The following is a 122,201-nucleotide window of genomic DNA, read 5'->3' on the forward strand; positions in this document are numbered from 1 at the left end:
TTTGCTGTGTACATGTTCCTTAAATTACAGTGCAAGTAAAACACAGAGCATGCACTTCCACCATAAGTAGAACACAATTTTATGAGCAGCAGTTGCCAGTGTTATGGATCTCCCCACAGATCTGGAAAGGCTCAGGACGAGATAGCAAGGAAGTAGCGTATTACAGACAAACAGAGAATAATTCCATTCATTTACGGATTGTTTCAGGGATTCTGAAAGACTCTGCTAATACTGGCTATTAAGATAGAGAAGATGGAGAGGTGAGAAAATAAATTCATTTCTCAATCTATTTAAGTGAACAAAGAATTGCGTGTGAAACTGAACAGAGCGTGTCAACAAAGCTCACACGAAACAAAAAAAGAAAAGCAGCTTTATTTTGCATAATTGTGTCTGAATCACTGAAGATTTGACAGAACCTGTTCCATTCTAAGCCCCAAGGTCTTATTTAGGCAGAGCACAATATCAAATACCCTGTAATGTGTTTTTTCTGGGCTAATCTAACATCTCACAGGATATCACGCAAAGGGACAGCACAGGCAGTTGAGTGGTTTCCTTGGTTTATATTCAGTCTTTGCAGGATTTATTCCATCTGTCTGTTGAAAACTACGACAGTGCACTGTCAGATTTCTCCAGTTTTTTAGGGTGGCTTCCTTATCTCTAAAATAGGAACGAAATAAGAAATATTAGTATGTTTCTGGTAAGAGGGAGATAAGGTTTAACCTCTGAACACTTGTAAAGGTCTTCAGAGGACACTTCAGAAGTGCCTAATGCTATAAATTCTGGTTTTATAAGGTTTTTTACTATCACTAGAGTATTAGGAACTTGACCTTTTAACCTTTATGCACATATGTAACCTGACATAATGGAGGTTCATGGAAAAGCTTTCAAGACCAGCATTACCTGTGCAATCTGAACACCAGACTTGGCAGAAACCTGAAGGAATTGAGCTATGACTCTGCAGCAGGGTAAGTCACTCCAAATTTTGCCTTCCTTATAAAAGGTAAGGGTCTAGAAAAACTATGACCAAGACTTCCTCAAATCGCAATGTTTTATCTGAACAGAAGTAAGTTGCATTTACAAAATTGCTGATATCAACAGTCTAGTATTAGCAGGGTAAATGCCTTGAGATAAGAATTAAGATTGCCTGCTGAGCATCCAAAACTCCACAGCATCAGCAGGCACTAAAGCAGCAAGAAGCTTGGAAAAACAGCTCCACATCTGATAGGGAAAAAGCACAATAAATCAAAGATAAAGCAAACTTTCTAGATAACCAGGAGCATTTAGTGCCATTCTGATTAAACTCCTCTACAGGAAATGAGTCAACACAGCCTCCATGCTTTCCCTGCCTTTCTACCAATTTACATCTTAATGGATAAACTGGTTCGGGTTACTCATTTGGCAAAGCAAGGGATTGATTTGCAACTTTTCATCTTGACTGCTCCCATCAACTTCTGCACGGCTGTTCAGGGCAACTGAGCACAGCCATGGGCAGGCATTTAAAGATTAACAGGTTTTTGCAGCATTCCAGAGGGATGACAAAGCCATCAAAATTCATTATTTTTTTCCCAGTATTTCACACACATTACACGTGACTGCTGCAGTTATTACACCAGCGGCTTTTCAGAAATCTTGCACTTTAATTCTGGGATAGTGGGGGGTTTTCACCTTGAAGACACGAGCTATGAGATTATGAGAAGAATCTCCAGTTTCATTTTGTGTTTTTTGTCCTTGTGTTTATAATGCAAAGCCTTGAAATGCGAGCTGAGTTACAAAGGATCAGTTGTTCAGTTGCACTGCTTAGCATGAAAGCAAGTCCAGTGTGAGCCAAAGCAAGGTTTTTAGAGGAATATGGTACCATTCACACACTCCACCTGGAGGGGCACAGAAGGTCTGAATTCCTGGATACTTCTGTACACTTGATGAGTGTGAACTCATGGGGCTCTGTTGCCCTTCCACCTTCCAGAGGACCTTGTCACCTCAGGGGAAAAGGGATGTCATTATCTGGGGACAACATGGATGGCGGGAACATCGTTCTACGGCACCTGCTCAGTTTTGGGTGGTGGTGACCTGCACCTCGATCTTCTGCTTAAGTTCAGGAGGGGATGGACAGCACCCCAACTTCAGCTGCAACTTAAGGGTGGCACAGAGAACCTCAACCTTCCTGCTCAGTACTGGAGGTCAGGGACAGCACCTCAACCTCCTCCCACAATTTAAGGGTGGCACAGAGCACCCAACCTTCCCGCTCAGAGCCGGAGGTCAGCGCCCACTCCCCGCTGGTGTTGGGCCCTTGGGCCTCACCCCGGCCCGGCCCCGCGCTCCCCTGCCCGCGGGCTGCGCTGGCTGTCCCCGGCTCAGGGAAGTTCGCGCCCCGGGGCCGCGGGTTCGAGCCCCGAGAGGGGTGGCCGGTCCGGGGCCGTGTCGGGGGCGGCTCCCGCCGGTTCTTGCGGGGGGTCCCGGCCGGGCAGCGGCGACCGCGGGCCCAGCGCACATGTGCGGCCGCCCGGCACATGCTCACTGAGCGCGGCGCATGAGCAGAGGCGGCGCGGGGCCATCGGACATCTTGGGCCGCCCCGCACGGAGCGGGCAGCGCCGCCGGTCCCGGGGCGGGAGCAGCCGCCGCCCCCGCGCCGCCCGGCCCGCCCGCCCTGGCGCCGGCTGCCTGCCCCTCCCGCGCTTCCCCCGGGCTGCTCTGAGCATCCCTCCGCCCCTCTTGCATTTGTCTTAATTCTTCTCAGAGACAAGATGGCAACGCCGGCGGCGGTAAACCCTCCCGGTGAGTAGCTGCCGTCTCGCCCCAAGTGGCCCCGCCGCACAACACGCCCCCGCCGCCGGCTCCTCGCGCCCGGCCCGGCGCGGTCCCCACAGCGCTCCCGCCGCCCCCGCGGGGCCCCGGGCCGGGCAGAGCCGGGTAGAGCCGGGCCAGCGGAGCCGGGAGCCCGTGGGGGTTCCTCGGGACACGCCGCCCCTCTGTCCCCGGCTGCCGGCGCTCGGTGCAGCCGTGCAGACATGAACAGTGGTGCATAAGCATTGGCGGGCACAGGGCAGCGGCGCAGCGGGGCGGGCAGAGCCCTGGGGATGAGCAGCAACACTGGCTTCCCCCGTCCCTGCGTTTGTCAGCTTTATTGTCGGCTCCAGAAGCCGAAACGGTGTTGAAACTGACCGTGGGCACCTCGGCATGTGCCCTGTGTTTGTTTTCTTTCCAAAGGATGCAGTAAATATTTGCTGTTAGTGGTAGAGTTATTGACAAAAGAAACTTACAAACATTTTCCCATTCAGTTTTTTTCGTGAGGGAATTCCCCGACGTTTTGTTGTGTGTCTGTGAGATGTAACATCTGTTTTGTTCAGTGCCTGACGGAATAAAGTGAGTTTGGGTGAAATACAGAGTCATATTTTGGAGATGTACTTGGGTCAACTTGGTGTGGATCAACAAGTATCTGACACTAAAAATAATTGGGATGACGGATCTTGCACTGGGCTCAGTACTAAGGAAGAATATTGCTATTAAAGGTCAATTTCAGTTTTACTTGTTTTTAATATGTGCTTGCATTTTGTCATTTTTTGTAGAGTCAGGTTGAGTTCTGACAATTAAAGCCTTGCTTGAGTAAATGCCAACTAATGTTTAAAGCCTGTTCATTAGATTAAATCCTGCTGTAGTTGGTAGTGTAGTTGACACGCTGAAAGTAAATATTATGATATAAACAATGAATTTGGTTCAGTAAGCACCAGTACAGTAAGCAGAAACTGATATTTGTCAGTCAGAGTAGGTTTTAATATCAGAATTCTACATATTAAATAAAAATCAATATTTAAGGCAAGGTTATGAAATTAATACTGTTTAGCTTCCAGGGTACCATGTTGTGCATCACAGCAGAAAGCTTCACTGAGTGCACTCAGTGAAATCAGTTTTGCAGGCAGAGGAGGATACAAACAGCATTTTTTGACTTGGGTTTGGTTTGCAGTTCTCCTGTCTGCCCTCCATGCTACACACTGAAGGAACAGCCCTGTCCGCTTAGAGGCCAGTGCTGAAACTGCTGAGTTACAGCAGAGCCCGGCGCCCCTTTAGCACCAACCTTGTCCACTTTCTGTACCACCTGCCTGAGGCTGAACCCACGAAAAGATGTGGTTGCAGGAGGTACAGCATGCTCCTAGCTGAGAAGGGCTTCACCATTGTTCTCCTGTGAGCACTTGGTGAATTGAGGGACTGTAATGGGATTATTGAGGAAACATAAAAAAGAGGAAAGAAGGGCCAGGTGTGTTCCCTGTGCACATCTCTGTGAAAGTTGACTTGCAGAGTGGTCCTCAAACTCTCTGAAGCACAGGTTGCTGGTCCATGGGAAGGATAAGGAAAGGTGTTGGTTTCCTGAAGGGAACCAAGATCCCTTCTGCAAGGCTGAGGTTAGAGCATCGTTCTGCTCCTGTCTGGGTGGCTGGAGCAGATCTGAGCTGAAAGACAAACTTGCTGCCTGTTAGTGAGCCTCCCACGTTTTCTGAGTGTGAGAAGAGTTGTTGTCAGACACCGGGGCGGCGAAGTGGAAGTGGGGAGCTCTGAGGAAAGGAGACCCCCAGTCTGTAGCATAGTGCTGCCTTTTGCCTTTGCTCTGCCACGGACAGCAGAAGATAGAGCTGTGTGAAATTCGTGCGCTGTACTGTGTCTTTTTAAAATCATAATCTGTTGCTTTTTTTTTTTTTTTTTTTTTTTTAAGTAAGTAACTGCAAAGCAATGCAGAGAAACAGTCAAAATCTGTAGCGAAATGACTTTAATCCTGTTGTTTTCTCTTGGGGACAGATCCTCAGCTGGAGTGAGATGAAAGTAGCCCTATTAGTATTGGTGAAGCTGTGCCACCTTGTGCTAGTTGACTTTCTGATCTGCAATGTTAGGGGAGCACAATAGAAGATTAACTTGTTAAGCATCTTTAATGATGATTAGAAATTACAATATGATTAAATTTTTATTAAGCAATTGTCTGGGGTTCTAATAACAGTTGGTAATTTAGGCAGGACATTAACTTGCAGCTACCACAATACAAATACATGTGGTTTTAGTCATATTCTAGATAGTGGAATGGGGATTAGTGGAGAGAGAAGAGCTGGGTGTTCTCTAACCGTGTGAAGGTCCTTCTCCTGCAGACCCATGCAGTGCTCTGTGGCAGCATCTTGTGTTAGATGCAGATTTATCCTTTTCCCCACTGATCTTTTTTTAATGGAGAGCTTCAGTTTGGGAAGTTCATAGAAGTGGGAGCAGTTTGCATTCTTTCCCACCTGAGGCTCACAGGAACTACAGTGTCAGGGACCAAATTTGTGGTGGCAGTGAGGCCACCTGTATGGCTTCGTGAGCTGTGTTAGATGTACACTGATGGTTCTTTTTGGTGAGGGTGTATAGCTGCAGCTGGGCATCACCCTGACACAGCTGAGGGGCTGTGTGGGAGAAGCTGCTTCCTCTTGCTGCAGGCTCAGCCTTGGAGCAGGTCTGGCTGGGAGTGCTGGGTTGGTTTCTCGTACTCTGGGTGACAAACTGAAGTGTGAAACAATACAGCTGTGTGGGAAGCTCATCTGCATTGGCACAAAGCATCACAGTTAATTTATTTCCTCCTGAAATAAGATTGGCATATTAAATGGGATTTAAGAACAAAAAAACTGTGGAGGTGTTACAAGCATTTTGTATATTACCGCTTGCAGCAAAGTGACTTAGTGCCATGTCTGTTTGAAAGGTGTTATTTTTGGAATGCAAACTTTGTCCGTAACTGTTGCTACTTTGGGTTCGGATTTTACTTAACTTGAGTGCAACACACGAAGGGGTGATTCTTGTATTAGCCAGGGTAGGATGAAAACATAAAACTCTTCACAAGTTTAGGAGTTTTTTATCCTAAGACATCATCTGGTTTTGGGTGATGAGTTTCAGTCTGGATCAGTCTGAGGAGCAACTTTCTGCTGTGATCAGGTGATGAGAAATGAACTGAAAGGCATCATTTCAGTTCTCCCACTGAGGTACCCCTGAATGGAAGGTGGTACACACAAGTGTATTGCCAAAATGCCATGAACTCAAAAGTCAAGTCAAGAGAAATCATGAGATTTTGCAGTTTATCTAGAGTTACTTTGGAGGGAATATCTCACAGGATGCATTTTTGGTGATGTTTTGCAATTTTATAAATCCTTAGGGCTGTATTTTTGTATTTAATTGGAAAAAAAAATTAACTGACTTGTTCATGTAATCCCTAAAGCTCCTGGTTTAGAGAATATATCCTCCAAAGGGCATTTACTAGAAATGTGTAGAGAGAGATGTTGTGATATGAGAGAGAGGAATTGCTGGGGCTTAGGACATTGCTGCAACCACAGCAGCTCTTGAAGGGTACTTTCAGCCCATGGCTAATCCAAAATATAAAAAATTGGCATTTTAATTTAAAGCAAGATTATTAAATAAGCTTTCTTTACTTTCAGTTTGTAGTGAGCTAATGGCAAATTTTCTGTCATATTCATGAAGACTTGTAAGCCCTGCATCTGGGCTCTTGGTTTAGATGAGTGCATTGGGTTCTGGGAGGTGGTTTGCGGGTTTTTGTGTTTGTTTGACTTGGGAGTTAATTGGACAGAAATCATTCTTCTATTTGAACTAGATATTGAGTCCTACCCAGTCCTACATTTGAGCTGAAGTGACTAAGATATTAAGTGCTGTGGGAGAATTTTTTTTGTTGCTGCTCAGTTCATATTCCTGAAAGGAACTGACTTGCTGACAATCTGGCCATTCTTTTCTTTAGATTTCCAACAGCTTTGAAATTGATTATTAAAAAAGGAATCTACTTCAGTGTTTTAGATGTCAAAATCATTCAACTCAAAGCCCAAAAGTTGTGTTTTATTGCTGCTGCTCTGCCCTTCATTACAACACAGACTATCCAGTAAGCTAAAAAATCAATTTAACAGCATCCTGGGGAGTAAATGGAGTGTTGTAGTGATGGAGGTTATAATGAGCTCTGATGTTTCTGGTATGCAAAAAAGTAGTCATCATTCTAGGGTAAAGTTAAAAAAAGGGTCTCAAAATTAGAACACTCATTAGCTGATGGGAGGTTTACATTGCAGATCGTTTTCTTCTTGTGTTTTCATAGCTCTGGTACTGCAGAATTGGTCCTTAATTCAGTCAAAATGTGGTATGAGATGCCAATGCCTCTTGAATTGTTCTGTGATAATGTTTTGCCCTTCAGGACTGTGTACTGAACAGTAACTGGCATTGAAGAAATGCCGTTATTTTTATATTTCTAATATACAGGTATAGGGTATACAAAAGATTTCATCTCTTCTGTCACAAAATAGTTATTTAAAATTTGCATATGTAGCTTGTGGTTGGTTCCAAATATTTTTTCAATAGAATAATGTTTTCCCATTCCTCTAATAAAAATGCAAAACAAAAGAGATATTGCTGATTTCTGTAATACCATATGGTGTTGCTGATATTTCTTAGCAGTAAGGAAAATTGCAATAGAGATTAGGTAGAAAAGAAAAAAAATAGCCTTTTCAAAATAGTCAAGGCAAAATAACCCTGTTGATGTAGTGATTATTGTTATTAAGAGGACAGAAATGGGGCTGTCATTATGAAGATGTATTCAGAGATTATGCTTAAATGGTTGTGAAGATCAGATATGTGTGTCGCTCAGAGTAATTTTGGGGGGCTTACTGCTTCAGAACTGACAAGCAGGAATGGAAAATGTGTTAATTCAGTGCTACCTGCAGAAATTACAATGTTATTAAAATATGCAGTAGGAAAGAGAAAGAGGGGTCTTGAGTTTAAGAGATGGGAATTTAGATCACGGCTCTTAGTGTAGATCTCTGGCAGATTTTCCAGTCTATCAATAGCAAAGTGTCTTTGGCTGGCCAGCAGTGTTTAGAGATGGATGAATCAGCTCAGGATGAGCTGTTCTGTCTGGCCAGCTCTGGGGAGAGCAGAGATGTGTGCAGATACCAACCCCAGCTGCCTCTCTGGCTGGAGGGATGTGCTCAATAAAGGTTATGTGGGAAAGAAATCAGCAAAGTCAGAGGTGCTCCTTCACCATTCTGAAACTTACTTCATGCAAAACATTGCATTTGCAGGACGACACAGGCAAAAATGAGACATTCCAGAGATCGTGGGTGGGTGCTTGCTCTAGAAACCATTGGTACAGTTTACTTCTTGCTAACAGTGTTTTCTTTGTTCAGCTCTAAAGCATTTCCTGTCACCCCATCTGTATCAATCATTCTGTCAAGGAGGAAAAGAAAAATTTTATGAGGCTGCGTTTGTACATTTTATTTGCCTTCTGATTATAACCCAAGTAAGATAGAGGAAAAGAAAAAGCTTCAGAAAAATAATCTTTCATCATCTTTCATTGTTTCAATAAAAATCCACATGAAAATTAATAGATGGAATAAACCCCCATGGACCGTGCACTTTCTGTCTGTTCTGGGAAGAACTACTTTGTCACAAAATGTTACAGGATTTTGGCAAGATCTGGCCTTTAATGTGCAGAAATTACATGGTTTGAAAATGCAGGATGAAATGGAGAATGACAGTTTTTTAGCAAGAGCTGATTCAGAGTTTATTTTGGATAGTCAAAATTTCAAATGGATCTCAGTTTTATTGTTGGCATGGATTAGTGGCCGTAGTCATGCGATGCGTAATGAATTAGAAGCTGTTTAAAAGATAGATGTAATTTCCTTTTTTTTTGTACCCAAAGCACGCTGGTCTTCCTTGAGCAAAGCCATCTGCACAGGGAGAAAGAGAAATCCTTTCTTTTAGATACTCAACATATTGATGAATGTTTCTAAACTTTCTGCTTCCTTTTTCTTTTTTTGTGAGTGTTTGTTTCCATTTTGCTTATCTTTGGTATTTCTGTCCTGTGGTTTCAATCCTGCTTTTCACACTTAGGTGTCTCTACCTTTCTCACAACTCCTGTAACTACTTTATTTTCTCTGTGCTGAGCTTTGTATTGACTTCTCAGTGTTGCTGAAATGTAAATGAATCCTGGCATTGTGCTGGTGCTACTCCCAAGTCTTTCAACAGCTTATGAATTCAGATTTTTTCTGTGGGGAGCATCTGAAGTCCCCCTTAGAGAAAAGTGGTACTTTTTCTGTGCTGCCTCCCTGCAGCCCAGCAGGTACTGGGAGGTGTAATCAGCTGTGTCAAATTAGGAGCCTCTATTAGCTTGCATCTGCCCTGGATGGGTGTTGTTGTTTTGTTCAAGGACAGCTCATAGTATTAATTTCAAATGCTTAGATCTGGGCTGCTGCAGGTTTTTCTCATCTAAATGTCAACTGCATGTGACAAGTAGAATAATATAAAATAATTGTAATTTTTTCTCTAATCAAGCAAAAGGGGTGTTGAATTGTTTAATTACTGGCTTTGCCAGCATGCAGATGGAAAGGCTTTTCAGGTAAGTTGCTCATACAAAATGCCTAAAATGGATAGTAATTAACAACTGGCTCTTCATTGGTATGTTAATTATGCTGCCATTTGTCCTGGTGCCTGTCGTTCTTTAAATGTTCAGTTACACTGAAGTGAAGCGTTCACTTCCTGGCAAACACAGAATGTATCAGAACAGTTTGACTCTCAGATATATGCAAATATTTTATGGGAAGAGGCATGCCAGTAAATCACTGAGCTGCAAAGAACAAAAACACTGCATATTTGTATTCCTCAGAGGCAAAAGCAAAGGAACCTGCATGTCTGAGGAACCTGCAGGCCTGATTTTGAAAAATTATCTCTAATACTTTCCCAGTACTAACCCAGAGCACAATTCCATGTAAGTAAGTAATTTTAGGAACTTGTTACTGCTGGCTGTTTCTGTTAGTGAAGGTAGGTGGGCATCTGGGTGCTGTTACATACCCTTGAAATGCATATATTTTAAAATTGTATTGCTTGTAATATCTGGATGGAAAATTTGAACTGAACTGGAAGTGCTTTTAGAACTTGGGATAGAACTAATTATTTTTGAATGCAGGAAGAGTTAAAATAACTTGTGAATAAATCACAGCAGTAATCTCAGATTTTTTTCAATTTACTGCTAAATTCTTTGGAGAGCAGAGATTGCCTCCTGTTTTCTGGACTGTGCTTTGCAGAGTGCATCCCCAGTCTCCACATTCTATTGCAATAAGTAAAAGCAGGCTGTGTCTGGTATGTCTGCAGGTCATCCAGCAGTGTCCTGAAGAGGGCCAGGCTGCTGAAGTTATGTGACAAGTTTGCTGTGACCAGCCTGTGAGTATGAGGCTGGTATTTTAATCTGCTGAGCTTCTGCCACATGGAAAATGGTTAATCTGCCCAACACACGGTGGCCCTCACACATGGCAGAAGTCAGCCCCTGAAATGAGGTGGTGATTGTAACAGTAGCTGTGGGAAGTGGGTTATAGCCATAAATTAGCTATTAAAAGGCAGTACCTTCTGTGTGTCACTGCCCTCTGCATCATGTTCCATCCTTTCATGGACAAAAAATTGTATTGCTGCCAGGCCATGCCTGAGCTGGATTTCCATTGTGTTATGTCCAGTGAAGTTGCTAGCAAAGTTCCTAGCTCAATTTTGAGTCCAGCTTTAAACACTAAAAGTAGTGATAGCTAGAAAAGCTTGGTTTGAAGTGGTAAATTCTTGTGTTCCCAGTCTCTGAGAGGTGGCTCATTTAGCATCAGTCCACGGAGGTGGACCTGTGGTTGGTCTGTTGACTACTCCTGTGAGTCACATTCGTGTCACAGTATATGGGACACCAGTGTTTTCCTTGGATTTAAATTTTTTTAAGCATCTTTAAAAGATATCCTGGCCCTCTGCATGTAGATGTCTCACCCTGAAAATGTTTTGCACTTTCTCTGCTAAGCAGTGGTTTGATCAGTAGAAATCAAGTCTGTATAATTAAAACTTTCTTTTATTGTAATGAGATTTTCAGTGAAAGAATATAATGGCAAATTATTGTGCTATGTCAGGATTTCAGCGTTTCAGAGATAAGAGTTCCTCTGCTAAGTTTTTTATGTTTTCATCTAAAATATTTCTAGTTTAAGGGAAAAAAAGACAAAGTAAATTTATTTGGTGTGCAGTAAGGTTTGTGGGGAACAGCACTTGCTGTGCATTTTTGCTTACTAGTGCGGGTTTGAAATATGCATTTTCATTGTTGACATTAAAATAAATGAACCTTCACTAAGAAAAGCATAGGAGCATTTTCAAACTCTATTATGAGGACTGGAAAATAAGAATACTTTCTAGCTGCATCTTCAGCAAAGGGGATCGTGGACTGCTGGAATTAAGATTGTTATGTTCACTTAAGACAATCTTCCCCAAATGCCAAGATCTAAATTTCCCAGTTTTCTGAAACAAGTTCTTAAAATGTGTAGTGTCTCTGTGGATGCTCTGCCATCTCTGAGTTAGGGTTGGTCCAAGTGAAACTATTTCTCTGGAACTGGATTCTCACTAACAAAAAAACAAGTTCTAGATCAAACTACATGTAACCCCAAAATGGCCCATTAGAGACACTTTAAAATTAAGTATAAAATTTCCATTATGGATACTTACAGAATAAGACAGCAATAGGGAATTTTCTTTCTTCTTTGTTGTTGATGGTCACTGTGAAGTACTTGGGTGTATACGAGTCTTTGGGCTCCTTGTAGTTTATTCATACTTGAGACTTGGTTCTCAAATGATCACAGATGTTGGGTTGTTTTTCTTCTAAGCAAAACCCGAGTGTTCTGGACTTTCTGTACTTTCTGAGCTGTTTCTGATACACTCAATGAACATGTGCCTTTCTGAGATGTATTAGTCTTTTGCTGAAATATATCTTGATACTCTTCCATTTTTCAGACAAGCTAACATTGTACATTTCCTAAGTGTTTCCTGACTCAAGAATTAATCATATTTTATTTTAGTGGTGTTCTTCTCCTGCTTCAGAACTCTTTGGTTCTGAACTGTAAATGGGACTGAGACTTGTAATGGTTTTTAATGTCTTTGGGGAAGCTGCCAGTTTCAATATCTTTCCCCTCCTAAGTGTTCCCTTTTGTCACCTGTGTTTCTCCCTCTAGGTTCCATGCATGTTTTAAAAAAAGGAGGCATGTAAATAATATTTTATTTACATATTAGAAGTTAGGCAGCTGTAGGATGGCGCTGTGGAATGAAATCTTAGTGCTGGTGTACAGTAGCTGAATTGAAAGGTGTGTGGTTTTACTTGTTGGCATTTTGGTTGAGTACTATCAGCTGGAGATGTGTGAGTGGGTGGAAAGAAAGTAACGTGGAGTTCATGCTGAATTATGTTTTGCTGGAGGAAAGCTATTCATTAGTCTCATAGCTGGCACATGCCTCTTTATTCCTTCTCTAAAGTAGTATCTGACGACTTTGATGAAAAGGTTGATATGACATTAAGGAATTGGTTCTGCCTCATCTACTGATGTGCAGAAGCCTTGCTGCCCTTGGCAGAGCTGAGTGAGACTCAGGCAGCATGCCAATCCTCACTTTGCTCTAGGAAGGGCACGCATGTGATAGATGGTTCAGGGTTTGAGGAGCCTTGGCTCGTCTCTGAGTGTTACAGTGGAGGTTGATGATGGTGGATCCAAGCTCGGCTCCGGGGCTCATCATGTCTCCACCCACGCCCCTCTCTGGGTTTTTCAGGATGGTCCTAAGGACAAAATACTCCCTCGTCATTGCTGAATTTGAAATGAATGTGGTAATTAAGAATAAGAATTTCAGAGACCAGTGAATTGCCGCTGTGCAGGAGAATTCCTGGCTGCTGCACCCTGGCTGCGCGTTTCTCGTGCATCACTGGCTGCCGTATGTCTGAGAATCGACCAGGGCAAGAAGGCAGGCTCGTGGTACAGCCCTGGACAGGGTTCAAGTTTACTACAGGCTTTCCACTGAATCACTGACAAATAACATTCACATGCCACAATTAAGTCATCTGACTTTTGTTTTCATTTCTCTTACCACCAGTTTGCAAGTCCTGTTTGTAAGACTGCATAATTTGAGATGCTTTTTTCATACGTATCAGTTGTAAAAATTACGTATTTGTAAGATGCCTATGCTGGGACAAGCTGAGAATATGTTTCATTGTGATGTACTAATTGATAATGTTTTATTAATAGACGTTTATTTCAACCACGTTTATGGTGGATTAGCGAAAAATTTTCCTCCCTTTGGGAAGAAACAGAGAGAGAAAAAGGAAAAGATACAGCTTCTCTCTCTCTGGAAACAGCAGTTATTATAATACATGAATAACCATTAATTTGTATTTTCTTTACAGAGTTGGTAGGATATTTGGATAATGTGCTTTTAAAGTGTCTTGGCAGAATATACACATGATAGATAGTTATTTCAGTGCTGAACCAGCAACAATCCACTGGCTTTAAAGTATTAATATAGGTTTTACAACTTATATCGTGTTGTCTTACGGTTGCTTTTGACACTTAAATTTGCCTTTGAAAATGCATTTGTTTATTCTTATCCAGTTACAGATTGTATTAAGATTGAGAGCAAAATGTACATTGCGGCATACACCAAAGAGATGATCAAACTATATGAAAAGCACAGTCGCACTGAGTGAAAATTATGAGATAGTTTTCAAGTGTTGCTTGTGCATTTGCAAGTTAAATTTTAAAAGTAGGAAAATGTATTATATGGGGGTATTTGGTTAGTGGGTTAACTCAAACTGCTCTTTAAATCAAATCAATGAGCTGTCCCTGGAAGTAAATACATTTTCAGAAATGAAATAATTATTCTTTCTGATGTTGAAATGTAAGGATAAAGTGTTTGTAGTGATTTCCTGGTAAATGCATGTGGCTGCCACTGGTTGTTTGCTTTGTTGCATAGAGTCCCTGTCATAGCTGGAACCTGATTGCCAGGTTTGGAATTCAGAATAATCTTGTGTGTCCTGTGTACTTGCCTGTGCTGCTCTTCAGTCAGCAAATAGCAAAGCTAAAACCTTACTTTGGTCAATATTTACAGACAAGCAATCAGCTTGTTTTTTGACAAACATCCACTTTGTTTACAGTGAGGGTATTTTCAGTATCACTTTTCTTCACTTCTGCATTTGATATATGCACAGGACTGTCTGTATGCTTTTGGGAACAAGTGGCTTGTAATGGATGTCAAATCATGTCTAATGTGAATATGGGGACATAGAAAAATAATGCTTTGTTGTTATATGCTTTTTTTTTTATTGTTTAGTGGTTCACTAGTAGAATATCCAGCAAATCTTGTATTCTGTAATTCTGAAAAAGCAAGTGAGAGCATGGCTATAACTGCTGATCACATCAGAAAGTCTAGCACAGCCTATCTGGAAACAGCATTTATCTTATGTTAAAACTGGTAATTTTAAAAAGAAAGCAGGGGATTCAGCTTTATGAAATATGTTCAGGAAGTAGCTCTGGGAAGAAGATAAGCAGAAAAAAAGTGTTCCAAAATTCATGACAAATTCTTGGGAGTGTAGAAAACTTAAAGTAATGCTAGGGAATATTCTGCAGCAGAGCTTTGTAGTATTTTGTATTTTCTATATGACTGTGAAGGTTTCCCTTATGCCATAACATTGGGTTGTGCCATTTGGAGTATTTGTAGGACTAAAAAGTTCTATAAAGTAACAATAATAACAACAGCAAATGCCTTTTTGAGCACCCAGAAGCTTGTGGACTTTTTTTTTTTTTTTTAAATTTGCAGACATGAAAGATATAATATATGAAATTACCTAAAAGGAGGAATGTTCTAAAAAACATTTAGTGAAGTGAAGGGGCAGTGAAATGTAGAAAAATCACTAAGACCTTTATTTAAAATGTTGTGGGTTTTTTGCTTGCAGAAAAATTCAGGGTTTGGGAAACTCAGCTGCAAAGAGGAAGGTAACTGCTGATGTGGGCTGGTGTATGAGATCAGTGAAGACATCAGACGATGTTCTGAAGGTTGTCCTTGTTGGGAGGTTAATCTGAACTCATCCAGATTGGTGACAGGTGCCAGAGGAACATTGTGGGAACGCTGGTGCGCTCTTTTCTGGTGCCTTTTCAAGATTCAGTTCAGTTTGAATCTGGAATTTTCTTAGCCATAGCCCTCTTCCATGGTCTGAAGCCTGGACTACAATATTTGGAAACTGAGCAAGGAGTTTGAGAAATAATGGCTGTACACCCCGTTTGAGTCGTGTTTTTTGATCCTTCTTGCTGCTGTGGGAAAGTGCAGCTGGCTGTTTTCAGTCTTTGAGAAAAAAATAAAAGAAATTTTAATCAGAAAATCTCCTTTGACTTAGAGGAATTTCAGACAGGCATAAAATGAACTGAGTATTTACAATGCTCTGATTCAGGCTGGGTTTTTGAAAGGAGTTAAATATGGGATTTTTCCCCTGCAGTTTTTAGGCAGAGAATGTTGTATTAGAAATCGTGAGAAAAAGTACTAAACCACACCCTATTTTTAGAATATATTTTTGACAAATACTGATATTCTTTTTAAGGTGTTTCACATAAAAATTCTTATCCTTAGTAATGAATTGGGGCGTGAAAACACCTGAAAGGCCAATTAATTATCATAACATCAAATAAGCATCATTTGCTTGTTGATCAGGCAGAACTGAAGTCATTAGTGCTATCAATAGAATGCTGTTTAATGAAAACAATAGCATTCTGATTACCCAACAGTGCCCAAGGACACTGTAAATTTACTGATAATTAAGTATTTGGTAACGCAAGTTGCTGTTCTGAATGAAATTTAAAATTGACAGACCCTTCTGAGGCACACTTAAAAATCTCTGTAATAAATAATAAAGGCATTTGAAGGACACGAGTTAGTAATTTTCAGTGGATAATTAGAATCAGAGTGGTCCACATTTTACACCTTTGTCTTGGGCTGTGTTGCTCCCAAGCTTTCTGCAGCTGATGGGCAGTGGATGTCTCGGTGTGGTGTGGTGGGAGCACCACAGAGACCTCAGTCTGTGACCACAGTGTGGCTGCAGGGCTGCTCTTGGACCACCCCAGAGCAGTGCTGCTGGGTTTGGTGGGATGGAGTTTGGCAATCACCACCTCAAAGCCTTCATGGTCTTCCTCACCAGCCCCTCGGTGTGTGCAGAGATTCCTGCTGGTGATTGCCCTGTGCTCTGTTGTTCAGGATAACACTGCTGGTTTGGTCTGGCTCCATGCATTTTCAAATTTCTTCATTTTGGATAAATTATATGACTCCTTGCACCTGTGAACTTAGAACAGCGCTCAGTGAAAATGAGTTACAAGAATATTTCTATAAAACAATTATAAGAGGAGAGCAAGAATTTATTAATTCACTTGAATGTTTCTGCTCATTATTTAAGAAGTATGTTGTCGAATTTCTTTGAATGTGAACCAAAAGTTATAGTCATAAATACTGCCTCTCATGCTCATGAAATCTGATAGCTGGTTTCTTCTGTAATGAACTGAAAATACGGACAAGTTGGCAATGACTTTCATGTGAATTCTGTGCATTTCTGGTTAGAGGAAAAAATGAAATAGTTGAGAGAAGACATTGGATTCCTGGGGAAGCTAGGCTGCCCCTGATCTGCATGTAGTTAAAATCCATTTTGATGAATGTTCTGGACAGATTTATTGCCAATTAGCTTTATTTCTTTACATTTATACAGGTATTGACTATGTTTTATGTAGTTGAAAGTAGTTTAGAGTGCTGTCATCTTGTTATGATGTAAACTCTGGAGAGGCAGGGTATTGATCTCAGGCAGTTTTATTTCTTATGTATACCATTGCAAGTATTTTAATAGAAGCTTCAAAATAATTTTCACAAATTGGCAGTTGAACTTGTACATGAACAAAATAGATTTGTGATGAAACTCTGAAAATGCTTGAAATCTAAACCAGCTTCTAATGCTGAAAAATAATTGCTAGATAGATAGTAAGAAGCCAGACTACTTGAGAGAAGATAGTGGAAATATTATTTTAAAAGAGATAATTTGAAGATGAATGAACAAAAATGAAGCTTCAAATGATGAGATAGTGCAGATAAACTATTGAGCAGTTACTGCTGTTATTATTTCTTTATTATAAAATAGTTACATAGGAATTTATAAAACGAAATTTGCTTGCAAGTATTTTTTTGACGATTATAGAAGAGGGAAAGAGAGATGATGTGTTTAGGAAAGAACAAATAGCAGTGATGGTATAAAATTAATAATCAGTGATCCAGAGCAAGGGCATACAATGGAAAATGCTTGATTTTATTGTTAATGAAATAAAGTAATAGCAGTAATTGGCTAATTTCCTATCTTTTGTACCTTTGTAGAAGAAACACACTTAAGAAATGCTACTTCTGCTGCTCCTGATGTAAAAACATGCTGTCTTGTCCTGAAAGTAAAATTTTTCAAGCCCAGCATATCTTTTCTAGCCCTGACCAAAAGCAGGTGCTTGAAGGAGTATAAAATGAGAGTAAGCATGTGTGGTGCTTCCCTGGCTACTGTCCCACCCTCCAGCCAGCCAGTGATGTTTGTTTCATAGGGCTCAGTGAATTTCTTTCCCATAGCTTTAGATAGGCTCTACATAAATCCCATATAGTTTTTTTGGCATCCACAGATGCCCAATGTAGGGAGTTCGGGGCATCCAGAGGTAGTCATGATTGCTCAGGAAAGCTTGGCAAAAGTACTAAGGGTGTGGGAAGGTAAGAAAGATGAGAAGGGTGAAGTTGTGGGATAGGGTGGCAGTGGCTGAAACGCTTTGACATTGCCTTTGAGGAGTGCACTGGCTTGGGGTGACACCCAAGAGGGGACGAGCAATACAATGGGAGAAGGAATCCAGGTTTAACTCTTCTGGTGTTTACATATTTATATGCGTGTGTATCTCTGTGTGTGTGTATATATATATATATACACCTATTATATATGTAGTCATGAGAGCAGCCAGCAAAAATGGGCTGAGGTGCAAGGCAGCAGATGAGGGCTGGTTGGATGAGAGGGCTTTTCTTTCCTTGTAGACAGAATTCCAATCTCAATAAATTTTAAGAATGTAGAAGCAGATATGACAAAGCATATCCATAACTGAAGTCACAGTAAAGCTGAGAGTATGGTCGTGTGGGCTTTATTTTGTTTTTTTTTTTTAACTTGCACTGGCCAAGTGGGTAACTCTCTGCTTATTTACTAAGCAACAAATTTTATCAGGCCCTTTTAACAGTTATTGATAATCATGTGGACAGGACTGTGTGCAGGTGTTTTGCCTAATTCAGGATTATTTTGCCTAGCTTTAGCTGGTCTTGCAGCTTCCACTTTACCTCCTGATGTTTTACTGGATGAAATACAGCAAGTGTTCTGTTGTAAAAAGGGAAAAAAATGTCCTGTACACGAATTTCTAATTGAATGCCAACCAAAACAAGATAAATGAAACAGACTTGTTAAATGAAGAATTAATGGACTGAGCATGATCTGTCTCTGAGAAACTTGAAATAAGGTCCTTGGAGTTTATTATGTTTTCCTCATATTTGTTTGCCCAGGCTGGGTATGTGCTTGCACAGTTTTTGTGAGTTCATTAATGGGTCAGCTGTGGGCAGTTGTACATAACAGAACAGCCATATATGCTGTTTGCTAGGTCTGATGCTCAGTAAAAAGTATGGAAAATAACACTGAATGTTACCTTCTGTTTCTTGCACATAACTTATAATTATGCAGTTACTTTTGGCAAATACAAAATGTCAGAGAAGGAGGGAGCATCACCATTCATTTCAAATGGAAATGATGCACAGTTTGGGGAGCCTTTTTTTTGGAATGAATAAGGTGATTAACACGAAAATTGGAAATTAACTGTCAAAATAACATTCAAAATCAGCTAGTAATGTATGAAATAAATTTTTGGTTTTACAGATCATAAGATTGATGTTTCCACAGTGGGATTTTTGGGTACTGCGGTTGAAAATTGGAAATTGAAATAAGAAGTACTGTCAAAATAACGTTCAAAATCAGCTACTAATGTATGAAATACATTTTTGGTTTTGCAGATCATAAGATTGATGTTTCCACAGTGGGATTTTTGGGTACTGCGGTTTCTGCATGGCATATCTAATTTTGGATGCTTCAGAGGATCCTGGTTTTGAGTGTTGGCTGCTCATTCTTCAGGGATTGGTCTCACATTGTCCCTCAAGCTGAGCACTTGCAGCAAGAATTCCCCTAAAGTAGACCAAAAGTCTCTTTTGTCACAATTTACTTCCAATCCTTTGTCTGCATCCCACCTTCTTTTGCACATCCAGGTGGTGTTGAGCTGTGGGGCACACAAAAGGGTGTGGATTGCAGTGAGATCCCAGGACATCCCACAGGGATGGCTTGCGTGAACACAGCAGTCAAGTGTGGGTGGGGCATATGGTTCCAGTCTTTGACTTCAAAACTTGCTCTTCCAGTCTACTTAGGCATGTCACTGGCCCTGCATCTCCTGCAGAGTCACAGCAGAGAAGGCAGGGAGCGAGGTGACTGGATTTGGCCTCTGGAACACCGGTTAGGCCACTCTTAAATGTTCAGTCCCAGTCTCTGCTGCACAGACAGTGCTCCTTCAACTCAATCTCATCACCTCCCCCCCTTCGAGTGCTTAACATTCACCTGTGATGCAGGCAGAGGATAAAGCTCTGATCTTCATTTTGAAAAAGAGAACGTTTCTCTGGTAACTGCTCACCATATGCCCTAATTTATCTTCAAGATTAGGGGTGGGCCCCCCTCACACCCCAAAGCACAGGGCATTGTGCTGGAGGAGAAAGTTTTTAGTTAATTAGGATTTTTATATTACTCCTGTCTTAGTAGCTCTTTCCAGAACCTAAATGGTTAAAGAAGAAAATGTTAGTAATTTTGCTGCAAATAAATTGATCAGTATGCAAGACGGTTGTCACCGGCTGAATCATGGTCCACAGTTAAGGTAAACAGATCTGTGATGACATTTTCTGAGCAGAATACCAATGCTGCTACATTTCTTCCCAGAGGTTTCTGACTCTTCTTATATGCGGATAAAATTTCTCTCCAAGAAGGTTTTGTTCACAGGAAAGAAATAGCATCTTTGTAAGAGTCTTCCTTAAAGGTGGGATTTCTTGTATTTTGTGATTTATTTGCAATCGTAATTCTGTCGAGAGCATGGCAAGGAATGTTTTTGCTTTTCTGCATATCCTCTCTGTACAGTAGATGTTTTTGATGTGGAATCTATTTAAAGTGTCTGGCAATGGCATGCAAGTTAAACAGTATTAACAGAGTTATCAGGAACAATGAAAACAGGGTTTGATTTTTTTAATATTCTTTGAGAGTGAGCTCTGTTTTATAATCTCTGTAGTTAATACATAAAAGCAATGACTAAATAATACAGCTAGATTTTTAGCATTAGTGTTTCTGTGAAATATTTTTGACTACATGATGGCTTCGTATTTTTGTTGGCATATTCTAAAGTAAGAGCTATGATATAGTTTATTCTTAAATGTCTCTGTGCTAGGCAGAAAATCCCCCTTGCAATTGACTGCAATCAAAACCATTTAGCTGAGATGCATCTAACTCCCGTATGACTTCAGGGTAATGCAAAATACAGTTTCTAAAGAAGTTTTTGAAATCTGCTTTCTGAGAATATTTAAAAGAACATTTTGAAATCACTGTGTATGATGCTGTTGATAGGATTGGGCGCGTTCGTAATTCTGTGTTTAGCCTTAGATCCACATTTTCTTGGAGTGATTGACATCTCAGCCATTCTGTGGATTAGAGGCTGGAAATCTGTCGCATTTGTATTGATAAAAGTAGAATTTCCTCTCGTTCAGTCAGTTGTTGGTACCTGACTTTAGTCGTGTTTATTACAGTAGACGCTGAAGGATAAAGGAGCCCTGTGGAGAGCATGCTCAGTGGTACCTGGCACGGAATAGCAAACCTGGAGCTGGTCCTCACAGCTAATGTCAGGGATTCAAACTCTCTGGGAGTCAGCAGAACCATTCTCCAGTAGACTTTGGGTTTAAACCTGGCCTTGTCCATGTCTGCTGTATTTAAGCAGTATAGCTGAAAACAGTGTAATTAACAGGACCTTTTGTAAGATAGACTTAGGAAGTCTTGTCATGCACAGCATTTCAAAGCTCCCCAGTAGGATGCATGGTTTGTGGAGAGGAGCAGAGCAGGGGCCACCATCTCTGGAGCTGTGTGATGCTCCCTGTAAGGACACCTGGCCAAGAGCTGCCCTTCTCTGGGGGATAGCTCAGCGAGTCACAAATCTGTGCCAGAGACAAGACAGAGCTGCATTTCAGGCACTGGATCTGGGGTGGGGCTCAAAATTTTAAGTTTGGGCTTGAGAGCTGTGGTTTAATAATTCCCTAGCAAAAAAGAGAAGTCCAGGTTCATCCTGGCTTGCTGTACTTCTCAGTAATTCTTGCTCTGACTGGGGCTCTCGTGCACTTTCATAGTGTCCTTGTGCAGCATTTAGCTTGCTCTTTGTGCTTTGCTTTGTGAAGTTCACAGCAGCTATTTTGCAGATCCATGTAACAGCTTGAGACAAATGTGGATTTTTGGGGGAATAAATCCCTGTGTTTTATTCCAGTATTTTAATGTGCATTTGCTGGTTATCTTTTATTTTAGAAACATCCGTGAATATTTTGGGATCGACCTAAATGTGGCATTGAAGTGTAATGTCTAAAGTTTCAATGTTCAGCAGTGAAATTAAGTCTGGACAGAAATGGAGGGACTAATTCTGCTTGTACATTGTTCCTGGATTAATGTGGCTCCTCAGGGATCCCCAAGATGAACATAAATATTAGTGGCAGGATCTGGCCTGCTTCCAGACATGACAGTGATAAGACAAGAGCTGTTAAGTGTTGTCCAGCTGGAGGAATGTTCACTAAACATTGCGAGTGTTGTGCTGGGTTTTGTTCTAATAACATTTCTGTGTTCTTTGGCAGATCTCTAGGAACTCTCTGGCCTCCAAATGAAATACTGCATGCATTTTTTTCAGCAAAAAAATTATTTCTATTTGACACTAAGAAACACCTTTTAAAGATTATAAAGAAATTTGTTCAGAACTCTGCCTTGATGGTTACGGATGATTTTCATGAATGTTCAGCTTGACCTTGTTTCATTTCCTGAGAATTGTACCCTTACGTTTGTGCTTTAACTTTGGGTAAACAACACTTGTTTTATTTTTTTTTCTACTGGCAGAAGGGAAGTCCACTCTGAAAATTCAATCTCAGAAAGAGAGCACCTCGTTTCCCAACTCTTGTTGCTGCTGAAACACTTCTGTGAGCATCACTGTTAATGTGTATCTGGACATAGGTTTAGATAAGCCTGAAAAAATGATCTTTATGATTGTTAATTCAGCATGTCTTTTTTGTTGTTGTTCTTGTTTGTTTGTTTTTTATATATATCTGTAACCAACTTGATGCTGCAGGTCTGGGCTTCCATACTAATTTATGTTCCAACAGAATGACTGAGATTGCCCGAAATTTATGTAACTCTAAAGAATTGTGAGCTACTCTTAAGAATTTCTTATGTTATTTTTTTTCTTTTGGTCTGTGTCTGATGCATGCTCCTTTTTTTTTTTTGTTTTGTTTCTGCTAATAGGCTCCTTGGGATGCTTCTCTACCACAGTATTTCTATCTGATCAGGACTCTGCCTTGATGGTTACGGATGATTTTCATGAATGTTCAGCTTGACCTTGTTTCATTTCCTGAGAATTGTACCCTTACGTTTGTGCTTTAACTTTGGGTAAACAACACTTGTTTTATTTTTTTTTCTACTGGCAGAAGGGAAGTCCACTCTGAAAATTCAATCTCAGAAAGAGAGCACCTCGTTTCCCAACTCTTGTTGCTGCTGAAACACTTCTGTGAGCATCACTGTTAATGTGTATCTAGACATGGGTTTAGATAAGCCTGAAAAAATTATCTTTATGATTGTTGATTCAGCATGTCTTTTTTGTTGTTGTTTTTGTTTGTTTGTTTTTTATATATATCTGTAACCAACTTGATGCTGCAGGTCTGGGCTTCCATACTAATTTATGTTCCAACAGAATGACTGAGATTGCCCGAAATTTATGTGACTCTAAAGAATTGTGAGCTACTCTTAAGAATTTCTTATGTTATTTTTTTTCTTTTGGTCTGTGTCTGATGCATGCTCCTTTTTTTTTTGTTTTGTTTCTGCTAATAGGCTCCTTGGGATGCTTCTCTACCACAGTATTTCTATCTGAGACTCCAGTTTATGAGTGCCATTTTTTCTTCTCTCTCTTGTTTTCTTTGCAGAGCATACATAGACAGGTAACTTCACAGATGTTTAGTCAGAGAAGTAGCTGATTGTTCCATCAGATCTTGCTTTTGGCTCTGTCTTCCCAGGTTGGCCCTTGTTTTTGAGATAACATGTCAATGTTTTTGCTTTTCTCGCCAGGCATATTTTATAAATGTAAAAATATCATCAAGATCTGCTTCTTTCTTACATTCTCATGAATGAGTAGAGCTGAAAGTAATTTGGAAAGCACTTCAGATCCATTCCTTCTTCTATCCATATGTTCTTCATATGGAAGCCTTCAGCTCTTGTGAGTTAAGTTCTTGCAGCCACGATCTATTGTTTACATTTCTGCACAGCCATCCAACTTGGATAGAGCTCCTGACTCCTGACCCAGCTGTCTGCAGGTCCCTTTGTCATCTCTGCCACTGGAGTCCTCCTGTAGTGCTCTGGTGTCGCTGTTGGTACTCCCAGGCAGTGTGTGAGGAGCTCCACTGCTGCCCTGCCTGAGTCAGCTTCAGGTGTTCTGTGCTCCATGGTGCTGTTCCCTCGGAGCTGCTTCTTTTGCTGTGTGGCTTGGAAGAGACCAAAGCCTCTTGGTTTCTCCATCAGCAGAACTTTTAATTCTGTTGTGTCAGGAGAGAGAGCCTGGAAAGCTGATTGCTTTTCTCAGCAGCGTATGTGCAGCTCGAGCACCTCACGAGAGCTGCAGTAGCTCACACCGTGGGTGATGTCTCTGACATGGGAAGCTCTGAAATGGAAGGGTAAGTTGGGTGTCTTACACACTGATACATGTGCAGATCTGCCACATCTTCTCCACAGTGCTGCAGAATGGAAAGTCTTGTGATGAAGGGCCTGAGCCTTTCCTCCCTCTTAGCTGAGTTTTCATGTGGATGAGTGTCAATGTGTCCCCTGATGATTTTTTTTTTTTTCTTATTGTGCTCATATCTTGGAAATTGAAATTTTTGAAGACCTCTTTCTAGAGCACAATGAGCTTGTTTTCATTCTCCCAGGACTGTGAAGACATATCTGAAGGCTGATTTGTCTAAGAAGTTACTTTCTGTCTTTGATTGCACTGTCTTTGATGTGCAATTCTGTAGAATCAAGATATCTACACAGTAGTTCTTTAGCTTATACCATGATAGATGATCTTTTGTTGTAAAATGTTTTCTTTCATGTATTTTTGGACACTGGCATAACTGAACTTCTGGTTTGGCCATTCCTTTTACCTTTTTTTCCCTTTTTTATAAAAAATACACGGTTCTGGTTGTGCCTCCTACTTGAATCTTGATGGCTGCCCTTGCCCTGCCATATTTTCATACATGTAAGGCTGAAAATAAGTGCAGAAAAACAATCCATTCTGCCTGTCCACAGCCACCTAAATTGGACAATGATCACAACTATCTGTCTAGGTTTCCCTGACTTCTCAGGGGTGAGAGCAAGGGCTCTGCAGAAAGAGGTTTGCTCAACCTCTTTAGAATGCACCTCTAAGCATGGAATGCATAAAGGCGAGCAAGGGGGCTTTGTTTCCTTTTTTTGGTGAGCTGTTAAATTACCTTAAACAATTACTTTTGGCTTTTGGATACAACCCTTGGTGTGTTTTTTCATCATCTTTGGTTTCTGTTGAGGAAAATGAGGTTACAAGAGTTCCTCATCGCAGTACAGTATTGTTCCTGCTCTTAAAATATTGCTCAGAGATCATCTGAAATTGTCCTACAGTTACTACTTTAAAAAAATCTGATCTCCTTGATGATCTATACTGAAATGTGTTTCTGAGTGACGGGGACACTTTGCAGGTAGATTTATTGTGGTTTTTACCATCTGCTTTAATAAACGAGTGAGCAGAGCATTTCAGAATGACCTTCGGTTCTACCCCTGAGAGATGAGTTTGAATGTTCTGAGTGAATTATGGGCATTAGACAGCTAAGGGTACTTATTCTGGAAATAGTGATTTACCAGTTGTTTGCATGCTGATGCTTTTATTTGTCTGGAGATATGCTAATGTGCATAAATGTTGTGTTTCCACATAGCTGCAGCTTTAGCCACTGTGGAACTTTCTGTGATGTGGGGGCATAGGCAGCAGTCTCATTGTTTGGCCTTGCAGACTTTGTTAAAAAATATTGGATTGCTCTGTTGCTTTTTAGTTGAAAAGGAGTTAATAAAACTAAATGTACTAGAAGAAATCCATGAAATCAGTGAACAGATAAAATGTTATTATTTGAAATGCATAATGTTGTATAATGGATGTGTATAAAGTGTGGCAGAGATGGAAGTGCTCTCCAGACAGAATGAAAGAACATGGATTCCTGTTTCCATAATTGAAGTTATTTCATACTTATCTGTTGGGAAAAAATAGCAGGATTTTTTAAACAGATTTGCTTTCCATTAGTAATTATATTTAGCTGTAGCTCCAGATACCTTGCCAAGTTGGTTTTTTTTTTTAAAGTTGGAAAGAAGATGCATTTTCTTTCAAGATAATTAAATGTTTTGACTGTAGATTTTTCCTCCAGAGTGAATAAAGTATATGTGCATTAGAAAAAAAGTTTTAATTGCTCATATAGTTTATAAGAGTTATACAGAGGAAAAACATTCTTAATCCCATGCTTAATAATGGAATAGGAGAAAAGGGTCTAAATATGTTATATTCCACTTTTCTTTTTTGAAGTGTAATGAATTGTTATTAATAGACTTTAGAAGTACTTGCCATTAGTGGTCTGAAAACCATTGCATAAGGTGAACTTTTGCAGTTTCTCACATCAGAGTTTTGTGGTTTGATTAAACCTGTGGCTATACCTCAAGCCCTGGCAGAGAGACGAATATCAGCCTGGATTTTGGGCTCAGTTCTGCTCTGCAAGACACCACACAGAAATGCAGGAAGCCTTTGAACTCTTCCAAGTTCAGTCTGGCCCTCTGAATGCCTCCAGAATATAAATAATAAAAACCAGTATCACTTGATAATTCAGCTCTGCTCTCAACTCTTGGCCTCTCTGGCAAACTGAGTTTTTGAACTTTTATTTTTCTTCGTAGCCTGGTACCATGATCCACAGCTTCATTTGCCTTGGGGATTCAGCTCTGCATTTCTGTAAAAGGCACTTAAACTGTTGTAGAAGGTTGTTTGCCTTCATCTGTCAGCCTCTTTGAGACTTAAAATGAGAACCATTTGTCAGTGGAATACAGAGATACCTACCTGCAATTCTCTCTGTCTCCCAGGCACTATAATGTCTGTTGACCTAGCTGGGCTTTTTGAAAATGATCTGTGAATCTACTGGGTTTTAGTAGGAGAGCTTTAGTTTTTCTTAGAAATAAAAAGGAAAGCTTTCTTTCTTTGTTTTTGGAAGGGCCTGTCTCTAATGTTATCAGCAGAGGTTTCTCGTTGAAGGTAATGGATTAAGGGATTTTCCCCACCTCTTCCCCCATCTCTGCCTTACAGAAATGGCATCAGATATTCCTGGCTCGGTGGCCTTGCCAGTGGCTCCCATGGCGAGTGGACAAGTGAGGATGGCAGGATCCATGCCTTCCAGAGGAGGAAAGCGTCGCTCTGGGTAAGCCATCTCCTTTTTTTTCAGGTCTGAAACTGGAAATTACTTGTATTAGAAAACTCAAAATGCACCTGAATACATGTGTGTGTTTATTATGTAATGTTATATTTATGTAAGCTTCATTATGACATTAGTCACTGATGTTTTGTTTTTCTCTTCAATGCATCTGTTCTTCCTGCAAGATCAAACTTGCTGATAAGCATATGGCTTGTTGTTTTGCTTGTTTCAAAAGATTTTCAGGTTTGGCAAAGCATCCAGAAAGGAGTTTGGATCCTGTGGCTGTTGTAGATATAATGAATGTGTATTGCCTATATCTGTTTCATCTCACAGTGATTTATCAAATGAAAAAAGGTAGCAAGATTGCAAATGAGGACTTACTCAACTTCATCTGAAAGTTACACTTGGAAGCCCTTAAAGAGAGGCCTGTTAAAGATATTTTCTTTATAGTTCCAGGTACAGAAATAGCATGAGAGCTTACTCTTCAGAGACCGTGGACAGCGATATTCTAGGTCTCACTGGAAGCAGTGCAGTCTTCTTCTGGGAGCAGGGCCTGAATCAAATTCAGCCCTTAGCTTGAGGGCTCTGCTAAAGAGGAAAATTTGTTTTATCTAGGGTCAGAGGCTGATGTGGTGTAGGGGAAGTTGCCCACATCAGATTGCTCTGTGGCAACTCATAGTAATTCTCTGTTAGGAGAAAAGTGTAGCAAGAGCTTGAGAACAGAAAACTACTCTCTACTGTTAAAAACTCCCTCCTCTTTTATCAAAAGTTGATCACAAGTAGTAGTGATCTTTCGATGATGCTTTCTCAGAGATTACTGGTCTGAGAGTCTCTTCAAAAGATACTGATTAGTCTTATAGTTAGTCCTAAATCAGGCAGTGGTGGGGCTTAACAGGATCAACAGTGTGAGTGAAATCTTCACTGGCGAACACCTAAGGATGACATTATTCCTTGCAGGAGCTGCTCTAGGGATTGTTCACCAAGGTATGTTGCCAGTTTTGTGCGTCTGCTCCAGTAACACTGCTGGAGTGTCAATCTTGGAGTGAATTAACCAGGGGGAACGTTGACCTTGCCTCAAACGCAGAGCAAGGTTGGTGTGATGTGAACACTCTGGATGGTTGTTCTGAGGGCTGTTCCTTTGGACAGAGCAGTTTGAATATCTCCCCCCACTGAGTGCCCTTCTTATGCTGAGCTAACTGTATGAAATTGGTTTGAGAAACTCCTAAAATCTGTCTTTGACAGGCATCACATTTTTATTTTCCAGCTGCTCAATGAGAAAACCTTTTTAAACTTGCACTCAAAAGAAAAGACAAAGCATTAACATCTTTTCATTGCTACCTAACATAGATAAGGTTTTGTACTTGAGTTGCAGGATATTTGATGTCTTTTTCGATCAAAAAGCATGTCAACTCTGAATATCAGTTTGAAATTTACTGTTGCCACGGTTTGATGCTGCCGACTGTGAAATATTCTGATATTAAATACTGATTGGATACTAATTGAAATGCTTTAACTGTTGCATTTTAAGTATTGTCATCTATTTGTGAGAAGGTGAAGTGAGGGGAGGGTGGGAGGAACATAAAATCAAATTATTTTAAATGTCTTTAACATGTTAATTCAGTGAGTAAATTAGTATAGATTCACTTTTATACCTGGATCATGGTATTTCATCTGTGCACCATAGCTCTGAGCTAATTGCCTTTCTCCAAGCTTGAGCTGAGAGTGCTTTTTTTTTATTATTATTATTTTTATAATTTTTTTTTTTAATGTTCGCTCTTTGTATATTCAGACCTTGAGGGAAAGAATGCCTGCTGTGTCTTAATTCCTCTGAGCTTCTCTTTGTACAAAGTTGCAACTAACACTTGATCCTTTCACTGCTGTTCTGGTGGTACATCTTTGTACACCTCAGTCCTTGGGCATTTTAGGAGTGTTCTGTGTCAAACATAAAGGAGTGGAGCTGGTGTACACAGCCATCTTTCCCAGATTTGGTTATCTCTGAAAATTGTTTCTTTTTTCATAATTGCTGAGGCAAGCTGGCAGAATAATTGCTGTGTGGACTTGAATGTAGATCAGTTTAAACTCATTGGCTGTCCTGGAGATGTTTCTGCCGTGTCGGCATTTGGCTTCATTGACAGCTTGGAAAAATATTTTTCCTTTCTATAAATTACACCAACTACTTCACAGAAAAAAGTGACAGCATAACATAATGCAGTGCAGTGGTCAATGACTATCTTAGATTAATGCACCCTCACTTCTTTATTTAATGAGGTTTTAATTCAGGCTTTGCTCTATCAGAGGATAAGAGGCTCTTTTACCTTCCTGGGCTCTCTGTACTTGGGCAGGGAGGGTTGGGGGTTATTTTTATGAATTGGTTTCAGTTGCATTGGTTTTGTTTTGGTTCATGGTGTAGTCTTGCCTTTTCTCGGAACCAGAACTATCAAAATCTGGGGAAAAGAGACCTCACTTCACCATTCGGCCCCTCAATATTGTGCTGAATAAAAGGCTGTAATACAGATCCCCATCTGCTTCTCAGCTGCATTTGCTCCTGACCATTCCTGCCTGCCCTCTTCCTACACTGTGTAATCATGGCAAGCATCTTTTGACATTTCTTGGGAATTTTACATAGTAATTTTGTTGCAGTGTTGAAATCCTCTTGCAGGTCAATTTTTTTAACCTCTGCAGGTCCACCTTGTTTGGAGGCATTTTGGTTTGTTGGGGTTTTTTTATGAAAATGTTTCTAATTGAGAATAATTAATTTTTTGAAGTATTTTTATTACTGTATTTATGGTAGCCACACATCTTCTAAGGAAAATACATTTTAATAAGTACCTCATGCATCAGGCCTTTTCACGATTGATGTGAACAGTATGAAAGAGGAAAACAAGATTTATGCTGTCTCTTCAAAACAAAAGAGCATAGTGCAGCTCTTTTTTAAAGCATCTTTTTAATGGGAATTTTAAATGAAGATAAAAGATAGTCTTTCTGAATCTTCTGAAGTGATGTCATTTGTCTTCTGGGAGGCTGCTTCTACTGTTTTGCTAATGTGCAGTATATTCTATCTAAACAGAAGATCTTATCTGTCAGGATATGAGGAGGTTGATGGAATATTATTTTTACTTGTTCTGCTGTGTTCTACTAAAGGTTACAACTGATTCACTGCCTTTCCTTCTGCCTTGCTGTAAAGCAGACACAGTGGATCAGGCAGGACACTGGAATCAATGACTTTATATCTGAGGGGTTTTTTTAATGTTTCAAAGGGTTTTTCATTTTGCACAGTGAAATTAGGAAATGTGTTATTAACAAAGATGGACCAGAGATACATTTGCTGTTGCATTTTTTTAAAGTGTTGATATTTTAAATGAAATTTATGTTCAATTTTCGTGTGAAATAAAGGGGTTTGGGTAGTTTAACAAAGCAAAGGCATTATTTAAAGACTTAGTCTGGTGCAGACTGATGTTATACCTTATGCATTCAGATTCTGCTGTGATGAGCCCACTGTAAATGTGGGAGGTGTTACCTAAGGACATTAACCCATCAAGAATCTCCTAAAGGAAGAAGCTGATATCCAACCATCTAAATAAATAGGTGTGTTAGTTGCCCTTATTCCCTCAGAGGTGGTGATACAGTGCAGGCAGCAGGATGAAGCCTTAAACTGTTATCATCATCTCTAATTCCCTGCATTGTATTCCAGTAATAATAAACTAGATTAAATGCAGTACAGCTAATACATGATTTTGGGGAAAACCCATCCCTTAGCACTCAGCTGGAGTATTTGGCTGGAATCTAAATAAATCATAGAATCATATCCACCAAGGTGTGTGATCTCAGTGTACTGGAGAGGAAGGAAAAGAGTAACAAAATTAATCTGTCCCAGATTAAAGCAGTGTCTCATATAATCCCTGAAGAAAAGGCTTTCCCCCATAGGTGTATAACTTTTTACAAAAAAAATTAGCAGCCCTTTCCCCCCAGTCTGGAACTGTGTTTCTCTCAGATGTGTTTTAGCTGCCAGTGAGACCAAGTAAGGGTGTGATGCTTTTGTGAGTGGCTTCAGGTGAAGCCATCCCAGTGCTGCCCTCCACTTGTAAACAAACAGCTCTCCTTAACATTGACTTCTGCATTTTCAGTGCAGGTAGAAATACTCCAAATAACTGGGAAGGTTTTTCTGGAATGTCACATTATTACACGTGGGGAGGAAGCAGGTAGGTGGGAGGAGTCCCCGGGCTATAGCACATCTGTAAATGGTAAATTTCTGGGAGTGCTGCAGGTCCGGGGGGATTCAGGCTGCTGGTGGCAGCCCTGAAGCCACATTTGGGGTGCCAGCAGCAGCTGGGTCCTGGCTTAGCTGCAGCCCTGTGGCAGAGGTGAGGCCACTGGCCACTGGGGGTCGGTGCTGTTCTGCAGGAGGCAGCTGGGATCACGGACCTTGGAACCGGATTTGGTGGTAATTAGGTGAGCAGAGATGTGATTTATAGAGAAAACGATGATTGCATCAAAGCTAAGCAAGTTAAATACACAGCTTTTCTTAAAGCTCTTTGGGGAAAATGGTTTTCTCTTTGCTTGCTCCAGAAATGAATAATCACTGTTACCATCTGGAAAATATTATTGTAACTTTTCTAGTGCCATGTCCAATTCCTGTGCTGACTTGCTGCCCTCATTCCAGTTGTATGGAGGTTGCTGTGACTCAGACACATCTTTTATGGCCCAGTCTGTCTTGGTTGTCAGAATTTAAGAAGGAAGAATTTAGAGGAATTTAGGAAGGCAGTGCCTGACTGGCACTTCTGCTTCTCTGTGCTGATGTAGTTTTAGAGACTGTTTTTGCATCTTTGTTCCCGCACTCTGGACATACAAACCTCAGTTTGTCATTGGTAGGAATAATTTTAATACTGACATAAATATCATCGTCACTTTGAAGAGTTTTTTCCCTTAATAGGACTTATACCTGTTAATATGAACAGTGTTAGAGACATGGAATCTGCAGTCGTATGAAGTTTTACTACACTGAAAGGCTGGAAAGCTTAGAATGTTAAAGAAATCTGAGAAAATGTTTGCAAAACAAAACTATCATTTCCTATCTACACAAATTAAAAGTGATCAAGGTCTGTATATCATACTAATGCATTTTTATTAAAATAAATACACTAATACAGTAACTGTATTTGATAGTTTTATATCAGCTTGACTGTCTAATGGCAGAGTAACATCCTTATATTTGGGGATATAAATATTTATCCTCTTTTTGTAGGTATACAAGTGTCTAAAAATGCTTTGTAAATTATACTGTTGTATAACTTTGTAGTGATAATACCTGTGATACAATCACACTGCCTAATACAGGAATCTAATTTAGATGTCTAAATTAGGAAGATAATCTTCCAAGTCTGTCTGTGTAAGAAGTGAAGAAAGAGTTCCTGCTTTTTGTGGCTCCCTGGAGGAGCCAAACTGGCAGGCTGGGATTTGGCCCAAGGAGGAACTCAGCTCTTCCACAGCCTTGAGAAGGTCTGGGACATAAATCAGCTGATGAACTGCTCCTAGGCCTGGAGGGGATGAGCAAGGCTGGAATCCTCAGTCGTTAACACCTCTAGGCAAAACACAAATCTTACAACACTGAGAACAGCTGGCTTGAATGTTCATGCCACCATTGCCAACGCCTTGATTGCTGATTTGGAAATCTTGCTTTTACAGAATGGACTTTGATGATGAAGATGGGGAGGGGCCCAGCAAATTTTCAAGGTGAGCATTTACAAAAGAGTTGGCCAAATCACTGATTTCTCTCAGTGGGGAAAGACAGCTGTCTCATTACTGATGCTTGAAAAATCAGTATAAATATGTATGAAGAACTTGCCAACTACTTGACCCAAATACTAGTTACTCTTTTTATCAGCTCCCTCTGAAAATTAGGCATTCTGGCAGAAACCTGCCTAATGTAGTTATTGGCTTATAAAGCTGACAGTGTGTGTGTGTCACAGTTTCACTCTGCAGCTATATCAAATGAGAAAACTTGTGATTTTTGCCTTATTATTTCAACTGCTGTAGATGAACTTTGGTTATTTGACATTGCTGAAGTTGTCTTTTGGCCACTGAAAATGAAATCTCATTTCTAATTTATTTCAGGTGTTAATTACTTGTTAAGACAATTTGACAGAGGTGGATTGTTTTTTTAAAGTTAGTGAGCTTTACATTATGTACCATTAGGTGTAACTGAATAGTAAAAATTGACAAAAAAATGTTAATTAACATGGGATGTTCAAAGCTAGAAATAAACAGTAAAGCCTCATTGCCATTTTTTTTTCACTTTTCCTTTTTTCTTTTCCTGGTCACACTGTTTGCATTTTTTCATTAGAAACCAAGCAGCTGCAGTGAGGGGTGTAGGTACTTTGAGGCCTGTGGGTAACTGCTGATTATCCAAATTGTAATTGCAGCTCTGTATCAGCAGCCATGTTGAAGCACAGCTGTCACTGTAGGGTTTAACAGGGTCATTCCAGTCTGAAAGACAAGTGTGCTGAAGATCCACTGTGACACCATATCATCATTTATTGCACAAGACCAGCAGCACTCCTGTTTGGTTGATGTCATTTACAGAACCAGTCCCTGGTGTTAAAACTGGTGATTTGAGGGCTTAGTCCTAATGTTTCCTGGAAGACACATGTTAAGGGAACAAGATTTGTGATGAATGGGACCTGATTTGTGCCTGCACGAGCAGCAGGGTTTCTGGGCACACTGATACACATGTGTTGGTCCTTTCCCATTCTGGTTTTGTCCTTTCAAAATTTGCTGGTGGGTTGAGCCAATAATTCCATTGCTTTTAATGGGGAGGCATGCTGTGCTGTGCTTAGACTGAGTTGATTTTAGGTGTCAGATCAAAATCTGATATTTAAATCTTAAATGCTGTATAGACCCCAGATTATTCTGTTTTTAGAGAGTACAGAAAAACCATGCAGGCACACCCGGGGCTATGTTCAGACATCCTCTTCTAGTTGTTCCCTTCTCCAGATTGCTCACAGACTTACTCCTAGCTTGTTTCAGTCAAAATTATTTAGTTGTCAAAGAGCTGCTGTTTAAATGTTGATATTAACTCAGCTGCCTTTGACTGAAGTGCCTGAAGGAGCACATGTGCAGAGGTCAGCTGGGAGGGAAAAACCAGTATTTGGAGGCAATAACATCTTCAGTTATTGCAGAGAAGGATGAGTAGCCAAGGCCCAGGCTGGTGGTGTTAGCACAGTGCTCCATGGCAGGTGACAAACTCTGCTTCTCAGGGCTTCCAGCTCAGCCCAGGTATCCCTGCATGACACCTCATCCTCACACAGAGCCTGTGCATGTGCTTCCCCTGTCATGTGCCCATTCCTCATTGAATTGGTCTTTTTGCTGAAAATTACTCAGCCTCAGTCTGTTCTCTGGGCGGAGTCAAGGGGAGTAAAGTGGTGTTGTCACTTGAATGTTCTGAGGGTGCTGGTGTTGAACACAGCATAAAGAAATACAGCTCAAGGCTTGCTTAAGTGTTGTCTTCATTGTTTGAATGAGGAACTTGCATAGGTGGATCCCTTAAAATTAGTTTTAATTCATTTCAGACAGAAAAAAAGAAAAAGTTCATTATTGATTTTTTAGAAGAGAAAAGCATGCTTATTAGGCTGTATTACTTTCTAAGCTAATGTATGGGACCTTCATAGGCTGTCTGTTGTTACAAATTACATCGTTTTTGAAAGTGTAATTTTAATACAAAACCTCATTTAACTGTTCTTGAGCAGTTATAGTCTTCACTTCTAGAAAAGCCATTACCTTGTTTTTGTGTTTTCCAAAACATATATTTTGTGGTTTGGAACTAGCAGTTTTGTTTCAAACAAATGAGTCTTTCCATAACTAGCAAAATCCAATTTCAAATGATTAGTGTGTTTTTTAGGAAAGAGAAGGAGGAGCAGCCTGTCATTTTTTATTGAAATGTCACATTGCTGCCTGACTTTGGGACAATGCTTTAGAAACAGTGAAGCTTTAGTCCCACAGGACCAAAGTCTCATTGGTCTGGATTTCCTCCATAAAGGTACTGCTCAAACACCGCACATACCTGCCTGGGCATCCAACTTCTGTTGATTTGAGTAGGAATGAGGTACCTGTTTACTTCTAGGGAATTAAGCCAGTTTAAATTTCACTTCTATTTACCCAGCAGTTTCACCTGCCTTTCTGCCTTTTACCAGTCTCCAGGACAGTCAGTACAGTGTCTCTTTCCAGAACTTTTTCCTCAAGGCTCCCTTACATAAGGCATCACCCTTCAGCCGTGTCTCTGCCCTCCTGTGTTATCTGTAGACCATCAGTGCCCTCTGCTGAATGGAGGGAGCTGTGGTTGCAAGCTGGAACAGATACAGCCCGTTCACTTCCAGCACAGCATTGAATATTTCATGGCCTGCTGTGGATAAAAGCTCACTGGTGTTTTCTGTACTGGTGCTGCTTGTTAAGTTTCCCAAGAAATCAGTGTATGTCAAAGTGTTTGCTTAAATCCACTGAAATGTGTCTTTCTAGTTTTTTTAATATACAAATGAAGTTTCTGAATCGGCATGGCTTGGATCAGGCCCTGTGTTTTCTTTGCTTATCATTCTCATTCCCTTGTTTTTCTTGCTGTTATTTGTAATGGTTTGCAGTTGTGGATTTTTTTGCTTTCTGCTGTGTGTTGGCTATCATCCAATGCATAACCCCTGTTGATTGATGTACTATCTTTTGTTTTAGGTATGATGGTGATCAAATCACTGGTGATAAGGAAAAGTTTGCAAGGTAGGCGTGTCCTGTAGAGCTCCTCTGCTGAGAGAAAAGAGGGGGATGTTCGTGTCCAAAAAATCTCAGTACGTGTGCCTTAGCTTAGAGAGATGGTTATTCTGTTTTAGGTGGGATGATGATCAAAGTACTGCTGACTCAGAAGGGAAAGGTAGGAAAAAGGGAAGTCAGATATGGTTTGCCCCCATTTTTCTTTTATATGATGCTGTTCATACTGATCTTTTGGCTGTTCCAAAACTGCTTGAAGTCAGAAATACAAACCCATAGTGGTTTTGGATTGGCTCCCCTGTATCCCAAAATTTAATGTCCCTTCATAATTTCAGTATAAAAACAAAGTTGGACATGACAGAATTAGGACATCATTCTGTACACGGTTGTGAATGCCAGGGTTCCTAGGACACACATTTTAGAAGAGCATCTCAGCCCCTCTTTTTCTTTTAAGGCTTTAAATTTGAATTAGTTTCAGGAAACTTTTGGGGTATTGTCTGCTTGAACATTTCCACAGCCAGTAGATTAACATGCTACTACTTTCTAGCTTTTAAGATCATAAATGAAGTGGACTATTGGGATACTCTTTTTCTCTCAGGAAGTTTTACAGTCTCTTTGTTTAGTCTCTATTATGGTGGTTTTCAATGTCCAGAAGTACTAAAATACTTGAGTGGTAGACAATGTATGATGTACTTATAAGTGTGAAATGTATGTTGAATCTGTCTGTTCTTTGTCTCTCTCTCTTTTTTTCTTAACCACCGCTTCTGTGAAAATGCTGAACTTAGAGCAAGCTTTCATCATGTAAAAATGCTTTTATCTTCCCTGTGTCCATATTTATCTGCATGTACCAGCTGGCATGTACACACGTGTGCTCTGTGTACATGTGCACTGTCACACCAGCTGCGTGTATGACCCAACTCCCCCTGTTCCCTCCTACATCTGTGCAGACCCACACAAGGGCTGTTCCTCAGCCAGGTGAAATGAAAGGTTCACTATTACAGTCTCCTGGACAGTGATCTCAGGCAAGGCTTGGCTGTAATTTACTGAGCAGCCATGGGCTGTCATAGCTGGATTTTCTGCATATCACACAGTAAGCATAGGAATAATAACTCTGCATGTAGCCCTAACAAGTGTTGTTTCTGCAGACTGTGCCTCATGCGTGTAACACCTGTATGTGCAGGGGCAGGAAAAAGCAGGGCAAGCCCTTGCATTCCTCTATTTCAAGAAGCAGCATACAATTATTTCCTGCATTTTGAGAAAAGGCTTAATTCGTAAAGCATCCAAAAAGTGTGCCAAGCCTAGCTTCTGCTTTCATGGTCAGTCTTCATAGCAGTCAGCTCCAAAGAATGTTGCAGTTTCTTTTAATGTTGTGTTATCACATCAGTCAATGCTGGTGGACTCTCCAAGTGATCACCTCTCACATCTTGTTGGATCAGCCAGCGATCCCACAAGACAATGCCATGCACAGCTCATTGAAATCAGTGGAAGATGCTGCTTTGACAACTGAAGCATCATCTACCTGTCGTGTACTTGTATTTAGCTGCCACCTGACAGGTACAGTATGAGAAGAATAAGTGCTGGGCACTGAAGCATTCTAGGTCCATTTGGACCATTTCAGATGTATATATTGGTGTGATTCCTTAATGCTGATCAAGCAATGGTGATTTCCAGAATGGGAAAACGGAACTCTGATGTTTATTTCTGAAAGATTCTGGTGGGTGTCCATTTTGGGATTTCTCAAATTTGACTCACTGCCTCAGCCATATGATTCCTCTAAAGGATGAGAACATTGCAGCCTAGCCCAACTTGGGGCAGCATCAAGTACTGTCATTGTTGCTTCCCTGCTGTGCTAAATTGTCCCTGAACATAAATTCTGGTCTATGTCTGACAAGCCAGCTGTTTACTTGCTGTCTTTTGTACTTATTTTATTTATTTATTGGGAATTTTTTTTTGGTATGTACTGTTATCCCATATATGGTCCCAGTGATGCAGTCTGATCCTGCAGGCATATAGTGACTTCCTGCAGGGATGTGGGGTGTTCCAAACAGCATTGTTTGGGATCTGTGTTGTCACTGAGTGGGCTTTTTTCATAAGTCAGTGCTGATGTTTCCTGCTGACCTGATCCAGTTGTTAGTGAGAGGTTTCCTCTAAAGGACACCTTTTGTAAGCACCTGAGAGATGCATCACAGCAAATCTGGGAGTTTGACTGGAGTTGGCAGATGTTAGCTCCTCACATATTTCTACTTCATTTTTGTCCTTAAACCAAAGGAGATTAGACTGGTTAAGAGATTAAGGCCACAAGCCAATAAATAGAAATACAAGTTCTTTTCACAGCTATGGGCAAATCATATTTATCTGTCTGTGGCCTGGATTTTCTGTCTGTAAAGGAGGGATAACAGTGGTTGGCTTTGTAAAGCACTTTCCTCTCCTGGGGTGCAAACAGCAAAACAAGTGCGAAGTATTGTGATTCATTACCTCCAACTGAGATTCTTACACCGCTCACGTCTCTTTTCTGTTGCTTTGGTGTTTCTTTAAATGCTCAGGGAGAATCACAGTGAGATTGAGAGGCGCAGGAGAAACAAGATGACCCAGTACATCACCGAGCTGTCGGACATGGTGCCCACGTGCAGCGCCCTGGCTCGTAAGCCCGACAAGCTGACCATTCTTCGCATGGCTGTTTCCCACATGAAATCCATGAGGGGCACTGGAAACAAATCTACTGATGGAGCTTACAAGCCTTCCTTTCTTACAGAACAGGTAGAATTTACAAAAATATTGGTTATCCCTGAGAGGAGTAGAGCCTCAGCTTGATCCTTCACTATAGTGTAGCAGCTGGTAGCAGTTACATATCTAAGGTGTGAATACAGACAGTTTTTTTGTGGCTGTTTGGACTTGATCTTAACACTGACAGATCTTTATTTTTGGAGAAGCAAATTGGCATTCTTACCATTGAGACCTGTCCATCTGAAAAACAAGTCACTCAGTGCCTCACAGAAAGGAATTTTCACCTTCTGATCTGGGTTCTTCCCATCCTAACAGATTCTCTAAAATAAGTAAAAATGAGTCTGGAAAGACCTGCCTCTCTCTCTGGGAATTAGAGGAAGGTTGAAAACATCATTTAGTCTTAATGCTGGAGCTCCCAGCAGCTGAACTGGGCAGAGATGAATCCCATATCTACTGGCTGAGGTACTTAGTTGCATTTTTGATGGAAGAAGGAAGATGTACCCAGTGCTTGAAGGAAAACTGTGTTTACTGAGCACATTGAAAATTCCTACTACCTCCATTGTTTTCGAAGTCCTATGGGTGTAGTGTTCATTTTTGTGGTCTGAAGTGATTTAAGCACTTACACATGGAAGTTATGGCTGGAGGCAATACTTCTTTCTCTTAGATAAACAGCAGCTGCTGCTGACCTCTCAATGCTCACGACTGCTTATTCCAGCTCTCCTAGAGTGTGTTTCTGGAGGAACTGTGCCATTCTGCTGGTGGCACACCCTGGTCACTTCTTACTGCAATTTTTTCTTTTTTTAAATCTTGCAGAATTACAAAGTTTGCTTTCATCTTTTTTAATAATGTGCAAAACTGATTATACTGTCTCTCAGTATAGTGTGGCCAGTTGTGCTATTAGGTTTTTTGTTTAGTCAGTAATTCTGGATCAGTGTGCTTTCTCTATAACAAAGCAGCAGAAGCTGACAATCTGTTGAGTGTTTCTTGAGATGAGTTATCCATTTCTTAGTAGTTAGCCAGATTTTTATCCTCACCTTATCAGCTAATACCTACCACTGGCGCACTAACCCTGCTGAGCCGTCCTGCCTGGAATGGGGTTCTGTGTTTGACTTCCAGGTGCAGGATCTTAACAAGCTCTGGTGGTCACTGGAGCCACCAAAGGCTGTTCCAGCTTCTGTTGCAGGAACTGGAGTGGTAGTTGTCATCCTTTGCCATGACAGCTTTTCAAGCTCTGTTAAGGAAAGGGAATGTTTCTGGGTGATGCTGAGGCTTCATACTCACAGGCTGGAAAACCTCCAGAATCTTCTTGTGTAGTGGCTCAGGGCCCTTAATGGAAGAAGAGGCTGGAGATTCTTTCCTCATTCCCATTACACTTTCTGCCCTTTATCTGGTGACTGTTTAATTTACAAACAGAACTCATCCTGAGCAGGGCCAGGGAGAACCAAACTAGAAAGTCTTATTGCCTTCTTTCCAACTAAATTATTCAGAACTTTTAATTAAGGGATGAGTTTGCCATGAGTTAGAGCTGTTCATTTCCTCTGTTTGTATTCTGAAATATCTTTTTATTTTTTAATGGTAGATGCCTATCACAGATTGTACAGTGAGTATTAGTTGTTTATTTTCCTTAAGTGCATGGAGATCACCAGATGAAAGGCAGTAATGGAAAATAAAACGTTTGTTATTGAGATGAGCAATTTATGCCTTGCTGCAAGTTTGGTTGTATTGTTACATCAGTGAAAATTTCTGTCTCAGTTTTCATCAGCTACTAAGATCACAAGAAAACAATATTCTCTGACAGTGACAGACATAATATTTAATTCCCTTTCCTTGCTGGCATTCTAATCAAATCCTTTCTTTGGAAGGAACTGAAACACCTTATCCTGGAGGCTGCAGATGGGTTCCTGTTTGTAGTTGCAGCTGAGACGGGAAGAGTGATCTACGTGTCAGACTCTGTGACTCCTGTGCTGAACCAGCCCCAGTCAGAGTGGTTTGGCAGCACTCTGTACGAGCAGGTTCATCCAGATGATGTGGAAAAGCTGCGAGAGCAACTGTGTACATCTGAAAACTCCATGACAGGTCAGATATGGCTGATGGATGCTTCTGTGTGTTCAGGATCCCTGGAGAGCTTTTCCTGACATTCAGAGTGCCAGGTGTAAAAATCTGGTTAAAGTGAAACTCGGCTAGATTAAGCTGTGTTTTCTTGCAGGCAGTACAGTAATATAAATCTTCTGTTGAGTGACTGCATTTTGCTTCCTATTCATTGACTTCAGTCAAACCACCTTCATGTAGTTCAGCATTCAAACTCTGATTTGGAACCTGGATTGTTCTCAGGCGTGGTCTGGAAATGTAGATTGTTTTCATTTCATCCTCAATGAACTTACGACTTCTTTACAAGTATGTGTTTCTTTAGGCAGTGTTTAATTTGAAGTCAAAAATCATACTTTAGACTTTTCTATTTTCATACAAGTTCCTTGTGGTTTGCTAACTGGAATCTTGAGGGGAAAAAATCCAGTGTTTGGCAACTGAAAATATACTGGATTTTAATCATGAGGCTCCTGTGCAGTAGTGTAAGTTACCTGAAAGTTGATTACCTATCATGTTGCCTGTAAAACTAAACCATATTCATACCTACAACTCTGACTTTTACAGTTATTCATGCTCAAAGCTGCCAATAGGAAACTACCTTGTCTTTAATAGGATATGTATGTTAGAGCTGTGAAAATTAGCTAAATCCTGTTATAACTCAAACTTGGAAAGGAGGAAACTTCTCTTTTTAGTCTTCACATATTATGTTTATAGCTGAAGGAAAAAACGTAGGGGATTATATTTAAAAAACCCCTGATCCTTGCAGAAGTCATATAATTTCTCTTTGCTTTAGTAGTTAAGATTTCTGACCTGGTTTGCTGGAAGTTTTGTTGAGTTTCATAACTCAAAGGACAGCGATCCAGTTTTGAGTGAACCTGCACACTGTTTACAGCTTCCATGTCAAAATAGTGCCAAATTCATGATTTCCCGTGGTTTGAATGTGATGTGGTTTTGGCAGAGCTTTCGTGTATTCAAATGGGAAGCTCAAAGCAAAATTCTGTGGTGAAATTCCAGATGGATGGAAACCAAGTGAACAGTTAGGGGAACCTGTGCAGGGCAGAACAGCTGAGTTTCATACCACGAGACTTGCAAAAGAGCACAGCCTTTGTTTTTATTATGCAGCCTGTAATACATTTTAGCATACATACCATCTTGTCCAAGAAACAATTACTCCAGAGCCTCAGTGAACAGTAATGTTTTGACTTCCAGAAGTGCTCAGTTATGGGACTTAACCTGATCAAACTAGAGCTGGACTAGACAAATGCAGAGCACTTCTGAAAACCCGACTCTGTATTTTTTCCAACCTTAGCTATGAGCTTTTCTTCCACACTGAATTGATCTGTGGCCAGTGGAAAGAGAAGTTCAATAGTATTTATAGAGCTAAATCTTTTCCCTGCCTGAATCTTTTGGAGTTGTCAGATTGACACAGAAGGCCTGTAAATTTGGTGTACATGGACAGCTGAACATTTGCCCAGCATGAGGAAAGCAGGGCTGCCTGCTCAGCTTTTTGAGTACTGTTTTAAAGGTGTGGCTGGTAAAGTACAGTAATTTTGTTTACAAGTAGTTCTGTCAGTTTGTGGAGCATACAGACCACCAGAAAGTTCTAGATTTATTATTTTAAACTTGTATTTCCTCCACTCCACAAGGTACCGCTAAATAAGAGAAGCAGTCTTCTGTAAGTACTGTCATTCCAGCCTCAATTTGTTTATAAGCAGCAGGCACCATCACTCTTGCTCCTTTGAGATACCTTTCTAGGAGAAAGGTGATTCTAGAGTCCATTCAGCCAGTTACACTTCCCTTGCTGTAGCACAGCAGCTTTGAGAGCATATTGAGAGCAGCAGCTTTGTAACAAGTACTGAAAGAAATCTTGCAGGGACCTGAAATAATGTGTGTCGTAGTGACATTTTAAAAGATGTCAAGGAGGCAAATGCATTTCCTCTAATTTGGTGTTTATTAAACCAAGTTTTCCTTGGCTTTCCAAAGGCATGTTTCATGCAGAACAAAGGGCAATGTGGAGCTTGAAAGGGATGGAAACCACAAGCCAGCCAGCTGCATCCAGAGTGTTTTTTGCTCAAAGTGAAGTTCACTTCAGGCAGTAGGAATATCCTCATCTTGTAGTGACGTCTGGCTGTCGAGCACGGGATCTGCTTAGGGAAAAGATTTTCAAGTGAAAGTGTAACAGTATGTTATGATTTTTAATTTTGCTTTTTTCCTCATTTTCTCAGTGCTATAACCTCCCCCTTCAGCTCTTGAGCTGGGAAAGCAGTGACAGCATTTAGACTAAGGAGAAACTTCACTTGGCCTGCGGCAGATCCGAGCAGTGTCCTTTGGCTGTAATTCTCTTGTTACAAGTGCTGATCATTAGTGTGGTATTGCTGGGATTTTCCCAGCACCTCTTAGCAGTCCTGCTACCCAGAGATGCTGTTCCAGACCCTGAGAACTTGGGAGGCTGCCACTGCCAACGGGGAGAGACAGAGAACAAGCCAGTGGAGGAAGCAGGCTCCCGCTCACATTTCTGCCCCCAGGAATAAGGCTGGGACTGGGGCTGTGCTCACGTGAGCATTTCTTTGGCAGTCACACAGCTTATGCAATCCTCACCTCATTTCACCCTCTCCTCCTTTGGCATTTCTGTGGTACTTACATATGAGTCACATCAAGGGGTTGACCTGCTGAAAGCTAAACTAAGTTGAAACCCAAAGGTTTTGGTAGAGACAGTTCTTTGGCCCACCTGATCATGGGGTTTCTCAAACGCTTCTGAGTGCTGACACCAAGGAGAAGCAGGAAGTGAATAGTTAGGAGGAGACAGGACTTCAGGAGCTCTAAAATGTATGTCAAATTGAAGTGTCTGTTAACCATGGCTTCAACCATGTTGTGTGTTTGGGGAGTTAATTGCTTGCTCTTCCTTGAAATCTTAGGATATGGGGAAGGATGGATACTTTATATTTAATTTTGTGTCCTTGGAGATTTTATTCCCTGGAATTGGAACAATTGTCTGCCTGTTTATTGTGCATTAATTGCTAACACATTGCAGCAACAGAAAAGCTGAACTGTGAAGTGTATGAACAGTTAGAAATGATCTAGAAAAGAGCAGCTGAGCTGTGATGATGGCAAAAAATTGGGCTCCCAAGAAGTTTTTATGTGCGTCATGTGCATGATTAATCAGAATGGGGCAGATATTCAGAGTGATAATTCATTTTTGCTCTTTGTTCTTGAAAATCTGCAGATGTCAAAATAAATCACTTCAAATATGGATGAAGATCAGATCCCATGGGAGGATCCATTAGCAAAGACCTCTTTGAGCTCAGGGTGCACTGGTGGAACTTGGGGGATGTTGGGTTCAGGTGCAGGCTTGGTCCCAGTGCAAGTGAGAGCCTCTCAGTTGCAGACAGCAAATCTCTAATGGTACAGGGAACAAACAGAACTTAGATTTAAGTGTAGAGAAAAGCCACTTCTGAAGAATTCCTGTGCTACATTAGCTTTCAAAAAAAAAAAAGACTGAAAAAGTATTGTAGTAGATTGTCCTTCTGTTAAAATGCAGCATTCCTTTGCACGACTGATTTCTACAAATCTAATTCTCCATAAGTAGTTAATTAAATAATAGAGTGATGAGCACAGACACCTCTGTATGGTTGCCTGGAAATATTCCCAGTGATTCCATGATGTGTCTGAGATGTGCTTGTAAGGGCTGTAAGATCCCTGTTCCTGCACCCAGCATCTCCAGTGGTGCAAATGGGAAACACCCGGGTTTGTTATCCTCAATCCTGGGCTGCAGGCAGCACAGCACATGGAAATCAGTTACAACATCCCCCTTCAGCCTCAGCCTCTGTGCCTAGGTGAGGCAGAGAGGAGCATTTGCCATCCCACCCATGCCACAAAGGCTCCTCAGGACAGTTTGGTTCTCCAAGAGTCCTTGCAAACTGTTCCAGCTGAACAGTTAAGGGGTGCTAAAAGTGCAGAGCAGTGGCTGCAAGAAAATTATGAGAACCAGAACCTTTTCAGCTTTCATTTTCAAGTGATTTAAAAATGACTAAGTCACTTCACTTGCTAGCTGACAAATATTAGTTGAGGTTACTTCTGGACAGAACTTGTATGCCAAGTTTAGTCTTGGCAAGATCTTTTATTGCCATATTTTTTAAGTGCGACAAAGTAGAACTTTATGATGGAAATGGTGACTGACCACAGCAAAAGTTGAGCTGATAGGCGTCCCTTGAGAAGAAAAAAGCATTGTGTGACAATTTTCTGTGGTGTATATTATGGAAACATCACTCCATGCTATACAAGCATAGATTTGGACTGGGGAACCTGTCTCACAGAACCTTCTAATAACATGTTGTCTTGCAGTGATGATTTCAGCTTAGGCAGTTTCTGTCCAGCTGCAAACCCTTGTTACCAAGCAGTTTGTAGACACAGCCACAAAATCCAGATGTTGTAGATAGAGTCAATTTGTAAAAATTAGAAAACTGTTAGGCTCAAAAGAGGGAGGTGCCAGAGACCAGGAGCTCACCAATGGAGAGGCAGAGTAAGGCATTCCACAGCACTAACAGATGATAAATAACCATGTGAAAGAGAAAATTTGGGATAACTTTTCTCCTCAACACATAATCTTCCTGAAAATAAGTGCAGGATTTTTTGTGCTGTGAGCTGCCTTATTCTGCCATGTCTGTTTTCCAGCTCTGATTTCTGCGTGATCTTTCTTAGAAGGAAGAGGATGGTTCTCGTACTGACAGCCAGCCAAGTGAATGCAAATGTGTTTTGAACTCTGACTTTCCATGAATTATTTAGAACTCCAGCTGATACAGAGAAGAGCTGGATGAGACTCCTGTTTGGCTTCACATATAAAATTCTCCAAAGCAATTCAAAGACTGAGTTGAGCCACGACAAGAAACACAGTCCTGGCAAATACAATCCTGTTCTGCCTTAAACGTCATCATCAGTAATAGTAAAACTCACGTTTCATGGAATAGTAATATATTATCAAAAGAATGTATGGGTTGAGTTCTGCACTCTATTGGCAAACTGCTGTGTTACTTTCTCCACATCCACTTTAAAATTGGATCAACCTATTTATTAAAAAAAGGGGTGTAAAAATGTCTGTTGCAGGTATTTGTGCCAAAAGTTCTGTACCAAAAATATATTGTCAGAAGGTCTGTCTTTTGTAGACATTAAGATACTTGTCAAAGATTGATACTTTTGTACTCAGAGCTCTTAATGCTCCCTGGGAAAAAATGAAAATAAATAAAAAATCCCTTTTTTCAGAGAAGCATGTTTTTGCTGAGACAGTTGACTAAACAAGAAGCTGTTGTAGAGCTCCTTTGGGACTTTGTTGTGCAGCCTTCGGTTCTGAAGAGCACATTTGTTAGAGGTTTATGCATCAGAAAGGTATTCTGCGTGTGAAGGGCTGTTTCAACTGACAGCACTTGATTTCTTTATTTTTTTTTACTTCTGTCTGTGAGCTCTTTTAAGTACATGAACCCTGAAGAACCATCTGTCTCTGAAACGTGCCCAGCCCAGCAGATTAGGAAGTCAGAGAACAGAGAATTAAAACCAGATCCCAGCATTTTTGATTTTAACATCTTAGTACAGGGTGACTGACCTAGTAAGACAGTTGCCTCTGGGCAGGTAGGGAACGAGTTGTATAATATTTTGTTTATAGAGAGTTAATAGCTACTTGTGCTTTTTATCCCAGGATACAGCAGAAGTTTTCACTGAATGTGCACGAAGCATGACAACCTGTAGAGTGAAGACAAGCAGGCACCCAGTAAACAACACACAGCAGAGCTGGTGGGATGGAGAGGAGAGGAAGTTTCCATAGACATGATATGTCCTGAATTCTTTTATGTCTCTGCAGAACTGTCCAAGACTTGACTCAGTTTTTTATGGGATTTTCCACCCACCCACACATACCCACACAGCCCCCACTTTATTCCTTGGAGGGTTGGAGGCTGGAGACAGCTGTGTCAGGATTATTGTACCTGCAATGGAAGGTAACAGAGATTTCTGAAAATAGATGCTTCGACACTGTGGTTGACCTGAAAAAGAAGGAACAATTCTTGAAACATGTATAGAATGTATATGTGCGATTGATGTGAACAGCATATTTTGGGTTCCAGTCTGTTTTTACGGTAGAAAAAGCCCATTTTGGCAAGGCATCTTTTTGTCTTTTAAGTGTGAAATCTGGAAAGAGATTTGCCTTGTTGTTGACAACTACCAAATCATCATGTGATACCTGTTTTTCAGCAGTTATGTGGTCCCACTGGCATTGCTGAGAGTGAAGAGGATGTTTCAGATGTGAGACTTTCCATCCACACTAGCCCATTGCTGTGCTGTTGTTCCAGAGAAAAAGACCTGCCCATATTTTTGTGGACTGCTTGTTTTCATAGCAGGAAGGTCACAGTGCCGGCCAGAGATGGCCTTAGAACATGGGCAGTGCCAAGCACAGGGATTTGTGGATTTTCAGCTTTAGTCTGTTTAGCCTGCAGGATTTTTACCTGCAGGATGGAGGAAATGAATGTCCTGCTTCTTCCATTCCCATTCTGTTTGTAAATAAATGAATTAGGTCAGGAAACAAGAAACCTGTGACTATAGGGCATCCTAGAGTGCCATTCCTGCCCTTTGACACAGTGGACAGTAATACAGAAATAAGAAAAACAGTCAGCTCTCAAAAAATTGGTACTTTCAAATGAACATATTTTAAATGTATGGTACATTTAATCTCTCAGACATTCCAAGAGAATTTTGTTTTCCTTTGGTCTTTAGGACTGTTTCCGGGGGGTTGGGGGGGGAAAGAATCCTAAATGTTGGGAGAAGCCAACTATGTAGAAAGCAGTTCAAAAGCAACTCTTACACAAACACAGTGACCCGTGGTCTCCTCGCTGCTGACACATTCCATTTGGGTGGATAGTACTGGAAGAAAAACCAGTGATAATAAATTGCATTTTTTTTAAATTACTTTGGTAATTATAATGGTGGTTTAAAGAGGTCAGTACATGCTTTTACCAAAACAAGGAAACAACTTTAGCCTGGTACTCCTGAGACAAACTTACTACACCTGATTAGCATTAGGGAATGCTTTTAGGGTGAATTTTCAGGTGTTTGGACATGCACATGCAAGTGGGTTTTGTGGTTGCTGTTTCTAGTCAGTCTTCACCTTGAATTTCCCACTTGGAAGCTGCTGCATTCTTGGGTCTGTTATCACAGATGTTGGACTGGATCACTTTCACTTGCTGGGTTTCAAGGGTGGTGGGTACTTCTTTAATGTTCAATATTTGTTCAACCTCCTCTGTTTTGTTAAACACGATGAGATATATGGAGTTAGTGGGGGTTTCCCCCCTTTAAAAAATACTGGAGTTTTACAAATACCTGAACAACTTCCTTGGTTAACACATTGGCAATAAAACAGTCCAAGTGTGCCGGGAGGGTTTTGGCACTGGCAAACTTGAAACCCTCTCAGGTTCTTCAGTGCTTTGATAGCAACAGATGCTGGGAGATTGCAGCTTTAACATCTGCCTTGTGGAACAGGAGCTTTGACTGTTGTGTTGTCTCAGTGAAGTCAGTACAAGGCACTGAAATATTTTATTATTAGTGTTGAGATGTAGTAGCTGCCTAGGGAGGCGTGGGGAGGAGGGATGCCTTGTGTGAGGGATATTCCACCCATAAAATTGGTTCATCCCGTGCTGCTGTCATCTCTCTATCCTTAGCTGCTCTGTGGCAGCAAAGACTTCTTGGTCTTTGGTCCTTCCCTGGCCTCCCACCAGCTTGCTGAAACCACAGCTCCCACTGGCTCCTCTCTGATGCCCTGCTTGGAGCTGCATGGAGGGAAAAGCTTCCCATGTGGCAGCTCACAGCCAGGGTGGGAGCATGGCCCACGGGCAGAGTTCTTTAGTTTGATCTGTTTTATTGCAGTCCTGGGATGTGAACTTACGTCTTCAAACATTCTTCTTTCTATTTTCATAGTGTGGAGACTTTTGCATGTGGTTTTTAAGTGTCTGGTCTTCAAAAAGAGAATTAAAACCTATAATGGGTGTTTTGCCCCACATACCTTACTTAATTGAACTAAAGAAGTAGCCTGTAAAAACCACCAGACAGCATCCTTGAGCCTTTTTCTCCTCCCTCTCTTTCTCTTCTCATGTGTTTAAATTTAATTCTGTCCACAGCAATGTATCTTACAAGGTCATCTTGTGGTCATTATTTCCTCTAATGAACTATTCCATGGTGTGTCACCACAGCCAGATTTCAGACTATATTTACTAACAAAGCATAAATCCCAGTTACTTGAGTTTGATAATGAAGTACAAATAATATAGAATGCCAGGAGCTGAAGCTTTTTTGGCATGAGGGCTTTTCAGTAAAGCTTCTTGTTGAGCATCCAAGTGAAGCAAATAGGTTAGTTTAGAAGCTACTTACAACATTTGTGTATTGATTTGTTTTGCAGCTGTGAATGGTAAAAGAATAAATTACGTATTCCAGTGTTATTTTGGATGGCTGATCTGTCGTGGGAGAGTATCTGCTGATGGTGCTTTGGAGTTTCTGGGGTTTCCATCCCTTTTTCTAGAAAAAGTCCAACTGTCTTTTGAGGAGCTGTTTGTACAGGTGTTACTGGGATAGTTTTCTCCAGCTCAGTCTTTCCTTCAGGTACTTCTGATATTTGTCACAGAAGGGCTACCCCAACTGCTCAAATCATGGAGCCATGAACTTTGTCATAGGTGCTTGTTTTGGGAATGAAAACACCTGCACAGATCACAGATAGATGCTGTGTATTTATGTCTACAGATCTGTATGGGCTTCAATAAGCTGTTTTACTTAATATTCTGAATGTGCCCCATACTTTCATTTCATAACCATTCTTGAGAGTTCAAAATACATTTGGTTAAAGTGTTTTATGGGTTGGTTTTTTGAGGTTTTTTTTTGTGTGTTCTAACTTAACTTTCAACATATGTTTTGAATTATTTGCTCCAGTTTCAAGTCCACTTTTTCCAGGTCCATCAGCAAAGAGACTTGCATGTGATCTGCAACACTATCCCTTCAGATAGTCCTTGAAAATTAACTGAATAGCAAGGCTCAAAAGCTCACATAGTTTCCTTTTAAATTTAATTAAAATGATGCATATTTGCCCAACACTGTGGAGAATGACATGATGCAGGCTGGTTAGTCAAACATGAAGGCAGGCACAGCAGGGACCTTTCAGCCTCGTGAGCTTTTGTAATAACAAGTTGTATTAAGCAAACAACTGTGTAACATGAGGGGTTTCTTATTGAAAAACAAGAGAGGGTGGGAAAGCTTTTCAATTTCCCCCTTGTGGGTCAGTGTCTCCAGTTGGTAAGTAGGGAACAGACAGATATTTAAAAATAGGTGCATTTCAGTTGCATTACTTATTTTTTATTTTTTTAAACTTTGCTGTTGATTGGATCAACTCTTCATTCTATTGTAGGGATGTCATAACTTGACTCTAATGCTTATACAACGCCTTTTGCAATTAGATGATGTAAACCTTAACATATTTAGAGAGCTTCAAATAATCCCCCTGAGAAGCTAGGCTAGTGAGGAGAGTGAGCTTTGATGGTTTATATTTATAACCATGGAATAGTTTTGCTTGGAAAGGACCCTTAAGTCTCATTCCACGCTCCCCCCCTGCCGTGGGCAGGGACACCTTCCACTAGACCGAGTTTCTCAGAGCTCCATCCAACACTTCCAGGGAAGGGGCATCCACAGCTTCTCTGGGCAACCTGTGCCAGGGCCTTGCCACGCTCAGAGTGAAGAATTTCTTCCTCATGTCTAATCTAAACCTGCCCTTCTTCAGCTTAAGGGCATTTGTCATTGTCCTGTTACTCCATGCCCTTGTAGAAAATCTCTCTCCGTCTGTCTTGGAGGCTCCCTTTAGGTGCTGGAAGGGGCTCTAAAGTCACCCCAGAGCCTTCTCTTCTGCAGGCTGGACAATCCAGCCCTCCCTTTATAGCAAAGGTGCTCCTGCCCTCTGAGCATCTTCCTGGTCTTTGGGCTAATTTGTTTCAGGTTTTATACTGATACATCCAGAGCCTATTACTGCATATAAATAGGACGTTCAGCCTGTAGTCTTCTCTTGGAAGCATAAATTTAAGCTGATGTGCCCTGTTAAGCATATAGGTGTCATGAGATTTATATGGACTTACTGAGAATCACTGTGCATTATGTTATTGAGTATTTTTACCTACAGCTGCAGCATTTTGAGAACTCTTGTCAGTCATGTGAGCTTGGACCCTATTCCTAGCTGCACCTCTGCTGCTGACTGTCTGCAGGCAGGCAGAAGTCATTCCTTTGGGTTCAGTGACCTCACCTTTAAAATGACAGTAGAGGTGTCAAAGTCCTCTGGAAGCTGCTGTGATGTCTGCTAGCAGCAAATCCGTGCTCCAAGCCAGTTATTTATTTTGTATATTGACACATTTATTTATCAGTGTATTGCACTGCAGTGGGGTGGGGCTATGGGGCTGCTTCCTGCTGCAGGATAAAACCAGCACATGAGCTTCTCCCCTTAGTTTGTCATTTTAAGTTAGGATGGTCTTAAGTTCACCTGTGTTTTCAGTATTGATGCTGTTCCTGTTGCTCATGTGTTTGCTTTCCTCTCGATGAGGGGGCAGAGGGATGCACATTTTGTCAGTACAGTTTTATTAGGATTGCATTGTTTGGTGTGTACTCTGGGTATGTGTGTGGTAGGTAAGTCTTTGCTTTTATGAGCCTTGCCTTTATGTAAATATTAAACCCCAGAATGCTAAAAAAAAGCTGTCCATGTTTTGGTTTTTTTTTTTTTTTTTAAATTTGTATATTGTTCTATTTGTATATTGCCAAATATACAAATATTTGTATATTACCAAATATACAAACTTCTTCTGGTTTGTGTAAACATGAGTTCGTGGAAGGAGAGTCTTCAAATGCTGTGTTTGCAAGTTGTGATTCTTAATGTGTTCTGTAATTTTTTTATATTGAAATCCACAGGGTGGATATATATTTATTACACTTAATCGAGCTTAAAGCACTTGCTGAGCTGCACTAAACATGAGATAAAATTGTATCCTTTACAGTTGTGAGGCGTACATTGTAAATTTTTTTTGTTTTGTTTTAATTGTTGAATTAATGCAGAAGAATTGCTCTGGCATGAGCTTATCAAAAGTAATTTAATATAAATTGATCAAATTTAGGCTATTTAGTCTTATTGGAGATGTTTTGTGTATGTATTTGTAATGCATCTGTTGTTTTGAAGAAGAGCTCTGTCAGCTGAGCACCTCAGTTGGTGTAAGTAGTAATCAGTGCATATGTGTAAACTGATAAATGGCAATTTCAAGAAAAGTTTCACCTTGTCTTCTTTAATTTGACTGTTTATCTCAAACAGTGACCTGGATCTTGATTCTCTGCAAAGTGTAGAGTAGTCAAAGCTGATCTTTTCTAAGGACTTAGTGTACTAATACAGAACATCATCACAGAAATACTTTGTTCTCTGACCCTTGAGTTTGAGGGTGAGCTTACATTTGGAGCTGTGTTCAGCAACAACAGTACCTTGATCATCACTTTGTTTTTATTTTTAATTATTTCTTCTTGTTTTCCTCCATCCTGCTCTTGCTTTTTCCGGTCTTATAGTAAGATAAAGATGGTTTTAGTTTTTATAAGGATTTTTGGGTGCAGTATTCCTGTGTTCTGTTTGTCTTCCTTGAGCAGCCTGTGGAGTATTTTTTATGAACACAAAGTCATCTTTTGTTATCTTGTCCAACCCAAACTTAGTTTATCCTTTATTTTATTTTTCCTGGAAAGAAATATGTAGACAATCAGTGGCTGAGAGTAATTATGAAATACCTAACTTCTTCTTTGTAAGACAAGACATTATCATCTAAAAGGTGAAACTTGCTGGGTTGCTGAAGGTATTGAGGTCAAAGTGAGAGTCCATGTATTAATTCAGACTGTTTCCCTATCAGATCCATAATTCTGTGCAAGACAGGAGTCCATCTACTGATGAGTTAGTCGGAAATGGAAAATTGTATCATGTGCTTTGCCAGCAGTATTTCTGTGCACGTGAGGCCAAACCAAATTTCTTTTGCAATCTATGAGCTGGGATTTTCCATGCTGCAGACTGGATGTGGGCACTGTATGGTTGTTTTGGACCAAACCATTTCAACTTGCACTGAAATCCTTGCAGAAGAATGTGCTTATGTAACAACCCTTCTTTCATTTAAAGACTGCAGCATTCTTAGGAACTGGGGATCCAGGAGAGAAAAAAGCATTTGTGGTAGAATTAGGTGTTGAAGTTTATGGAGTTTTGAATTTAAAAAAAAAAAAAAAAAAAAAAACAAACCCAAAAAAAACCCCAAACCTGAAAAATGTAAAAAGAACAGACTGTGTCTGATTACCAGGCTATAAACCTTAGCATGCATTGCATAAACATGGAGGAAAATTTTCTAACAGGCTGGTGCTATTGTGTGAAAGTGGATTTGAGCCAAATTCCCAGATTTGAAGCCCCATGAACTTCAGTAGGCCCAGGCCAATCCTTGGCTTAGGTTCTTCTCAAAGCATTGCAAGAACAGAACACAAGTTTGAACATTCTCAGTAGAAATTGGAGACCCAAAAGGGGAAGGTTTGTGCATAATCCAGTGGCTGTTTGCACACGCAAGGGACACATCAGTGCCAACGTGAAAATTTGCCCCTTGATCATCATAAGAATGTTTTTAGACCATCTTCGAAAAACACCCTGCAGGAAATGTTTCTGGCACATGTTCTCAGTACTTGAATCTGTTATCTCTTTCCTGGTAAGAGCTTTATGTGGCTTCTCTAATTCTACCCGAATAATGAACTTGCCCATTGTCCTCAGCTCCGCGTGCCTGCGTGCCAGCCCTTTCCTGGCACAGCAGCTGACATCAGGTTCCTGGATCACACAGTGGTTTCCTGCTTGGAGAGCAGCTGGTTTATTACAAGTTGAAGCAATGCTGCCTTCTGGATGGGGACTGTAGTGGGGAGATTTCAACAAACTATCAACCATACCCAGAACAGCCAAAGAGATTTATGCACCCATTTTAATCAGCATTTTGCTCATTTGTTTGCTTTCCCTTTCTCAGCAGAGCAAACTCTGGTTTCCTCTGAGCTGTGCAGCTGCTGTAAAGGCAATAAGACAGCAGTGTCAGTCACTGCAGGGCTCCTGCACTTGCTGCATCCCAGGGTTGTGTCTGGAGCTGGAGAGGGGAAAAGTTTAACATGAAAATGAGCTACATGCAATTAACAGTTTATGGGGAAGCTCGTAAAGGATCCAGCTGGTGGTGGCACTGGGCTGTTACATGTCTCTTCTGAAGAAACTAGAATGAGAAATTAAAAAAACACACACATGCACTGTTCAGTTAACAGAAGTTGTCAGAGAATCCTGGAACATTTCTTATTAATAAGAATATAATTTCCAAGTTCAGCATCACACGAGCTTTGTGTTTGTCCCATGGAGAAACCTAAATGAGCATTTATATCACTGAGGATGCTGGAACAAACAGAGATAGGAATACTTTTTAATTCTGTGACAGAGCTATCATCAGGACATACCAGCTGAGCTGCCAGTGTGACTAAGGTGCAGTTTATGCCAGTTTGCTTGATTTAGTCTAATAATCTATAATTCATTATAATTCTGTATATCATTATTTAGCCATGTTTAATCTATAATTCTTCCTCTTTTTAATACAATTTGATCATAAGATTCTATTAACAGATGAGACACAAACTGCTTGTTCTATTTCAGAATCTGTAGTATATTATTAGAGCTCTACAAGGTTGACATATGCATGCTGGACTATTGAAACAAGCTGCAGAGAGAGCTTTGTCATAGTATCAGTACAGCAAACATTTCTCTGACTCACATACCCCCTGCAGTGATTTTGTAAGTCAGGGCAAAATTTAGAACTCTTATTTGTTATCTGGTACATATTTCAAAGACATTGCCAACAAAAAGCTAAATTTAAAAACTCTGGCTTTTGTTGTTGGGGGTTCCAGACAAAAGGAACATGTGTCAGCAATTTTAGACTTAGTGGCCACGTAATTGTGAAATATCTTCTTTTTTTTCTTTTTTCTTTCTTTTTTTTTTTTTTTTTTTTTTTTTTTTTGTTATAGATGCTCTTGGATAACAAAACCAGATAAATTTCTATTAGCTGTTTGAGTTACATTCACTGTCAGTGCTTTTTGATTAATATTTGGTGTCTCTTCAAGAATTTGCATTGGAATGAAAAAAGAAAGTGAACAGAAGACAACTTTTCTTTTGTTTGCATGTATGACAAAGTTATTTTGTCCTAAGAGAATGTTGCTTTTATTGGTTTGATTTGACTGGCCTGTTGACATGGACAGCTTTGGATCCTGCTCATATATCCTGTTGTTATGTGCTTTATTGTATAATGCCTTCATTTCTGAATGAGATTGCCTCCAGCCTGATGGTATTTTATTTCTCTGAACTGTCTGATTAGTTGGTGGGATGGAGAAACAGACTGTGACTTTGGCTATAGAAAATGTGACAGACTGTCCAGTGCAGGGGAGGGGGAAGTGTGTTAAACTTCAGATCCATCCTGCATCGTGGGGTCAGCACAGCTGAGCTGGGAGATGTGGTGTGATTTCTTCCCAGCTCACACCTGAATCATAGACCAGGATTAATACATAGCCCAGTGCCTTAAATTGAAGCACCTTTGGGAGTTGTTCCCCAGGCTTGCTGACTTCTTAACCATCTGAGATATACCTTGGAGTTAACACCAAGTGAGGTCTGACCTTCTGTTGGCAGGGGTGGCTTTCCTCCAGAAGGAGTTACCTGGAGTATTCCTGAATACTGAAATACTGCCTAGTTCCTTATTTCAAAAGTATTATGTAGTGATGATGTTCCTATTCGTGGATGGAAGTAAATATTTAGAGGTAGAGTAATTCTGAACTTAGTGTTTGGCAGTAGGTTTATTTCAGAACTTCATTTTTGGACAGAGACTTTTAGGTTAGTCTGGTAAGGGAGACTTTGACTGTATTCTGCATGTTTTCTTCAGTTCAGTACAGACAGAATAGATGCCTTATATTGTGTAAACCTGGCTACTGATACCACAGTGAAGACTTAGGCTTGTATGGTTTCATTTACTGAGAGATACCCACCTTAAACACGTGGGTTTGTTCATGGCCATGTGTTGTCAGCACTGGTGGCTGTCATCTAATAGCCTGGCAGCTGTTCCACTGAATTTCTCTGGCCCACTGTCACTTTTGTGGCTGCATCCAGCCCTTGAGCATTGTGGATCTGGTCCAGTGAGTCATTTCTAGTCTGTGCTAGGTTTTGTAGTCATCTCTTAGCACTTGAGCTGTAGATGTGAAAATCCATTCTGTTAGTTCTTTGAAGATAAGCAGAAGGATTCTGTGTGATACTCAAATCCCTGATCTGAGCCTGTCTGTAGTAATCAATCTTCTGTTTTAAATGAAAAATTAATCTGTTACCCCCTTCATACCTTTGCATGCATTCCCTCCCTCGTGTCCTCTCTTGAGTTGACTTGGTGGCTGTCATCCCTTTGCCAAGCTGTGCCTGTGGTGTGTAATTCTGAGAGTTGTAGGGAGCAGGGTCTGGCCCTGAACCTTGCACAGGCTTGTGTTGCTGTGTGGTGAATCAGATCATCTCACTGATCTGAAAATAAACTTTAAAATGCTCTTGACATGTCAGTTTTTTAGCAGCTTTAAAAGGGCTCCAGCACAAAGGCTGTTGTGACAAATCCTGTACCTCATCATTAAGGAGAGAAGTTTGGTCTTTTGTGCATCTCCCCATCCTGACAGCTGTGACTGAGGTGGTGCTGTGGTGAGAGTGTTCTGGGTAGGCACAAGCACAGGGGAAGAGGAGCAGCTGTTAGGGGACTGGTAAATGTTGCTTTATCCACAGTTCTGGTAAAGAGTGGAGCAAGCAGATCAAATCAAAAGCTGTGCCTGCTGTCATTGCCTTGTTTGCCTCCAGGCATTTGACTCTGCCCTGGAAGTTGGTCTTGGGCCAGCTGAGGAAAGAGCCATCACTCCTGTGGCTCAGAGTCAGCTTTGCTGAAATCTTCAGTTAAACCAGCACATAACTGATTCTCCCCTGTGAGACCAGCATCAAGGTTTTTTTGTTGGCATTTTTTTCCCCTAACTGGGCTAGTGGCATTCAGCTCATTAATTTCTTGTTATCTTAGTTGCTAGTAAATGGAATTAAATTTATGTACTGAACACCAGTTGATCTCCCTGGCATTTCTAGGACGAATCCTGGACTTGAAGACGGGGACAGTAAAGAAAGAAGGCCAGCAGTCCTCCATGAGAATGTGCATGGGATCCAGGCGCTCCTTCATTTGCAGGATGAGGTATGCATTTACCCTGTGTTCTACCAGGGTTCCAGTCCTGGCTCAGCTTAGACTTCAGACATTTTCTTGCACTAATTTGGCCTTGATGACAAACTAAAGCTGTAATGACACACTGCCATGAAGTATTTCTAGAATACTTTATTTAGGAACTGGAGTGAATCTGAAACTAGTCTTCCTTAAGGACAAAACAGCACCTCATTTCTGTTGTAGTTATTCTTATGAGTGTGGGGTGTAGGTTGCTTTTTCCAGAGAACTTCATGACAGCTTCACCCCTGGAATTGTAGCCATTCTTTTCTAGTAAAGTTGCTCAAATCGATACCTTGGGAACAAAGCTTTCGCAAGTGTTATGAACACCCAGCTCTGTGTATTTTTTCAGCAAACCAAGAATATTAAAAGAATCTTAAAGATAAACAAGAATTCAGTTGCAAACCTGCCAGCTATGTAGGAATTAGTCTAAGCCTGGTATGAATTAACCAGATGTCAGCTGGCTGATGCTAGATAAATGAGTAATTGTTAGAGGGTTTTTTGATTTGCAATTTTCCAACTTCTCCTGCATTGTTTGGGCTTCTTTAAAGAGATTTGTCTGCCCAGTGCTTTTTCTGGGGGGCTTGTGAGCACTTCTCTTGTTTTAGTGCTAGCAGGCTAAAATGCCTGTTGATATTGCAATAAGATTTTGTCTGTAGTTAGGAGGGGAAAGTACAAAATTGTATCTGTAGGCTCTGTCCAGTATAAATGGTGATAACAGCACTGCAAAATTCATTACAGAATGAAACACACAAAGCGCAGTATTTGACACATTAAACTACAGATACCTGTACTTTGGTAATGTGGTGGATTTTTCCAGTCCTGTGAGGGTGCTGAATGTATGGCTCTTGGGTGCCTTTGTAAGGTGTTTATAGACTTTATATGTGCAAGATCAGGCTTCAGAGCTATAGAACCTTTTTCCCTCTTACCTGGGAGGGAAGAAATACAGCCCAGCAGAGCAGCACTGAGAACACTGCTTTTCCTTCCTCCCAAGATGCACATCATGTTAGGAGGACTTGTTTGTTCAAAGAAAACCAGGCCTAGTGTCCTGTTTGCAGTTGTTCCCCAGCTTTCAAAACAGTTCAGATTGCAGTCATTTCCTAGCACCCTGATGCTGTAAACTCCAGTGCATGAGAGTGACTTTACACACGCCCCGTAACCCCACTGTTTTTGTATTTCTAAATCTTATTTTAGTTGTTCACTTCTCCTTGGCAGTGACTGATAAGAAAAAAAAAAATTAAAGGAATAAAAAGAAAACCTTCTGGGAAGAATGGGCCTCAGATAATATGAATTTTCCTTGTGGTTTCTTCTTTCATTGTTGTTATTATTCCATTAAAAATGAACTGCTTTTACCCTTCAAACTATTTACTCAGCTTCAGATGGATTGTTGAAATTTTACAGTTAGGCATACTTATAAATATCACAAAATACACATGAGCAAGTGTTAAACAAAGTTACTCGACAGTGTAAATAGTTTGATCTTGCAAACATTATCTTAATGTCTGCAGACATTGTAGCTGGTGTATGGCAGTGGAATTTTTCTGTCCAGGGAAGCTACAGGAACACTGAGATTGGTTTGTGTGGATATTTGGTGGCCTGACATATTTTTCTCTAGTTTTCACCCCTGTTTTATGGCTTTTTGAAGTGTGTCTACTCTTTAGCCACCCTTGGGATATCAATTTCAAATAGTCTTTATACTGGGGGAGTGTGGAAAGGAATCTTTTTCTAGTCTCTTTCATTTTTCTAAAATAAAGAAGATTTTTATAGCACATCCAAAAATCAGCCTGTGGAAGCAGCATGTTTTACATAAACATGAATATGCAAAATTTTGCCAGGAATAAGTATCCATTATTGTCTGCTTATATATGGTAGTAAGGATCTCAAAATGCATTTTCATCATGTGTATTCATATTCATTTTTGAGCCTTTTAAAATATTCATTTACTTTTAGGTGTGGAAATGCTCCTCTGGATCATTTACCTCTGAACAGAATAACCACCATGAGAAAAAGATACAGGTACTATTACTTAATTTACCACAAAGCAGCTGTAGTTGCCCTAAGCCCTCTCATTTGCCACTGGGTTATTGCCCACTCCAGGAGTGTTACCTGCACACACTGGATGCTTTTGCAAACAAAATCTCTTGCATGTGTCACTCAGATTCTTTGTCTTACACCAGCTCCAGCTCTGAATCAATCTTCAATATCTTTCTCAGAGAAATGTTATAGAAAACAGCTACAGCTTGAATAGCAGCATTACAGAGCTGGCAGTACAGAACCTCAGGTTGATTCTCTGGTGTTTCCAGCATAACTTACAAATACTGGTAAACCATTAGTAGCCATAGTTTGAAAGCATAAAGCTGTTCTGCATGTCAGTGTGATGTTTTTGTGTTTCTTGTCCATTCAGGAATGGCCTGGGCCCTGTGAAAGAAGGTGAAGCTCAATATGCTGTTGTCCATTGCACTGGCTACATCAAGGCTTGGCCACCAGCAGGTTTGTATCCCTTATGGAAGACAGTGTGCACCAAACTGTCCTTAGGACAGCTGAAAACCTGGCTCAGGTTTCCTTGCTGCTAGAAAAACAGGAAGACTTTTAGTGGGGTGGCTGATTAAAGCTTACCTTGAGAAGCTTTTGGTAAGAAAAAATCAGCTGTTGTGCTCACTCAGGGCATCCCTGTTTTCCCTGTGACACCCTTCTCAATTTCATTGCCACAGAGGACCTGTAGGAATTGCCAGTAATGCAGGATTCCACAAACTGGGGCCAACAGTTTTCAACTTATGTTGATAAACCAAATGTAAAAATGGTCTCATTTTGAGAAGGTGGACACAAAGGATTGTGTACCTCTAGAAAACACCAGTTAATGCTTTTATACTTAAGTGCTGAATTGCAAGCACCTATGTATGAAAATGTGTAATTTCACTTCAGACACATGGAAGTTCTCAGTAATGGTGTTACTTGAGAATGTTCAGTGTTTGTGATCAATTCTGTTTTGAGGCTGTTTTTCTGGGAATCAAGTCTCGGCATACTGCTTTGATCTGTGGAGAAAAACATTTACCTGCTGGAGCTCAATATTACATATGGGAGTATTTACCTTTGAAAAATTCCAAGAGGAGACAGTGGAGCTCATCCAGACCTCATGATGAGTGGGGTTACCTGACCTTGGCATTTGCAGGAGTTGAAGAGGTTGTTTGTGATGTGACAGCGCCTGCTGGCATGAAACAAAGAATCAAACCAGGAGCTGCCGTGCCCTTTTGTGGTTGTACACCACGGCCATAAATCACATTGATCCAGGGATTATGAGTCCTAAGAGGTGGTTTGTACCAAATGTGTGCAGTGGTGTGCAGACAGCAGCGTGCAGATGTGAACTTCTTGTTGGTTTTTTGCTGAAATGCGGTTTTGGAAGCAGAGGAAAACTGCCACTCTTATTGCTAATAGGATTTAATAGGAATCAAGATGTTCCAAGTTTGCTTCTATCTCAAAAGTATGAGAGCACAGTGTTTGTAGAGTGCTCTGAAAATTGATGTTTTTTCTGTTTTGTTTTCTTCTACAAAAAGATTTACTTTTCTATTGGAAATTCTAAATGAAATTTAATTCATCCTTGATCTATGGGGTGTCTCCTCAAGAAGGTGTAGGTCAAATAAGATTTTGTTTAACCTGGAGGAGAATCTTGCTTCATGTTATGGGATGTTTAAAGACATGTGACTCTTCAGGGGTGTATGTTGCTGATACAGAACTACAGATGCATGAACTCATGTCAGCACTAGGTCCTTATGTTGGCAGTGTGTGCCCTTCAGCCACCAATTCTGCAGGACAGCTTGGGATTAAAGGGATCTTCTGGGTCTTTGAGTGCCCAGTGGCCAGGTATCCAATCCCAGTTGGCGTTAGTGAGGTCTTTTCCCCATCTCAACTCTTCCAAAACCTTGCTGCTTATTACTTCATGAGAAGTTTTTATTTCACTGAAGGTCAAATGGGAGTTTTCATGCCTAGTGCCTCTGTGTCTCTCCAGTGTTCTGCTGTGTTTCCAGAAGAGGTTATATCCTGTCAGCCTGGGCTTTGCAAAGACAATTCAGGCCACTTCTACTTTCCATTCTCAGAATGCATTCTCTTTACCCTTGTGACTTTTCTCTGCAATTGTTTGTATTTTCACTTGACTTCTCAAAATGTAGGTCACTGGCACTACACATTCTTATTTCAGATGAGATTGTAGTGATAGATAACACAAACAATATTTCCTGTCTTGCCTGGCAGTGTAGGATACAGCATCCTTCTCTTTTGTGTGGTTCATCCTGCAGGCCTCCTAAGACATCTGATATAAATTTATATGTCTTCCAGGTTGCCATTTTCTCACTTGTCAGCTGCAAATCTTGCTTTGAATTGTGTGATGTTTCAATTAGTAATATCAAGTTCCATCCTATTTCTGTTGCTTTAGCTTATGACTGTTACTGTTCCCCAAGTGCATGCTTATGCATTTAGTAATGTTGGATTTCATCCCATTTCTATTACTCCACTCCTCAAAATCACATGGTGCTCCTTATGATATCCCAGTGCTCCTCCACAATGTTAATTCCTCCAAACTATAGCACAATCCTAAGGGATGTTTTAGATTTTGACAGCCTTATGTGGAATTTCATTGGTCTTCTATGTTACCATCCAAATTGTTACTTCTATTAGTCATGTCTGGGTGCCTTTTCCAGGGCACACAGAATTGAATCAGGGCCTTTTTCATGAGTGTTTATTTGCCTTTCCAGTCTTCCCCACTTTGTGTTGATGATTGTCATATATCCATTGACTTTCAAAGTTGATGGGAATATCCATGGGCTGAATTGTTCCCCTATATGTTTGAGTAAATAAGTGACAACATCACTCCATTTGTTTTTATTTCCAGTAGTAATCCAACTTTGCAATAATCTGCAAAGCAAATGAGATAACTACATCAGTAATGGAATTTGCCAAGGCTTCTCTACCCTGTAATAAAATTACTTTGTTGAAATCAGCAAGCCATGCATGGTCTCTGGATTCTTGGGAATAAATGGGCTTGTGCTAAATCACGGCTGTTTAAAAATTCAGTGATCAAAAAGATAATTTTCATTTATTTTTCAGTTGCCAAGTGGACGCTGGTATAAACTCCAGATCCTTTTCTTTCAAAGGATGTGAATTATATTGCTAATATACAATATGAAGTGTACTTTCACAAGCAAAACAACCAATATTATCAAATGCCTTTAATCTGTGTTCAGTCTCAATTGTTTAGCACTTGGTATTTTCTCTTTCTGGATTGAGTTGCATTGTCTGTGGCCAGTGTTCAGTTTTTTTAGTCCCACGCTGAATAAATCAGTGTTGATACAGAAGCATCAAGAGAAGAACTGCTTTGTGATCATTATTGGTGGGATAGACTATTTGACAGTGCTGCTGCAGGGAGGAGTCTGTGCAGATCTGAAGTAATGTGAGTACTTCAAACAGGTGAAAGTGAATAAGCTACAGACAGCTGGTGGTGTATTTTAAGGACTGGATTTGTTGTGTTATGGCTCAGGTCTGTGTTCAGCATGAAGACACTGGCTCATCCAGCCTGCCTTTGTGGTTTTTCTCACTTTTGTGGAGCAGCAAGGCTCATGTACTGGCAGACTGTCATCAGCCCCTTCTTCACTGAGAAAGGGGAGAGGAAACAGGGGAAGCATCCTGCCTCAGCCTCCATTCAGGCTGTGTGTTAATGGTCTGTTCATTTTTCTCCATTGCACCTAAAAGACAGGTAAAATTAAGATCAAGTGTAAAACCAGGCATACCTACACACTTCTGTCCCCATGAGTTATATGCTGGCCTCAGTTAATCAGGTGTAAACTTGGTGTGGAAGTCAAAGGAAAAAGCAGTCGGATACTTCACATGGATGTTCCAGCAGTCATGGTGTATGTTTGGTTAAATAATGAGAGTGTGGTGTGGGGTTATTTTGAATGAGGTAAAAGGTCCCCTTGTTTGAAGCTGACTGAGCAGCAATCCCAGTCTTTGTCCCTCTGTTCCCAGCAAAGCAGCTCAGATGGAACTTGTGATCCTCAGCCTAGACAGTGCTTCAAGTTCGTAGCCAGTCATAAAACTGAGAAGTGCTGACCTTCTCCTGGGTTTTTTTTTCCTGTTTTCAACTTAAGCAAGATTTGATTTTCTTCTGGTTTTTTTTTTCCCATCTGAATACCTCATTCCTGGAAGGAAATGAGTCTTCTGTGGTCCATATGATATTTTCCTAATAGGTTTGTTTTGCTTTCTTTTTGTGGCATAAGATTTGGTGGAGAGAGAAGATAAAGTCTGTCAGGATGTTGGTAGTTTTCTGTAAATCAAAGCCAGGATTGGCACAAAAGCACAGAGTGAAGCAAAGAGCTCGATACATGTTTTGAAACTTCGAATAAAGAGTCAGAATAATGTTAAATTCAGATAATGTTGAAATCTCTTTTTTCTCTTTAGTTAAAAAAGAAACATTTTAGTCTTCCAAGTCAGACTTACGGTAACATCTTAACCACAGCATGCCAAAGCTGTTAGGTTATTTTAAAGTTTTGGCCAGAATCTGGACATTTGTGCAAAGTACTCCCTCTTCCAATACAAAACAAAATAGTTGCTTGAATATTCCTTGCAGTTCTGTCATTTTTAAGGCTTTATTTATTTTTTTGAAGAGTGGTTAATTTAGTTTTTATTGGGATTTTTCATGAGATTTTTATCCTTATTATGCTATCCACAGCCTTTTTTGTGAAAGCCTTTTTCCATTGTTTTCTATGAGAGATAAAGTCACGCAGTGTAGTTCCTTCCCAGGCAAGTAACTAACAAGAAGTCCATCTAATGGAGACAGGCATTATCAGGGAATTGCTAGTGACCACTGGACACTTAAATTCCATCTTTTTAAAGAATTGTAAATAATTTATTTCTTAGTGTAGTGAAATAAAACCATAGATCCACCAACACTGTTCTGTGTCTCACAGAAGATGTGGGGCAGAAGGGTAGAGAAAGAAAGCAGAAAATGCTTTTCTGTTGTTAGAGCTGCCTGGAAGCTCATTAGGAAAACTAAAAATTTCCTTACATCCACACCAACACATGCTGTTGCCCTGTGGGAAACTCTTTGCTGGTATAGAAGACACTTGGAAATTAAATACAACCTCTGATGGCACAGCATTCTATTTGTGATGCTTGCTTGCAGCTTAGCTGTGCCAGTTGTTGATGTGAACTCAGGCAAGCACAGCACAGTATTTATTATTTGAGAGGGGTGTATATTTGGTGTTGAGAAACAAACCCTCTCCCAGGGTTACACATAAAGAATGTGAATAACTGAAGGATGTTTATTTTGTTGTTGCTCCGTAAAGGTCATTTTGGTGGCTGATTTCCTTCAAGCTCTTACAACTTTTTTTAGCGATAATGATGGTACTTGGTGATGTTAAGGAGCACTATTGCATTGTCTTAAGAGCTGGACAAACTGGTAGAAAGTACAGTGCACATCTTCATTTACCTGCCCATACTGGAGTGTGTTCAATAGGAAGTGTGCTAAAGCAAAAGTAAATCTCATCTACAAATGCACCCTCCCTTATAAAGACACCCAGAGTTGAATCTTTGGAAATATCAGCTGAAGAATAAAGAAAATAATTTCTCACTGTGGAATGCTGCCAGTAATATCACCTACATTGCAGAGAAGCTGAAAATCTTTTTGTCGTATTTTTTCACTAGGCACTTTGGGAAGGGGTTAACAATCCACTGGGTCATGTATTGATTAATTGCAGGCAGATTGGTTTTTATTCATAGAGTGTGGCATAATCCGACTAAGATATTTTCCATTTTGCTATACAGACCAAATGTAATCCATCTTGGGCAAAAGGGGAAAAAAAAGACAAAAATTAGAACAACAGCCTCCCTTTGTCAACAAAGTGACATCAGAAATAATGTTGCTTAGCTAGGTTTAATTTTGGAGGCTGTTTATGTTACTTTGATTTTATTTGACCAGTAGCAAGCATGGACCAAGTTCCTAAAAAGGAAATCACTGTTGAAAGCTACAGAGAAAAAAAGATTATGCAAAGTGGAAGCTGTCCAGCTGTATCTTTGCTGTCCTTTGCAATACTCTGTGCCACTAAGGAAATGATTGGAGAAAGCTTTTGAGTTCAAAGGAATATACTTTAAATGTGTCCTTCTCAAATGGAAAACTCCATTTGAAAGGGATCTTTTGGTTAAGGTTATCCAACTGGAAGGCTTAGAGTTATGTCCTTAAAACATAACTCAACACTTGTTAGATAATAATGCTTCTCCTTTGTAAAGCTCCCCTTGATAAAATTCTAGTTATCAGTAGGGGGCTGCAAATAATGTTGTGCACCCCAGATTGTGAAATGACTGCAGAACAAGTTTCAATATATTGTACAAAAACATGGGGGAGTTTCCTTCATATGTGGTGTATTTTGTTTTATTGTATAGTTCAATGTATAGTCAAAAGACCAAAAAATACTTGTAAAATGCTGTTTGGAAGCTGATGGTCAGATAATATTCAACTGTTTTGATACAAAATAACATCCTTAGAGATGACTCCATTCACCAACATTTTTAGTCATTTTTCAGAGATGTCATTTACGAAAGTGGTGTGTTGTCATCCTCTGGACTGTCCAAAGATTGTCTTACACTGGGGATTATAAATGTAAAAAATAAAGTGGCTGTTGTTTCAGAAATGGTAGCTGCTTTGCAATTAATTTTGTTAATGCTTTGAAGTGCCTCTTAAATGATTCACTGCCTGTTATGACTGAATTCCTTGAAAATCCTTGTGAAAGAGTTTACAGATCACTTAAAATAGGTCAGTGGTGTCACTCCTGGAAGACGTTTTTCCAAGTGTTTTATACGAACTTGGTATCTCAGTACTGGAGTTGGGAAATAGCCTTAGCTCAAAGCTTAGCCAACAAGCAAGAAAACAGTGCTAATCTGAGTGTTCCTATTTGTGAAACACTGAGATGGAAAATAGTACACATGTATATTTTGAAGCTATTCCTGTGTTTATAGTAGTCACTCCTGTTACACAGCTGGAACGAGCAGTGTTAGCAAAGCATCCGCATTTTTTTCAGTCTTTCAATGTAACAACGCAAGTTTAGTCCATTATAGAAAAAAGTAAAACCAGCTGTTCAATATGAGCACAGAATTAGTGATTAATTTAGGCTGGGGCTTGTTTTTAAGGCTCATTATAAAATATTATTTACAAAGAAAACTGAACATAGTGTGCATTCACTGACCGTGTTAAGTGACCCCATTGTTCCATAACGTGCTGGTGGAGCAGCACTCATGGAAATGTTATTGTCCATCTTGGTGTATAATGAAATTTTAGTATCTGCTTTGTCTTCAGCAGCCAAAATTGCTGCTGTGAGTACTGTGTATACATGTGAGGTATATAGGATTGAGCACAACTGAGAAGCATCATATAATCTGAATCCAGAAATAGTAACTGAATCTTAGAGAAGAAAATGAGGTTATTTTGTAAGATTTAGAGCATCTAGAAAAGTACAGAGCTAGGACAGCAGCATCTCTGTTTATCCCAATTTCCTAATTATAACAGTATTTATTATTGCTTACTCCAGGAATGACTATACCAGAAGAAGATGCTGATGTGGGACAAGGTAGTAAATACTGCCTCGTGGCAATAGGAAGGCTTCAGGTAATGCCAGTCTTTCCATATACAAACTATTTCTGAGGGCATGGTCATTGTTCTGTTGTGGTTCTAAAAGAATTGCGCACTGTTTTGCTACTAGACTGTAACTTTTTACATGCCTCCAGGGTGTGTAGGGCTGGGGTCTTGGAGGTAGTGAGAAACGTGGCAGTGCAGGTGCTGCAGGTGGTGGGTTAACGTGACCCCCAGAGCCAGTGATACACTCCCTGCCATTTTTCCAGTCATTCACTCTCTGACTAATCAACTACTTGAAAAACTGTGATTGCAGGAGTTATTCTGAAAATGGTAAAGATAAAGCAGTCAAGAGGCACTTCAGAAATCATAGCTTTATTCTCAGCATGTATTGTGTTATGCATTCAGATGAGATGTGAGCTGAAGGAACAGGGAGAAAAACATTTTCCTTCCTTTTTTGTGCAGAGGGTTGCAATTGTTGTAGTGCATTTCCTCCTTTGTGCATTGCTGAGCAATGAGTTCAGAGCTGTGAGCTAAAGCAGCCGTGGTGAATCTCCTTCCCCACAGCAGGGAGGACAGTTTTTATCTTCCTGGTCTGGGAATTCTGCCATGGGTGAACATGTTTGAGCCTCTTGCATGATCCCCTGCACTTGCTGCCATCTGCTAGGAGGGGATTACTCCTCCTGACAAGGTGGAATGACCCTTGCACAGGGGCCAGACCCATCTTACCCGAGGTGAGCAGCCTGCAGGTGTTAGCACATCTGCAGAGTGGCTCTGCATGGCCATGGCAGAGCTGCACAAGTACTGCAGGATGAGTTGCAGGTTAATCATGCTTTCGTAATCAGGAGTAATATATTCCACTAATGGAAAGGAGGAAGTTATGGGTGTTCATGTGTTACAACTTCCAAAGAAAAATTATTTCCAAGTAATGTCAAAATGTCGTTACATTAGAGGAGCCATTGTGGTATGTGAGGGCGGGCAGGAGGAAGCTCTGTGGTGGGTTAAATCAGAAAGGAGTCAGGGTGCACAAATTAAAAACTCTTGTTCTCTAACAGCAAGTTGAAACCTTGCAGATGGTTAACTGTCTGATCAGCTCTGAATTAGCGAAAAAATAAGATTTTACTCATTTTGCATTGTTAGCAGAGATAGCTCTGGAAGTTGTAAAAAAATCAGTGGTCTCCTTTGTACCTCCAGTGGGAAAGAATGGATATGAAGTGGCCTGATAGCACAGATTTCAGGCAGAGAGCTGAAAATGCACAGTTCTCACACAATCTTCTGGTGAGATTTGAGAATATTTAGAGAGCTGCCACTTGCTGGTTTGATATCCCCTACCTCAGCCTCTGGAGGACGTGGTTCAGGTCCTGTAGGTGTTTCAGGTGAGGTTCATGTTACCTGAAACAGGAGTGTTTAGTCTGAGCAGTTCTGTTGGTTAGATAATGGGTTGGTTTCATATCCTAAGATGGGTGGACTGCATTGTCCTCTGCAAGTCATTCATTCATGGTTGACAGAGATAGGAACCACAGTGCCTGGTGTGCTGCAAAGTGAGATGAATCCAGCTGGACATTCATCCTCAGTAAATCCCCCCTTCCTGGGAACTTCTGCTGTGTTTGTTTCTCTGCTGTGCTGTTAATCCTCACTAGATGCCATGGGGTGAGATACTTACCCTGCAAACTGGCCTAAAGGCCGTTCTCCCATTTATCTGTGCTGTTGTTTCATTTTACTTCCTTCAGCTGCTAGCAGTCTGCCAGCAGATTCTGTCCTTTAGCTGCGGGTCAGCCGTGGCTTTGGGTGACTGCTGTGACTCTCTTGGCCCTAGGTGACCAGCTCTCCCGTGTGCATGGACATGAACGGCATGTCGGTGCCCACGGAGTTCCTGTCCCGCCACAACTCGGATGGAGTCATCACCTTTGTGGACCCAAGGTGCATCAGCGTCATTGGCTACCAGCCCCAGGTCTGTGGCCCCTGGGAATGTGGAGAGTGGGTGCAGCTAATGCAGAAAATGCCATTGCAAACATGAGGAACTTGTAGCTGATAATTCATACATCAGGCACTGAATGCTGCTGGTTTTTCTTTGCTGTCCACGCCTCTGTGTGGGGTATCTGTTTAGATCTGATTAAAATTCTAACAGCAGAGTGCTCTGAGCCTTACACAGCTTTCCAATGAAGACATTTCTGTGATAGGAAGTTAACAGTGCTTGGAGAGAGTTTTAGTCCTGTAGACCTTTGATTCTGCCAATCTCTTGAACAATAAGCAAACATAATTTACAGCATCTATTTTCCTTTAGGCTTACATCTGCTCCTCTGAACAGCAGGCTAGTACAGAACTGAGTAGAATAGTAAATGAATCACAGCTCTCCCTCAGATAACTCCCAGCAGTTGTAATTTAGAGGCAAAAGTAGTTCCTTGTTCATTTGCTTATTCATATTTTTTTTAATTTTAAGTTTATAATAATAAACTTTATAATAAGTGTTTTTACAAAGATTAGTGCCATAAAATGAGCTGTAGTAGCAGATGTCAGTCTTCTCAAGACATCATTTCACAGGTATTAGAAAATAACTTAAACTTTTTTGTAAAAACATAAGGCATGATGTCTACAAACCTTGTTTGTGTGGTTCATCCCTGATTAACTGAGTAGTCCCATTAAGTTTGGTAGAGCTTGTGTTTGCAAGAATTACTTGCAGGTCTGCAAATGCATTTGTGTTGTGATTTGGGTTTTTTACATAGCTTTATGTTTTGTTCTAGGATCTTCTGGGGAAAGATATTTTAGAATTCTGCCATCCTGAAGACCAAAGCCATTTGCGAGAGAGTTTCCAACAGGTGCTGTGTCCTGCTCCTTTTGTTCCACACTTTATTATTTTGTCCAGAGAAGTAGTTTTTATCTTATTTTATTTTTATGCAAGAGAAGAAGTGGCAAGATACAAAACAATTTGTTGGTCAGTTATCAGTTGGTTAACCTGCATAATAAATGGTGGCTTAAACTGCAGCGTGGGTAGACAGTATTTTCATAAATAAATTCTAGTTATATATCTGGTTTTTTGCTGCACAGAGTGAACTGTTTTGCAGATGCCTGTGTTGATCCCCCTATGTTAAGTGGTAACCAAAATGATTTACCTTCCAAGATGGGCTGTTGATTTGGAAGTAGTTACATCCCTCTCTGATGCTGGATTGTTTGTAACTGAGTTCTCTGCTAGCATAGATGATTTGCTTCTTCATGTACTTTAATGGAGTTACACCACTTTATATCAACATGTAATTTGGCTCTTTTTCTCTGTTAGATATTGAAATGTACAGGGAAGTAACAAAAGAAATGCAACATACAGGAAGAGTTACTGGTTTGGATTAAATTTTACCGTGGGCCACATTTACATCAGCTGAATCAGTGACATTTATTCCTTTGCAGAGCTTGCTGTTTCATGCATTAGCAGGGCTTTCCCTGAGCTGTCTCCTTATTGCTGGGCTTTTCAGTACCTTTCCTGCTGCACCAGAACACCCAGAACAGGATGTTTAACCTATTGCTGAGGCTCAGTTGATCTAAGTGGTTCCAGATTTTCTAGCAACAGCCAATAGCTCAACTGAGTTGTGTTGATGCATCTTGTGTTGGATGCTGAGATGTATTTTCAGCTGTGAAATGTGGATATGAAGTGACTTCTAAGTAATTTGTATAGCCAACTGTTTCGTTCAGGCGTGGCATGCACAGACAGAGCCTCTGGGGGAAAAACAACTAAATGCTGTGTCCCTAGAACAGATTGTGACACTGAGGTTATGGTCTCTGCAGAAGTGTTGGAGATGGTGTAAGATATTTGTCCTCTTGAGCTGTTTCTCACCATCCCCCCTTCAACAGGGACTATCAGCCCATGGCCAAGTGTGCCTCCAGTTCCCTCGCACAGACTGAGTGCAAACAGCAGCCTTTTTAAATTCAAGATGTTGGTTCACAGGCTGTGAGAGTTCAATGCTTTAAACAGGTCACCACACCCAGCACATCTCCTCTGCCCCAGCTTGGCTGGGGGTGTGATGCTGCAGCTGGATCCTCCTAATAGGGGACTGTCACCAGGAGTCAGCTCTTCTCTCCTGCTTGCCTCTTCCCCACCTTCCTGCTGCCTTGGTGCTGGCATGGATGGCCTTGCTGGGAGGGCTGAGGCCCTAATTCCTTCTGCTTGGAACTTCCAGCTTTGGGCTGGTTCAGCTCCCTGAACTGCTGCCTGATGGCACCAGTGGCACCAGAGCAGTGAGAACACATATGCTGTTTTTCGGTGGTGCCCAAATGATTGATTCCACTCATCTGTCCAAGGGACAGTGACAGAGAGCTGCTGGATAATGGCCTGTCAAACACCCTCTGCAGGGAATCCATCCGGTGATTGCCTGGGTCTCAGCAGGGCTGGCTAACATTGCAGTTAATGATTTGGTCCTCCCCACGTTCCCTGGGAGGGAGATCAGGCTGTGGCAGGCTGCCAGTGTGTCCCTGAGCTCTGCTGCTGGGGACTCCACTGTCACCACTCACTGCTAGGCATGTGCACAAGTGATTTGCTGGATCAGGGACCTACATGGTTTGTTTGAGGTCAGGAAGAAAGACAGCAGGAAAAAATGCAATTAGAAGTGAAAGTTCTTGCTCACTCAATCTATGTCCAATCTATGAAAATAGTGTGTGTTTCCTTAGCAGGCAATGCCTTCTTGGGTGTATTTTTGTTCAGTACAGTAGCAGTGTGATTGGGGCTGTTATTCCCATCATGCAGTAAAAGACTGAAGTAAACAGTTCAGCTTTCCACCAGGTGGTTTTTATTTCCGAAGAATATAAGAAAGTAAAGTTTAATCATTAGCTTTGAAATTCTTTGTGCTGGTTTGTTTGTGTGCTCTGTCTTAAGACAGTTCAGGATTTTCCCACCAGCAATCTCTCTGCTTTATATATTATTGCAGAATTACTGTTTGCTTAATCAGGGTTTCAGGGTAATAGATCGTTGTTTGTTTTATTAGTTAGTTTGGACTTAGAAATCTCTTAATTAAAAAGGTAACTATGATTTCAAATAAACTCTTTTTTCTTTTCTACCTAAAACCTGAAAACTTGACACTTCTTATTTGCTGACAGTATCAGAACCAGGCTGGTGCATAACAGAGGAGGGAGGGAGGGTGGGTTTTGCAATTTTTGGTCAACTGCCAGTATCTATCTCAGAGCTTTATTTCCTTGGGAAGATAAATTCATTCATCAGGGTGGGAAAAATCAGGCCAGAATAAGATAGTCTCAAGGCTAAGACAAACAAATACGGGTTAATATCAAAGCGTCCAGTCTACAGCTGTTGGATACCCAGTAGAATACTATTCAGATTGAACACTCTACACCAGCTCTGTGGTTGCTGCCCTGGGTGTGGTAGTAGAAAATTGCTGATAAAAGAATGTTGCTCAGTGAGCTCAGAAAAACCCAGTAAAAGCATTAAAAAACCCCCAAGAAAACCAACCAAAAGTCATTTACTTCATTAGGATTTTGAACTTTCCTGGGCTTTGCTAAAGCTTGTGTCTTCTATTTGCATTATCTTCTGTTTGCATTCTTTCCATTTAGTCCCATATCCAGTTGATTAATTTGAAGTGCAAACCTCTGAAAAAAGCAGGATTAGAACATTTTTCTTAATCTAATTGCTTGTCATTGAAGACAGAGGGTAAATAGTGGGACTTCTACTTTTAGAGAATACAGGCTGCAGATAGCTAATAAAAAGTAAATTCCAGATGTTAATGATTAAGAATCCACAAGATGTGGCATTTATTTGCAGTAGACCTTCCCTTTCCTTCCTTGAGGCAGCCCTGAGATAGCCTGGTGGAAAAGCTGTAAAATATAAACAGAGATAGGCCAGGTAAGTGCCAGCTGAACCATGAAAGTTTTCTTCTGGCTTAACCCCAGATTGTTGGATAACACGTGAAATGCAGTTGCAGGGCCAATGTGAGAAAATTGCTTTGAATGTACTTTATTTGGCTGCTTCTTAATCCTCACTTGGTGCCCAACTGTTGGCTTGAACAAAGCTTCAGTTACCAAACCCAGACATCTGAATTCTTAGTTGGAAACACATAGCCTGTGCAAGCAAGGAATTTATTCTGTTAAAATGGACAGTGGCTTATCAGTGTTCTCTACATTCAAACACTGGCTCACTCTTTTAAGCTAGAAGCAAGTGATTCTTGTTAGCAATTTGCCATCCTAGAGAGTCTTTTAATATGTTTGGGGCCGGGGGGAACCAACACCTGGTGGTTTGTAGAAAAACAAAAAATGAACACCACTGTTTTTAAGCATTGTCCTAATTTTGCTGCTGATTTATCACACATATTAATTGTATTGCTGGGTATCCAAGCAGAAAAGCAGTCAACCTCAAAATGGCTTTTTTTGTGGGCTTTTGTTTAGCTGCAGTGATTGGTTTATGGTTTACAGATACACATTTAAAAGATCCTCAGTTTGGTTTCTGTCAATCTTTTGATAAGTGTTTTGCATTAAAACATTCTTAAAGTTCCTGTGTTGGGATAACAGCACAACCTGATGATTGTCCTGAGTCTGTATTCTTTTTCTAAGAAGGCTGGAAATTGGCATTTTATATGACAAAGCATGAGGATTTCATCCTGAAGGAGATAGCTGTAAACATGGATAGGATTTTGTGTATTCTCTCCAAATAAAAAATTCCTCTGCTGTCCCCATAGCTTTCTGTAATTCAAGTTTAAAATGCACCAGTTGCTGCTGTTGACTATTCATTTGCACAGCAGATAGCAATCTCCTGTTATTAACCTTTCCAAATGGCTTTGCAGGTGGTGAAACTGAAAGGTCAAGTCCTGTCTGTGATGTATCGGTTTCGCACCAAAAACCGGGAGTGGATGCTGATCAGAACCAGCAGCTTCACCTTTCAGAACCCTTATTCTGATGAGATTGAATACATCATCTGCACCAACACTAATGTCAAGTATGTGCATTTCTGGGTGCTCCCCTCTGTGCTTTTGAAGGAATTGTAACCATTCTTTTTCCCTGTAAAGCACATCCCAGTTTTTTAACAGATACTTTTTGTTTCTGTCTAACAGTGCAGGCTGTAACAGGGTTTTGCTGCATCAGGAGATCTCCCAGTGTAGCTGTTTCTCCGTGTCATTATCCTGTGATGCTTCCAGGGCCTGGCTGCACTGGGGGGAAACGTCACTTATCTGTTATGTCATTAGACAAGGCCATTGATCTCAGTCCAGGCTGCCTTGAACTAAAGCAGAGCTTCCAGCAGCACAACAGCTGTCCTGATACTGGAGGAAGGTTAGCCTGACTCCTGAGCCAAAAGAAAATTCTGTGTCCATGTTCATTGTGATCATACCATTCTGTAATTCTGGGCTCTTCTGCTTCAGCTGTGTCTATTTTACGACCTAAGGAAGCTGGCAGAATTATTTCCTAGTAGGGTTGATTGGGAAGGGTTCCTGATAGTTTAGATTTGATAGAATATCCCCAGGGATGGGGGTGATCCAACTGCTTATCTTAAGAGGAAAATGAAATCATCCTGTCTTGGAATTAATATTTTCAAAAATCTTTCATTTCATGGCCTCTTAGGAGGAGGTCACACTCAGAGTATGGTGGAGGTTGATCTCTGTGGACTGAGCAGAGATGCTTTTGGAGCCTGCTGAGTTCTCAGCCAGTAACTGCAGAACCTAATCTGGCCTTGATTGCTTTATATTGTGAGGGTTTTTTAATAAATGTTTCTTCTTTCCAATATAAACTTAATCTATTCTTAAAATTCAATCTGCTTCTGGTCTGACCAGAGATTTTTTGCCAAGTCTTTAGCTGGGAGGAAATTACTGTGTTTGAGATCTCAGCCTTAGACCATATATCGGAAATGCTGAACGGGCCGTCTGCTGCTGGAGGTGCCTGCTGAGAGCTCCACTGCAAAACCAAACCTCTGGGGCTTTGGCACTGGAGTTTGGAAGTGCCTCTGGGCATTCCTTGTCTTGCTTCTTTAGCCATGGCACATACCTGGACTGGAAGGGCTGTGCATTCACTTACATGGAACCCAGCATCACAATTGTTTTCCTGTTTTTGTTTTTCTGCATACCCAAAAAGTTGGGCTTAAACTGAATAGTTAAGCTCATTGAAAACAGGCAAATGTGTCTTAAAATCAGACAGCTTGTCTGCACTGTGCATCAAAATAGCTATTTCCACATTTCTGCTGTCCCATAATACTTTTTCAGATAATTTGTATATGCGAAAACACGCCTGCAAAGTAAAAAACATCTTCTGAGGTTTGTCCCAGGCTGGCTTAATATTGTGCTTTGTTCCCAAGAGGCCACAGAGGAAAAAGTGGGGCTGGAGGCTTATGTTGTGTTGACTCTGGGAATGCTTTTTTCTGAGCCTGCACTGTACAGTTCAGCTTGGCACCACAGCACTCCCTGTGATGAATAGCACTGTGCCAGCTCCTGGCTCTGCTTCCATCTCTCTTGCTCGGTTTGAATAACAACCCAGAAATGCTGACCTAATATGGAAGTTGCCTGCTGCTACTTTGACAGAGGATGTTCCCTCTTTCCTGTCATGTTGAAAATGTTCTGAAATGGGCAAGATACAGCCCATTATACTCCTGCTTTTGAATAGTAGAAAGAATGCATTATTCAAACTGGTTTTGGTTTTCCCCTTATTCTCTCCCAGTTCTCAGATTTCCAAAGAGGACTTACTGTAAAGTACTGCAGTTCCTGCCTGGTTTTGGATTTTTTTTTCCTCCCTACATTTGGGGTCATGTTTTGACTTCTGATTTCCTAGCTGCCCTGAAGAGTTGTACGTCATGGTGATTTCCAGCTGCTCATGAAGCTGCTGCTGGGACTGGTGGTTTGGCACCAGCCCTGGTGTGTGTGGCCATCCTTACGTGTTCCTGGAAGGTGCTCTGGGTCCAGCAAGGTGCTTCCCATGGAGACCAGGCAGGGATGCCTTGCTCTGCCCAGCTGGAGGCACAGAGACAGATTTGATATGCCTATCACTGTGGTAACCTAGGCAGCCCCATAAAAAACAGGCTTGAGGTAGTTAAAAATTCAGCATGAAATCGTAAAGACAATACAGCCAAAAAGTGGGTTTGAATCTGTTTTTAACTGAGGATAGTTTAAAGCCACAGTGCATACATCTGTATGTGTCTGTTAATAGAATAGCTCAAGCTGGTCAGTGAACAGCATTTTCCCAAAAGACTGTAGAGGGCAGTGATGATTCCAGTTGTGGAGGGATTTATTGATTTTTACTGTTATTTGTTGGCTTGGTCTGGTTGTTCTGTTTCTTTTTTTTTGTTTCTTTTTTGTTTCTTTTATTTTTTTCCTTTTTTTTAATAAAGATACTCCTTTGGAGCTTCACACAGCGAAATGTCCAAACTTGCTTTTGGTACAGAAGGATAAGGAAATAATTAGGTTCAAATGTTCACTTGGTTCTTTGCAAAAAAAAAAAAAAAAAAGAAAAGAAAAGAAAACTTCTCTCAGTTTCACTTGGGTGTAGTCATCCAAGAGAAACTTCCTGGAGAAATGAAGCATTTAACATTTCACATTTGGGCTGTGTTGGGCTGTGAAGAAGAGTCCCCTGTTTGACCATGTCTTCCTGTGTAGTTGGGACTGTTTGATTTCCAAAGAGAAAAATAATTGTTATCACTGTTTATTTATTATACAGATGGAGCAGTGTTTGAATAAAAGAATGTTGTGGTGACAGGTTATATAAAGGTCTTATATGTATGTGTGTATATATATAGTGTGTGTGTATATATGTGTGTGTGTGTGCGTGTGTAGATATATAGATATATATATATATACATATATATATATACATCAAAATAAAAAAGAGGTATTTTTGTGGTCTGTGTGGAATATCTGATGTTTCATTTTTGGAAGCCACAAGTCCTGGGCTGTACTGTGTGAATTTATGAGTCCTGTGGTTGTCCTGAGTCTCGAGACTTGTTGTGTTGGAGTGAGTTGGCCCAGGTTGCTGCTGGAAGCAGCCTGCTGGATGAATCAGCCTGTGGGAGAGATGCTTTCTGCTCTGAGTTCTCCTGGGCCAAAATACTGAACAGATCAGCTATGCTGATAAAATTGCAGTTGGTGGTAGTGGTGGTAAGGACTTTCTTGTGCTCTTGTGTCATCTGTGGTCTGACACTGCTGTTAGACAGACCCTTTCACAGGGCTGAGTTGAAGCTCTAGGCTAAAAGAGGGAGATACTGAGAATTTCTGAAAGTGGATTTTACAACCACAGCCCCAAGGCTTTTACTACTGTGCTTTTGTCCAAACCAGACACAGGAAACACATGTGCCTGTATTGCATAAAACTAGCTTGGTAGGGATGCAGGATTGTTGTTTCTCTCCCACCAAAGAGCCTGTTAAAGTTCAAATAATTTTTTGTTTACTCTGATGCCTGGAAAGGGAACCAGTGACTTCAGTTTTCATAGAGAGAGCTTAACATCCTCTTGAATGTCAAGAGAACTTCCACACTGTCTTCCTTTTTCCTCCATGTGTATGTACTAAAGTAAATTTGAAGTAACTATCAAAGCCTTCAGATTTGCTGAACCATTCTTGTCCAGGCCAAGGGCTTTCCCAGTTTCATACTGAACCTGTGGGTCAGTATAGACAGAATCCACTGCTGACCCAGACAATGCCTCACTTGCTGTGTTGGCACTGTAGAGCCAAGGAATTGTTTATTTACTCCTTGAACCCCTGAAACTGAAAGTGAAACCAAGGACAGTTTTTGGCTTCAAAGTTAGAAGGCAACTTTGAGTTTTGCCCAAACTGATGTTAATCCCTTATCCTGTTTCATTTTTACTGTCCAGCAGTTGAGTGACTGAAGGGGCCTGCCCGTGTTGGCTGTCAGAGGGGCTGGTGGGATGGCAGGGTCTGAAGCAGCAGCACTGAGCTCTCCCTGGTCAGCTGCTCCATGAATTGCTGCACATTTTCTTTCAGGTTTCAAGCACCATTTAAACTATTTATGCAGTAGCAGCCAACAACAACAGAAGATGCTACCCTGGCTTTGCATTTCAATCTTAATTAAGTGCAGCATAGCTTGCACAGGGTTCAGTAAAGATACACATAACTATTTGGCTTTTATAGGAAATGGATTTTGGGAGGTTGTTCCCAAAGTTCAGTGCTGTTAGCGCAATGTGGTGTTTATATTGTAGTGCAGCTTAATGGGTATTAGAGATGAAAGATAGAGAGGGGAGAAGGAGCACTAAGTTAGAGAAGTGCCTACAAAACAAATAACGAGTGAGTGTGCTGTTTGGTTTGGCTCATTTGTATGTATATGGCTGAATCAAGAAAACATTCTTTATTAGGAACAGAGCAGAGCCTAATGTGCTGTTTATTGACACACGCACCGAGTCGGTGGTAATAAAAACAAATGAAAGAGTGTAATTAGCTTTCACGTTAACAACGGGGTTTGATGGGTGTTTATTGTCCACGGGGTGGTGTTTAGAAACTTCCCCATAGATTCCCCACGATTCCATTGCCTCCTGTAGTTCTGTTGGAGAAGTCTGCATTTTCTGCTTGTGAACAAAGAATGTCTTTGCATACCAGAGGTAATTTTTAGGAATTTTCTGTTTGCTAAAATAATAGGGAAAATCCATGGCTCTCTAATGGATTGGAGGACTGCCTTTTTTTGCATGTTACTGCTAGGACAAAAGTTATTCCCTGTATTATGTGTTCTCACACTGTAGGGCTTGCAGAAGGCTCTTGGCCACTTACTCTGACCTGCTGTTTGTTGCAGGACACAGATTTTTGCCATGGAGAATAAAAACTGACCAAAGCGTCTCCTGGAAAAGCTTCAAGGGATAGCAAAATGTGTAACTTACTTCAGTAGCTTGTTTGAGTGATTCCTCACTTTTCCACCAGTTTGTGTCTAATTTGTCGTTTGACTTTGACTGCAAGTTTGTCTCTCAGTCCCTTGGCATTTGAATCTATTTCAAAATGTAAAAGAAGATTTGGATGGAAATCTGAAATTTAACTGTGGCTAAAAATACATTGTCATTTTCCAGAATTTCAAATCCATGATCTTGTTTTTTTGCAAAATCTCATATATTCCTGCCTGTCCAAGTATCATCTCTCTGGGGAAAGACACACATGGTGTGTAATTCCTGGTTTTTGTGTGATTTTTCCTTTAGAAAGAAGCCAGAAACATACACAAACTGTGAGCACTGTCAAGGATCATTTACAAATACCAAATCCAAGTATTTTGTCAGTTTAAGTCCAATCCTATTGTAATCTCTGAGCTCTAGCATAATTGTGGGGGTTCATATCTTCTTAACTAACTGAACCAAGAGCCTCACAAAGATGAGTGTTCTACCCCCGCATCTCCAGGCCAGAAGTTTTCTTGCCTGTTGTGACCAAGCAACAAAAAGCAGCTGTTAATCAGAGGTGTAAAACGTCTGGATAACTTCAAGCTGCTGAGGTGTTCTGTCATTAGGCATCTTCCTGGAGAGCAAGCTTACTGTTTCCTTCAGCAGGATCAGAGGGGGTTCTTCTGTGCTCATCCTTGAGAATAGGAAGACAATGAATTAAGAATAGTGAATTTTTAAATCCATTAGAAGGAGATTGTATTCCATCCTCCATTACTTACCCACCTACATTTCTGTGCTATCACAGCAAAACTCTTCCTGTGCTCTGTTGCATTCCTGTGGAGCAGGTTTTTTCAATGAGAAAGCTGTAAAAACAGATGGATCTCACAGGAAAGGATTTAGTAAATCATCTGAGACACGTTCCACTGGGAGTGTAAAACAGGAGACCATGACTATTCCTTTTTGTATCTTAATTGTTTTTTGTAAGAAAGTCATTTTGTCTCCCTTGCAGACAACTTCAGCAACAGCAAGCAGAACTCGAAGTACATCAAAGAGATGGGCTGTCATCCTATGACTTATCTCAGGTGAAATTTCTCAGATTTTTCTTTTTGTGCCTGTGATCATTTAAGATGTAAAACAACAGCACATTTCAGCAAAACTAAAAGTACGTTGTGACTGTCCCTGAATTCCTTTTTGTCAAATACAGTAGAGGGAATCACCTTCCTCTCTGTATCTCAACAGGTGCCTGTTCCAAGTATACCAGCTAATGTTCATGAGGGTGGAAAGTCTGTGGAAAAGCCTGATGCTATCTTCTCCCAAGAGAGAGATCCTAGATTTGCTGAGATGTTTGCTGGAATAACTGCTTGTAAGTGAATGTCCCTGATGTTTAATTTATAATACTGTGATAAGCTTGGTTACATGGTGTAGAGCACATCTTCAAGAGAATGAAGAGAAACTGCTGTGTGGCAGAGAATTTTCTAAGCAGCATCAGTCTTTGGGACATTTCTTAGCATTTGTCATTAGTTGGTGTTTCCCTAAAGATGATGGAGTAAATTCAAAGAGGGAAGGATGGTTTTATAGTCACCAGAGCTGCCTGGTTTTGATTCTCTTTTCATTTCACAGGGACACCTTAGGCAGTGCTCCTAGATACTAAATATACTGAGCAGAACATTCCATTTCTAAGTATATATTTTCTTTCCTAAACAGCATATGTAAATTTATTTCTCTAAATAGGGACATATTTCTCTGAAAAAGGGACAAGAAAGTTACCAGATAGTCTTAAGATAGGCTGCAGTTTTTTATCAAATCACCAGCTTCTGTATTAGTGTTTTCAGAGTCATATGCTGCCAGCCGTATACTTGTTCTCTGGCCAGTTGAAGCATCTCCAGTCATGTTACCTGGTTGTGAGGAGTCCTTGCTCTTTTTCCCACAACTTTTAAAATTTTTAGCAAGTTCTTCTAAGAGTGACTCTCAGGAACACTTTGTTGTTCTGTATTCCTTGGAAATTACTGTGAGGACAGAGTCCTTACTGGTGCCCTTACCAAAGGATTTCCCAGCCCTGTTGTAAGAGGTAACAGCCAACTTGTCAGTCAGACAGATGGAGCTGTCTCAAAGTAGCCCCAGCCTGTGCTGCCTGTTGCCCAAACAGACAGAAACCACTAAGACTGGCAGCTGAAGGCATCATCTGAAATATATATCTGTAGCAAACCAGCCAATGCCATGGCTTGTGGAAGAGCTCATTGATTGTTTATTGTTCTTAACTGTCCTCACTGAAAAAGAGGAATTTTTACATTTGTTTTAAATAAATCAATGTGCAAGTGTCATGCAGTGCGGGGAGGAAACAACCCACAGGGTTTGAGTGCAGGGGTGTTGGAAGGCGACCTCGCTGTTGGTTTCTTGTGTCTGGATTGGCTTTTTCAGTTGGAGAAGACATTGTAACTGCAATATGTACTTGATACTCTGTCCTCCTGTTGCTAGGACTTCTCTGCTATTCCTGTTCATCCTTCTCTGTTTACTTGAACAGTGGACTCAACAGCTGAGGCCATAAAAGGGGTCCATTAGAAGGTAGCAAAACTCCAACCCTAAACACCAGAATATGTTTCTCCAAGCAAGAACATCTTGCTTTTTGGCTGCCTTACTGGCTCTTTTTCAGGCAGCTCTCAGCTGCTTGTAGGAAGGGGTTAGTGTTAAGGGTGTCACAAGCTGTGAGGTAGCTGGGAGGTTATGTTCTTGGAAATGCCATTTCTCCTTTCATTCTTATCAATTTACAAGCTGTGCTTTTTTTGGGACATTCTCCCTCTCTGAATTTCTCATGGGAGCTGTGATCAAGGTCTCCTCTGAATGATAAAGGATGGTTCCCAGTCAGGGATGAGGCACCCTGTCCAACACCAATATTGACAAGCCAGAGTGCTGCCTGCCAGACATTTGCCTTATGTTGATACCTGATCTCGTTCTGTAAGAACATGGGCTGACACAGGGAGAGTGCTGCTATAATTCCATGTAGTGGCCACACTTCATTAAAACCCCAGAAGTTGGGAGAGGAAGCCTGGCTTCACCAATTCATGCAAGTGATTTGAAGCATGGGATGATGCAGTTCTTGGAGAGAGATTCACTTAAGAGGCAGAAATGTTGGAGATACTGGTCCTGCTGGGGGAAGGGACATCACTGACCAGTGGAGTTTAGAGACAAACAGGTAAAATTCACCAAAAAAAACCAAAAAACAAAAAACAAAAAAAAAACCAAACAAACAAAGAAAATATCAGTGCTGTACCAAAGGTGAAAGCAGAGAATTATGTGAAAAATCCTGTAGGAATACAGCTGGGAGAGATGTGGGCCAGATTCAGAGGCTAAAGGGCATTCAGGGTAACTCAGGAAGGAGAATTAGCTGCTTGCTATTAGTTTAGCTGTTCCCTTTGTCTTGGCCTCATCCTGTGGCACAGACCCTGGTAGCTGCCATGGTAACTCTGCTCCACTTGAGGAATTCCAGTTCATTTGGGGCACTCTCAGTTTTTCTGGTGAGTTGTTCTCAAATATCTAAAGCACCCGCAGGATTTTGGCTCAGTCTCTTCCAGCCCTGAGAGTTTGGTTTCCCTGCAAAGGGTGGCCTTAGAAAATGGGGCATCTCCTGCAAGAATGACATTACTGCAGAAAAAGACAAATTCATCTGTCCTTCATCTCAGAGATATGCCAACCCATTGTCAGTTCTTCCTGCTATATGCACAACCTTTTCTACACCTCGTCCCCATTTCTCCCTGTTGTTGTTTTTAAATATGAGGGTGTGGTTTTGCAACCCAGCCTTGGTTTCTGTGCTGGGCAGTAGGTAGCCAGGGAGGAATTTCTACAAATTTCTGCATTACAAAGACAAGCAATGCCAGCTTCCATCAGTGGCATCCACACTCCAAGACTCCTGTGAGGGAATTTGAGGTGACTTTTTTCTTTTGAGAGGCAAGCTTAGGTTCTTGTTAGGAACATAATGTAAGAACAACTTAGGTAACAGAGAAGAGCTGCTGTGTGTTGGAGGCCTTTGGTGAGTCACACTCAGGAGGTCTCTGAAAGCTAGGGAAAGCTAAAAAAATTTTTAAACACCTAAAAAATACTTCTGTTATTTGTGAGTTGAGTGGGTCTTTTGTCCGAGAGAGCATCTTGTGAAATGAGTGGGAATCTGAGAAGAGCAAAGGGGAAAATGAGGGGGCAGACTTGATTTCTAGGCCTGTCAAGTGCATGGCAACATATGGGTGCAAAACCATCAGTGAGTTGCAGGGTGTTTTGCACTTGGAGGGAAGATGGAGAAGGTGAATAAAGGGTGGTGTAGCAGACCTGTAAATTATTTTAAGAGAAGTACTAGTGAGATTTCCCTGAGCTTTGGAATAATCCAGTACCAGAAAATTAAATTAAGGGACCAAATGGTGCTGTTCACCCAATCTTGTTTCATTCAATTAGAGATTGATCTCCAGTTCCCACATTAAGGGTAGACTATAAAAGTTAATAGCATCTCTTTGTGCAATTTATTCACTACACTCATTTGTCTTTCACCCCTCTGGGGTACTTCCATTCTATTTCATGGTTCCCCATCCTCTTTCATGGCTCCCCGTCCTATTTCATGGCTTCCCATCATTTTTCATGGCTCCCCCAAGCCACATGAGGACAGCAAATTCCACAACAGACCTGTGTTTTGCCTTGGCACAGCTCAGGTGTGCAGGTCTTGTGACACTCAGGAGCAAAGTGCCTCCAGCCACCTGGGATGCAGGTGGGGCTGCAGGTTGTCACCCCAGCATCAGCAGGCAGTGCCACCAGGCTGCAGGGGAGGTGGGTGCTCCTTGGGCTGTCCCAGGGAGCAGATTGTCAGCTGCTTAGGAGAGAGCTCTTGGACACCCTTGGGTTCTTTAACCCAGCAGGGTGGGGGCTCTCAGCTGCCACCTCAGTGCAGACAGGCTGTGGTTACAGCAGTGGGGCTGGAGGACTTTTCCTGGTGGCAGAAATGTGCCCTCACCTGAGCCACAGAGGTGCTAATGCATCACACACCAGACCAGGCTGGTTTCCTGTGCCATCCCTCCATCCCCTGGGCAGCCCCAAACACCTTTCTTCCAGAGCAGCTTTGTTCCCCTCTCCAGCCTGTGCCTGGGGCACCCCTCACTCCCCACGTGGAGCAGCTTTCAGCAGGTCAGGGCTGTGTGGCCAGAGGACACAACCAGCACAATGTTCCATGCAAACAGTGGCATTAACAACCCACAGCCTCTCAGGAGAGTGTAGAGCATACGCAAGCCAACTGTGCCTCTGCTTTCACATTGAATTGTCACTTTGTGTCCTTCCTAAGGTGTTCCACAGGGCTTCTTCATGAAGCCTGAAGAAGGCAAGAAAACAACATACATTGTAATTGTCTTTAAATATTTTTTCCTTCATTATCTCACCCCCTAAATTAATTCTTTTTTTGTGATTTGCTTTTCTCTTGTAGCAGATAAAAAAATGATGGCCTCTGCATCCACAGCAGGGAACCAGCAACTTTACTCACAGGGAAGCCCATTTCAGCCAGGACACTCGGGAAAGACTTTCAGGTATTTGGTGCAGATCCTGAATGTGTCAGTTCCTGTCTGAGAGGGGGAAACTGTCCCCCTGCAGTACTGTGGAAACAAAACCAACCCAAGGTGCAAGAGCTTTCTTTACATGAATGAATTTTACTTTGTGTACACTTCACTGCTGGTGATGTTTCAGCTCTTAGGCTGGGCTTACAAGCTGAGATGATTTGGGTATTTCTCTTAAAAATATTGGCTGGTAAGTAGGTACTTTTTGCTGTGATATTGTAGTTGGAAAAAAGCTAAGGAGCAGCAACAAATTCTGAAGGAAAATAACTCTGAGAGATAAAAGGACGGGGTCAGAGATCTGAGGAACATTCAACCAAGCTGGGAAGGTGCAAAGATTTGTTTTGCACTTCAGCTGTCACTGCTCCTGCTGAAGGGCTGCCTTGAAGGGCGTTGATGTGGGTATCAAAGGGAACAGAGGGGTGCTGCATCCATAGTCCAAGGTGAGGACTGGGACAGGGGCATCAATACTTTTCTAAGGCAGGTTCCAAATAAAGGTGGTAGAAGGTGGTGGTCTGGAATGTTCCAAAGCATTTTTGAGTTCTTCTAAGTGTGTGTCATTGCCTACCAGCTGGCAATACAGGTTCCAGTTGCTTTTGGAAAGTGTGGTAGCAGCAATCATGTTGACCTTAGTGCCTTGTGATATCACCACTGTCTTACTGGAGTTTAGTTCTCCTGTTCAAACCAGCCAAGGCTGTGAAAGGGAAGGAGCAGCCACTCAGAACCTGCCACTTCCTTGAACTGGAAAACATTGGCAAACAGTGATTTTATTTAAACCAATGTGCTCTTAAAGTCATAATTGCTAATAATCTAAGTGAAGAGAAATAAGATCCATGTGAGTGTGTTTTGTCAAATTAAAACCAAGTATAACTTGGGGAGATATGAGAGTTAAATGAAATGTCTTTTAATTGGATATTGTGTATTACTGGGTGACTGACTTGCCATCTGGGGGTTTGGCTTGTGTTCTGTTCATTTCCTTTGCTAATTCCTGATGTTTAACTGTAGCTTTTTTTCCTACTGCTATTCTGTTACATCAAGTAATGGCTTGCATTTCTGCCAGAACTTCCACTCTCAGTGCACTGTCCTCTTTATAATCTCCAGCCTGGCCCATTCAGTCACTGAGCCTGGGCAGCCTCTAGGCACTGCTCTACAGAAATCTGCTTTCAAAGTACAGTTCCAGATACAGTCCAAGCTCCTTAGGTGATGGGACTTGCCAGTCCAGCTGAGAAGGTTTTGGCAGTAGGGCCAGCTCTCCCCAGCAGCTGCTGTGTGCTCCAGCCAGATTTAGATGGACTTTCTGGTCTACATTTCCCTCTTTGGAGACTCTGTGATAATATAAAATAAAAATAAAACAGATATTTTAAAAAATTAGAAAATGCTACGAAGCATTTCTAAACATACACTTTGCTTTTAGGCAGTAAGAACTCCAGAATAACAACTCACATATTCACATGCCTGCCACGTTTTGCTTACACTCTGGGAGGGATTCTGTCAGCCTTTTCCAAGGATTCAGCCTTGTTTACTTCTTTTTCCAATCTGCATTCTTCTCTCTCTGTAAGATTGTGAAAATAAACAATAGGGATGGGATTGGAGAAAAGAACAAGCTGTTTCAGTGGATCCACAAAAGTGGTTTTGTGTGCTGTCTTCATTTCTATTCATTTCTATATGGTAAAAAATATGGTTTTATATATAAAAGTACAGTCACAATGTATAGTTGTGTAAATTCCATTGCTCAAGACTTCCATGGGAATAAAATGGTGAAGCAGAGCAGTTCCTTCATAAATTTTTTCTTAAAATTAGGAATTTCTAGGTATTTATCTGTAGTGAACTTCAGTAAGTAGGAAACAGCTAACATAAAGAAATTTAAAATACTATTTTTTACTATTATTAGTGTTCCAAAGTTACTACATGAGTTTAACTTCCTGTCTTGATTATTCTTTTGCCAGGGTATATAACTGCCTGTTCTTCTTTAGCATCAGTTGGTGAAAAAAGAATTAAAAGCCCTTATTTTTAATATGTAGTACATAATTCTTCATTTCCCAGGCAGGAAACAAATAAGGAAGTGCTTATAAGTATCATCTTTTGTGCCCATCTTCATTTAGAATGGCATTTAAGCAAATTATTAAATGCTGTTGACTTTAAGCACAAATTTGTGATGAAGTACCTGCTTGAATACTCTCTGCAAACCAGATTTTTAATGCATTAAATGTTAAACTGGTGTGGGGCTAAGTGTGTATGCACCATGTGTGGGACTGTATTTATTCTTAGAAGCCCTTTCCAAGAGATTACTGAAGTCTAATTCAAAACAATTCTGCCTGCTGTGTCTATTAGGACTGACATTTAGAATGCCAGTGTGTTTCATAGTTTTGTGATGGTTCTCAGTCATTTTTCTTACCAAGACAGACTGAATAATTAGCTTTAATGTATCGTCAGTATTTCTTTATCTGGGATACAAGCTGTGCATTGGGAACAGGCCCTACAAATGAGGCTCTGTGTCTGTTCTGAACCCTTAGTTCATCTGTGGTGCACGTGCCTGGTGTCAACGACATCCAGTCTTCCTCCTCGACGGGCCAGAACCTGACCCAGATATCCCGGCAGCTCAACCAGAGCCAGGTGGCCTGGACGGGAAATCGCCCACCGTTTCCAGGACAGGTACTGGTTTCAAGTGATTCATTTTCATGGGCTTTAAAGATTTGCACTCTCTGTGCTTTTTACAGAAGTGTTAGTAAACCCGTTTATGGTGCCAGGGTAATTAATTTGTGGCTGGGGTGGAGGTGTGGCAGTGTGAGCAGCTGCCCCGTGTGTGGCTGCTCCTGGTTTGGGGTGGTGGTCACTGAGGTGGCAGTGGCTGCACTGACCCAAACCCCACTGCAAGTTCTTGTCCTGCATTTGTTTTATGTGTTCACTGGATGAAGGATGATCTTCTGCTTTAGTATTAAGCCTGTGAATTAAATCTCTCTTGGGCCAGCCTTGCACCCAGCAGTGTTACCTGCTGTTATCAGGGTGGGCAGAAGGGGCAGGTGCAAATCCAGGCGTGGATTGGGAGCAGAGGCTGTTCAGCCTGGTGTTCCTCCATTAGCACTGCCCAGCACAGCTCACACTGCTGTGTGCTGGAGGAAACAGCACATACCTCCATCAGATGCACTGTGCTTGGCAGTGTTAGCCCAGAAATCACCTCTTCTTCTGTGTAACTGTTAAAAAATGGTTCAAAACTCTATTAAAAGACAAATAATATGAAGTAAGTTTGATCTTAATAATGCTGCTCTTAATCCCTCCTGAGTTCTCGTTGTTTGGCAGGCTGGAATGACATGTTGGGGTGGTCACTAAATAAATTTCCAATAAGTGAATTGTTTCCACATTAATCACTGATTATTCCCAGCCCTCAGAGTGTCATGGTTCTCTGTCACACGTGGTTAATGAAATCCAGTCACAACATTAACTCATTTCTTCAAATGATATGGAAGGTGCTGAAAATGACTAAAACAAATTACTCATCCCTCTTACTGCACAAATTCTGTCCAAATCAACTGAGTTTGGATGTGAATGTAAGGAAATTGAAATTAATTCTTCCATCTTACATAAAGTAAAATGGAGCTAAGCCTTGCAGAAGTGACATGCTGAGCTCCCACTGCCATTGTAGAAATGGCAGAAATGTACAGTTTCTTAGCTTGGAACTGAAGTGAAGACTTAATAGCATCTTCCATATGTTATATGCCTGTTGGGATCTGTTCTCCTCCCCCAGCTCCCCTGCATTTGCCCAAAAATCATAGAATCATTAAGCTTGGAAAAGGCCTTTATGGTCCTCAAGTCCAACCATTGCTGCCAATTTCACCACTAACCCCCATCTCCAGGTGCCACATCCACACACCTCCTGGGATGGTGACTCAATCTGTTCCTTGGGCAGCCTCTTCGTGTTCTTGACAGCCCTTTTGGTGAAGGAATTTTTCCTGCTGAGAAGTGATGGGAAGTGGCTCAGTGAGCACTTCTGCCAGCTGCCTCAGTGCCCTTGCAAGGATCCTGCCCAGCCCATGGACCTGTGTGTGTCTGAGTGGTGTAGCAGGTCACTGACCTTTTCCTCTTGGATTGTGGGGCTTCATTCTGCTCCCTGTCCCTCTCTTCCTGGGAAGAGCAGCTTCCTTTACCTGCACTGATTGCCAATAACAGTGCACATCATGACAGATATCCAGAGATGTACTCACCTTCAATTTCTCTTTGTGGGCTTGGTTAGGCAGTGAGTTTTTCTCGGGACTGCTGGACTTACTCATCATGTGAGAAATGGTTTATAATCAGATCCTATCTGTGCACCATACATTAGCACATGGCTTTGGATGGAGCACTTCACTCCCTTTAGCCCCAGTGTACCAGTTGTGCATGTCTCAAAGCAGCCTCTGCAGTGTTTAACCTCTTGTGTAACATTCTGGGAGATCCTCTGACAGAGCTGTTATGTAGGTGAAATGACAGTAACCTGGATTTTAGTACTTTTGAATTAACTCAGCTGCCCAATTAAAGCAATGTTAGGCTGTTTCTTCCCTTCTGCCAGGACTTGGTGATTCACCCTTCCAAGCCCTTTACAAGGCAAAGTAACTGCTGCCTGTATTTCATAGGCAGGGAGAGAAAGCAGCTCATTAGCTTTGAAAACTGCTTTGACCCTTTAGTCCTAAGCACTGGAGACTCTGGTCATCTGAGTCCTGCATGTGTTCTGCAGGACATCCAGATAACTGATTTCACTGTGGCACTGCAAAATCAATACACCTGGAAAATAAAGATGAATTCTTCATACCTGTTGAGTTTGAGATTAATCCTCATAATAGTGGTAAAAGAAATCCTGGTTTTCCACATAGCTCTGATACAGAGTACCTGTGAGCTAATCAGCAGGACAGGTGTAGTAGGTGTTGGTTTATGCTCTGTTTTACTCCTTCTGCAGCAGTAACCTGGCTTGGACAGAAATGAAATACAGCTGAGACAGGAGAAACGTGCCTGTTGGCATCCACAGAGTTTATTTAGTCTTTGCTTTATGTTGCAAAAAGTGATTCTGCTGTGCTGTTCCCCAATAATAAAACTTTTTCCTTCGTTAACACTTTATTCCTCAGCAAATTCCATCTCAGTCTGGCAAGGCTCAGTCGTCTCCCTTTGGCATTGGAACAAGTCACACCTACCCAGCTGACCCATCATCTTACAGCCCCCTGTCCAGCCCAGCCACCTCTTCTCCAAGTGGGAATGCCTACTCCAGCTTGGCAAACCGAAGTGCAGGCTTTGGTGAGTTTTAAATGGTGTAACACAGAAATGCACATAGAAATGAAACTCTTCAGCATTAACTTCATTAAAAATCTTCTGATATTTAAACAGTAAAATTTGTTTTTTATTGTTCTTTTTATTGTTCTTTTGGTGGGTCAGTTGGGAAGCCCAGGTGGTGAAAGAGTTTTGCTTTCTGCTACTGCGTAGAGAGGACAGAACTGACCTGTTCCCTCCACGCTCCATCTCCACATCCAACACATTCAGAATATTGTTGTTTTATGGTATGAGGGAACTTTTTTTTTTCCCCCAGTAAATGGTGTCCTGAAAGATTCAAAATTTGCTTATATATCTAATAATAATAAATGATTAATAAATAAATGACTAATAATCATCCTCCCAAATTGTGGTCAACTGGTTCAATTTGCTTTTTTTTTTTTCATTTTTTTATCTTCTTCATAGTGGTGTCCTCTTGCACTGAGATTGCACGTTAGAGTTTGGCTGAAAACAGGATTTATTTTTTGCCCCCAGTGCTACCAACCTAATCAGAGTAGTTGCCATGTTTTGCAATGGTTTTCTTTTCCTATTATATGCTAATTTGGTGGCATTCAGACTGTGACACAGTAGGTAACCCCTTGGTAAATTTTCTGCGCTCGACCAGAAGAATAATATTCAAGAGTAAAATATATAATGGATTCCATGAAAAATCAATAAGGTGCAATCCCAAAGGCACAGGTAGCAGTGTGCTGATGTGTGCTGTTTGCTCCTGTACCTGGGGAACAGACCTGGCACAGACCTGTGCCTAGAAAAAGGGCATTGGGATGGAGCTCTTCCCACACAGCTTATTCCTCCCTCCATTTCCATTCCCACCAGGCATTGTACATTTGTTTATGAGACAGCCTTGTATTTCAGGCTTAAGCTACTTGGCAAGAACCCTTTCACTTAATGAGAAACATCTCCTGACCTACATCAGTTTGGGTGCTATTAATAACCCAGCCTTCACGGAGACGAGCGGCTTCGAGCGCCGGCTGGCAGGAGCTGCTCTGCTGAAAAGAAGCATCATTTGCTTCACTCACTTAATTTCACTGTGTTGTTCTGAGGGGAAATAAAACAAAACAAACTTGCAGCTTGCTTTTAAAGGGTAACTTAGATGAATTTTATTTTGGCTCTTAAAATGTCTGCAGGGTTTTTGAGTCAGCTGGATTACTGTTTGTGGTAATGTCAGTGAGGGAAGAACTGTAATCATGTACTTCAGATGTGATAGAAATGCATCACCACAGCCTGTTTACTTTCCTGTAAAACCTTCCCTTTATCTATTTTGCATGGCTTAGCTGGTGGCCAAAGGGATTGGGTTAAATATGTGTGTCTGTATTTTCTGAAGTCATGACTGCGAGTAGTGGCTGATTTGACATGATTGAGTCTGGCTATCAAAGACTTGGCATAGCACAGGTGTGGAAGTTTGGCAAAGGAAATTTGGCACCCTTGGCAGAGGATGCTGGTGGTCAGGAAGAACCAGACATGCCCAGCTTGACCTTCTGTGTGAGAGGGAAACAGGCAAAAATAGCTGGAGCAGTTATAGAGAAAAACATTAACAAGAAAAAAGAAGAAGAAATGTTTGGAGGAAAAGCATAAGCATGGTGGCAGGTTTTCCAAAATGCTAGTTCTTAGAAGGAGATACTGTGACTAAGGAATGGAAAATTACCCAAAAATATTATAATTCAGTGGCAGTCTGTAGAACTGCAGGGTAAAATTAGTCCAGTTTAAGTGTAATCTGTTACCGTACTCATGAAAAATGTATATGTAATAGGTAACCAAATTAATGTGTGGCAACATTTTTTTTTTCTGGTGAACCATTTAGAAGAAATTAATCTCCTTGAAATCATCATTTAAAGTGTATTTACAATGAAGCCTTGCTATTCGTGTTACTCTGTCAAATGTAAATGGCCTGAGACTTTTAGGAAAGTATCACCATATTGACATGATAATAATTTGATATGGAATATTAAATAAATCATATTAAATGAATATTAAATAAATCATTTTGCAGATGTATCACTGGAGAACAGGGCAGTCCCAAAATGTCTGTATTTAATCAGCAAGGCTGTTGTCTGTTGATCATACTGTTTCTATATCTGCTTAAAAAAAAATCCTGGATCTGCTTACATGCTTCTTAGATGAGTACCAAACTGTGCAGCCACTGCTCCACAAGAATTCAGTGTTTTGAAGAGAAACAGCATTCAGATGGTGAAGTTTGGTTTTTAAGTGAAAAGAAAAATAGTCCTTATTATGATAAAAAATTATGGGGGGATGCTTGAAAATTGTCTTGCAGTACCACGTCACTGTGCATTTTGCCCTGGCAGTTCATGGCTGTGCAGCCACAGCCCTGAGCTTTGCTCTGGGGCTGAAACACCCGCCAGCTTCCTCCTCGCAGGGCTGGTGTCACCCAGGGCCTTTCTCCAGGGCTCCTTTGCAAATCCAGCACTGATGGATGCCGCCCCACAGCAGGCAGATGTTCTGGAGGAGCTGCTCTCTGACTTGTGCCTTTTCTTCCCCCGTGCAGCTGAAGGTGGCCAGAGCAGCGGGCAGTTCCAGGGCAGACCGTCCGAGGTGTGGTCGCAGTGGCAGAGCCAGCACCACAACCAGCAGAGCGGGGACCAGCACTCGCACCCGCAGCCCAACCAGAGCGAGGTGTTCCAGGTGAGCAGTGCCGCTGAGCCCAGGGTCCCTCTGGTCACCTCTCAGTTCTGAGTTAGAGCCGTGGCCCTTGAGGATCAGGTGCAGCAGAGCCTGCAGCCCTTCCCTGCTGCTTGTGCTGCCATAGCCCTGCTCTGCTCTTAGGTGCCCTTAGCTCCTCAGGTGGTTGGGTCTCTGCCACACAACAGTATCTTTGCTGATGCAGAATGCTGTTTTCCCTTCTCTTTGCACCTATACTTAGGGCTTTCGTGTTCTGCAGGGAACCCATGAGGTGTTCCCAAGTGGAGTGTCTTTCTTACCCTGGTGCTGGCCTCTGACATCTCAACTTCAATTAGATATCAATGTCATTCTCTTTGACAGTTCAAGCAGGAAAGGAGTGTGATACTGCACAGAAGATAGTGGACAATAATTTTTTAAGGTTAAACCTGGTCAGATATCAGACAGGTGATAAACAATCATCTTCAACTACCTAATTAACTATAATTCTGAGTCTTGACTACTGATAGCAAAGTCCTACTGTAAAGTAGGACTTCATAAGTTGACTAATGACATATCTGTCCTTGTATAACTGGTTTTTAAATTAGATGAAGAAGACAGTTTACAAGAAAACAATGCAGATAAATGCAGGAAAGACAGTTCAAGCCCCAAGCAAGTTTAGAAGTGGGGCGCCTCCTTGTCTTTTGGAAAGTAAATTCACCTGCAAGACTGGGCTCGTGTGCAAGAACGCTGCAGTGAGCATGGGAATATTCCTGTGTGGATGAAGCATTGCTTTCACACAAGATCAAACAAAAGCACTTGATCTGGGATAACTGCCTGTCTGCGTGCTCTTAGCCCACAGCCCAGGCAAGATTGGTCTGTTGCAACTCTTTGTGTTAGCAGAGGTTAATGGCTGTCCAAGAGGATATTCAGGGTAATTTCAGTGGTGCTGCTGACAGCATGGTTTGATGGCCAGCAGAGACACGGGGCTCCAAGCAATGTCTTGCTTGTTTCGTAACAAACTTCTCAGGAAGTTAGTGGAAAGAAAGACCATGGGATAAAAGGAGAGCTGGGCTCATCTGTAGAGCTTTTGGAGGAGAGCATGTGTTTGGAGGGAGTTAGGATAATGGCTGGATGGGATAAGAAACTTGGATGAGTTTAAAGGCCTCCAAGAAGTTGCTTGGATTGTGCCCAAAGTCTGCCCTGGGTTAGCTGGGCTTAAGGAGAGAGGCAGACTCAAGAGGAGACCTTGCTGGATCTGTGCCTGAGGAGACTTGGCCACAGAGGCCCCAGCAGCAGAAATGCCTTCAGACATGGAAGTGTAGACAGGAGGGAGCAGCTACAGTTTCCCTTTGGCTGGGAGAGAATGTGGGAAAACATCAAAAAAGTCCAAGTTTTGGTCAGAAGATGAAGGCTGACCCTGGCAGCTCAGACACTGCCAGTTGTGCTCACAGTCTCTCTCACCACATTGGCAAGGATGCTGTGAAGATTTTGGATGGATTTTAATGAGTCTTTATTTTGGAGGAACTTCCCAGTACCCAGCAGCTCTCAGTTCTTTCACAGAACACATCCCGTGAGCTTTCTTACTTGTTTTTTTGGTTTTGTTTTATTGTGAGGATAGTGAGCCATCCCTGACAAGACTTGGCTTTGTGGTAAGAGCTTATTACTGTAAGGACTGACAGGAAAAGCAAGCGTAAACTCTGGTTTTCCCAGCAAGGGATATCTTCTCCCTGTGGCTTCAGTGTCTGGCTGAGGAAAGGTTGAATATTTCTTGAAGCCTCCTGCAGAGACCTCGCTTGGCTCAAGACACGTAAGAGAAATTACCATGAAATCCCATTTCTCCTGAGAAATTCCTGCTATTTCCTCTGCCTCTGTACATTCATGTGGGCTGCTTGGGCACCTTGTTAGCTGGGGAGATGTCCAGGCTTGAGTGTTCCACAGAGCAGTGTTCACCTAGAGCGTGCTGGCAGGAGGTGAGACCTTGCCCAAACCCATCGTGACACAGCTGGAGCTCCAGTGTGTGAGATGTTGTACACTCCCCATGCAGTGAAACCAGAGAGTTTGCTTCTTCTCTCCATACCTAGCTCCCATTCCAAGGAGAGCTGTTTCAGTCTGGGAGGAGTAGAAGGCAGCTCAGATGTGTTTTATTTCAGAGGAGCAATCCAAAACTGCCCTGCTGAAGTCCCACCTCTTGTTCAGAAACACTCCAGCAAAAAAGTAGCACATAAACTTTAGCCCAGCCCTCTGCACAGGTCTGGTTTTCACCTTATTTATTTAAACTTGGCCCTTTCTGGTTTTACACTGAAAAGATGAACAGGAAACAGTTTGTGTCTGGATAATGTGAGACTTCACTTTGATTTTTCCTTATCATGCAGGACATGCTGCCGATGCCTGGGGATCCAACACAGGGTACTGGCAATTACAACATTGAAGATTTTGCTGACCTGGGCATGTTTCCACCGTTTTCTGAGTAGCTTGTGAAGCAGAAATGGAAGTTCTTCTTCTCCAAGGCCATTTCAGTGTAATTTTGGCGCTGCTCTTTCTGTGTTGCATTTCTGTAGAAGCTACTAAACCAGAAGACACATTTCTCACATTTCAGATAGTGGTGTAGGGCTTGCTCTCTCCTCCTTGGGGTGCATCAGTGCCAGCAGAGGAGCTCCAGCACTTGTTAGTGTTCATTGACAGCTCCATTGTTTGGGTTTTTTTATATTTTATTGTCATCTACCTCAGAGATAAAAATTTTGCTTGTTTTAAAAAAAAAAATCTCTGAGTCTCAAATATTTGAATGTGAATGATGCATAATATTTCCTTTGAATGGTAATTTTTCAATAGATAACAAAGTAACAAAGACTAACAGAGAAAAGGTAAGGTCATGTCTCGTTACAGTGCCTACCGCTCAATTTCGATGCCTTGCTTTAAGCTTAAGTTTCTGAAAGCAGACACAATATTCTGTTTCCTTTGATTCTTGTAGGTTTTAGGTCACTTTAAATGTTGAGATTAAGCAACATAATGTAGGCCTCTCTCACCAGAAGATTCAGCTCTGCCTTTTCTAACTTAAACTTGAATGTGTGTACATTTTGGTACTTTATGTATATCTTGTGCTGTATGAAGTGATTTCCTGTACTGGTTTCTTTTGCCTTTACAAAGGGTCCATTCTGGAGTGTACTGAAAAGGTTGATGGTGTATGTGAAGGATTTGAATATTGTGGGAGTCTCCATCACTTCACATAGGTGTTCTTACTTTTAATTCAGGTGGTTCTCTGTTCAGAACAAACATTTACTTACATAAGCTATTAGTCTGGTTTTGCACTGAATTGAGGCCTATAACCTTGTACATTTCTCACTGGCTGCTTTAATTATTATTGTTCTTGCTTTCCCAAAAATATTGCCTCTTAAAAAATGACTGTAAACACATCAAGATTGCATTTTCTATATTAGCTGCATTTCCTTTCTGTGAAGTACTTTTTATACTGTGAAACCTCACATTTTAACAGTGGAAGGTGGTGGCCTGTTACTAGGAAATCGTTCAAGCTCATTTGCTGCAAACAGTGAGATGGTTTTGTAGTGTATAATTTTTTTAAAGTGAGTTGGTAATAGATATTGATTGGACTATTGTCCACTGCTTACACAGTGATAACTTGAATTTTTGCTTGGATTCCCAAGCAAATGCTTCTGCTAACCCTGTTCTGTTAAAAATGGGATTTTCAGCATACCAGGTTTGTTGAGGACTCTTGACTGCTCTGAATGTTGTATGCTTTTCCACAGAGGTAAGTTAATCACCTTCCTCTTGGGCGAGTCACCTGCCATATGTCTTCATGAGAGATGTGGTAGGAATCTTTTTGTTCAGTATTTCATATGCATGATGAGTTACAGAGGTTGGATTGTGAGGATTTTATCCTGATCATTTCTTCCAGGATGAGAGGAAAAAGAATCACTCACAAAGGCCCAAGTTCCTGCATACAGGTTGTTCATACCCTTTGAGGTTGGGTGCAGAGGAGGAAGAGGCAGCTTCCCTCAGCTTTTGGACATTCAGGGGCTATCATGGACCTGGGAAAAGCAGCCCCAGGGCAGAGACCCCATCCAGAAGATCTCAGTGTGTGCAGTGATTCTTAGACTTCACAGGATTAAGCTCTGCCTTCTCATGGCTCCTCTGGAACTCTGGGGTGTCTCTGAGTGGGGACAGGGTGCACATCACCACAGTCCGTGTTTTGGTTCAGGTGAGCGTGGCCCAGGGACAGGGCTGGCACAGATGGGGCTGTGCCCGTCTGACACTGCGGTCCCAGCCTTCTCCCACGTCAGCGTGTCGTGTTCAGTAGCCAGGAAGAGTCCTCTTTACTATTTCTCTCACTAAATCTGGGACCAATCTCTTACCCTATGTGCAAGTGGGGCTAGGGAGTCTTTTTTTTAGGACAGTTTTGTGTATCTCTAGATGAGGTACTGGAGAGGCCTCGGATCTCCTGATCTGCACTTGCCTCACCAAATCACACTGAGAACAAACAAAAATCTTCCTATCTCTTCTCCCCCAAAGATCAGGAAAATACCATCTGAGGTGAGCAAGCCATGTGCTTAGGCACTTTGCTTTTAAATCCATGGATGTTGATTCTCTTGGAGCCATCCCCCTTTCCCGTCACGCTGCTCAGATGAATGACTGCTCATGGAATTGGAGAGGCAAAGCTCTGCTGTGGAGTTCACTGGTGTCTCTAAGAGGTGCCTGGGTGCTGCACAGTGAGTGAGGTGCTCAGTGTCTGTGCAGGGTTTGAAAGGGGTGTTCATGAGGGAGGGAGCAGTAGGTGAGCACTTTGTGTCTCTCCACAGAAGATGCTTGACATGATAAATGCCAGTTCTTCTGAAATTTTTTATAAATTTTTCCGTAAAGTGAATAATGAATTCAGCTAGAAAGTGCTGTTCCTGTGTTTTATTTTACCCAACAAACTGCTCTGAGTATCTTTATAGTTTATTTTACTTCCTGAATTCAGTTTCAAAATAAGGTTTTTAAAGTCATTTTCTTTTTCCTGACATCAGCAATGATAACTTCCTCAGTGTGTTGTGGGTTTTTTACTACTGAAGAAGGCTTCCCGTGTGCAGATTTTGGTTATGCAGTTCAGAGTGCACTGTTAGAAGAAATTTAAGCACATCTCTCTTTTTCTTGTTGTTTTTTTGAAGTCAGTGCACCTGAGGGATCAGAGCATGGACTGCTTCTCACTTTGTGGGCTCCTCTAGGAAAGGTGATGGCTGCTCTGTTCAGGGCAGCGTGGACAGTGCCAGCTTTGGGTTTGGGTTTTCCCTGTCAGCCCTCTCTGTTGTGCCATCCCGAGCCAGCGCTTCACTCTTGGCATTTCCACCCTTGCCCTGCTCCTCTGCCATTCCTGGCCACCCCATCTCCCCCAGCCCGGGTGGGAGGCGTTGGGCTGCCATTCCCAGCAATTCTTGACTTTGGCAGCTTTGTGCTTCTGAGGCAGCAGCAGCTGCAGGAGAGGCTTTGCTGTGCTGCAGCCCTGGCCCCGCCGTGTCCTGCCTGCTCCCCCAGCCAGCTCCCCAGGTGCTGTGGCTGACAGAGCTGTGTAGCCTTGGCTGTGCTGTATCTTGTGTTTCCTTACTACAGGACTTGGCTTATCCTGTAGCTGCAGTTGCAAGGTGCATTGGGAATGCTGATGTTTTTATTACGTGCTGTTAGTGTAGCTTTGTTGGCACTTTGGCTTCCAATTTCCAGAATTTCATAGGTGGTGGATTTCTCATTTCTTTTGTGGATTTTTTTCTAAGCTGGAAATAAAGCTGTGATTTCTGATCGAATTGTTGCAAACACAGTGTTTCTTGAAACGGAATCTTTTGGGGTTTAAACTCATGGAGCAAGGAACTGCAAATAGTGGTGGTCTGGGTGAGTTATTTCAAGGAGCAGACATGTAGACTGAGACAGTTTTAGATACTAAAATATTTATATTCATTTATTCAGATGAACAATCCAAGACTCCATCACATTACTTGTGCAAGTGCTACTGGCAGTACCTACAGTGATGCTTTAACCAGATAGTTCCATTTGTAGCTTTGTTGCCTTTTCTTTTGTTTTGAAGTACAGTATGAAACTGTAAATACTTCTTGCAGAACTGCCTTTTTAACTCTTAATTACTTTTGGCACAGTGTTAAATAGTGTTGGATTTACCCAATTGCTATGACATATATTTTTATACATAGGTGTACTCTTTTTTCAAGAATAATACAGCCATTTTGTCATTAATGCCTTATGGGTGTCATACTGCTGTTGCTCTTTGTTTGCAAGGTATCGAGTGGACTAATTTCTAGTTCAGATATTTTCACTTTTCCTGGTAGTGCTCAAGTTTGGCTTCAGGTGATTTTTGCCAGAGCCCCATTTTTCACAGTTGTTAACTGTGAGAAGAAGAGAATGTGGGCTTGGGTTTGTTGCTGTTAATGGAGCAAAGAAAAGGTGATGGCATTTAATTGTCTTTAAAAGGTCAGACTTCTCCTACTCTAAATCAGAGTGCATTTCATGAAACTGATGACTGTGGGCACTGATTACTTTGTGTAGATTAATGGTCTTTAAAAAAGAAAGGGAAAGGGAAAAAAAAGGAAACAACTCCAAAAATGGGCTTCTGTCATTGTTAGGCACTTGGTTACGTATCTGTTTAAACTCTTCATATTGATGTGAAATTGTGCTGTGGATAAAGTGTATTTTGTACTTCTGAATGTTCTATATTTATGACTAACAAGTACAGAATCAGTTGTGTGTATGTATAACTAATAACTGCCTTTTTAAATTTCATTAAAATAAAAATGTCATGAGCTGTTGTTAATTCCTGTCTTTTTGTAAATAAGTAAAATGTGCTGTTGGGAATTGTCAAGTAAGAAATAACCCTGAATTATAAGATCCATGCCAAAAATCAGAAGATGAGGCATTGATCTTTGTCTTTGAAATCTCCTCCAGTGCTGTGTGGTTGGGGACAGGATGTTCCTCTTTAATCTGTCTTGTAAAGGCTGTCCAGAGGGAGCAGGAGAGGAATGATAGTTTGAGAGCTGAACTTTTAAAAGTGTTCCAGAAAAACATTAATTAACAGCCTGTTCTACTGATGATGCTGAGGTGTGTGAACTGGTGGCTGTATTGTAGAGGATTTCATTAGAACACAATTGCTTTAGAGCTAATTCATGGTCTGGGGCAGTATTTATTCACTCCCTGGGGTGGTATCGCAGTGGTTTCCTTGTCTACCTTTTGGTCTCATTGTTCAAAGTTAAAAAATACTTGTATCCTTGCCACAAACATTCTGGTGACCTTTTCAGATTGCCTATGTAAGGCACATTTGCCTTTCACTGTGGGTCTTCATTGCATTTATATTGTTATTTCTTTGTCACCTTGATACTTTGTGAGCAGGACTTACCTTGCTCATAAATCCAAAAAGCTGGTGACTGTGCCATGGCAGGAGCTGAGGTGCTCCAGGGCCTGCATTCCTGGCATGGAGTAGGTGGTGTTTCCACAGCTCATACTCCATTTTTAGGGCTCTGCCTGTGGAGAGCAGGCGTGGGCTCTGCTGGGACCTGGCAGGGAACTGGGGCACTGGGAAGGGATTAATCAGATGCAGCCACCAGCCCCCTGCTCTGCGGGGCTCTGCTCACTGTGTGCTCATCCTAGAGACACGGGTTGCTCAGTGAAAATGGGCCATCCGTGCTGTTCTGCTGTGAAAATTGGGGTTTCAATGTAGTGATGTTCTGGCGTTTGCTCAGGTGCTGCTGAGCATCTGTGGTGAACAGGCATGTGCCAGACCTCCAGCCCCATTTGGAAGTGCAGCCACTTTCATCCTGGCAGCTCTTTGCTGCTCTTCCAGTGCAGTTTAATAGGCTTGCTGTTTAATAGCTGCTTTTAAGAACATTATCCAAACAGAAGGCACACACAGAATGGGTGTTGCACCCATGCCAAGCAGGGCACAGTGTGGTTGGGATCCCTCCTAGCACTCCTTTCATGAGGGTCAGCATTAGCTGTGCTCTCACGTGCTAAATCAAGTGTACTTCTGGCCACTGTGGTGACAGCAGGGTGTGGGAGTGCTGGGAGTGCTGATTTTGGTGTGGAACCTGGGTTTGGAGATGCTGGATGTGGAATGGAGCCACGTGTTCGGTCACTGATGGTCTCAGCAGGACACCATGGTAGAAATCCATGCAGGCTGGCACGCAGGGATAAAATGCAGCTAAGGCTCACTGTTGGTACACTCACCATCCTTGCCTCTATCAGCTGGCACTAATGAATCATAACAACAGGTCTTCATTATGATGATAGAAATACATTTTTCTTTATTTTTCCATGGGAGTATTTCTTAGCCACATTTCTATCAAAATACCATCATGGTTCAGGAAGTATTACTCATTTAATTTTCCCAGTTTCTCTCTAAGTTGTGTATAACAGGGACAGATACAGGATGAATTCTTCCATGCTTTTTTACCAAGTTTCAGCATATTCCTGGTTGAAAATACTTGGCAGCATCTTTCTTCAAACTTTGTGGTCTGTCCCAAATAAAATGAAATGGAATCACTTGAGCTGTATTAATGGATTTGGGATCATATCCAGGGGTTGCTAGGGCATCTTTTCATTAGCTCTGGAAAAAATTATCTTCTAATTATAGACTGGCACTAAATACTGATATACAAAATGTGCCATTTGGGACCCAGTTAAAAAAAAATGTCACTGGTAGGCTCACCCTGGACAGTGCAGAAGTGCATTAAAATAAAGCTATGGCTTTTGCAGACAAAAGTGTAAGGGCTGTACGCACACAACTGCAATGACAGCTGTGCAGACAGAGCCTGGGGACAGAGGACAGCCCCACTGCAGCCTTGGAGCTTTCCCCAGTACACACACCCCTTGTTAGAGAGCCCCCAACACTTCGGTGTCCTGCTGCCTGTTAAAAATAGCAAGCCCTTCTTTCCAGTTAGGAAGGTGAAGTTTTAAATACTTGGAACATGTTTGAAAACAAGAAGCAGTGCAAGGTTGAACTACTTTGGTGCACTCTGTCATCCCAAACGTGTTTTGGGTGGCTCTCAGAGCCTCCCCCAGTCGCTGCCCATCCCTGGCTGTGCTGTGGCTGATGACCCTTCCCTTGGAGCTCAGTGCAGTTCTGTGTGTGGCCCTGCTGGGAAGCGCCTTCAGTCTACAAAATAAAATCACAGGAGAGTTATTTTCTATTTAGCACTGGAATTACTGGCCTGACAGACCCCTTGCCACTGAGGAGCAAGGGTTTTGAAGAGCAAGAGAAGACACTGCCCTGGCACTTGTAAATACAACCCATTGCCTTCACTGCAGTGCATGTAGCAGGGGGCAAAGGCTGGATGGGAATACTGCCCACCTCAGTGGAGGAGTTTGTCCAGTGGAATTGTCTCAGCCCTCCTCTCTCCTCAACACCTCCTGGATGTGACAGACCAGGGATACCAAAGCCTGACTCACAGAGGGATTGTATATGCTGTGGGATTCCTTCCTTCATGTAAATCATGCTCAAACAAATGTTACGTTGTTTCTGGTTCACATAATTCAGAGCAAAAGTCATCAGGAGGCAAAACTGTACAGTGCTGCTGCTGCTGAATTAAATTATATTTCATTTTTAAATGGGACTGTTAATGGATGTATCCCATCCTTCATCCTGTTGCTGCCTTCTCCAGCCACCAAGAGAGTGCAGAGTACTCTGAAAATTTGGAGCTGGTTTAGGTAAGTCAGGCTGGTCCCTGGATGTGAGGGACAGATGGAGTCAGCTTGCTCCAGCATGCTCTGCTCTGGGAAATGGGAGTGACGTGGAGCTCACCTGCATAAGGGGTACCTGGAAACACCAACTTGTCACCTCCCCTGTGTCCCCTTGGCACAGCTTGCAGAGGTGGGATTGCCTTCCTGGGCCCCCTGCCAGTGCTCTCCAGTATGTGACTGCTCAGCCCACCAGAGCTCCTGCTCAGCTTCTGTTCCAAAATGGAAAAAATGATGTTAGAGTGAACAAAATCTGGCTTTGGACAGTGATTTTGTGCAGTGTCAAGGAGTCATGGCCTCTTCAATACCAAGCCCATGTGTCATCATGGCTGTCCTGTGTAGTCAGGAGAAGTTCCTGCCTGATGATTTATTTGGTGACGTAGGAAGGGATCTTTGTCATTGTACCCGTTGTATCAAGCACTGAATGTTTACATCCATACTGACATGGCACGGAAAACTACCAAGCCCTCTGAGTGAACAACTTTAATCTAGGAAACCCTGGAAGTAGATGGTTGCAGTTCTGTGAAAAATTTGCAGAATTGATACTTTGATAACTTGAAGTGCTTATCTTTGTGTTTGTCTGTTTAAAAACTGCATTTGGTGAGGTTGAGAAAAAAAGTATTCAGTGAAATTTGTGAAATTCCTATGAGAAGTTTTAATTATTGAGAAACTATAGAGCATTGTGCACTTCCTTTAAGCCATATTGATCCCCCCACTGCACAGAGATGCTTAATCTAATGGAGTTGTGAATTGGAGTTTATTTAGATTCTTCACATATTTTTTGTGACCTCTGTGATTTAAGGTCAGAGACCTCAGCAGGGAATCAATGGAAGTTGTCACTTTAATCATTTTAGTTCTAAAGGTTCATCAAAGTTATGTGAATTGACCTAAATTTTTGGATCCTGCTGAGGGAGTGGGGTTCTGCACTAACCTGCCAAGGCTGACCTGGATATATCAGCTGGTAATGAAATACTGGAGCAAACCCACTGAAGCAGCTGTCAATTATATAAATAAGGCTACTAAAAGGTAGAAATCTTAATTCAGTGAAAGGTAACATTTGATATTTATAAATCACTATAAATACACAACACTTCGTCGCAGAGCTGTCAAGTCCTGGAAACAGATTTCCTTTGACAGGTTTGTAAAATCCCCATTTTGTCCCTTGCACCACCGTGTCAGTGCAGGGTGGGTGGATTTTTGTACTAATGTTGATAAGGTGTCAAGGCAATTTTACCAGACTTTTTAACACCAGCCAAGACTCCAGCATTGAAAAAGAGAACTTTATGGGCAGGGGTGGGAATATCAGATAACAGATGCCTGTTTTCCTCTTGGTTTTGTGCTTGTTCTCCCATCAGGAGTATGCTTCACAGCCATTTAAAACACTGGAGCTGAGCTTCCAGCAACAAGTTCATTAATAGCTCTGACTTCCAGGAGGTTCTAAAATTGGGTTAAAGATACCCTGAAGGCACAAATTGCTTTGCTGTTTAAGTCTGCCATCCAGAAGAGAAAATGTTTCTCTGAGAAACTAAATGCTGCTTGTCAGATTTGTTGATTCCCTGTCACCTGTGAAACTGAGGTAAAAATGGTACTTTTCTCAACTGTGCCCAGAAATGCCACTGAAGTGTTCCTCACCAGAGGAAACTGGGAGCTGGGCAGTGGTGGAGGAGAAGGTCTGATTGCTAAATCACACAGGTCACGGCAGGGCTTTGCAGGTACAGCCCTGAGTGTGCAGGAGGAGCAATTTGGACATCTTCCATCAGAGAGTTTGTGAGGAAAGGCTGCCTGATGTCCTACTGTCTCCATCCTTGGCTTGACAGAGCCTTGGTTGACCAGTTCTCAAGCTGGGGAGAGCCCTGCTTTCCCAGGAGGTCCATGTGGTCCTGTGCCTTCAGTGATCCTGGGATTCAGAGGGGTCAGCTCCAGCCCTCAGCACAGCCACGGTGTCAGAGAAGAATGAAGACCCAGACGTGGTTGCTGACCCTGAGCCAGTTAAAAGGTCCATGTGGCCTGGACTGAACATCCACGGCCATGAGACTCGCCTGTGGCCACCTCCTACCCACTGACTCATCCTTTCCCCATATCCAGAAGCCCTGAGAAAGTGCTCTGTACCACGTCACCTGTCAGACGTTCTGCTGCGGAGCTGTTCTCACACCCATCCTTCTTTAAAGAGCAGACCAGTTCTCCTCTAAAATGACTCAAGTTGTTGACAAAAGTCCCCTGAGGTTGCTGACAGAAGCCCAGACAGAGTCTGTCAGCATTGCCAGTCCCTGAATTCTGCAAGCAACTTTTTATTGCAGGCCCTGAGACACCAAGAAAGGAAAGACCATCTTGATGTAGCACAATAGCTGTTGCCTGATTTGCAACGTTATTTTGCTGGAGAATCTCCAATATCCCATCAAATAAAACCCTTTTTAACAGCAGTCAAGCACAAACACAGCAGTTGCCAGACATGACCAGTGGGAGAAGTAAACAAGGAGGAACTTTAATGGGTAAGATCACGATTTAGGTACCAGTTAAAATGTTTTCCTGTAGGATTAATTCCATGATCATCACCCAGAACTGTGGATTGGTGTCCATGCAGTTTGTAGGACAGATGTGAAGGCTACCCTGTAATCTTGATGCTGTGGCAGAAGTGTTGTGGATTGAAGGAATCTAAGCAGGCAGGCTGTAAGTTCAGTGATGTCAGTGTAGGCCTTAGTTCAGTATCATTGAACTATCAATTACATCAATTTAGGTTTTATTTGATTTTTAACCACCTGAGCTAGAACTAGAGCCAGTCATTCCATGGTACTTAAAATCCTGTTGTTGTGCAAGCTCCTGTTCAGATGTAATATTTGATAAGCTCATCAGCTTTTTGGAAATTGATGGGTTTTAGCCATTAATATTCCTGAGCAAAAATTAGCGCTGCTGCTTGGTGACTTTTTCACTTCACTAAGGATCTGCAAAGCTCTGGGGGTCTCTCCAAGAAAGTTGTGCTCATTGCTGGGAAGAGTGCTCATGGATGAGTGCTCATGGATGATCTCAGTTTGGATCAGGACAGCCTGCACAGGACCATGTCAGGTGCATTTTTCTGACTCAGGGACTGCCTAAGCCAAACCCACCAGAGGTGAAGATGCAGAAGCATCTCCAACCCATCCCTCCAGAGGGATTTGTGCATTTCTGACCCTGGGGGCACATCAGGGCTCTGATCCTCTCCCACCCCAGGACTAACACGTGGATCTTCAGCATCACACTCTGATAAGGAGGTGTGATTTTGGGACACTGACATGCACGGGGGTTAGATGGCTCTGCACCAAACCAAACCACTGGTGACCCAAAATTACAACGTGGGAGTTCCTGACTGCTAGGCCCGTGCTCATTCCACTAGACCACACTGCCTCCTGAGAAAATATGTTTTAGTGGTATCTGGCCAGCTGTGTAAACATGTCAAGAGACAACCATGTAAAACTGAACTGCTCCCATTAGGCAAGTTATAGTCTATTTTATTTGTAAGCACAAATACTAAATCCCTCCTCTAGGATGGTATTTTCACAAACAAAAAGTAAGGAAATTAAAAACAAAAGCATTACAGAAAATGTTGATGTCTGGGGCTATGGGTGACATGACCAAGTTCATTTTCCCTGGAACAGTGAGCCTCTTTCTCTCTACCAGACTCTGCCTTCCAGCCTGGTTCTTGATTTGAGAGCTGGTTTTGGGGACAGATGGGTTGGTGTCCATATGGCAGGTAGGAAAGGCACTTCTTTTCACCTTAAGAGATTTCCTCAGCTGACCACTCACCCTTTTCACCTTATGAGATTTCCTCAGCTGATGACCACTTACCTCTGCTTGAAAATATATTGCTGTAAGAATCAAAGCTATCAGTTAATGAGTCTAAGCACCCTCAGTGCTCAGTGTGGTGTTTTCTCATTCTGCCTGTATTATGACAAGACAAAACTGCCTGGTGTAGGACACAGCCAGCCACCCAACAAGTGATCTTTATTCTTTTATTAAATGCCTCTTTTCTGTCTGTGCATTGCAGGGTGCAGAAGAACAAGGGGTGTATTTAACACTAATGTGACCCATCCTCCCATACACACTTGTAGCAGTGTCCAGTACAATGATTTTTTGCTGGTTTTGTTAGGAAAAAACAGAGGATGGGTTGCCATTTACTACGACTCTGATGATAAAAAGCAGTGGATTTGGGTAAGTAAAGTGCCTCAGAACCTGAATGAGCTGATTCCTCTGACAAAATGTTTCAGTTTGCAGTGGGACTCACATCTTAAGAGGAACACCACTGCTGTACTCACTCCCTTGTTCACTGTTAAGGGCCCTTCTCTTGGCTGTGTAGGTGGCACCGGCATCCCAGGACTCAAATCCCTTCCCTTTGCTTCAGCATGTGGGCACAGCTGCACCAAAAAAAAGTGGCATTTATCACTTCAGACAGTTTGGTTCTGGTTCTTGTGTTAATGCAGTTGCTAAGTGACAGCATTTCCCTGATCCCATGGCTCCACTCTGCTCTACAGCACAGGAATGCTTTCGCCACAGGAGCAGACTCTGGCTCTCAGCTTTGCTCTTCACATATGTGTCACGTTGTTTCTGCAGTGTTTATCAGCAGTACTTTCTCTGTTCCTCTCCAGCAGTTAGATGCAGAGCCATGTTCTCCAGGGAGGTGGACCCATGCAGGGCTGCAGATCCAGTGTTGTTCCTCTGCTGCTGACTGCATGGTGACAACAGGAAAGAGAAACATTCACCTGCTGTGTCACCTGCAGCAAACTTGTCTGACAGTCTTCAAGGTCCATGGAGGTTTTCTGGGGCTGGAGTCTGAATGACAGCAGTAAGTAATGAGCCAAGCACTGCAAAAAGCACAGCTCAGCTCAAGCTGGGGCTCTGAGCATTGGTAAGGAATTATTTTATTCTTTGTTCAAGGGGACCTGTGTTGGAGCCTGCAATCCCCACTCATGCTATCATTTTGGGCAGTGGATAATAGAAATCAAAAGGCACCCTGTCACAGGGAGAGAAATCACAGATGATTCAGAAATTCCAGGTGTTCTAATGAAGCAGGAATGCCTGGTACAGGCAGGAAGAAAGTTTGAGTGTTGGATGTTAAAGAAAACGCCCGGGTTGGCAATGCTGAGAGCGGATATTTCTCACAGAGCAAATCATGGGTAGGGAGTTCTCATGACTTATTTCTTATCAGGGCTTCCTGCTGGGACCATTGCTTCAACAATTTCCCCCTTCTTCCTTGCCCTTCCCTTTCCCATCCCCAGCCCTCTCTGGGGTGAATTTCTCTCCAGGGGGTGACCCCACCCGGTGGGTGAGAAAATGCCTCTGTGGATGTGTTGAGTGCGGTGCCCACCCCGTGTACAGAGATTTGGAGCTGACAGCGATAGCAGTGAGGTGCATTAACCTCTTACCTGGCCTCAGTGCACCAGCAGAGGTGTTCTGCTGCCTGGGTGGGCAGCTCTGGGTCTCTCCCACACTCCAGGAGTGAGGATGAGCTGTGCATGGGAATGGAGCCCTGCATGGAGCAGGCGAGCTGGGGATCCTGGCGGGCTCACCAGGGGATGCTGCAGCAGCCCTGTCCTGAACAGGCAGCTGTTGGCAGCTGTGTGAGCCTGCAGATGAGTCCCTCAGACCTGACTTTCTCACACGGGGCTCCTCCACTCTCCCTGCTGCTGAGGCTGGAGGAAGAGATGCCTTGTAAGCTGTCCGAGGTGATGGACTGGCTCTGAATTCTGCTGACGAGGACTGTGGTGGAGGAGTTTTGTAGAGGCCTCAGCTCAGGGCAGGATTTTAGCAGGTGTTGAGGTCTCCCTGAGGCCAGTTTCCGCCAGGCTGAAAGCAGCCTTTCAGCATTACCGGTGATGACATTGGATGAGAAAACATTTTTCTTTAAACAGTAGTTTCTTCAAAGCAAGATGTGAAAAGCAAAAAGTCCTTCTCAAACTAGAATTTGCTTCCTAGAGCAGAGCACCAAAATTAATGAAATCCAGGTGCCTTGGCCTGTCCCAGGAATGGGAAAGGGAGGAAAAACCAACCTCAGCAGCATAAAAATCTACAGTTACAGGGACCTGCTCCAGCACCCAGCGTGTCCCAAGCAATAGAAAAGTCCAGGAAGGACATGTGTTTGTGACATGAAAACATGGTGTGTACAGGCAGTGGAGGGGACTGGAGCTGCTGCCACAAAATGAAACAGCTTCCAGGGGCTGAACTTCTTCCAGGATTTGCCAGAAGGGGAGGGAGGGTGCTGAAAGCTGCTTCAGAGCACTCAGGTGCACCAAGCAAAGCCCTGATGAGCCCAGAGCCTGGCCTAAAGGCCAGCTGCTGCAAAAGTCATGTGGGTGTTCTGAATCCTTCCTGGATGGGGACAGAATTAGGAGCTGAGCTGTGACAAGCTGTGTTACACAACCATCAAACCAGTTTGGCCACCCATTGCCCCCCAGTTTCATGTTGTGGTGTGAGGCAGCACTGGGCTGGCTACACTCCCATGGTGTGTTCATCCTGTCCTTCTGCATCATCATTTTGCAGGAAAAACATTGGGAATTGCTTGCTGATGGAATTACATGAGCATGGCAGAAATGAGTCTGACACTTTCTGATGGACCAAGGTCACCATGAAAATGTGTGCACATGCAGGAACACAGATCTGAAGCAGGTCTGTGTGCATCTATAAATGTGCACACATATGTCTGTGTGTATATGGACACTTGAGCTCCACCTGAGCTGGAAAATACCTAACAGGGCTACAAATAATTGCTCTGATGGGCAAGTGAAGAAAATGTCCCCTTTCCCTGGGCTCCCACAGCCACCCTAGCTCTGCCAAAGACAATGGCAGGAAGCCAAGGGGAAAGAAAGAGATCAGGGAGAGCAGAACCAGGCTGGGTGTCCTCTTTTTCACACTGGAAGTATGGAAACTCAGAGGCTTAAGTCTTTTTTCATGAACCTTTCATCTGGACCAAAAGTGCTTGTACAAGCCTTGCTCACTAGCTGTGCCCCTGGGCTTACTTACAGGACTGCAGATTTTATCCAATCCTGCTGACTTTTCTGGGTGGAGATGAAACACTGATTTCCTTTCAGGAAAGCTCATCTCTTCCTGGGAATGGTTAAATAGTGCTGACTGCACGTATACCTCCTGGGAAGAATAAGGGAGGAACAAACCCAGTTCCAGGTTTTGCAAGTGGTGCAGACATTGGAGAATAATCTTTACTAATGAGGGGCTGATAAGCACTTTGTTACGTTTATTAATTAAGATGCATGTACTTGACTGATCCCAAGGTCAGGTATTTCTGCCCTGGTGTCCTTGTTCAGTCCAGAGAAGGATGCCAGATCCAGGCAGTCCCAGGTCTGTGTGTGTGCAGGATCTGGCTCACACTGATGCTGTCTGCAGGGGTGGAAAGCAGCGTTTGGTTTGGGAAGAGCCTGTGCACATCCCTGTGTACATCCCTGTGCACATCCCTCTGCACATCCCTCTGCACATCCCTGTGTACATCCCTCTGCACATCCCTCTGCACATCCCTCTGCATATCCCTCTGCCTGTCCCAGCCAACTCCTCACTGCACCGTCCTGGGCTCGGCTGCCAGGTTTTGATTAATGATTGATCCAACACCACACAGGTCATCCAGTTCCTGCTGACTCCTGATGGCACAGAGTCCAGCAGACACATGTGTGTTATTAACACTGCAAGAGCAAACAGCTCTTCATCATATATGCTTTCGCCAAGATATTAAAGCACAGTTTCCACTTCCTGGCAATTAACTTCATCTTTACCATTCAAGAACAAGAAGCACTCTGTTCCAGATAGGCTGCACGGTTTGGAAGCTTCTTATTCCAAGTTGAAAACCCCAGGAAATTACGTTGATGAAACAATTTTTCTGTCATTTAAACACAAGAAGAAAAAGCATGAAAGGTGGTGCTGCTCAGCTGACTGGGCATAGGGTTGAGTTTCAGATGTTGAGTACAGCACTGGGCTGTGCTGTGGACCTGCCTGCTGTGACCTTGAGTTAAGGTCCTTGTCTCTCTCCCAGCTCTGGTGTTTGTCTCACATTGTTACCTGTGGGAATTACTAAAGGTGGTGGGGTTAAGAGTGAAACCATCCATCAAATGAGGAGCTGTTGGGGAGGAAAAGGAGGCCTGAAAGGGACTGCATTTCCTTCAGCTTTTCTGCTGTCCTTCCAAGTACTCAGTAGCGTCCTCCAGGTTGGGAATGGGTACACTGGGCTTGGAATAGGCTGGGCAGGGTCCACAGATCACTGGTGGTCCTGACTATAAAAGAAGAGCCAAGCCTTTAGCTGCAGGTCTGTTGGTAGGGCAGGTCTGGTTTATTCACATAGGTGAGTTCAACTGCAAAGGCTTTGCAGCCAGAACTGTTTTCAATCTGGTGGCTGTGCCCAGAATAACAGGAGCAGGATGTCAGTGGGAGCCTCCAGAGCCACTGCAGTACAAATACTGATCAGTGCCTAACAGATAATGTTTCCTGTCTCCAGCTTTTAAGAAAGTCTCATGGGCTAAGGGACTGGAAATCTTCCTCTGTGTTTTACTGGTTGTGGTCTCCAGTTCAGGCAGGTAGAACAGGGAAGCGCCTGTTCACTGCTCCATCAGCTCTGGATGTTCTCCAGATGCCATTGGGGAGACCTGCTGGCTCCTGAGAAAGAAAATATTCTCACAAAGGCTCACTGGAGTGATTACTTGCTGTCCCACACCTTGGGAAGCCAGTGCTATCTGTGGCTCTGCCCTGATGGAACTAGGTACCGGCTGGATAAGAGCCAGGCCTGGGCCAAATAGCCAGGCAGAGCATGGCAAGGGAGGCAGGAGGAAGGAAATTAAGTCAGCCCTGTGATCCTCACCAGATGCACACTCACGCTTTGCTACGAGCTCATTGCCCCTCACCATTACCCTGACATGCTGCCCTGGTCTGCAGCTACAGCTGCTGGGGCAGCTGCCAAACTTGGCATGGACCCAGCCTGCTCCCAGAGGTCTCTTTTGGGCCAGGGCAGCCCCTTCCCAAGGGACCCGTGTGGAGCAGTGGTGGCTACATGAGTTACACACAGCTATCCCTGCACAGCCAGCAGCCACAGCATGGTGTGGGAGCATGGTGATCCATAGGGACTGGTGTCATCCTGCTCAGGCTTGTGTGGAGCTGATGGATGGCCAAGGCTGAAAATGTTGGGTGGGTAGTGATCACAGAAAATATTTGCATTGTTTATCAGGCCATGAAAATCACGGGGCTTAAAGGATATATCCATGAAGAGAAACCAGCAAGTAGTTGCTTAAGACAGCCTGCTGCTGGGACAGGCAAATCATGGCCTCAGGACAAACTGGGAAGAAGATCCTGTTCCCAGTAGTCTGCTGGCAGCAGCCCTGACTCTGTCCTGAACTCCTGCAGGACTGAGATGACTGTGGCTCCAGTGCCAGCAGCTGTGGCTGAGGAAGAAGGAGGAGAGCTCGGAGAGGCAGCTCCACAGGAGCTTCTGACAGCAGGAGATGAGGTGAAAGAGCAGGAGCCTGGCCTTTTCATGACTCAGTAGCACCGATGTGTTCGAAGAAGTAGCAGTTGGAAGGAGAGGGAGCAGAGCAGATACAGCTGTGGGGTAGGAGGCCAAAGGAGAAGCAGGCAAGACAAGGGAAGACCACAGCTAGGAGACACATTCAGCCAAGCCAGCTGCTCATATCGTGTTTTGGGGTTTCTTAATTGATTTTTACACTAACAGACAAGCTGATTTTTTTTTTTTTGGATGTTTCTCTAGAGCTGAGTCATTTCCTGGGGTGGGGGGTGGGAAGAAAGTAGCATTTTTCTTGAAGTTTTAAAACAGAGTTTTAGCATTTGGATTAAGGATTCTTTCTTTGTTTAGTTATTCTCTTTATTTCACTGAAACAGTTAAATTTTAAAAAGCATAAGAACAAAAGCCAGCAGCTGACAACCTCTGAATTTGTACCAGAGCTGCTCTTTGCTCAGATAGTCCATACCAGGTAGCCCACAGCAGTGTGCGGGGTGGAGGGTGGGACTGGCCAAAGCGGCCCAGCTCCAGACTGTCGTGTCATCGTGTTCACCCGCAGAGGTTGATGCTTTTTCCAGCTCCTGCACACGTCACTGGTATTGGTGCCTGTCTGCTCCTCAGCACAGTGACCTTTCTTCTGGTTTACACATCAAAATGGACTGTTTTGGCAGCAGTTTCCAGTTCAGTGTCAGCCACGTGCACTATAGTGGAAGTAGGGCAAAGCTGCCTAAAGCCACCAGAGCTTATGTGTTGACCTGGGGAAGCCTAGTGTGAAACACTGGTGAGTCTGGATCTTTTTTCGGCCAGAAAGCTGTAAATGCAATGTGTTAGTTAAATCTTAAATGGACATCTGCACTCAAGCTTATTTGCTAGAGTTTAGAGCCTAATTAAAATGTAAGAGGCAAATGGGCTACCAGCCTCAGAGCAGGTTTATTTTTTTAAATAAACAGGAGTTAACCACCTTGAAGGATAAGTCACACCATCCAGGAAGCTCCAAGCACCAACTTCACTCTGTCCTGTCTTGCCCGTGGACTGGGGACAGGAAAACCATTGGCCAAGGTGAAATGAACAGCAAAAACTTCCATTGACATCAGTGGGTCCTGGACTCAAGGCGTTTTTTGTTTGTTTGGTAAGCATGTCCTACAGTGGTTGGTTCCTGGAATGCTGTGTGCGTGGTCTCTCAATGGAGAAGGAGGCAAACATTCCCTTTCAGAGTTATTGCCTCTACGTCACACATCTGACTGCAGAGAGACCATTGCTCTTGGTATAATTTAACTGGAAATCAAACAGAGTCACTGCAGTTACCTCAGATCCAGAGTGGTTTATCTCACTGCACTGTTTAGCTGGTTATCCTCCCTAAATAGTTTGAAGTGGGAGAAAAGAAGGCTTTTAATGTGTGCTCATTGACTCCAGCAGGAAACCACAGAAGATATCGGTTTATCTCACTGCACTTAGCTGGTTATCCTCCCTAAATAGTGTGAAGTGGGAGAAAAGAAGGCTTTTAAATGTGTGCTCATTGACTCCAGCAGGAAACCACAGAAGATATATTGGGACCATGCACCAGCTTGATCCAACTCTACCCTCAGTTTCTCATGGCTTTCTTTCAATGCTTGCTAGGACCCTTAGCACCACATGATGTGCAGAAACATCTGGAATTACAGACTAGCCTGGAGCACTGACCCTTGGAAGTCGACAGGCACATGGTCAACAGCAGGCAATTGTAAAATACAGCCTGGCCTTGAAAACAGCTTGATTTCTTATCCTTAACAGATGGTATTAACCCATTCTTATCTAAACTGGTGAGCAGCAGTGATTTAACATTTTAAAACAAAAGGAAGCTGGAGAATACTGATGACTAATTTCCTCCAAACAACGTCATGTGGGTCATCTTCCTCGTGTGTTGTTTGTATTGCTGATTAGCCTTTAGGTAGATATTCATATATCAACTATTATTTTCCGCTGTGAATTGTGGTTTTCTGCCCAGCAGCAAGTCCAGTTTCCAGGGTAATTGGGAAGCCAACTCCTTTCTAACTACGCAAAAGATGAACTGTGTTTCCTGCAGCTTTAATGTCTCTAATGTTAGTGGCTGAGTAATAGCCGGACACAACAGTGTCTTCTGTAAGGAAATATGCCAAGAGCTGCTGCTTAGAAGTGAATAAAACTTTTTTTTTTACTTTTTTTTCTTCTTCTTCAAAAAAAGTGTTTTGAATTATTTGAAGCTGCAAAAACAGCCCTTTTCAATCAAAGCTTATCCTTCACAACAACAGGATGCATTGCTCTATTTAAGCAAGTAATAATATTGGTTTTAGTCACTGGACATGCGTCGCTTCCTGTTGGGAGGATTGCACAGAAAACTAATTTATTGTGTATCAGATCACTAATTCATTGTGTGTTTGGAGAATTTATATACAGAGCTGTTTTTGAATACCATCTGTGTGTAAGAAAATATAGCTTTGGAATAAGCTAGTGTGATCTGTCTATTGGCTGTACAACATAAAACAAAGTGAAGGTAAGCAGTCTTTGAAGGTCTGTGTTGCTCTGTTAGCATTAGCAAAACGATGAGTATTTGGGGTCTCTGTGCTTCTGATTTACAGTCAGAAAAATTCAGCCACTAACTGCTCATTCTAGTTGTACAAGACCTTTCACCCAAAAACTCCCAGTTGCTTAAAAGGCAATTACTGGGAGCAATGGCAAAATTTTGCCCAAGGACTTCTTCATTGCCCCCTGCTAATGATCTGCTGGGATTCTGCCTCTCCAAGAACATAAGCATGGCAGAGTAATTCTGACATCTGTCATTGCTCCCTTACTTATATTAACAGTGTATTTCATGGATAACTTCTCATTTTACAGAGTTGGTTTCTCCGCGTTGGCTGTACTAATGAACTGAGAACAGATTCTGAGCTCTCACTCTTCCAGGGAAAAAGCCCAAACTGGGCTGAAATTAATGGAGTTGGTCTGCTTTGACCTGGCATAAGAAGGATCCTCGTCTGCCTTCAGGTAAATGCCCTGGGGCTTTCCTTCAGCCAGGCAAGGCTGCTGACACTGTCCTGGAAGCAATTAACATTTCAATCATCTTTGGGTTTCAGCAGTGCAGTTGCTGTCAGGGTGCTGAGGAAGGGACTGACAGACAATGCCCCCATGCCCCGACCTGAGAGGCTGTAATGAGATCCCAGCATTTCCCTGACAGTGGAGGACAGGCTGGATCCCTGCCCTGCACAGTCGGTGGGATTCTGGGGAAGGAAATGCATATCAAAGCTGGTGACAACTCTTCTGTGTGCATACATAAATCAAGGTTTTGCTGTGCTTTTAAAGAATTATTTTTTAATCTATCTGTATGTCAGTAGAGGATTTTCAATCAGAAAACTATCAACTTGTGCAGATCCAGGCTTTCCTACATCATCTGAAGTCAGACTGAACATCTGTCAGCCCAGCCAATTGTTTTACCATTTTCCTGCTGAGCTATTTGCTGCTGGGAAGAGGAAGGGGGTGTCGAGCCCCCATCTAACCCCAAGGGCCCAGTTACCTTGTCAGTGTAAATCGGGATCCTCCTTTCAGTGCAGTGGGGTTAGAAACACAATCCTGATCAGAATGGACCACGCTCTCCCCAGTGCCAACAGCCAAGGGGAAACTGGGTCACACTAAAGAATGCACAGATGGGGAAAAAAGAGGATCCAGGGAACCTTGTCATTGAACTTCACCTTTGTCCTCTGGCCACATGAATTGTGGTCCCTGAACACTTCAGCTCAAGCTCTGTGTAGATCCTTTATCACTTTATCCCTTTTCCATCCTGTTTGTTCCTTTGGCCAGTTCTTTCACTGTGGTTAATTGACCTGGTTTCACTGATTGCTGTGAAGACTGGCCAAGCCTCCCAAGCTGGAGAAGTGGGTCACCGTCCATCATGTACACTGAGGCTTCAGCAGGAGGTTACCTCAACTCTCTCTTAACAGAGGAGCCTTTTTGCTGACATGTGAAGCTGCTTTTTCACCCCAATTTCACCAGACTTCTAATTGGTTTCTGTTGGAGGAACACCTTGGAGTTCTGTGAGGAAAAGGAGGGTCTGGTGCCTTAACATCTGTGCGAATCATGCTTGTGTTGGTCCAGATAAATTTGAGACTTACTCTGTTTGAGAAACTTCAGACAGAAAAAAACCCAACAGACTGTAATTCCCCAATGAGGGGTTTATTGCCAAATGGATGTACTACATCAAGCATTACAAGAAACAAATGTATCCAAGAGGGAGAAGTAATCCTTCTGTTAGAAATTACTGCAAACAAAACTGCAAATGTTGCCATCACTGTTGAAATTTGAACCATGAGAGTGGAATTCCATACCTCAAAAAATTGCATTTTGGCCCAAAGTGGTAGGCAGAAAGCTTTCTCTTAAAAAAACAAAAATTACAGAAGCCAATCTAGGCTTCTATCTATCCTAGGATCTATCCTTTAAACACCCTTTCTTTTTAGATCAGACTACAGTTATGCTTAGATTAGTATTTACTAAGCTAGCTGTTCAATTCTAAAAGAACACAGTCCAGAAAAACAGGAAAGTTACTTAGCTGGATGTGGACAATTTTATTCATGTCAATGGAAGTACTGAACTGTTTCAAGTTAAGCACCAGATTAAGTACTTAATCAGAGCTAAAATTAATCCAATTTCTGTAAAAAAAAAAAAAAATCCCATTTCAGTGCAGCTAAAGCAATGCATTGTATCAGTTTCCCTTTTGAAATATAGACAGTTATTGCAATTTGTGAACACAGACACGTCCCTGGCTGAATCACCAAAATGCCTGGAAATGAACAACAGCATTCAGGTTGTGATATTTGCTGTGAAATGGAAGAACCTGACTTCACCCAAGTACTCCGTTATCCTAGTGTAATGCTACTCCCTGGAGTACAGTTCCAAGTGCTTTTCTTAGCATAGTGTAAATGACTCAGACAAAAGGTTTTTTTTCCTCTGTTCTCCCTGAGTGACCAATGTGCAGGAAGAGGAAAACGCTGTGTTTCACAAGGAACGTTTTCCTGTATCTTACTGAATTGTCACACCTTCCTCCTATGCTTTCCAGCTCTGCAATACGTGTCCTGCCAGCCAAGAATGGCCTTGGTCAGGCTAAAAAGAGACTGTTGGACCAGCAGATACGCAGAGCAATGAGCCAGTGTTGGACCACCTCGTGGCAGTTCCTGCACTGCAGAAATCACTTCAGAGCCCACACGAGGCTGGTCTAGGACGCAGCTCTGTCATCAGTGCAGTGTCTGAAAGCCTTGCTGATGTGAACCAGGCTGAGAGCTGTGGGAAGGAAGAATTCATCTCTTGATAACTAGTGCACAAAGGTCTGTCAGCCTGATCACAGCTCTGGAGGGCTTCGAGGCATCATCTCTTGTGGCATTTGTGGAATCCAGTTTTTATTACTTGCTGACAAACATGAGCACCAAACTCTTTTTGATACAGACAGAGTGAAAGCAGTGTGATGTTCCTGTGTCTTGGGAGAGTAAGAAATGTGTGCTTAGCTATAGGATGGTGCTCATCAAATTGTGACTCACAGAATTGTTCTAATTACACCATCAATCCATATAGGATTAATACATGAAAGCCCAGGCAGGGAAACATATGCTTTGGGGGTTTTATCTTCAGCACAAGCCTCTAATCTTTCCTCAGGAAATTACCATGTATTTTATCAGTGCCTTGGTGTTAATTCTTAAAACCTAAATATTTCAACCAAAAGGAACTGACCATCAACCTTTTTTTCTTTCTTATAAATGTAGTTGTTGTTACCTCATTAACTATTTAGCATCCTGGCAGGTTTGTGCAATAAGCTGAGCTTGGCAGAACCACCAGGGTTGTAGCCCTGAAGGAAAATGTCATAGCTCTCCATCTCTGATACATTTTGTTTAGCAGAGATTTAAAAGCAGCAGTAACAGAACCGTAATAAGATATCTTTGGCAAGAAGATACAAAATAACTATTAAGCTGGTTTACATCTGTTTCCTTTTTCATTCATTTTTCCTTCTCTAATTACTTACTTAATGTCAATCTGCTATCACAGTAGCTTGGATTATTCTCTTTGGGTCTAGCCTCCACGTCACTGGATTTCATTGCTGCTGCTTCATCAGTAAGTAATGAGTCTCTTTGTACTTACAGACCCGGACTCCTGCAGTCAAAGTGATTAGCAGCACACCTCTTTAAACACCTCTGTCAGACAAAGGTGTGGAGAACAACGAGGCTTGTTCTGTATTGCCAGCACTCACATATGTACAGTCTGATAATCACATATAACGCAGTGTGAGATTTTGGAAGATGGGGGACAAATCTGTGGAAAGCTTTATACATGCCAGGAAAAACTATCTTTTGAGTAAGCACGTATTCCCTGAAGTACCCCATAAATATCAGCAGATGTTGCATCACAGGTTCAGCAACAAAAGGGAAAATAGTTGTTTTTTCATCACACAGTAAATAGTTTTTCTGGTTTGTTTTTTATTTTCAGGTACTGTGAGTCAAAAAGAAAATAAATGTTCTCTTTGGAGGAATGTGAGATTTGCTCCTGCCTGTCATGTTTCAAAGCTCAGGAGAAGAGGGTTGGCTCATGGGATATGGGTTGGGCTAAGGCTGGCACTTTGCCCCACAGCAGTTGCAGTGTAAGGGGCTCCCAGGGAAACCTTCTCAGTCATCCTGGCTGGCCAACAGCCATGGCAGCATTTGTTCTCTCTAGACAAGAAGGGTTCTGAAAATAATATTAAGTGCTTCCTAAAAAGGCTGGGCTGACCTGACCAAGGCTCTGTGCTCAGCACTGTGTTTGTTTGCAGCTCTGCAGGAGCAGTGTGTTGATTGTGTTAGAAGTGGTAACTGCAACCTGATAAGGACAACTGCCATGGTCTGTGTGTGGGTAGGAATAATCAATTGCAAAGAAATGGAGTAAAGAGCCAACAGAGCAAGCAGGAGTTAGCTGGAAAGCTATGGGAGAGAGAACTGCAGGCTCAATGGGAAAGAGCAGTGTCATGCAGCTCTTACTTAAAAAAGAAAAAAAAAAAAAAAAAAAGGCAGAGCACGTACCAGGGTAGATCAGTGAAAGTGCAGTCTAGAAGCTATGAGCTCATCCTGCTATTCTACTCACCATGAGTAAGGCCACAGTTGGGTACCATATCCAGCCTGCAGCATTTGAGAATAGTTGTGGGTCAGCCTGAGAGAGATGAAGAACAAGAATGACTCAGAAATTGAAGGAAAAATTAGAAGGAACTGCAATAATCTGAAGAAATTACAGAATAGGGACAATGATAAATATGTAAATAACTGCAGTAAAGAAGAAAATAAATTATTCTTACTGTTGATTGTGGGAATGTTGGATGTAATTGTGCTGCTTTTTTAGACATGAGGGACCAAACATAGAAGACTTCTCTAGGAAATTTCCCCCTAGGCAATGAACACCAGGATCTGACCTTTTGAAACCACAGTGACTAAAAGGCAATGTGGAGGAATTGAGTTTGCCCACAAAATTACTCTGAGACAGCACAGAGGACTCTCAGCTCACTGTCTCCCCTTCTTCTCTTCTCAGAATTTGTCCTTGAGCTAAAAGGAAAAATATTTGGTTTTAAGTAATGGTAATAGTTGTAGGCAGTTGGTGAGGACTGAAGCCAGAATGTGTCATTTCTGCTGCCTCCTACCACTCTTTTCACAGAGGAGCATCTCTGCTCATCTGTCTCTAACCCTGCTGTTTCCACTGGCCCCACATGCCCAGTCCACTCAGCCAGTGCTGCATGTGGAGTATGCACTGGTTTACTGCAGCAGTTTTGGTCACTTCAGCTCTTCCCTCCACATTCACTGTGACAAGGTATCTGCTCAAAGTTTTCTCTGTTTGCTTTCAGAACATCAGGGTGGAGAATTCCAGATGAGTTCCACAAAACTGAAGATCACACTTGGGACAGGCAGCAGTTCTTGATGCTGTGCTGTTGTTGCCATAGACGGCAAAAAGTGCCACCAGCTCTAGTGACTGGTGAAGTAACACCCAGCAGCACCACCAAGGAGGGAGTGTATTCCACAGATCAGTTCTCTGCTTCCTCATGCCCTGATAAAAGCATGTTAACAGACCAACAGGCTTTATCCAGGATTTTTAGGGAGAATAGGGGAGATAAGAGCTTAAAGAGAAGGAAGGGAGGAGTAGGTAATGCTTGAGACTTGGGCTGTCTGGTTGTCAGTCTCAAATGCATGTTTCAGGTGAAAACATGTGCCCTGCTTTTCAAATTGACATCTCTCAGGAAGTCCAGGAATGGTCTCAGACTAATGGTGTTTTTGGTTTGTATGATTCCAGAAATCCAAGTTCAAGTGATTTTGCAAAGAAAAAAAAAATCATAAATCTCCACAGATTTTAAATAATCACCATTGGCCCTTCGGTGCTTGTGCTTTTTAAAAATTAAATTCAAGCTGATTATCATAGGTTTATTCCAGCTGAAGATCATCGTTCAGACTTTGGATGTGAAGATTGACACGCAGTTGGAAGAGTCCACATGCTTCAAGAAAGCCTTGCTGATTTCTGACACACAGTAGCATGCAGAAGCCAAAATATGTTTTTCTATTTTAACTACATGACCAGTACTCATGAATGGGAGCCTGAACTCCATCTCCACTGACCTTGAAAATGCCTTGGAGGTTTATGATGAAATGAAGCATATGTTTTCTGATGATTTCTGGAAAGTGAGGAAACACAAAAACCAGTTGGTCTAGTTTTAATTTTTTTTCAGGGAACAGTGTGATGTACCATCAGAGCTCCCACATTATTGCAGGAGAATTTGGCAGTTTTCCACTTCAGTTCCTGTAACATACATGGGATTTGGCAGTTGTATGCAAATGCTCAGATCAGGATTTCTTATATGACAACCTCAGCCCTGAATAACTGGACATGGGTAAATCATGTGAACAGCCATTCTGGCTCTTACTGATAAATCAGATCATCTTAATAGCTGAATTATTGTAATGAATGAAATGTATGTCTATGCCTCAGTCACATTAACGACTCTGTAATGCTGTAGACATACACAAATTGACTTTTAATTGATAGCTTGATTATGGGTCTGGCCACAGTGACACAGAGCTCTGCCTCTGTCCAGATTTTGTTGAGCAGTAATGCCTCAATGCCCAGATTCAGACCTGAATGAACCACGGCACCACTGACAGGTACATGTAGAGGTCCTAAGGAGCCTTTGGAATGCACTTGTTACACCCACTCTGAATGCACAGGTGGGAGTGGAGTGTGGATCAGCTGCTCTCCGAAGGTCACCACGACAGCTGGAGCCCAGCTGGAGGGGCTGGGTGAGCATTCTGGATATATCAGCAAACTAAAAATTCTCACCGTGACATAGGCTGGAAAAATGGTGGACAAGGACAAACATGCAAAGAAAAATACATCTCCATGAAAGTGCTCAGTGGGAGCTAGTTTGTATTTCACTCCAAATATTAGGTGAGTGCAAGGTAGGTGGATAAAGTGGGTTTGATGTGGTTTTGTACAATTAATATTCCTTTTTTTCCCCCAGCTCTATTGTCTTTCTATTGTCTTTCTTTTTTTTTCTCTGTCTCTCATGAACTGTCTTCATATCCATGCCTTACTGTTTTTCACACTTCTTTTCCCTAAGGCTTTCACTATGCAGATTTATAACCCCTTTCATTTCCCAGGATACTGCTTACACACAGAGGGTGAAAATCAGCCTTTTCCTGCCACGTTAGGTGGCCACCCTCCCTGCCACTCCTGAATGACTCCAGACTGCTATTCCCTCGAGGACTAAACTAGATTGGGATTTATTAAACCCTTAGTCCCCGGTTTGAATGATATATGGCCTCAGGCAGTAGGCACTAAGGTGAATGCACACTGTTTCTTTGTAAAGGCACAGTAAACCACTGCAGAGTGCACTGCCCTAGGCATTCCTAAACTATCTTGTCCTGTGTCAGCAAGATGCCTTAAAGAACTCTCTATAGAGCTTTCATTGCTCCATTCTCCCTCTGCTCCCACCCTGTGCATTTCAATACAGTATGGAAAAGATTTCATCCTTAATTGAAATTCCTTTCATCAGCCTAGATATAGCCTGAACAAAGATACTGACATGAAAAAGCAGTCAAGAACATATCTTTAAAATGTCAATTTGCCAGTGACAGGCATAAAGTGCAGTCACTGCAAATCAAGACTCTAAACCCTCATTGTATATTATCACATAGCTGCCACTTCTCCCTTCCCCCACCATCCCTCCCATAAGTTTTGATGCTTGTACATCTTTGTTTTCCTTTCCACATTCTTCTCATACTGTATTCACAGCAAATCTGAGGATAGCTGAGTCTTGACTAAAACCCTGCAGACCTAGAAGAAAGCTATTTTAAACCCTGAAGAGTGTCATTTGTCTTAGACTCATATTTCTGAAGAAATTGATCATTCAAGCTCCACGAGTTTTCTATTTTAACCTTTTTTTTATTCACTCTGGTAAAGCAATTGATACATTTTTGTCCACATAAACCTGTAAGTTTAATGCTACATGGGTTTATGTGGCAGAAAATTGCTAGTCTCACTCAGGTGCAGAAAGAGAAATAAGTAATCCAAGTTCTTTCCAGTGGCACAATGTAGGGAAGGATACACCCAACAGAAAAAACATAAGTATGGGCCATCTACCAAAGGCTGTATTTAGCTTGCTTACCCTGGGTGATTAATTTACGTGTTATATCTTCCAGTTTTGGCTATACAGAGACCAGAGCCTGGAGAAAAGGAGTCTCAGGAGTGACTTTATTGTTCTCTACAGCAATCTGATGGGAGGTTGTAGCTGGGTGGGGGTTGGCCTCTTCTTTCAACTAACAAGTGATAGGACGAGGAAATGGCCTCAAGTTGCACCAGGAGAGGCTCAGATTGGATATTAGAAAAAATTTCTTTGTTGGGGTTGGGTTGTCAAGCACTGGGACAGACTGCCCAGGTTCAGTCACCATCCTTGCAGGTATTTAGTAGGTGTGTAGACGTGGCATTAAGGGACATGTTTTAGGGACGGACTTGGCAGTCCTTGGGTTAATGGTTGGACTCTGTGATCCTAAAGGTCTTTTCCAGCCTAAATGACTCTCTGATTCTATGATCCTGTCACTAGCATCAGAGTGGTGTGTCTCCAGTAAGTTCTTGATGCCACCATCTGTTGCCTGTTCATTCTTTTCCAGACACACCACCTCCCACGACATTTGGTTCTCTTGTGTTTGGGACCGTCTTCCATTCCCAAAGCAAATTAATTTTTCAATTTTAAACACTTCCTTCAAGCAGACCTTTTTCCAGAAACTGCAAAGAACTTGACAGTGACGTGGCTGATGAGAACACAGCCATGTGTGCTCATTAATGTGCTTCATTATTTGCCCTGTACCTGAGTTAGGTAGATTTCAGAGTGATCTCTTGCCTTGTGTTTCAGCTGACAGAGCAATTGCTTGTCAGTTCTGCTACTGCTTTAGCATATCCTGGAACAGGCCTGGGCTACAGAGTTACTAAATTACATGAGCAGTAATTTGTCCAGGAAATAGGAAAAATGCTTTGAGGCACTTCCTAGTGTGAGTCTGGTGTTTGTAACCAGCGCTGCAGCAGATGATAGTTGCAGGTGTGCAGGTATGAGGAGTGT

General features: G+C 42.0%; 1 protein-coding gene across 2 annotated transcripts; it reads left to right on the plus strand.

Moving 5' to 3' along the window:
- Nucleotides 1-2,631: 2,631 nt before the first annotated feature.
- Nucleotides 2,632-98,198, plus strand: ARNT2 (aryl hydrocarbon receptor nuclear translocator 2). Of its 2 annotated transcripts, XM_041469237.1 has the most exons (20): nt 2,632-2,773; nt 26,551-26,662; nt 32,339-32,386; nt 35,369-35,413; nt 37,945-38,158; nt 39,988-40,201; nt 56,430-56,532; nt 58,507-58,572; nt 58,961-59,046; nt 66,123-66,199; nt 67,980-68,114; nt 68,905-68,979; nt 72,934-73,085; nt 78,939-79,011; nt 79,169-79,292; nt 83,379-83,478; nt 86,016-86,154; nt 88,593-88,758; nt 91,295-91,431; nt 93,780-98,198. In XM_041469237.1, exons 1-20 carry the CDS (start codon nt 2,743-2,745, stop codon nt 93,876-93,878), a joined length of 2,196 nt encoding a protein of 731 aa, XP_041325171.1. In that variant the 5' UTR covers nt 2,632-2,742; the 3' UTR covers nt 93,879-98,198. The 2 variants fall into 2 exon arrangements, with proteins under 2 accessions (XP_041325171.1, XP_041325172.1); XM_041469238.1 differs by lacking the exon at nt 35,369-35,413.
- The last annotated feature ends 24,003 nt before the right edge of the window (nt 98,199-122,201 follow it).

This window comes from Pyrgilauda ruficollis, unplaced genomic scaffold (genome assembly GCF_017590135.1).
Source record: "Pyrgilauda ruficollis isolate IOZ18807 unplaced genomic scaffold, ASM1759013v1 scaffold23, whole genome shotgun sequence".
Lineage (NCBI taxonomy): Eukaryota > Metazoa > Chordata > Aves > Passeriformes > Passeridae > Pyrgilauda > Pyrgilauda ruficollis.

Coding starts and splice junctions, on each gene's coding strand:
- ARNT2 (XM_041469237.1), top strand. CDS start 2,743: ATGGCAACGCCGGCGGCGGTAAACCCTCCCG. Junction 58,573..58,960: donor ACCATGAGAAAAAGATACAG/GTACTATTACTT, acceptor TTGTCCATTCAG/GAATGGCCTGGGCCCTGTGA. Junction 59,047..66,122: donor CAAGGCTTGGCCACCAGCAG/GTTTGTATCCCT, acceptor TGCTTACTCCAG/GAATGACTATACCAGAAGAA.